Genomic DNA, 140499 nt, shown 5'->3' on the forward strand with positions numbered 1-140499 from the left:
TATTTCCAGGCGGATTAGAGTTTCAAGTTTCCCACTGAATCTCAGTTGACCGGAAGCCAAGAGGCTCATGTTTAGTGCAAGATAAAGGTGAAATTTCAGCTTCCATTAGACAGACTGACAATGCCCTGACTTGAGTGACAGAGATAGAAATCTATTCTCCACACTCAACCTTTGATGGCACCCAGGTGGATACTGCCACAGGCTTTGTTTTGTAGAGTTTGGCTGAAGCAAATCACTCAATGATGAAGCATTTGTCTTCTACCTTGGTTCTTCATTTGGCTATAGAAAGTATGCTTTTGTTGGGGCATTTTGATTTATACTCCTTGGTATTTCTGAACTGCCAGCTTTCTCAACCCCAGAATATATGAAACAAAAAGAAAATCTAAAGATTTTCCAGAACATATAAAACAAAAAAACTAAAGACTCACCACCATATTATTTCTTGGGCCCTAAGGTCTCTAATTGGTCTTCCTGTACTTTATATATCTGTACAGGGATTTTAGGTCTATTTCATTGTAAGAGAAATCAGGAGAGGAGCACCTATTTCTTTTAAGAAAAACATCTACCCAAAAGTGTCAGTCTTTTTTATCACTCCTTTTTTGAAGTATTTTAATTACTGTCTGTCAACTCCATATGTTTTATGCATGTATTTATGAAAAATTTCATGAGCAGCACCATGTAGTCATAGGGGTATATGACACAAGTATAGCTCTATATCCAAACTGCAAAGTTACCAACACTGAAAGCCAGAAATCCAAAACACAACAACAAAACTAAAAAATGTATCTGTCAAGGAGGCAGGCTTGAGGGATCAAAGAGGGTGGAGGGAACTTGGGGAGAGGGGAATAAGAAAGCTGGCATGGATGATGGGATTGTTGATGAAATATAGAATGTCTAAAGCTCAACTATGAATAACATTGGGAATCAGTGTCTTAAATAAAAATGTAATTCGAATAAATTTTAAAATAAAAAAATTGTAAAAAGAGATACAGATATAAACATTACAAAACTATATTCTGAGATGATCCCATGGACCCATTTCTAGAGTATAACACATCTGGTTCTGCCAACTTCCTTGCACCCTCTCAAATGCATAAACATATGGTGAAGTTAAACTACTATTTGGATTAAGACAATCACACAGAGCAGGAGAGAGAGCTCTGTTACCAAGCAAGGCTATGACTTAGAAGTGAACACATCTGTAGCTATTCTCCAGAATTCCAGAGAACAACTTCATTCCTCTAAATAAGGAAGCAGTGTTGGCCATTACCTTGAGTTCAGACTCTTCACTATCTCCATTTTCAGCCCATTTTTCACTTGATCCACTGGAAGCCCCCCACCTTACAAATTCATATATACCTCCCAGTCAAGAAGAAGAAGAAAGGGGCTAGAGCAATAGCACAGCAATAGGGCATTTGCCTTGTACGTGGCTGACCAGGATGGACCTGGGTTCAATCCCAAGTGCCCCATATGGTCCCCCAAACCAGGAGCGATTTTTAAGCACATAGTCAGGAGTAACACCTGAGCGTCACCCCGTGTGGCCCAAAAAAAAAAAAAAAAAAAAAAAAAAAAAGAAAAGAAAAGAAAAATGAAGAAGGTTTATCTCCCACCCACCCCCCATCTGCGGGTGTTAAGACAGAGGGTCAGACCAAAAACAGTACCTGAGAGAGACTGATACTCTAACAAAATATCCTTACAGTCCAATGTCTCCATGACTTTTTATCAGATTGTAAATTCCTCAATGGAAATACACTGTTGTATTTTTCTTTCTAGTCTCAGCATTTAACATAGCATGAAGCATATGGCCAGTCCCTCTCATTGTTAAGGGAACAAATGCTTACCCCATCCAGAATATATTAGAATGTACCAAGAGACTTAATGCCTGATTTTTTTATTTTTCACTAAAATAAGACTCACTCTAATTTAAATGCATGTTACTCATGCTTTGGGCTTTCTTTATTAATCGATCTTGGCTACTCATGCCAAGTTGAACAATAAAATGTATGCATGGTTTCTGTATTTCACAGGCCATCTGGCATGGATGTTATGCATCTGTTACTTCATAAATGTTTATGAATGACACAAAGTTTCCAGGTCCAATCATACTCCACCTCCTTCACTTCCTCACCCCTGCCCCAAGGTAAGCACATCCTGGAGCAACAAAGTAGAGAACATTGTCCTAGAAATAAGATCCATTCAGATAAGCCCTGGAAAGATCTGCCAATCTGCCAGATGGCAATGCCTTTCGTGAACCAGAGTCTAGAAATACGAAAAGATAATGATCTTGAATGCAGTCTCGTAAATCTTTAACTCACACAGCCTTTCTAGCAAACACTACTAGCAAATGACAACAAAGAATTTGCCCATTGCAGTGGTAACAAGCTACTCAACCAAGTCTAAGAAATGAAATGAACATTAACCAGGAGTGGAAAGGAAATGACTAAGAGTTGGGCAATGGTTCATAGCATCAGGAAGGACAGCTTCCAAAGAAGGATGACATTCCACGCCTCCTCTCTGGGCAGGATGCTGGGACAGCCCTATGAACTGTCAAGAAAGATAAACCCAGGTTTGTTCTTGGTAAGGCAATGACAAAAGGGGTTTGGCAGTGAATCTGACAGCTAATACCATGAGTGAGGCCACTGAGGACAATAATTAATGAATAACCTGCCTGGAATGCTCCATCAGTGGGGTAGGAACCATTGCGGAATTCATAGATTCTGGTCCCAGAGGAGCACATCTAGTCCAAGGAGAAAAGACAATGAAGAGAAAGGAAGCTTTTTTTTTTTAAGTAGGTACAAGAATTTCTAGGCTTAAAGAAGAAAAGAATTCATGATTTGAATTTATTAAACTAATTTAAACTGATTAAATATTTCTTACAAAAAGTAGATTTGGGGCCATTTAGAGTCAGTGGTTGAATATTTTGGGTATATCCCTTGCATATATGAAACTTGATTTCAATACCAGCATCAAAAAAGAAAAAAATAATTTGACCTATGAGTTAAGCACACTAAAATTATATGGACATTTATTTTGTAACTGACAAAGCTTTAAAACTGTCTGGTTATATAGATGTCAAATTAGCATTAAAAAGTTTTAAGTGCCAAGTTGCATACAATCATAAAAGTTGCCTACATTAGTCAAATTTTCAAATAAATTAATTTTGTTCCTAAAGGAAGACTAATTTCCTTTCTCACCCTCTGTTCTATTCTCTCCATCTCTGACTGTTTCTCCATTTCTCTGTATCTCTGTCTCTCTCTAAGTCTCTGTTAGCCTCTTTCTCTCTCTCCCTTCTTTACTCGCACCCACATCCCTCCCTTTCTCTTAGGTTTCTGAGGAAAAAAATCCATTGATGCTCAGGGGCTAGCTACTCCCAACTCTGATCAGAGGTTGCTCCTAATGCTGCTCAGAAGACCATGTAATACGAAGGATAGAATTTCTGCCTCCCACATGCAAAGCCTGCACTCCACTAAGCATTTTCTGCAGTCCTCACTCACACAGTCCTCACCAAGAATACTCAAGATGCTCAGGAAGTCCCTGCTACTCCTGCCGATGCAGGACTCAGGGATGATGCTATGTAAGAAATTGAACTCTTCATATGTGTGAGGCATGTACCTGACCACTTTAATTACCTCTCTAAAGAGTAGTTTCTCCAGAATTTTATCATTTCTGTAGTAATACTCATGTGGTATGACTGACTTCTGTCTTCTGTTACAAGAAACCTACTTCTACTACTAGTAAAGATTTCAACTTAGCTCTTGTGACAGCATTATTTCTGCACACAGAAATGAATATAATTCTTCAGAGAATTCTTTTATCTAGAACATAATCAAATATTAAAGTAAATAATTTTATATCCTAATTTTAAGTCTCATTAACTAAAATAATTGTCTTTATAAATTATAATTAAAATTGAAATCAAAGCTTAGTAGTTCTTAATTGTGCATATCCTACCACAATTTTCAGGATAAAATTGATTACTGAACCACTAATAACGTGAGAGAATTCCATGGTACCTAACAGGTTACATTTTGCACCTACCTTAAAACAAGAAGTGGTGTGTGAAACAGGACATCTCTTTAGAAAGATCAACTTTTACATCTTTCTTTTACAAGAGAAGATGAGCTAAAGAAACAAAACTATTATGTGTTAACTTTCTTTGGGGTAGAAAATAAAATATCAGACCTTCATCATTTATCTTTACACCAAATGCCACAAAATATTATCCCATATTTTATTTTCTAATTCACTGATTCATGGATTTAGGCCATACCTGGCTATTTGCTGGGCTTACCTCTCGCTCTGTACATGAAATCCACATGTGATGTCAGGGATTTAACCTAGGTTGATTGGCCACTTCTGTTCTATCTCTCCAGTTCTAGACTATATTTTAAAGATACAAACTGAGGCCCATGAGCTTACATGGCCTTTCAAAGTTTAAGGAAAATTAATGCCCAAGTGAAAAATAAAATACACTGTTACTGCCCTACTTTTTTCCTCATCTATTATAAAAAGTGATGTACAATTGTAGATTGTTTACAGATAATTTAGTATAAGAATAATACATTTCATTAAATTTACAATTGAGGAAACATTCAGAAATTGAATAAATGATTAGCATATAAAACATGTTTTATTGGAATAATTTCACACCTCTTCAAAATCATGTCCCAAATGACACCAGTCATCAATTTCAATATCCTTCCCCCACATCTTATTGCACCCTTTCCCCAATGTCAACCAATCTCCACCCCACCTTGGACAAACATCAGTTCTGAGGTCAGAGTCTAAGGATTTATTCTTATTGGACTTTGTTCTTTTATTCTGTTCCTTTATGTCCCATACATGAGTAAAAACTTCCTCCTTTTGGCTTACCTAGTATGATCTCCTCTAGTTCTATGCACATTATAATAAAAGGCAAGATTTCATCTTTTCTTGAGGTAGGGGTTCCCAAGGGATGCTCATAAGGTTTGAGTTTCTCACAGTGAATCAACAACCAACCAAGTCAGTGTTTCCATGTAAGGGTCCAAGAATGAGGTTTTGCTTGGTCCCTGCTAGCCTGAAAATAGCTGAACCACCATGGCAGTCCTCTAGGGCTGTACATGGTGATGTTTGGGGACCATGTAATACCAAAAATTAAACTCAGATCAGACATCTGCTGAGCATATTTCTGGCTCCAATTTCACCATTTCAGTATTCAATTTAGTATAGGTGCCATATTAAAAAGACCATGCAGGGCCAGAGAGATAGCACAGTGGTAATGCATTTGCCTTGCAAGCAGCCAACCCAGGTTCCATTTCTGGCATATCTCATATCGTCTCCGAGTCTGCCAGGAGCAACTTCTGAACGCAGAGCCAGGAGTAACCCCTGAGCATTGCCAGGTGTGACCCGAAAACCAAAAATAAATAAATAATAAAAATAAAAATACCATGTTAAAGAAAGACAGAGAAATATAATTTTCATCTATTTTTATTTAAGCACTTGAAAAGGCATGTGTGAGACTGTGTAGGTAAGTCATACTGAAAGGTAAAGACTCCGAAATGGTTGGTGATTGATGCAAGTTACTACAATAGAATCCTCTAGAAGAACCAAAGTTGTAAATACCACGTGGCAGTTTAACATACTGATAGAGTCGTGGACGCTATCTATTAAGTGAGACAACGTATAGCAAAACCAAATTTACAGGTAACAGATATAGCAGTACCCTAAATCTTTTCAGGGGGTCAGATTCACTATTACGCATATATAAAATTGTTCTGTGATTTCCCAGTTCTTATTTTACCTTGGATTCATTTCTTTATTTTTCAGCATGATCATCCTATTCAGAATCTCAGGTAGCAGAAAGCGCATCCAGGCTACTTGGAGTACACCAGGCTTGTCCATTACAAAGCACATCACATCTCTGTGATGTGAGAGGGAACTGGAAGATCCAGATAAAGCCCTCCTCTTCGGCCATGGGGAAAAGATACAAACACTGCACAGATAGTGGCCCTGACCAAGACTGATGCTTTGGCCTTGTCAGTGGAATAAGGAAATAACATCACAACAAAAGATGTGCGGGGAAGCTGCTTTAGTTTGGAGAAATAACCAAGGGGTCAGGCCCCTGTCCGAGGGGGCATCAATATTTGAGTGAAAGAGAAAGACAATGCAGTTAACAGAAATAATAGATTCACGTGAGAGCACAATTCTAGATGCTAGGGGAGAAGGAGCTTTGCAAAAAATAAGTTCAGGGTAAATTATTCAAAATACTAGAGAAATGTCAGATAAAGGTTAAAACTCTTATTTAAAGTTGAGGCTTCTAAAACATTTGGCTATAGCTTCCATATACAATTTTTTTAAATGAGTGGATTTTTTTAAAGTGGGAATTTTTTTAATATGGAAAATTTTTAACATAATTTTTATACAAGATAACTGAAATTAGAGTAGTAACAATAGGGGCAGAAATGTGAAAGAGATATGATCCGCATTTTGGAATGAATAAAGGCAAACATATACTATATTATATGTACACATATGTTAAAATTCTAGCCTTTGAAACATTTATTTGAGGAGAAACTAAATTTTCACACATTTAAAACATATGTAGAAAAGACAATCCAGCTAATTTACCTGCTAAGAGCAATTATTTGTTGTCCTAAATTATATGGGGGACGTATTGTTGAAGAAATATGGATATATTTTAAGATCCTTTTAATTTATCTGGAATCCAGGAAAATTTTTTAGAGTTAAGAGAATGTGTTTTCCTAAATTTATATAGTAAATAATATTGGGGGGGGGGTTCATAATTAAGTTGAGGTAAAATTTGTCATTTAAATAGGCTAGACTAGTTAACCTAGAAATGAAAACATTTTTCTTTCTAAACAGAAAAAAAATCATTTAAATAATTTTACAAAAGCAATTCTCTAAAAACCTGTGACTAAGATTCCAGTTGGCAATGACCATTGGCCTTCATGAAGCAGCATTTTTCCATACCCACCCCTGCACGTGCACGCTCCCGCAGGCACACACACACACACACACACACACACACACACACACACACACACAGAGTGCCAAAGACTCAAACTGCCTCTACCTTGCAGTTTCCTGAAAGCTTCCCTCATGATGCACTACAGTTCCTGTGTTCCAGCCATTCAGTCCCTATTTCAGGAGAACAAAAGAAGAAAAGGGAACACTCCTGGCATTCAAGGGCACTTCCTGGAAGTCTACGCCACCACCTCTTCAAGGGTTTCCAATTCAAAATCACAGGAGAGAAAGCTTCCAACCTGAAGCATGACACAGCCTGGGTACACGGTTACTCTAATGAACCACCAGTCTTTGCTGAAAGCCTGCCATATGCAACACAGATGAGCCTGGATTATTCTGAGCTAGCCAGTCACAGAGAGCATGTCATACATTTATCTGGTATATCTGAAACGGTCAATCATAGGAACAAATATGACTGTCAATAGCTGGGGAGAAGAAAATGGGCTTAAAGTTTCAGTCATGCAAGAAGAGACCTGCTATGCACCATGAACCTATGGTTAACAAACAGTACAGCTCTGTACACTCAAAAATGTGTTTCATGGGGATCACATTCACATGTTCTTACCACAATTTAAAGTAACTTTACTTCCCTTTATCACAGAATAGACCTTGCTTCTCCACCAAGCCCTCACCTCTAGCTTCACTTCTATCAAAATTCCACCGTGGGGATTGGTCTCAGCCAACACTTCATTGAGAAAGCACACCATGTAGGCACAAGACATGTCAAAATAAGAACTACAATTTCCACTTAGTAGATCATGACTGTAAAGTAAGAGAAGTTACTGTAGACTTGTTGCAGTTGATCTGTGCATGACTAGACCCCTAGGAATTGTTAAGAAAAGTTTTCATTCTTGGGCTAAAGAGTCCAAACACTGGATTCATGATGACATGGGCAGATATTCTTGCTCTAGGGGCTGAAGAGATAGCACAATGGTAGGTCATTTGCCTTGCATGGGACCGACCTAGAGGGACCTGTTTCAATTCCAAGCATCTCATATGGTCTTCCAGCCTGCCAGGGGTGATTTCTGAGTGTAGTGGCAGAAGTAACCCCTGAGCGCTGCTGAGTGTGGCCCCAAAACAAATCAATCAATTAATCAATAAATAAAATTAAAAAAAAAGAAATTATTGCTTTACACCTACCATTTCTATGACTTTGGACAAGCCTCCAACCTTTTTCATAATTGCCCTGTTTTCATATCTTTTACAACTACACTCAGTATTTCATGTGTTATAGGAAAGAATATTACCTCTTAAAATTATTTTCCTAATCTGACATCTCAGTAGCAAATTTTGTGTATGATAACACTCTTCATAAGAAGTTATTGTCTATGAGAGAAGTAGAAAGCCTACCTCAAATACAGTCAGGGAATGGGGAAGGAGAGAGATGGGATCTTTGGTGGTAGGAAAGTTGCACTGGTGAAGGGGGGTGTTCTTTTTATGACCGAAACCCAACTACAATTATGTATTAATCACAGTGCTTAAATAAAGAAAAAAAAGAAGTTATTGTCTGATTGTTGCTTCCAAATGTCACTTTGTGAGAAAGGACAGTAGTTGCTTCTTTATAAACTCATATGACGTGTCTGGAAAAAAAATACTTTGTTTTGATTTTGTTGGTTGTTTTGTTGTTGTTTTGGGGCCACAGCTGGTGATGCTTAAGGTTTACTCTTGGCTCTGCATTCAGGGATCACCCTGACAGTCTCAGGGGACCACATGAGATGCCAGGGAGAGAATTTTGTTTGGCTGTATCCATAGCAAATTCCCCACCCACTATTTTATAGCTCTGGGTCCCAGCAGGAATGTCTTAAACCTGCTCTTTTCACTAGTAATGCTAAAAGCATACCTTGTCAAATAATTCAGATTCCAGTAGAACAGGGAACTCATTCAACAAAAGAACAAGCAGTCTGTTCTAAACACATAGAATAACTTTTTTCCAAATTCACTCATCTGTTAAGGAAAGATATAGCACTTGACATTTACAATCATGCAACTTAGAAATCTAAAAATAACTTATCCATAAAATGTCAATCCAAATTATAAAAATGAGAAGTTGGTAAAAATATCATTTCAGGTTGTTTTATCCACAGATGATAGGCTTTAAGTCAATTCACTGGATTAGCAAGAGATATATAAAGATAGGTGTTTCTATTTGAAATATGCTCTGGTTCATTCAAATTAGAAAAAATACAAAGAAATATGAGAAGAAGAAAAAGAAGAGAAGAGAATTTTAACTTGTCTGATTTATAAGAAACTTGAAAGTTCCAGGAGCTCTAGCAGAGAAAGGAGAACCCAAGACCTAGGCTTGGTAACAGCACACACACTTCTCTCTGTGTCTCCTCAGTCATGTCTTGTGGCATAGAAAGACTAGTTTGCTCATAGAAATTTTGAGCATTTTCTAGTAAGAAACTTGCAGTTATCAAAAATGTTATCAAAAACTTGCAATTATCAAAAACCTTCCCCAAGATACATAGCATAGCTTTTTTAAAGACTACAAGTGAACAATTTGTAGATCAGATGGTCAGTTACTAGGAGTGAAATTTATCTGTGTTGTACCTTGCCAGGACATTTTCCAACACCAATTAAAGTCTTAACAATAGTGGGAGTGTTCACCTCCCCAAAAATAGCAGCCTAGAAGTGGCCATTTCTGAGGTTCCGCCAACTCGTGAGCACAATACTGTATTAGGATACCCCTGATCACAAAAGCACATCTCATTCTCTTGCTTCATCTCTAACATTCTGTTCCCTGTCTGTTACTGTAACCAGGCAAAATGGAGTCTCAATATTACCAAGAAACTTGAGAAATACTATCAGATCAGCATTTCACTAACAACAAGCTAGAATAGTCTGTGTTTATAAACCCAGAGTCTATACATTTGGAGATATTTTTTCATTCCCAAGATATTAGCAAGAAAAAAAAATTTTTTTTTTGATCACAGCCGGTGACACTCAGGGTTTACTTCCGGCCCCAAGAATTTTTTTTAAACCCAGAAAAATACATTGAATGTGCTCCTGTTAGTAATAGTATAGTTGTTTAGAAGTAGCATATCAAGGGCCAGAGTGGTAAGTGCAAGCAGTAAGACGTCTGCCTTGCCCACACTAGCCTAGGTTCAGTCCCCTAGCATCCCATATGGTCCCCCAAGCCAGGAGCGATTTCTGAGCGTATAGACAGGAGTAACCCCTGAGTGTCACTGGGTGTGCCCCCCCCAAAAAAAAGTAGTAGTATATCTGAATCAAACTGAAAATAAAAAGAAAAGAAAAGCATAATACACAGACTAACGTTGGCATCAGTCCTGATTAATCCAGAAGGTGCCCTGTTTCTCTGTGCTCTCTCTGCATGCCCACACTCAACTTTGTGTCAGCTTGCCCACTGTATGGCTTCCTTCCCAACAGAAAGCCACTTCACTCTTCAAATTATCCTAACACTTTGTCTAGGAGATGGAAGATCTATCTCTAATCATGCTTCAGATTAGAGTGTTGATCTTTTTCTTAGCACCTGTCCTTTAAGCATCTGCTCACTCCATCCACTAAAGTGGGTTCATTTAAGACCAGATAAAGAGGGTTGCTGACTGGCATTGACAACCTTTCACTAGATCAAAAGGTAGTCAATCCTACTCACTCAATCATCATCATGCTTTCAAATGTTAAAACTAAATTTGTCACAAAGAAATATATAAATCCTAGTGGAAAATGGGGAACAAATAGATAATGTTATAAAATAATTCTGAATATACAAACATATAATTGTCCACCATAATATCTGATATTTCTTTAAACTGCATAAAGCAAATTCTAACAGCACCTTAGTATAGTGATTTAAAAAAAAATCTCTTAATCTTAAGGACACAAATGTCTCCATATTTTTTGAAGTCTGGAACTACAAGTACAAAATAATTGAAATGTTACCTCCCTCATTTGCTTCCCCTCCATTGTATATGGTGTCTTCTCTCAGTGTGTGCTTTGTTCTTAAAGCCACCCAAGAGGTAAGATTTCCAAAGACTTCTAACTTAACATAATGTTCCTAGAGAATTAATTTCATATTCTTCTTCTCAATTCTAGGAAAGCGATTCTAATGGAGTTGGAATCAGGTAAAACCTCCCTGGTCATGAGAGACATTTAAATTTTGTGAACGAGGTCTATTTTTATGATTCTCTGAATAAAGATCCATGAGAAGGAGTGGCTGAGATGACCAGTCAGTGAATTTCTAGTATATGACCACAAAACTACATTTTACATGATATTGGACATATGAAATATACAGAGTATAAATTTTATTCTAAAGTGAAAAGATAATATAGAATGATCTCTCTCATAGGTGAGATATAACAAAATATAGTAAGGTAAAAAATTCCCAAAATCAACAGAAACAGAGCTAGTCTCTAGTAGGAAACTTACTGTGCACAGGCAATGGGGATATAAAGGACAAGACACTAAGACAATCCTGGAGGGAAGAGGACACTGGGAGAGAGTATTGGTGAAGAACCATTTTATGCATGAAACCTTACCATTATCAGTATTATAAAGCATGGTGTTTATAATAAAAATTAAAAATAACTACAACTAAAGAGTAGATAAAGAAGAATTATTGATCCTAGAGCTTCCACTTGGCTAAAACACTTCTGAGCATCTTATTTGCTACAGAAACACTTTGTACAATACCAAATTAGCACACCTGACTGTACTATCACAGTTAAGTCCTTGTGAGTTCCCTAAAAAAGACAGCATTATTTTAGACTTGGAGTTGTGTGTTTTCTTAATTCATAATGCCAAGCATGTAAAAACTCAGATTCAGTAAGCAGATTAATGGGTGAATAAATCTGATCTTATCTTTATATTCACTAACCACCTGACTAAATACTTTGTCTGAAAAACTACATGTAAAATTATCGAAAGTGTTACGAGCTTAAAATCCTATTTTCCCATAAAGATTTAAATGATAATACATTCAAAGAGTGTTGATTAAATATACAAATAACATATAGCGTCCACGTGTTAGGTGAGGCTGCCCGGGCACCGCGCCTATAGTCCCTTCTGCCGGACTGAAGAAGCAGGATAACGGCAGAGAAATAATTCACAAGCAGTCAAAGTTTCATCAGAGTCAGCTCACTTTGTTTCTCAGAGTTTTCTCTACCATATGCTCTTCTTCACATGTGTGCTTCTCTGCTAAGCTTTCTCCTCTCTCCTGTCTCTCTCCTGTCCCTCTCTCCTGTCTCTCCTGTCTCCTCTCTCTCCTGTCTCCTCTCTCTCCCCTATCTCCTCCCTCCCTCCCTCTCCCTCCCTCTGCCTCCTTCTCCCTCCCTCTGCCTCCTTCTCCCTCCCTCTCTCTCCCTCTCTCTCCCTCTCCCTCTCACCCTCTCTCTCTCTCTCTCTCTCTCTCTCTCTCTCTCTCTCTCTCTCTCTCTCTCTCTCTCTCTCTCTCTCTTTCAACTCCCCATCCCACATGTGGGTGAGTCTGATCATCCAGGTGGGATTAACATCTCCAAAGAAAGCACAGGTAAAAGTGCATTGGGGGCAGAGTTACAAAAGAGAACCTAAATTTTAAAAACAATATAAAACCTAGCACTTAATATTTTCTAATTTTCCTTCAAAGCATTTAATTGACTTGTTCATTTAAAATTTTCTTTAGTAGAAATCTATTTCAAAAGCAGCCCAATATTACGTATACAGAAGGACTTCACTGAACATTCATATTAGTACATCTACATGTATTTAAGCATGACATCCAAAAATGCTTCTCCACATTTTGCATATCATGGAATACCTCAAAAATTATTTTGTGAGGCCAATGTGCTGCTCCATGAGGTTTGAGAAATTTGAGATGATTAGCAATGTGTGTGTGATCATAACAGACAAAAGCCACAAGAATCAATAAGCAGGCTACACTTGAGATGACTATTCAGAGGAAGAATAAATGTTTTCTGGTCCAGTTATTTTTTCATCCCAGATGACTCAATTTCTCCTAGACTGAATGAGACGTGTAGGCGCTTTCTTTGTGAAAATCATCTTTTAGGTAATTCATTTTTAGCACTGCCACCTCCACTGGTATTTCTTTGCAAGAGAGATCGTGATTTCAAACAAAATTATGGGGAAAACTGATATGCAGTGATGCTGCCAAGTTACCTTAGCTTTCAGTTTATAAGATTTAGACTTCTAAGTCATGAAAGCATTTACGTTTTTCTCAACTCAATATCTTTCTCTATATTCAAGGTTAACTGGGCTGGAAAGTCTGGAAATGTTGAATTAGGTTTTATGTTCAGCAGAGAGAATATATAAAGTCAAGTAGTGACACTTTCAAAGTCTAAAAGACTTGAGTCCCAGAATAATTGCCAAACCCCAAATGCTCCCTGTTTCTTCCGCTGTTCTCCTCTTGTCCGTGACCCTTGTGGTTAATAGCACCACCACCTACAGTAACTCTTAGCAGAGTCTTGAAGTTCTCATACCTCTTTCCCTCCTACTCTCTCTATGTCCTTTAGAAATACAAAGACCTATTTTCCTTGGATCAAATCCAGTCCTTTGCATATGCAAGGCATGCACTCTAACAGTGAGTCACCTTCCCAGCCCTGCCACATTCATCTCCCTGGAATTCCTTTTAGATCTTGCACCTTTATTTATTAGCACCTCATTTAATTAAATCTTACCACTTCAGCTAAGTGGTCTTTTTAAATATAATAATACACTGAGAAAAGCTATTATCAAGAAGCTAAGGAACCACAAGAATTAAAAGATGTCTGTTTACTGTTGGTTAGAGTGCAAACCAGTGAGAAATTGTGGAAAACAATTTAGAAGCCTCTTAAAAATTAAAATACAAATTGCATATGATCAAATTGTCGCAATTCTGTTATCTTGAAGAATACAAAAACACCAATTTGAGAAGATATTGGTGTTCCTGTGCTCACCACTGCATTATTCATAGTAGGTAGGAGCTAGAAATTGCCTAAGTGTTCATGATTGATGCAAGTGCCTTACCCACTATCTCTCCAGTCCCCACAATGATTGTCTTTTCTTGAGTTTTTTGAGTATAGTATCTTTATGGATTTTCTCCAAGTCCCTCACCTTGCTAAGCAGGAATAGCAAATGTCCCATCAATTTCCCTTAGCTCTTGCAATGTGTTAGAAACATGTGGCAAGTGTCTGTATTTCTCTGAATCTTAATTGCCTTATAACAAGAACAATACTGATCTCTAGGAATAATTTAGCTGTAGAGACACATAAATTATTATATATTCTATGATGTAAAATAATTTAGTTTCAATGATAGAAGTAGATTAGGAAAGAAAAATAAATTATCTGAACATTAAGAGAAAAAAAAGTAATCATAGACACTATGAAGCAATTATATTAAATGACACAAAAGCATGTTCCAAAACTCCAAAGCCAAGAAATGTTAAAATACTTCTACATAAGGGACATATAGATGGGAAGATAAAAATGAGAAGTAGAAGTATTAGTGCTAATTCACAATAAGAAATATTTAAGACAGACTGACAATGCCTGGTCATTGCAGTGCATTACAGAAAGAACTAAGTTTTGATAAACAGGAATCTTCCTGACTTAAAGGATAACATAAGAACAAGAGAGATAGGACAGGGGTTAAGATGACTGCCTTGCACACAGTCAATCTCAGTTCGATCCCCGATGCCACCAAAAGTGATCCCTAAGCACAGAACCAAGTTTAAGCCCTGAACACTGACTGATGTGGCTTCAAATGACACCCCCACTAAATATAATATTACATAGTTTGGTCTAGTCATTCTAATTTAACTGAATTACTTCAAAATTAAGACAAACAAAATCCAATTTGAAATACTGTGATTACCTCCAAGCAAAAGGTGCCTGACTTCATGCTAAGCAAAGTTTCCACCTAAAATCCAGATTCAGATATAAAACAGAAGCAATTGAGGAGCATGTCTATTTATGCAGGAATTTTGTAGAAAAGGAGATTAGGAAAAGCAAAGACTTTTAACTATGAAGTGATGTTTGAATTTAACATTGAACTAGATGTAGGAGTTCTACTAATGAGATGAAAGGGGATAAGGAGAAAGGGAGAACAGGCAAAAAAAAATTCTGTTTTAGCAAAGTATTCAAGTATGCAGTTAAATAGGTATTTAAGGATTAGGAAAAAAAATTCACGTAGATAGTCAGGAAAGGAGTCAAATAGTAGAGAATGATAAAGGCCCAAGAACCTTGATGGAGGAAATGACTTAATTTTCCCCATTTTAAGAAAGATAAGTAAACTGAGTTACCAATCACCAAAATTCCAAGCCAACTATACATCATATCTAATGTCGAGTGGCTGACTCCTTTCTGCACTTCCAAGCCTCTTACAGGCCTTGGGGAGAAAGGCACAATAGTGTAATGCTAGGCTCTGAACATCTGCTGAAACTTTTTGTTTGATTTGTTTAGGGGAAGAAAGTCTAAATAAACAGAAAAAACATTTTGAACCTGGAAGAATGTTTGAGTCCATAAGGATGCACAGGGGAGATGAAATGCTGAAGTTAGATCTATAATACCAAGAAAAAAACAATCAGATGAACTGAAAACAAAATCAAAAAATGCTTTTAAGAATCAAGTATATGCTTCAAACATTCAGATTTTGTGAAGACTAATTTCATACATCTTGAGAAAGAAGTCTATGATGTTAAACACATGAATAAGGAAACTTGCTGTTAGGTAGCTGATGAAAACATATAACATTTTTGGTTGCATTACCACAAAATTTGTATTAAGATAAGAAATATAAATAGATGTATCATGTACATATTGCCCAAGCATTAAGCATTTAAAGGAATAATATATAGTACAGGCCATCACCCCTGAGACTACAGAGATTAAGGTACTTTCCTCGCATTCACCAATCTGATGCAAGTCCCTGGCACCACATATGGTCTTCGGGTATGACCCAGAAAATGAACTAACTCAATACATGAAAATATTATTGAGAAGCTAGAGCAAGCAAGACAAAGCAACTAGGATGGTAACAAATGAGAAGGGAAAAAATACAAGATTTGGGGTTTTTTTTTTGTTTGTTTGTTTGTTTGCTTGCTTTTAGAAATTCTCTCATTTAATAGGAGGGGGGAAAGTGGGGTAGGATATATATTTCATTTGCAGGCCACAGGGCAAAATGAGAACTAATTAGGTTACTATACACAGTTTGGCCAAATTGAAGACATTTTTCCTCCAAATTGAGTTAGCTATAAAATACTTAGCTTAATATGCCAAATACACAAGCACTAGTCAACTGACAATGTTAAGGATGTTGGAGCTAATTGATGTTGTGCAAAAAAAGTTTGCCTAGAATTTTAATGTCAATAGATTCATTTTGTGAGTTTAAATACATGTGACAAGTATTACAAGCTTTCAGTAAATTCTGAACAAAAGGAATACATAAACTAGGACACAAGAAAGAAAACTTTGTTATAGCTCATTCAATGCTGAAAGACCTCAAACTAGGGCATTTAAGGAAAGAAAACAATTTATCAATAGAAATACAGGTGACATTTCTATTCTACAAAGCATGACAAATGATGGTAGTGCATACTGAATAAAATGTATAACTTCACCTCTTCATTATTTGTAAATTAATAAAAGTAATTTGCACTAATAAGAATTACAGAAACTTCCCTCCCTTGTGGACCTTTTAAATAAAGCTATTACATTCTAAATAATTTAGTAGTGCCAAATTATTGGAAGTGGAATAATTCACTATCAAGCACTCATTATAGAAAGCTTCTTATTTCTCATAATATTAATGTGCTTTATAGAAAAAAACATGGAATTGAACTTTTCTGTATTAGGGCAATAAAATAGTTTTCCTCACCTCTGTGTAGAATTAAGTTGCTAAACATTTTAAAGGAAAAATTAGTATCAATCATTACATTTAATTTAAGTCATCTGTCTCTCAACTTAAAAGCTTATTAATTATTTTATAAATAAAATTCTTTATAATTTAATACTGATGTGATTTATTGTATCTTGAAGTTTAAAGAACTTGACTATAAACAAATACATATATTTAGTCATCAGTTTATAAGCATGATAAATTAAGCCTAATTTACTACATAGTTAATTAGAGCCTTTTGCTAGCTTGTATTTCTGCATTAGAAAATAGAATAATATCATATTAATACACATAGATTAGGCCCTTGGTATGCATTAAAGTTAATTCAAATTAGACAAAATATATTAATTATGTCCTTATTCTCTGTGAATTGATAATTGAAGTAGGATATAAATCATATTTTAATTTATCCACTTGACTAAAATAAAAAATATTACATGGGGGGGGCACACTCAGTGGTGCTCAGAGGTTATTCCTGGCTCTATGCTCAGAAATCACTCCTGGTAGGCTCAGCGAACCATATAGGATGTCTTGATTCGAACCACCGTCCTTCTGTATGTGAGGCAAATGCCTTGCCTCCACGTGATCTCTCTCCGGCCCCTACTTTTTATTAAGTACTATACATTATAAAATATACAAGAAAAGAAAGTGGCCTAAAAATGTTCAATGAGCTTATGAATGACTTGAGGAGATAGTTGAGAAGATATAGTGATCAATACTGGAATATATTTTACCATTATAGATAAACAATGACAATATAAAAATTATTTTAATATAATAATCTTTTTTAACATCTCTTTATATTACCAAGTCTTTTTCTTGATCAAATAAACTCAAGAAAATTACAATATTTTTATGGTAGATCTATCTGGTTGGCCAGTGAATACTGTTGCATCATTTGTAAAAAAGCACCTCTTGATTTATAGGTAAGCCCAGCTTCCCTATGATTTTATTTCTTTTACTTTAAAGACATTATACAAGACAGAACAAGTCTTGCTGAAACATGAAAAGAAACCCTTCAGCTGGCTTCAACAATTGTGGTCATCTGAGGTTTTTGTTTGTTTATTTTTTAATGGGCAGAGTCTGTTCTGGTTTTATTTCTACTTAGGGGACTTCCTTTTGTTACAGCCCCTCAGAGCTCTCAAAGATTAATTTTATTTGTTTTGTTTCACTTACCAGGGATGCATGTTTCAGAAGGTCAGGTTTTCAGGAGGGTCAGATTCTAAAACAGAGATGACTTCTTCTGTAACACAATGTTCAACTGAAACAAAACAATACGTCTACAAAAAATTCTGGCACCTAAAAGATTAAAAAAATTTTTTCTCCTAGTCAAAGTGCACCACAGGGATTTTTATTCATGTGAGAAACACTTTTGCAGGAGAAATGATAAGTTATCGAGTATCGATCAAACAATCAACATATATTAACACTGATAAATTGTTCTTCTCTCTCAACATCTCAGCTGTTTTTATTTACTGTTAGACTGTCTTTTCATAGGCTTTTGTTTGTTTTATTTGGTTTGGGGGTCACAACTGGCAGTGCTCAGGAGTTATTTCTGGCTCAGTGCTCAAGGGTTACTCCTGGCAGTGTGAGAGGCACCATGTGTATTGAACTCAGGGCCTTCTGCATGTCAAGCATGTTCCTCAGTCCAGTGATCTAACTCTCTAGCTCCAGGGTTGTTTATTAACTTTTCTTCTTAGCATTGCCCATTGTTAGTGATCTTTCTTTTTCCTTAAAAATATCACACTTCAACTCAAATGACCTTAGCAACACAAACCAAGTTCTTGGTTTGGTAAAAGCCCCAAGCTCTGTGCAATTTTTAGAAGAAGCCCTCTGCAGTCAACTTGATGTCAAGGATATACCAAAAATTAGCTAAGAATGACAAAGATTTTAAAAAAAAAACTACAACTGCAGAGTGCATTTGCTGTCTCCTAAAGTCAAATTCTAAAGAAATCCACTCTTCAATGTGACTAGAGTCAAACAAGGAACATGGCAAGTAATGGGTCCAGAATCATAGACACTGTCAACTATATCATAGTGCCTGATACTGGGACAGAGAAGTATGATGTGCAAGCCCAAAAGAACAAAAACAAGTGTTTTTAAAAGAACTGGAGTTCAAAACTCAATCTTGTCTAAATAGTCTAGAAAATGATCTTAGTCCGACCAGGAAAGGAGAATGCTTTAGAATTTCATAGCATGGTAAAATGGTCTTTTGGGGACCAAAGTCATAGTAGAGTGAGTCGTGTGTTTGTTTGCCTTGCACACTGCAAACCCAGGTTTGATCCCCAACATCCTACATGGTCCACTGAGTAGTACTAGGAGAAATACCTGAGTACAAAACCAAGAGAAATCCCTGAGGATTGATGGGTGTGGGCCCAAAACCAAAACCAAACAAACAAAATTAAATTTTCTTAAGTGGAAATATTTTATTTTTAATTTCTAAATAATTTATTTATTTAAGCACATTGGCCACAAACATGTTCATAATTGAATTTCAACCATAAAATGCACACACTCCTTCACCAATGAAACTTTCCCACAACCATTGTCCTTTCCATTTCCTACTCCCCCCCCCCCCGCCTGTTTTTAAAACAGGCATTGTATTTCTCTTTTTATCATTGTTATGGTAGCTGTTAGTGTAGTTATTTTTCTAACTGCATTTGCCACTCTTTATGATAAGTTTGCTATTATGGGCTGGTCCTTCCAGCCCTCATCTTTATTGTCTCTGGGTGTTATTGTTATACTGTGTGGCCACACCTACACCTGACCAGTGGGGTTCCCCATCCCACATCATCGTGGACTCCCATGGCTGTCTTGTGGATGGGCTGTCAGATGCCTCTTCAGCCTTCCAAGCCCCCAGACCCGGACCTGAGAAGCTTCGTTTCACTGTGGATGTGTTCTACTTTGCTAACGACTCCAGGAATACAGTGTATATCACCTGCCACCTGAAGGCCATCCCCGCTGACCGGGACCCTGATCCCCAGCACAAGGCCTGTTCCTTCAATAAAGCTTCTCGCAGCTGGTCCCCAGTAGAGGGCTTTGAGAATATCTGTGACTGTTGCACTGTGGGGGACTGCGGGGCCCCAGTGTTCCCTGAAAACATGACAGGACCAATGTGGCAGCAGGACCCGATTAGCCGCACTCGAAGACACGTGACTCAGGAGGCTGACGTCACCTTGGGCCCTCTCATCTTCTTGGGCAGGGCTGGGGACCACGGCGAGGACCCCTCTCTGCATGGCTCCCTGGCTCTGGCCCTTGGCCTGGCTGCCCTGGCCTCTGTCATTCTGGCTGCCCTTGTTCTGACCCTCAGCAGGGCACGACCCATGTCCCCTGCTGTGCCACATCCTGCCTCTGCTTCCTAATAAAAGAAGAAAGTGAAAAAAAAAATATTGTTATACTGTCTTTTATTTTTCATAAATATCACATACAAGTGAGACCACTCTGTGCTTATTTCTCTCCCTCTTACTTATTTCACTCAACATAATAGTCTCCAAATCCATCCATGTATAGCAAATTTTATAACTTCATTTCTTCTAACAGCTGCATAGTATTCCATTGTGTAGATGTACCACAGTTTCTTTAGCCACTCATCTGTTGTTAAGTGGAAATTTCAATGAAGAGATTATCCTGGGCAGAATTTGTTTTTTAGTACTTATATTTTATTAATGAACGTATAAATTTTTGTTCAGTACAAATCAATTAAGAGCTTCTGAGATTCAAAATCCAGACAAGAAGACAAGAAAGAAAGATTTAACAAGTTATTAGTTTTACCTTCACTAAAAGATAAGTCAAAAAGAGCAAGTCCAGGGGCCAGAGCAGTGGCACAGGCTGTAGGGCATTTGCCTTGCATGTGCTAACCTAGGACAGATGGAGATTTGATCCCCGGCATCCCAAATGGTCCCCCAAGCCAGAAGTGATTTCTGATCACATAGTCAGGAGTAACCCCTGAGTGTCACTGGGTATGTCCCAAAAACCAAATAAACAAACAAAAAGATCAAGTCCAAGTCCCTGACCTCCAGGAAGTCACATTTACTTAGAAAGGTAATATACATGATGATGGGCCAGAGCAATAGGGCAGGAGAGAAGACACTCGCCTGTATGTGGCTGTCGTGGCTCTGACCCTGATTCAAATCCCCAGAACCTCGCAGGGATCCCCCTCCCCAAAAGCACCACGAGGGATCATTCCTGAGCACATATCCAAGGCTAAGTTCTGAACTCTTCTGGGTATGGCCCAAAAGCAATTGCCTACCCCCCCCCAAAAAAAATACATGATTACCAAGCTGACTTAGAAAAGCACTGCATGTCATCAAAGAGTAGGGAGAGACCTATGAAGAGGAGACATAAAGGGAAACAGTAGAAAATAAAAGGAATAATTTGAATAGATCGTAAAGAAAAGGGCTGGATAAATGGGTCAGAAAAAATATTGACCTAGGTAAAAATTCATCAACACAAAGACTGCTTGGAGAAAGTAATATTTTGATTTAATTTAATTTAATTTCAATATTTTAGGCATCAGGAGAGAGTGTGTGAAAGAATCAATGCAGGAATAAGGTTAGAAAAGCCTGTTAAGTTGGACTAAGGTTTAAAAATCCATTCACTAGGGGCTGGGAGACAGTTCAGGAACCACCCTATATGTGCACACCTCACATATACAAGAACTGAGTTTGACCCAAATCATCTTGACCCCCTGAGCTTTCCCAGGTGTAGTCCTGAGGTCCCCCAGCAGAGCTGCACAGAGCATCTCTGTATTACCAGGCCCAAGCATTGAACCATCCCACTGGAATTCACCAGGAGCAACACCTAGGCTTCATGGACACTTAGGAAGATGTCTCTCACTCCTAATATTATAAACTATAATATTCCAAGCTTAGTTTCTATCCAATATTATAAGACTATTTGAGGACAACAACTATATCTTATTTATGTTAAACTAATTCATTGTCTCTTATAAAGGATTTACTATGTGTGTGAAATTTAATTCTATTAAAATATAAATCAATTAAAGGTCTTAATAGTAATAAGACATAAGAAAAAAACTTCTTTTTTTTAATTTTTTTATTTTGAATTATGAGAACAAAAGATGCAAAGAAAGAGGACAAGGTAAAGTTACAGTGGAAGGACAATCACCCATAACATAATTCTCAGAAGAAGTCCCCTTGCTGATATCTTAACTTTGAACTTTTGGCCAAAGAATGTTAAGATAAAATAAAACAGAATCATGTGCGATTATTTTGTCCCTCAAGTCCCCAGATTGTAGCACATTATAATATTTCTTAACAGCGCACAAGGCAATCTAAAGCCATCAAACTTATGTAACTCCTTTAACATTAGAGGTATAGTATTTTTTACATTTCCATGTACATGAATATTAGCTTAAGTTAACCTCAAATTTTAAGTGGGTGCGTTTTAAGTATTAGAGTCAAAGGAGCACAGTAAAAACGTTGTTAGAGTGGCAATTGTTGTTTGCATAGGCCCACCAAAATATGAGAGGCATGGAAAGGAATAACCTTGGCCTAAATACAAAGAGATCCTACCCCTGAAGTTTCCTGGCATAAGACCAGCTCTAGGCCTCAGGCAAGTTATCGTCCGATCAAAGACATTGTCCATAGTGCCAACACACTTTTCACACAGTCTCTGTTGTTGGTATCATGTTTCTGTATTAAAGATTCTGGAATCTGCATGTCCTCCATTGAAGTCATGATGTGGAGTGTCTTCTCGTTTCACCTCACCATGAAAGGGCAATGCAGGAAGCCCTTTCCTGTAAGCAGGTTGTTGTTGTTAAGTCTTCTCAGTGTTAAGGGAAGTCTCTTTTGAGCAGGACGATGTCTGAGCAATGGTGGGGTCTTCCATGGTAGAGGATTGCTTCCAGGTGATGTTATAGACAAACCTCACAATTAAGGGGCAATGCAGCAAGCCCTGTCCAGTAAGCAGGTCATTGTTCTTGTTGTCTTCTCAGTGTTAAGGGATGTTTCTTTTGAGTAGATAGATGTCAGAGCAGCTGTAGGGTCTTCCTGGTACAGGAATACCACCAGGTGATGTTATATACAACCTTGGATGTTTTGTAAATGTCTTCTGTAGATCAAGGGGTGAATGGAGAATGCCCATTCTTCTGAGGCCTGTGCCTGGTCTTTATGTCAATGTTCAGGGTGTAAGGTCTCATTGCACTACAAGATTTGTGTGTTCCCATCTCTATTAGATAAGAACCTATTGGTATGTATAGTGTTTTCTCATTTTAGTGTGCCTAAGCAAACAAGAAATAAAGCCACGTGGTGCTATCAGATATATGGGGGCATAAGAATATTTCCAACAAGACCCATGACTTGGTTCAAACATAAGTATTAAACTGAGGGATTCTTTCACACCAAATTCCATATTGAGCAGTTCACAAAGAAAAGATAAAAAACATGGGGGGGGGGGGAATCATCACTGTATAAGAAAATATTCAGCAAAAGTTTATAGACGTCAAAGAAAACACCCATAAAGTGTTGAAAACATATAAGTGTCTTTTTTATGCCTTTTAAAATAGTTGGGTGGGTGTTAACTCCAGGGCACCACTTTTGTCTGTGACTTAGGACTCTACAGTACTTAAGTTAGAAAGGGTAAATGAGGAGTAATAATGATAGGAATTAAAGAAGTTAAAGAGAAATATGAACTTATGAAGGGGTATACAAAAGGGCAGAGTACAAAATGGACATTCTGCATACATAAAAACATAATTCAATGATAGTGAGTACTTTTAATGTTTCTTGTGTGAGTACTATTAATGTTTCTTGTGCACGCGGGGACTATCGCCCTGAGCGATTCTGAAAATATAGACTGGACAGAGATTACCAGTGACTTCAAGAAGCTGGGAGGCCAGAAGTTCAGAGCCCCACCCAGACCCTCCCTAAGGAGCTGAATGGATAATGGGGGAAGGCCTAGGGTACCTTCAAGCTCCACCAAGGGACCCAACTCACCGGCTTGCCCAGGCAGGTGGCCTGGGAAAGCCCTGGAGATCTGGAGCAAGGCGGTAGAGGGGTGCTGGGGTTACCCAAGTCCCGCACCTCTACTAGGCCTGGTCAAGCAGGCCTCCAGCATGGCGGGGGCCTGCCAAACTTCCTCCTGCTAGACTCCCGGCTCCAAGAAAGGAGAGATCCTTCATGAAGCTGGGAGGCCAGAAGTTCAGGGCCCCACCCAGACCCTCCTAAGGAGCTGAATGGATAATGGGGGAAGGCCTAGGGTACCTTCAAGCTCCACCAAGGGACCCAACTCACCAACTTGCCCAGGCATGTGGCTCGGGAAAGCCCTGGAGATCTGGAGCAAGGCGGTAGAGGGGTGCTGGGGTTACCCAAGTCCCGCACCTCCACTAGGCCTGGTCAAGCAGGCCTCCGGCATGGCGGGGGCCTGCCAAACTTCCTCCTGCTAGACTCCCGGCTCCAAGAAAACAGAAAAAAACTTCTTAAGAATAGTCTAGTAGGGACCAAAGAAATAATATAGTAAATAGGTCAATTACTTTGCAGACTGCCAGTTCAGTCTCAATTCCTGGCATGTCATATGGTCCTCTAAACTGCCAGTAGTTATACCTGAGGGCAGAACCAGAAATAACCCCTGAACATTGCAGATGTGGCCCCAAAACCATAAAAAAAAATTTTTTTTAATAATTTTCTAAGCAAGCTAGATGTTCTTGAACGGTTGATGTGAAGAAGATCACTTATAAATTAGGAAACATAAATCTACTCACTTTTTTTTTTTGGTAGAAGCGAAGCATCTCTTATAAGTTTATTTTTAAAGACAAAATGGTAATTAAAGTTGAGACTCCCATAATAGTTAACCTACCACATGATGATGTGAACACAGTTGTATTAATGTAATTATGGTTTTTTAAAGTACTATCAGCAGATCTCTAAGTTGCTCCCAAACACGTCTATCAAATTTAGAAAGTGTTAGGACAAATATACTTGATCTCCATGATAATATTTTCCTTGAAGAAGAGAGTTAAAAAAAAATCCCCCAATTTTCCTGTGGAAGGTTAGTTTTAAAATTCATTCTCATCATAGTAAAATGCTGAGACTGTGTTTTAAATATTTGGTGGGCACTTAGTTTTAATCTAATATGAGAAGTCCAGGGAAAATTGAGGCACACATTGTGATTTAGTTGCAGAGTTCTGGTTCATGAAAAGAAAAAGTAGACAAGAAATTCTACGATGAAGGGATAAAGGAAAGATGTGGTTGAGTTTAGAATGGTTTTATGATTGACATTTTAATCACCAACCACGAAAAGTTTCTTATACAGGCTTATCTTTAGAGTGAAAGTGACAGAGGAGGTTTTCTATTTTATAGTTTCGTTCTGTTCCTAAGAAAGATACCGTGATCCTTCAAAAGATAAGCTAACCATGACAACCAGAGTACAACTGAACCTCAAATGGAAGCCAGATGGTGTTTGGTCACCAACCAGGGTGATTAAATAAGCTACATTGTACTTGGGAGGACAAGAAGCCAAGAGGTACATGTATCAGCACTGAATCACAGTGAGACTGGCCTTGAGACAAGACTCCTCCCTAGTCCCACTTGAAATTGTCTGCTAATAGGTGATTGGGAGGAGCTAAAGAAGGAGGGTCAGTGTGTTTCGAATCCTGGAATGAGTCATGACCTAATAATCTGTGCACTGGAATATGTAGAACTGAAATATATAGAATCGAAAGCCAAAGGAAGGGCTTTCAAAAATTAAGTTTAATTTGGGCATCATTTAGGACTATCTGTGTGCATAGGAAAAGGGAGTCATTTCTTACTAAATGAAATTGGAGTGTGGTCAAAATATTACACAGGCTTCCCTCTAAATTACCCTGTCAAATGAGTCTCTGTCATTTCACCAGGTTCTTATTACTAAGTAGTAGAAGAATCAAACATGAACATACAATTTGGGCTATGAACAAGAAAAAAGTTAGAGTTGCCAGACCCGAGAAGGGAAAATTGGGAAGCAGGGTACAGTGAGAGAGAGAAGTAGGAAGAGGGTGGAGCCAATAGTACTGTTTTGAACATGCTATGCTCAAGATGCTAATCAGACACTGAATAGAACATCAAGTAGTTAACAGCATGTATGAAGTTTCAGAGAGAGGTCAAATGTAGAAATTGGGGACCGGGGGCCGGAGAGATAGCATGAAGGTAAGGCGTTTGCCTTTCATGCAGAAGGTCATCGGTTCGAATCCCAGTGTCCCATATGGTCCCCTGTGCCTGCCAGGAGCTATTTCTGAGCAGACAGCCAGGAGTAACCCCTGAGCACTGCCAGGTGTGACCCAAAAACCAAAAAAAAAAAAAAAAAAGAAATTGGGGACCAGGGTAATAGTATAGTGGGGATGGTGCTTGCTTGGAGACATAAAATCCAGTTGACCTGGCACCCACAGTGTCCCCCAAGTACCCACCAGGTGTAAGTTCTGAGCTAATAGTAACTCCTAAGCAATGTCGGGTATTGCTAAAAAAAATCAATATATTTTTAGAAAGAACAAATGTAGTAACTGTAAATCTGAGAATCGTCACCTTTTATATAATATTTAAGACTATCGGGGCTGGAGAGATAGCATGGAGGTAAGGCGTTTGCCTTTCATGCAGGAGGTCATCAATTCGAATCCCGGTGTCCCATATGGTCCCCCGTGCCTACCAGGAGCAATTTCTGAGCCTGGAGCCAGGAATAACCCCTGAGCACTGCCGGGTGTGACCCAAAAACCACACACACAAAAAAAGACTATGGAGATAAAATAAGGGAATATGGGTGATGACTATAGAATAAGATGATAGATGATAGATAGATGATAGATAGATAGATAGATAGATAGATAGATAGATAGATAGATAGATAGATAGATAGATAGATGATAGATAGATAGATAGATAGATAGATAGATAGATAGATAGATAGATAGATAGATAGATAGATAGATAGATGATAGACAGACATATGATAGAAAATGATCTTTGAATATCTGAATAAAAAAATAAAGGATCAGGAAGAGGAAAGAACAATTGTAAAAGTCATGTTCTTTATTACATAGGAGGGGCAGCCAATAGACAAATAAAGGTAATGATTGCACTAGATAGATTCCTGGGCATAGGTATTAGCTGCTCAGGTCAGCAGGCTCTTGGAGTGTTGACGATAAAGTTTCAGAGTACTCACTCAATACAGCACGATTTTACTCATTTGGCACATGTTTCTTGTTCTCAAAACCCTATGAGTTAAACTTAGCTCCCATTTATTCATTTAATCATTATACAAATATATATTTATTACTGTTTCTACTGTTTACTACTGTTTCCCATGTCTAATCTCATATTGGTTGTAGAAAAAAATTGATGATCAAAAATATTCATGATACAGCCTACCTTTCATGTAGTCCTCACTCCAAGTTTAGGACATTGATATTATTGATAGACTAGAAAACTGAGATTGAAAGTAGGAGAACACATCAATGATTCAAACTCAAGTTATATTTTGGAGGTTCACAAATTAGTAATCATCATTGTGGGACCAGAGCAATAGACAGCAGGTAGGACATTTTTCTTGCATGCAGTCAACCTAGGGTTCAATCCCCAGAATTCCATATGGTCCGCTAAGCACCACCAAGAGTAATTCCTGAGAGCAGAGTAGGAGTCACCCCTGAGCACCACTGGGTGTGGCACAAAAACAAACTAGTAGTAGTAGTAGTAGTAGTAGTAGTAGTAGTAGTAGTAAATTAACTGTTCTCTATAATAAACAGGATCTCTGACAGACCCAGAGAAGAACCTTTTCCTAACATAAAACAAACCTCAAGATGCAGAAGAGATGATAAAAAGGTAGAACTCTTGCATTGAACAAACTGATCTTAGTTCAATCCCCAGTTGTGCCCCAGCCTCAACAGGAGTAAACCCTAAGCACAGAGACAAGAGTATAATCTGAGCATCACTGCATGTGTGCCCTTCTCCCCCACCCAAAGAAAAAAGCTGTAACTACCTCAGCCTGTACCACTTCTCATAGCATCACTTCTGAGACATTTCAAGAAAGAACAGAAAGAGGATAGTTTTTCTTATTCTAAAAAACAGGGCCAGAGGCAGATCCCTTACTGCCATAAATGGTGACCCCATCTGTGCCAGCTGGTCCTCCTTGATACCATTTTGTGGAATTAACTCAACTTCTAAATATTTGGGCTTCTGACTTCCTAGCGGCGGCTGTATTGGGAAACTCTTGCTGGGAACTGATTTCTAAAGCTCCAGTACACAACACCCCTTCCCTTCTGGTCCTGCTGTGTCTTACTTTTTTTTCCCATTGCTGAATCTTAGCCCTCACAAGTTTTACGAAGGCCAGAGAAAAGCTTATCTCACCCATTTGTTCTCCTTTCTTTATCACTCACATTTTCTTATCAAGAATTGATAATCTGGGTCTGGAGCAACAGCACAGTAATTAGGGCATTTGCTTTGCACGTGGCTGACCCGGATTTGATCCCCAGCATTTCATATGGTTCCCCCGAGCCTGCCAAGAGTAATTTCTGAGCACAGCAACAGGAGTAAGCCCTGAGCACTGGTAGGTGTGGCCAAAACACTAAAAAAGTATTGCTCTCTCTGGCAAAAGTGGTAGTGCGGGAACACTATAAAGTACAAAATCCTATTATTAAAGCCAATGTATATGATGGTGCTTCAAATAAAAAATAAAACATATATGTTCTTGGGGCAGGAATAGTGCAGCAGTTAGAGTGTAAGCTAGGAGCCTGAACCAGGTTCAATTCCTGGCACCACCTGGTTCATTAGCATCACTGGGTACAGTCCTGGGGTATCCTACAACTGCAGTTCCTGCCTAAGCATCATTAAGTTTTGGGGGCTCTACATGATATTTCCAGTCTCATTTGAGCAAAAGTCACAAATGGGGTCACAAAAGTCTCCTGAGCATTACTTGGGAGGCTACCTTCCAATAACAGATAACTTATAAAGATGTCTGCACCCCTAAGTTCATCGCAGTATTATTCACAATACTTACAATTCCATCACCATCATGGACTTCAAAAGCTGTGATCTATGTACTCAATGGAATATTATTACTCGATGAAAATAAAACCAAAATTGTGGGAGAGTGCAGTTAGGTCATAGAAGGGACCACTATGACAATGAGAGTTGGAAATGATCACTCTGGACAAGAACTGGGTGCTGAAAAGAGATAAAGTGATAGGCATGATACCCCTTAGTAACAGTATTGAAAATCAGTGTCTAAAATGGGGGAAAATAAGAAAGGGAGAGGAAGAGGGAGAGAGAAAGAAAAGAGAGAGAGAGAAAGAGAGAGAGAAGAAAGAGAGAGAGAAATGTCACCCAGAGGCAGTAAGGGGAGAGGACAAGAGTAAAACTGGAGACACTAGTAGTAGAAAGATAATGTGCACTAGTGAAGGGTGTTGTGCATTGTATAACTGAAACTCCATCATGAACAACCTTGTATTTGTGAAAAGAAAAACTATGAACAATCTTATAACTATGGTGTTTAATAAAGTAATTAAAAAATTTAAAATAAAACTAAAGTTGAAATTGGGCCTTGTAAGACACAAGTGATAGGACAGGAAGTGATCCTTCTAATTGAAATAAGCGATAAAGGGACATCAATGACCATACAGCACACTCACATGAGGAATAGGCTTCCTAGAGAAAGCCAACAGCACATCAAATTTGCTGACCTTGGTGGTCTTCTCAGAGGAAAGGAGAAAGATAGGAAGGAATGAACACAAGAATCATTTTGGTGATGGGAATGGTAAAAATTACATAGAAAAGCTAACCATTTGAAGTTCCACAATATTGTCAGTCAGTGGTGAGTTAATGAGAAAACAATTTACAGGAAGAAAAGTAGTGTTTGCGGCTGGGCATGTAGCTCAGTAGTAGAACACTTTTTCTGAATGTGTCGGGCCCTGAGTTGGATCCCAGCACTGTAAGTCAACACAAAGCAGAGACCTTCCCATCACACTTCTCAGGCTCAAGTCCTGTGTCCCACAAGATAGCATTTGCCGCCTGCCATATTCTGTTTTCCACAGTGGTTCCTTGTCATAACAGAAAAACCTTACATTTCAAATTTCCAACTGCTCCCCCTACTTATATCTGAAAATCCGCACAAATATGGTTTTGCCTCCCGCCAAGCAATTTCAGGCACAGCATCTTAGCTCTGCTAATTTATTTGGAGGTAATTTCACATCCCGCTCTCTCCTGCCCATTTATTATCTTCCGTCTCTCATTTTGCTCAGCAATTCCACCCACTCGCACATCATTCTCCTCTGTAATCCTGTCAAAAAATCAATTTGTTGCATTCTCCGCTATTGCACTGGCTTACCCAGCAATTCTTTCCTTTTATGGGAGAAAAGACAAGGGTGCCAATGACTTCTCCTGTGTCGCTCCTCTACACAGCTGCAGATACAAGGCTACTTAGATCCTGTAGTAGGACTACTGGGCTTACAGCAAGCCCATGAAAATGAAAAAGCTCCGTGTCATTCAAGAGCTTTTGCAGGTGGCACATTTGTTCACTGAGAGCATTTACTTTCAGGGTAACGTGTCTATTGTAGATGGGATTGAAGGAGAAGCCTTGCAAAGTCACAGAACAAAACCACAACCAAAAATAAAAGCATGGAAAAATGGTTTTTTTTCCCAATGTAAAAATTAAAAATTTTCAGAACTGGAAGAAACTAGAGGTCTGACTAACAGCAGCTGAGTTAGAACTAGGCCTGCCATGAATTAAGTCCACCTGGAAGAGGGGAGGCTAAAGATATACTTAATATTTGAAAGATATACCCCCAAACTTGAAATTAAGGATGACCCTCTCTGAAAAAAAAAACACTGTAAACTGAAGTGAACACTGGAGGTGCTTCCGAAAAGCAACACCCACACATACACCCACAAACAATAACTTCTAAGGAGGGAAGCTAAGAACTGTAGCAATGGTAGCTGTATTTATAGATCTAAAGGAGAGAACAAAAATCAGGGGAAGGTGGAGATGCCAAGTCTTTGTGTAGCTTGTCACAGAGGTGACAAAGGACATTTAAGAGTTCTGCTTCCAGCTGCAAACTTTGTATAGAACTTTGATTCTCGGTGGGGATTGTTTCTAAATTTACATCTTTGTCTAATCTCATACTGTCCATAAAGCTGGAAGAATAGTACAAAGATTTCCTGTATACTTTTCATCCAAATAATATGTTAATAGTTTATTTTTGCTTTATCCTCTCTTTCTCTCCCTGATTTTTTCTAAACTATTTGACTATATGTTGCAGACATAATTGGACATAATGCTCCTTCACCCTTAAATATTGAATTCACAGTGTGTGTCTTATGTAGCTCAGGTACAAAGATCAAACTCAGGGCATTATCAGTGGTTCATCACTGCCATATGTTTTCCATAGACCTTTCTGAATTCCAAACATTTATTATTCTAATAATGTCCTTGTAACAGGAAAAAAAGTTCCAGACTGAGCATTGATTCAGTTCTTTCAGCTCCTGTCCCATGGAACTTTCCCTCAATTTCTCATGTCACTAAATAAAATTATTTTCAAAAAGGATACTCCTTTGAGGATAGTCTGCTGCTTTTTATGGTTAAGTTAAATTCCCACATTTTTGGCAGGAACATCAGCACCATGTTCTTCTTAATGATCTTATCATGAGGATTGGTGCTAATTCACCCTATTGAGAATATTCACTTTAATTGCCATAAAGTTCTTCTTTCAGGGTTATTTTTTATTATAAAGGTATTATTTTTTTCTTCATATTTAAGTATTTAGTGGGGGACCTACTTTGGTTAGATACAAATGTCCTTTTGCTTACTTGAACTTTCACACACTGGTATTAGCATATAATTAGCATATTATATTAACATATAATCCTGCCTGAATTATTAACATAGTTGTCAAACAATAATTTTCATAAAGAAGAATTTATAATCATAAGTTTTTTTTATATTTCAATAATAAAATTCTCAATTGAAAATCAATCAAATTCTTCAGTAAAACAAAACCCAAGTATCAAAAAGGACATAGTAAATACAAAGAATTTTAGAGGCTGGAGTACAGTAGGGTGCTTGCCGTGGACACAATCCACCCAGATTAGATTTCCATTATCCCTATATCATCCCCAAGCCTGACAAGAGTGATCTCTGAGTTCAGAACCAGGGTTAAACCCTAGCACTGCTAGAGTGGCTCAAAAAGAAAGGAAAAATAAACCAAAATGAAAGAGATTTTCATGTTTAACTATCATTAATTTTATATCCAAAATAAAACATATTGGCCACAAAATGGCCTGCTTGTTTTTTTGTTTTGTTTTGGTTTGGTTTTTTAGATTTCTGACTTTTATTTAGCAATCAGATGTAAGTAGGGTCATAATTCTTTGGACCAGAGTAGCTGAATAAATTTGGGCAGCTCTATTTCCACATCTTCTCCTGCTTAATTTGACCCAGTTACACCACCTAACCTAAAATCTTTAAGCTTTCAAACACTTGGGGTTTTTTTTGTTTGTTTGTTTTTTAAGTTACATCTCACTAAACTTTTTAAAATTAATTTTGACTAACACTCAACAGTGCTCAGGGCTTAGTTATGGCTTTGTACTCAGAGAATCATTCCTGGCAGAGCTTGGGTACCATGTCAGACTCTGGGGACCCAAACCTGGTTGTATACAAGACAAAAACCCTCCCCATTATTCTTTTGCTCTGGACCTCACCAAACTTTTTAATATCAATTTCCCCCCTAAATTCTTCCATTTTCCTGGGATTTGAGAAGTGTCTCAGCAGCACAATATTTACCTTACCTTCTATGTAGTTCTGGGCTTGATCTCTGGCACACAAAAAATATAAATAAATAAATAAATAAAATAATAATAACAAACCAAAAACCTCAAAATTAGTGGTCTCTTCCCATTTTAAAAAAATGACAAACCATAAACAAAGAAAAATAAACCATTAGTTAATATTTTCTACACAGTAACATATATCTGAGTAGCTTGTCAATAGAGTAAACAAGTATACAATAATTAATTAATAACCTAAATGACCTTTAAACATTTATAAGGCACATAAAACATGTACAATATTGCCTTATAAACTGAGTGATGAAATAACCACGGTAACCATAGACATTGAACTATGTAACTTCAGATAAATCCCCTGGAGTCTATATTCAATATATTTTACTCCTCTAAACAAAATAATTTTGGACTCACTTATAGTACATACTTAATTCCTTTTTATTAATAAGCAAATGAATAAAATCAAAAAACATTTATAAAGTTTAGTTTTTAATTTTTTATTTTTGTTAATATTTGTTATAATATTTTATGGTGTTCATAAAATATTATAATAATTTGTTAAATATGCTTTTAGTGACTGATACCAAACAGATTACCCTAAAAATAATGGCCAGTTTACCTAGTTGAAGCACATAGAGATATGATTTTAATATAATTCAATTATTTCTTTAATTCTCTATCAATGACCAATTGCATAATTTCAATTTTATATTACTGTGTCCTTTAGCAGTTGAAAATGAAAATCTCTGGCATCCTAAGAGATTTTATGACAAAATGCTACACATCATTTGATTTATTATTGAGGTGGAAAAGCAGGAATAAGAAACTAATTATAAATAACCATCAGGCAAGTTAAATGTCTATAAACAAAGTAAACTGCTCACTGTACATAAGGAACTGACTGACATTGATTGTTCTAGACAGAGAGCAGAGGAAAGTTGTTTGTTTGGTTTGGTTTACTTTACTTTTATTTTTTTAATTTAGTTTTTTTATTAAAACACTGTGATTTACAGTTACTCACAGTTGGGTTTTAGACATACATATTTCCAGCACCAATCCAGCAACCAGAGTCAACTTTCCTCCATCAATGTTCCCAGGTTTCATTTCCTATGCTTTCTCTACCAGCCTGCCATCTTGATGGCTTCCTTTCATGTTTGGTTGTTAAAGTTTGGGTTTCATGGTTGTTAAAGTGTGGGTGTCTATGGTTTGGATATTTAGTTTTGTCCTTCCCTAACACCACCAATGTACTGAATCTCCTTGACCCCTGTTGCTTCTCATATATTTCTTCTCCAACATCTTCATTCAGTTTCTTTCTTTTCAGAGAGTTGCTTTTTTATACTAAAATGAAGTATTATGGATGAATTAGTTTTATAGAATTATAGAAGAAATTAAATAGATAATAGAAGACTTTAAGGATTATTTTAACTATTTAAAGATGTGCTAAGTAATATAAGCATATTGGGCAAGGTAGAAAAACAAAAAGATGAATTCTTTCAAAACTCTCAAGATGGTTCTGATTTGGATCCATCCATAATCACAAAAGGTTTTTTCTCCCTATATCCCAGCACATGCTTATACAGAATTTTTGATTTAGTGTGGAAACTATTGGTCCAAAGAAACCATACGCTAGTGAGATTAAAGTCCCCATCATAGATCTGATTCTGATATCTGAGTAATTTATTTAACTGAGTTTGTCTGCTAGTTGCAATGAATAGCATTTGTCTCTGCTTAACCATGCATTTTTGTGAGGAGTGAGACAAAAGAACAAGCATACCTGCCAAAGCACAAATGGAAACAAAGAGATTCAAATTATAATATTTTCTATAAGGGTATTATTACATAAAATAGGTCTGACAATCTTTGCTTTTCATGGAATTGCTTTGAGAATTTGAAATAATGGATGTAAAATCCTTACACCTGATTGACATGAAATAGGCCAATATATTATAGCTAGTTTTTGTCATTATTGCTACTGCAGGAATTTAAAAGTCATTTTTTGCCTCCAATAAAAGTAATATGACACAACAGCTGTGCAAACAGCATATGTGTTCCTTAAAATTAGTAGAAAAGCTTCACATATCAATTTTTTAGCAGTCACTGTGTTCTTGTTTGCCAAATTAGAACACTGTGTGCAATGGAAATGAATCAAACCCTCCTTACTTAGCCTGGTACAAAATTGGGCATAATATTAATTAGCAGCAATCATTGCTCTTTGAGAGTTACACCACTGAGTTCATTAGAATTGCCTTGAAAATTAAATAAGATATTTAATTTTTAGCACCACACCTTTAAAGTCATCAGGATCTGGAAGTCAGTGTGCCAAGAACTCCCAAAGCAAATAACTTGGTTATCTCCTTATAGGCTTATTACTTGGTCAATCTAATCATATTGGCATAAATCCAGATGATCTTTTGGAAGTAAATTAGCTTGTTATATTGTGAAGTATATTACACTTTTATAACATGTTCTCATCTTTATTATCTTGTTTGATCATCAGACTATCCCTTATGGGAGATTTAAGTAGCTATTAGGATTTCTATTCCTTGAGGAACTTAGATGCCATGAGGTAAGACAATTTATGCAGGGATCATAACTAAAACACAGTTAACTATACACCAAATTTCTAGGGTTAGTTACCGCTGCATTTTTCTGTTTTCACATATAATCATACTTTCAATATGCTAGTGCTTTGTTTTTAATAACCATAAATCATATATCTGGACTTAGGAACTGAACCAGTTTCTCAATAAGTAATACAAAAGATGACAACAACTTGACATCTCTGAAGAGATATTTCCATAATCACTAAGGATAAAAATAACGGGGCGAAGGGACATGGAATGATAGCATAGTGAATAGAGCCTTGCAGCAGCCAACCCAGGTTAGATCCCTGGTATCCCATATTGTCCCCTGAGCCTGCCAAAAGTGATTTCTGAGCACAGAGCCAAGAGTGACCCCTGAGCGCTGCTGGGTGTGACCCCCAAAAAGAGATAATCTGGGGTTTAAAATGCTTGTCTTGCATGATACTCCAGCACTCAAACAGGAGTATGTCCTAAGCTCTGCTGAATGCTATCCCCAAATAAACAAACAAACAAAACCAAGAAAAATAAACTCATAAACTGAAGTGTGAAAACAAGAACTTCATGTCAGAAGTCTGGGCTCCATGTGTGAAAACAGGAAGAACTTCAGGTCAGAAGTCTGGGCTCCATAGCTCTAATTGTCTATTTGACTTAGAATAAAATTCTTTATCTTTCTAAGGTTTCAGCTTTATCATCTAAAAAAATAAAATAAAGGGACTGGACTTGGGCTGGAATGGTGGCACAAGCGGTAGGGCATTAGCCTTGCACGCACTAAACTAGGAAAGACTGCAGTTTGATCCCCGGCATCCCATAAGGTCTCTTAAGCCAGGAGCGATTTCTGAACTCAAATAGCCAAGAGTTACCTCTGAGTGTCACCGGGTGTGGCCCAAAGACCAAAAAATAAAAGGGAACTAGACTCAAAACAAGTTGACAGAATGCTGAGTTATCATATCTACAAATCAGTAACTGTCTCAATGGAGATAACAACTCCTAGCTATGATTTACTAGCAGAGGCACTATCTGAAGGATTAGAAGGATTAGAAAACTAAAACCAAGTAAAGTTTACAGAAGTTTTCATCAATGAAATGCATTAGCTACCCTTGTGAACAAACTATTATAAAATACATGGTTGCACCAGCAAACAAGCATCTCAACTCCCATTAAAGCCAGAATGAAAGATGATGCCATATATTTATAAGACTAATGGAAACATTCTTGCAGTTCTGTAATTCTAGAAAAAATGGGATTTGGAGTGATAGTATAGCAGGTAGGGTGTTGGCCTTGTGTGCAGCCAACCCAAAGTACCACCAGGAACAAGCCCAGAGCACAGCTGGGTGTGGCCTAAAAACCAAAGCCAAACAAAACTAAACAATTAATTTTTCCCTCTTGAGTTCAGTCATCTATAGGATAGTCAGAAAAGCAACCTCATAGGAAAATCTCAAACCTTGCGAAAATCTGCTTGAATGGAGGGATCCCTGCCTTTCCTTTCTTCCTGCATATATTTTTCAAAGATACTTTTACTATCTCTTCTTAAACACTTTCCTGAAATCTACTTAAGCCTAGTTTTACCTGACCCGTGTCCCAGAGACAGTGTTTTCCTATTATAAATGCCACTTAATCAAAAATTCCTTAGGGGAAAAAAGTTCTACTTTTTGCCTCTTTAAAAAAAGAAAGCAAAACATATCTGCTTTTCTTGGATTTTGATGAATGTCCTTTTTAACTCTTTATTCATATGGAGAGAAAGAATTATTACACTTATCAACAGAGCCCTGAGAAAGGCCATCAGATGAATAACAATAGTTCCTTAATGCTGCCTAGAGAAACCCATTATCCTCTATAAATAATTCAAAATATTGTGGAAAGAGTACAGGATGAAAACCATTTGCCTTTCATGTAGCTAACTGGTTTGATCTGGCACCCATGTGATCCTCTAAGCTCTTCCAGGAGTGATCCCTGAACTCAGAACCATGAATAAAGTTTGAAAACAGCCAAGTATTGCCCCAAAACATAAACAAAACCCTCAATATTATTTTACTTAACTTCTCTGAACCATTTTGTATATAGCCTCAAATAGAACAAAACTAATTTTAAGAACTTTTTACCAATATTCAAAGAAAAGGTGTAGAGGCTATTTCTATACTATTCCAAGTACAAATGACTCCATAATTTAGTATGTACCTGACCTGACTAATTTAAAAGATTCTGTCCAACTCTATGAATATGTAAATGACTGCATGTCAGACCATGATATTTATGTAGTAGACATATATCCATTGACCCTGGAAAAATAGCTTTCTTAAGGAGTTTTACCTCCATATATAAAACAAAAGCATGCATAGCCTAATAATATGCTAACAATTCTTAAAGATACTTTCAACTTTCTTTTATTGGGGAAAGAATGTTCATTTAAAAAAATTTATTAAGGTGCCATGATTTCAAAGTCACTCATCATTGACTTTCAGGCATTCAATGTTCCAACATTAGTCCTACCACAGCATCCACTTCCCTTCACCAATGTTCCTAGGTTCCCTTCTGTTCTCAGACTGTCTTTCTGGAAAGCACATTGTTAACTTTAGTTGTTATCATTTGGGTCTCATACTAACAATATTGCTGGTTCTGTGCTCTAAATACATCCATATACCACACCTTCTTGGCATCATACATGTCCCAAAACCCATGGCTCCTGACCCTTTGACCTTTCATCCACCTCTTCTTAATCCCCCTTCTTATTTCTTTCCCTCCCTGTCCTCCTTTAACCTTCTTAAGAGTATGAAAATCAGAGTGAAGTGATAGTACAATGAGTAAGGCATTTGCCTTGCACATGGAGGATCCAGGTTGGATGCCCATATGGCCTCCTGAGCACTGTCAGAAGTAATTTCAGAATGCAGAACCAAGAGTAACCCATGAACATCACAAACAACAACAAAAAATAATATAAAAATCAAAAATGGCACTTTTAATTCAAGCATAGTTTCCCTCTTAAAGTTGGTTTGCTAGCCCCAAACAGCTCACATATGTATATTAGAGGCTTCATTTGCTCCTGGTTAAAGCTACTGTCCTAAGCAGATGAATCTATAATTCTGTTTGATGCTCTGAAACCCAGACATGAATTTCCTAAATTTGACATATCCAAATGACATTTCAAAATTATTAATTCCTTGACCCTCCCCTAATCAACCAAGATGGACACTTTAGAATCATTCCCTATATATGTAGATCTCAAAATTTGATGGTGTGATTTATTTATAAAGATGAGTTTTTTTTAAAGAATTCAAACTAAATTACTTAATTGAAATCATGATGTTGGCAACTGAAAGCTTTTCTGTATTAAAAAATCCCAGAAGGCAGGCAGGGAGGGTGGAGAGGTAGTCCGGGGGTTAAAGCATGAGACCAATTCCCAGCAGTGTCAGACACAATCCCCAAACACAGAGCCAGGAGTAGCTTCAAGCACTATCAAGTGGGCTCCCTCTCCCCCAAAAATTAAAAATAAATACAAAAATCAGAGAAACAAAAGAACAAGACCAGCTGGAGTGCATTCTTTGCAAGAGGAAGCCCTGGCTTAATTCCTTGCGCCACATGGTCCCCTGGACTCCACTGGGAAGTACCCAAAAAGAAAAAAAAAAAATTAAAGGCTTGATTTAATGATTTAATGGCATTGGTGTGACCTTAGTATAAAAATAAACATTATGGGGCTGGATAGTACAGCGTGTAAGGCTGTAAGTGATTCCTGAGCACAGAGCCAGGATTAATCCCTGAGCTCAGCCAGCTGTGACCCAACCCCTCCCAAAATAAAATCAAATAAAAAGAAATAGAACATTTAAGTTTGTGTGTGTGTGGGGGGGGGGTAGTTACTAGAAGAAAAAAAGAAAGGAGATAGGGGAATCAGGGTTAATTTTCAGGTAAACTTAATGTATATACTATAGTGTTATAAACCAATGCTTATTCAATAGCATTTTTCAAAAAATAGAGTTAGTAAAAACATAACCTTGGAGTAGAAGCAATAGTACAAAGGGGAGGACATTTGCCTTCACATGGCTGATGCAAGTTCAGTCCCTAGTACTTATAGTTCCCTGAGTACAATCAGGAGTGATCCCTGAGCAGAGAACTAGGAGAAAACTCTGAACACCGCTGGGTGTGTCCTCTCTCTAAAGAACAAAAAACAACAATAAAAGAGTTTTTGCCACTATATATAAAATAGTACTAACAGGAAAGAGACAAATGAGTCACATATATATATTTAATTCATATAATTTAAATTTTCTGCTTGTTATATTAAAAATTTAAATAAACATAAAATAAATTTGGTATATTATTTATTGTATGCTCAAAATATTATCATGTTTACATAATCAATAAAAATTATTAGTGATCTTGTTAACATTCCTTTCTTTAGCTAAATCTTCAGAATTCAATGACACATCTTAATTCAGAGTACTCATATTTTAAATGGCCAAAAGTCATGTGAGCTATTAGTGTCTTCAGAAATGAACTGTTTAGTACTACCTAAGATCAAATGCAGAAAATATAAATGATATAAAAGGTCAATCAGTCTATCCTGAGATTTCCACTCCCACCTCTAGCCAATCTATGCTCCACTTATCCCAGGTTTCCAGACCCCTGTGCTATTATATAAACCACATCCTTCCAACTCCAATAGACTAAACCCTATGCTCTTCTATTTCCAACTCACCTAGTACTAAAAATGTTCCTTCTACTCCTTTTCTTCATTGTACTTGATGTTTTTATGAGTGTTTGGACTACATAGATTTTGTAACAGGGCAACCTTCATACCCATAGCAGGTTGGGCAAAAAAAAAAAGTGGGACAATAAAATGAAGAAAGAGAGAGAGGGAAATAAAGATAAAAGGAGGGGAGGTAGCTCTTTGCAAAGCATGTAGCTGGGGCCAGAGTGATAGCACAATGGATACAGCACTTGCCTTGCAATGGACAAACCCATATGGTCCCTCAAGCCTGCCAGCAGTGATTTCTGAGCATAGAGCCAGGAGCACTGCCAGATGTGCCCCCCCCCAAAAAAAAAACATGTAGCTGGCTGACAAAGAGTTAAAGCATGTGTGCAAAGTAGGCAGGAAAAATCCCAGTGCATAGTCAGACATGGCCTAAAAACAAAACAAAGGAAACAACAAACAAATATTTGCAAGTAAATGTAATTACACCATGCACTATCCTTTCCACCCTTAAACTGAAGGTTTTTGTTTTTTTCGGCTCTTCATTGGTTCATTCCTATCTTACAGAACCATGGCACTAGAACACAAATGCTTTCATAATTAAAAACAACAAAATGACGGCATCAAATTTAAAGCACTGACTCCGGCAATGTTGATCACTAACTAATGCTGAAATGAGCATCAGAGCGTCCATGGAGAGTAGTTATGGTCCTTGGGGGAAAATGACCTTTGCCTTTTCATTTGGTTTGGCTTTTAGAACCAAAGAAAGACTAGCCTGCCAGAAAAGACAGATAGATGCCCAACAACCTCACTCATCAGTGGTATAGAAAGAAACAAAGCAAGGAAATGGCCAGTGTCCAATGAAAACACACAACACACTTTGACCGCAGACCCACGGAAGGGCAGTCAGTGGACTGACAGAGGCAAAGATACAGGCATTTACACTCTTGTTAACTGCTGTTACTTCAGTACTATAGATAGATAGATAGATAGATAGATAGATAGATAGATAGATAGATAGATAGATAGATAGATAGATAGATAGATAGATAGATCATTTAAAAATAAAATTAGCATTCTTGATTATTTTTACTAAAGCAATTTTTGCATAGATGTAAAACTAAGTGAAGTAGTTAGGACTTCATTAAAGTGTATATTGGTGATTATGCCTTATGGGTACGGAGAGGAAATACTGAGCCAAAATGGTGACACATTGGGAGTTAGAAGGGGGAAATGGACTTGAACTTGGCTGCAAAACCCTCTCACCTGAAAGAAAGCACTTGAAAATTTCAAAGTTCTATCATTCCCACAGCTCCTACACCCCACTCTAAATTTGTGGCTTAGATTTCTACCTCATGGAATCATAGAAAACTCCCACAGAACAAGCAGGACAGCAATAATCTCCAAGATGCAGAAAGTCAGGTGCAGGGTGTCTAAGACAAGATACAAAGCCTTGGTCTTTAGAAACAAGACATCTAGTGAATCAAGGTTTTTATTCTGAAAGCTAGACAATTAAACTAACTGCCAAGTAAACCTGTTCACTGGGTTTCTGTGGGGGAATGGTTTAAGCTTTTTGTTGTTTTCTGTTTTGAAAATGTTTTTCCAAATCAGTTGTTCATTTTACCAGCTCTGGTCAGGAAAGGTGAGAATTCAGATAAAGTCTTATTAACACTGGCATTACAGTTTTGCAACATGAAATTATCTGTTCTGATGATATAAGTTATCTGTATTTATATTAAACTGGTTTTAAAAGAAAAAGTCACTCTTATGGGGCTGGCGTGATAGCACAATGGGTATGGTGCTTGCCTCATACGTGGTTGTTTCAGGCATCTCATTTGGTCCCCCAAGCACCACCAAGAGTAATTCCTGAGTGTAGAATCAGGAGTAATCAATCTCTGAGCATCGCCAGATGTGGTCAAAAAGAAAAAGAAAAAAAGTCACTTTCAGGCCAGAGAGTTAGTTAGTCCATGTAGAGTGACCCCTATGCACAGCTCCAGGAGGACACAGTTTTTCGGGCTCAAAGCCAGAAGGATAAAGTCCCCAATCACTGCCAATTTTAGTTAAAAAAAAAAAAAGAAAGAAAAGAAAAAATGTTAAATCACTTTTTAAAAATATATTAAAGGTGATTAAAGGCCGTAGTAGTATATTGTTTATGTATAACTAGAAGTCCAAAAGCATAGGGAATTATTTCAGGAACATCAAAATAGGGAGGTTCCTGAAACTTATTCTAGATGTACCAAGTCAGAGTCCCTAGCCTGAGCCCGAGAACCCTGATAATCAGATGCCCCAAGTGATTCAAATGAGTCTAATGATTAACTAAAGATCTAAGCTTAAGCAGAGATCCCTACAGGTTTCTACAGTATGTGAAGAAAAGCTGAGAGAGAGAGAGAGAGAGAGAGAGATGTGAATAAGCTGAATACTCAATACTAACAAAATAATTCTTCACTGATCTTATATCATTCAAGTGCTCATGGCTGCCTTACCTAGGCCTTGCCACATCAGAGCCCTTCAGTTCATAACTATCACCAGTGAACAGAAAAAAAAACAAGAGATCTAGCAAGATGCCCACTACTCGATGAAATGGATCTGCATACCATGGTTTGTGTCTATCAGCTTTCTTTTTTTATCATCAGCAAATACTCTTTTTAGTGTTCTTAAACAGTCGTGATCACTACCATAAACTGTAGTTCAAATTATTTCATTAAATTGAATCCAATATTCCTGAGATTAAGAAGCATGCTGTAAGAGAAACACCTTTGTTCAATACAATTCTACCAGGAGACAAAAAATACCTGTATTCAACAATATAAATATATCCATGTATTGCTATAATTAATTAACAACAAATTCTAAAAAATAGATACGTAACTTTATAGCCTACTTGCAGGTAATCTGTGTATTAAAATATACATAATTATAAGAGATCCATAATAACACATAAGCACTAAAATAAGCACTAAAATAAGCATAAGCACTAAAATAAGCACTAAAAGTTCTGCAAATAGGGGACAGAAAATAAATTCCATAATGTATGGTACTTGCTTCCATGATCACTTGAGGTTCAACTCCTGAAAACAACATATGGTCCCCCTAAGCGTCAGAAGTGAGAACAGAACCCTGAGAACAGAACCCTGAGTAAGCCTTAAGAACAGCAGAGTGTAGCCCCAAACAAAACAAAGAAAAATATTTGGGTTTAGTACATGGGGTTAGTTACTTGCCTTGCATATAGCTGACCATGAGATTCCCAGTTCTGTATATGGTCCCCAATCACCACCAGAAGTGAACCCTAAACACAAAAGTAATCCCTGGGCACCACCAAATATGATTTCCCCTCCCCTCAAAAACTCTGGCTTTAATAGCAGGATGAGGAGATAATTGGTGAACTGAGACTAGATGTTCAGAGTCCTAATAAACTATGCCACAATGTGATAAAAATATAGAATATATTTTTAAGCATCACAGTAATACTTTGTACCTCCTGATTAAAATTGTAGAAAAAAAAAAGCAATGCTCATTAAGTTGTCCAGAGTTAGCCACGCTGAAGATGATAGCTATAGTACTCCAAAAATTACTTGTGAAATAATTGACAAATTTTACATTTTAGAATACCCTGCAGAACTAGGGAGCAAAAAAAAGAAAAAAGATCATGGGGGGGGGTGTTAAGGTGTATGCCTTGGGTATGTCCAATTCTGGCTCAATTCCCAACTAAAATGGTCCTATAAGCCATGGAGGCCCCAGAGAAGCATCAAGCCCTTGGGGCCTTTGTAAGCGCACGTGCGCGCGCGCGCACACACACACACACACACACACACACACACACACACACACACACACACACACACTATCTTGCAGAACCAAGGAAATGAAAAAAATAACATGTTCTCAAAAGTTATATTTTTATATGGAAAATAGAGAGGGTAATCTTTTAAAAACACTGACAGCTGAGTAAACAATTACTTTATGCTCATGAATAGAGAAACTAATAGAACTAGTTTGTAGATTCAGCCTTTAAGAATATTAGACAGTGTGAAATGAGGTAGATTGTGGAAGAGAAATACTAAATAATAATATAAATCTAAATTCTAAAAAAAAATAATTCAGCTCAAAGAAATAGATCCAAGTTGTTCTTTCTGGTGGTGAGGAAAGGGGAAAAGGGAAATATTTCACAGAGTACAGACCTGTAGCTATTAACGAGCACAGTAGGTGCTTGATGACGCAAATGATGATTAAAGCTAATGATACCATGTCATCTCCTTAAGTGTTGTTAAGAAAGATCTTATATATCTTCACCACAAAAAAAGAAATGATGGGGCCAGGGTGATAGATCAAAGAGCAGGAGCACATGCTTTGCATGTATAAGGCCTGGTCGAATTCCCAGCCTTGAATATCCCCCTGAACACTGCCAGGAGACACTTGTACACACATTTGGTGAGGTCACACCCCTCCCTGCAGATAAAGGAAAAAGTGGTGGGAGGAAGACAGCCCAGAGGATAGATAGGGCCATGCCTGAGAAGTGCCAGAACTTCAGTGTGGCTCTTTCAAGCAGTCATGTCCACTGTGGATAGTCCTGGAGTCTTCAAGCACTGTCATGGTTGGTCAAAGCGCTGTCAGCCTGAACAACACTGCGTCATCAACCCATCAGGCTCTGTTTAACCTAAAATCACTGGGAGTGGACTCAAATTCTCTGAGTACTGCTTGGGATACTTCTCCAAAAATAAAACAAAAATATGGCAACTATAGGATGGCATGGAAGAGATACCAAATACCATGATGAAATGACTTTTTCATTTACTTATGTAAGAAATCACATGTCTATTTACATCATTCTTTCACAATGTTAATGTCAATTATATCTCAGTTAAACCAGGGTAGAAAGACAGTGGATTCTGTAGGTATGGTTTCTATGTTTCAAGAAATAAAATTCTTGATTTCTTCTATACTTTGCTCATACTAGTTTTCATCACATTTAAATTTTTTAAGTTGTGCAATCAAATTCTTTATAAATAGCTGTTGAAGTTTTGTGGGGGGGGGGAAATGAGGGAGAATAGAATAGGGACAAAAATCCTATTTATAGATTGTTAATATTCTCAGAGATCAAAGAGAATTTATATCCAGAGACTCCAAACCAGGACAACATAGAAGAGGAAAGAAATGACTCATAAAAAAATAAGAGAGAAGGAGAAGAAAAAGCAGTCAATGGCTAAAACACAAACTCCACAACCACTACATCTCCAAAAGTACAATTATGAATCACATTTGCTACTCTGGGTTCCATGATGGCCCTCTAGTTTGGAAACACTCCAAATTCCAACTTTTCCTTACACTCATACACTATCACAACAATTATTTGCTTTGTGTTCCAGTCCTTGGAGAGGTGGCCACATAGTCATTAATTTTAATGAGTATGATAAGATCTTGAGAAAATGAAGGGCTACACCTTCCCAATAATAGGCCCATTTTGGTATCACTTTGCTCCATCATTATCCATCTTTATTATTGGACAGTGTCTTAATTTGGGTTCTCTTAGAAACTGACCCTGATGTAAGGGTTCAGGTTTTTGTGGAGGCCAAGTCAAGAAACAGCAGAGGAGCAAGAGAGCAGAGAAGTGGAAGTAAATTATGGTGATCACTGTGGGTAAGTAGTTCTGTCTCTCTGGGAACACTGAAAATCAACAGAATACACACATCAAAGCAGAGCAGAAGTGAGGATGTTCATGTCCCAATTGCTCAAGGGCAACTGCTTCCCAAGAAGCACTAGCTGACACTTTCAAAATGTCACAAATCTGACGTTTTAATTTAGGCAACCTATGAAATTAACTTTCCAACAAAGAATGCAGGACCAATTAATGAGAGCCTATGTTGAAGGACAACTACTGTATGGATGGTATTTTCTCAAGAGCATCGTAGCCAGAGCAGTGGCACTAGAGGTAGTAAGGCCAAGCGCTAACCTAGGATGGACTGTGGTTCGATCCCATGGCGTCTCATATGGTCCCCCCAGCCAGGAGCGATTTCTGAGCACAAAGCCAGGAGTAACTCCTGAGCATCAATGGGTGTGGCCCAGAAAAGCAAAAAACAAACAAAAAATAAAAAAAGTTTAAAAAAATTTTTTAAAAAGAGCATAATTTGAAGCTGCTTGAGAGAAATATACTTTATTCATTGATCATCTTCTAATGTTACTTAGAATTCTCTGCATGTAACTTTGCAATTATTTTTTAATAAAATTTTAGGCAAACCATGTATACTGTTTTATATTCTATGGGCTTCTATTTTTAATATATTTAAAATTGAATACTCTATTTTCATGTTTACCTTTTCAAATTTATCTCTTTAAAGATACTGTTCTAATACTATGTTCATTTCTTCTAAGACTTATTGAACACCCTCTAGCAGCCAACCAGGGAATATTAGAATAGTATGGAAATAAATTTGAGCATTTTGAAGAAGGAAACAGAAATGTGTAAAAAGCTCAACAAGAAATATACTTGATTGAAAGAGATCGTCAAGGAAAGGGTGTATAACTGAAACACATTAGAGAAGACTTCAAATTGGAGGTCATATAATTCAGATAGTAAAAGACAATTATATGGGTACAAAGCAAAGAAAGTTTGCTAAATATGAGAAAGACACTTTATATAGCACTGACGGATGAGGAGTCCCAATTATTAAAATCTGCACAAATGAAGACTGTAAACCATTCATGTTATAGTTCTCCTTCTACTAAATATTTTTATGATTTTTTCCTTTGTTATCACAAATGCTATTTACACAAATATCTCTAAGCTTCATGCATTTTATGTTTTAATTTTTTTCCCTTAAATGATTCATAGAGAGCACAGGCATGCCCCAAGCCACCATCATGTCAGTTTCTGGGCCAGCTACATAGACACATTTTATTCTCTAAATAGATGCAAGCCAAACTTAAAAAAAAAAAAAAAAACTCATGGGTAAAACTTTCTCTCAGCACAAAAAAAAAAAAAAAAAAAAAAAAACTTTCTCTCAGCCAAAAACTCCAAGGAACTCTCAAGAAGTGAGGCAGACCAAGTCTCTGCTCTGCTCTGCTCTGCTCTGCTGAAGCCTCAGCAGCTTCATCCACACCCCACAATCACCATCATGCCAAAGGCCCAATCCACCACTTTACCACTGTTCTCTGCAGAGACAACCAACAGACAAAATCTCCAGGTATCCCAGGATAGGGGCTGAGAACTCAGGTCTTTTCAGACTCAGGGTAGGCACCCACCTCTCTATACGTCCAGAAGCCCTGACAGACACATTGCACAGCAGTTGCCATGTCAGCTCATTAGCCCCATTCCACAAATCCTGGAATTCTAGAAGTGCACAGGTACTTCCAAATTTTTCAGGACAGAAACTTGAATCAGAATGCACCAAATTAGATGTCCAAGTAGCACAAGAGCTACCTAAGATCAATATACAAAACCAATAAAACAGAAGGCTCAACTAGCAACGAACAGCTTACTCAACCTCAGACAATGACTTAAAAACCTCATTGTGAGTAATAATTTTCACAAATTTACTTTTACTGAGGTTTTATTTTCAATAATGTCATTACTATTTGTAACCAGCAATATAAAGTAAATTATTTTGTGGCTTCCAAAGTAGCAGACTTGGGGAAAGGTGGGTAACTGGGGACACTGGTAGAAGAAATGTTACACTGGTGATAGCATTGGTCTAGAACATGGAATGTTAGAAATAGCAGTATTATGACCAAGTTTGTAAACCATGGTGATTAAATAAAGTAATAAAATGTTTAATAAAAATAGTTATTTATAAAATAACTAAAATATTGTCTTTAAGCAAAAAGAAAATATTATATTTAAAGTGTGAATATATTTAAAGTTGGGGAGATGGTGATGGGGGGGGGATATTGGTGGCTGGAAGTTTGCACTGGTGAAGGGGGGGTCCTTTTTATGACTAAAATCCAATTACAAACATGTTTGCAACCATGGTGCTTATAAAGATATTTTTTTGTTGTTGTTTTTTTTGGTTTGTTTTTGGTTTTTGGGTCACACCCGGCGGTGCTCAGGGGTTACTTCTGGCTGTCTGCTCAGAAATAGCTCCTGGCAGGCACAGGGGACCATATGGGACACCGGGATTCGAACCAACCACCTTTGGTCCTGGATCGGCTGCTTCCAAGGCAAACGCCGCTATGCTATCTCTCCGGGCCCGGTGCTTATAAAGATGTTATTTAAAAAATAAAATAAAGTGGGCCCGGAGAGATAGCACAGCGGCATTTGCCTTGCAAGCAGCCGATCCAGGACCAAAGGTGGTTGGTTCGAATCCCGGTGTCCCATATAGTCCCCTTGTGCCTGCCAGGAGCTATTTCTGAGCAGACAGCCAGGAGTAACCCTGAGCACCACCGGGTGTGGCCCAAAAACAAACAAACAAACAAAATAATAAAATAAAATAAAGTGTGAATTTCTGGAGCCACACCCACAAATGCAGTCGCTATGTTCAAAAGAGCCAGCTCCATATAGTCACATGTTTCTCAAAAGAGAGATAAACCAAGCCATGAAAAATCATGGCTACATTAACCACACAGCAGAAATCTGGCAGTCTAGGTAGAAGAAGTTGGGCCAAGTCCCATGCTGAAATCATGCCAACTGTATCATCACCCAGAATCACCATTTTGCCTATATTCATTCCCTTCCTCTACTATTCTCTTCAGGATGCCAATTCTCACCAAACTTTAAGTATTTGGGTTGATATCACCGGAGCTATTTTGGGGAGTGGGTATGGGCTTGCTGTCCCCACATTCTTCTTCCAGGAGATCTGGCAGCTTAAAATACACCCCTAAAAACCACAGTATCAGCAATAATGCTTTGAATTTCTGGACAATTTTCTTTGTTTGATGCTGTCATTCCTATATAAAAACACCAATTTAACAGAATGGATAGCTAACAAAAGTTTACTGAGCACAGAGGTTGGGCATTTGCCTTACACGTGGTCAATCTGGGATTGAGTCAGGTTTGATCCCTGGGATCCATATGGTCCCCAGAGCCTGCCAGGAATGATTTCTGTGCCCCCCCCCCCCCCGCAAAAAGAGCTTACTTTTGCCATTAATTTATGGCTTCATTCTAGATACAATAATTTTCACAAATATGCTTACTACTGTACTTGTTTTTTCTTTTATAAATTTTTCTTCTTTTTTTTTCTTTCACTTTTTAATGACTTTGCTCTCACTTATCTGGAAACATAAGTATTATGGTCAACTATGTGGTACACTTTCTTTAAATACAATATTTTAGAGAGTTAAAGGGTAAATTTTTGAAAGGGGTATTCCTGATCAAAGAAATAACTCTTTTATTCTGGAGCTGCTATCTAAACTATTCAAACACTCTTTTTTTCTTCCTTTCTTCCTACTTTCCTTCCCTTATCCTTCCTTTTCTCCTTCCCTCCTTTCCATCTCTCCTTTCTTTCCCTTCATTCCTCCCTCCTTCCATTCATTCCTTCCTTTCCCTTGCAGGCTCCACCATGAGCTTACTCAGTGCCCTAGGCTTGGTTCATTGTTTAGGCTGAAGGTGGTAAACAAAGCAGAACATCAAACTTAAGCCTCTAAATTATCTTGTATAATAACAGGATTTTGTTTTAAAGTGTTTCTTTTCCAGGGAAGGAAAAATCCTATTTTAACTTCATTTTAACCTCATTGAGATAATAACTAGAAAATAACTTCCTGCCTTTAACACAAAAAACCTTAAATAACTTTCAAGATTATTGCAATTTTTATTTTCTCTATTTCTCAAATCTCTTAAACCAATGTCTATAAAAGAGTAACATGATTTGCTTTCGATTCATCATATCTTTATAATTAAAGGTCAAGACCACAGAAAGAAAAAGTAAAAGCTACAATTATTTTCAAGTTAACACAAGCAATTAATTTGAATAAAAATGCATTTTTTATTTTATGTGTCAGACACAAAGATTTTTTGTCAGTATATACAGAGAAATAAGAATTTGAAGTCAGGCTGAGCAATGGTACAATGAAGAGGGCCTTTGCCTTGAACACTATTGACTTAGGTTTTATCTCCCAGCATCCTATATGGGTCCCTGAGCCAGGAGTAACCCCTGAGCACTGCTCCATGTGGTCCTCCGCACCACCCCCTCAAAATAGAACTTGAAGTAATGATGATCACTAAAGCAGAAGTTTAAATAAAAAAACAAACTCTCCATCTATGTTAATACAGATACTCACTACTCTTCAAAATTCAACATTTAATTTAGTTTATAGGTCATATTGTGGGCATAAAGAAATAAAATTAAATAACCTTGATTCAAGCAATTCTTGCCTTTCATATTTATTGTATTGTTCATTTTCCTGTTTTTCACTCTTGTTGATTAGTTGCATGCTTGAACTCTTCATTGCTTCAAACAAAATTGCTTCAGAACCATTTCCAAAATTAAATTATACAATGTCTCTTCTTTGATTAAAAGAAATCATTATTTTCTTTCAAAGTGGAGTAAGGTGTTTTTACTTTAGAAAAAATGTAGCAAAAAATCATAACAAAATCTTTCCACTTCCATTTTCTTTGTCCAGTATCTCTCTAGGGATAAAACTCAAATAATCTGTGGTGCAGCAGTAGGGTGTTTGCCTTGTATGCAGCTGACCTAGGACGGACCTCAGTTTGATCCCCCGGCGTCCCATATGGTCCCCCAAGCCAGGAGCGATTTCTGAGCTCACAGCGAGGAGTAACCCCTAAGAATCACAGGGTGTGACCCAAAAAAAAACAAGCAAACAAAAAACCTCAAATAATTTTGCATTGCACAGATAGGACCAGAGTTAAAGCACATGGGTTAGGACCTATGTCTTACCCCGGATATTGTCCTGGCACCACATGGTCCCCTGTGTACCACGAGGTACAGTCTTGGAGGTCCTGTTGCCCAGAGAGGGTGGGCACAGCAGTCTCTGAACAGCATCACTTTACCAGACCTAACATGAAACCACTAACCTTGTTAGCCAAGAAACTCTGGGAGGTCCCTTCACTCCCCACATCCAAGAAGTAATATTTAGGCTGTCTATTTCCTCATTTAAGAAAAATGTTGTTCTGTTTTGGGGCTCCACCCAACAGTATTCAAGAGATACTCTAGGCACAGTGCTGGATAACCAGGTACTGCCAGAGATCAAATACAAGCTGCCAGCATGCCTTTGCATTATCTTCCAAACCCTAAGAAAAAAAATATTTAAGAGAATATATATATATATTTTTTTTGGTTTTTGGGTCACACCCGGCAGTGCTCAGGGGTAATCTGGCCCTATGCTCAGAAATTGCTCCTGGCAGACTTGGGGGACCATATGCCAGAATTCAAACCACTGACCTTCTGCATGCCTTACCTCCATGCTATCTTTCCAGCCCCAAGAATAATTTTTTAATTTATTTTAAAATAAAATTATTTTTATTATTTTTGAGCATTTGCAATCAGAAGATATTCTCATAATCTTACACTGTCTTATGGATTCACTTTTTACAAAGTTGTTTATAATTTTTAATTTAAACGGTTTATATTTTTACTTAGTTAATGAAACATTATTTACAAAGTTAGTTATAGTTGAGTTTTAGGCATATATTTCAACACCACCAGTTATAACATCAGTGTCAAATCTCTTCACCTGTAATCCCTGTAACCTGTAACTTTGACAAGCACATTACCAAGTTTAACGCTTACAGCTTAGATCTCATGTTTTTAGTGATGCTGAATCCATGGCTTGGATTTATAGCTACATTGCTCTCCCACATTCCCAAGATAACCGAAGCCCCAACCCCTGTTCCCACAATTTCTTCCCTTTCTCATCTTCCTTTCTGTCTTGATTTCTTTCCTTCTCTCTCATTCTCCTCCCTAAGCTCTGGGATCAAGGGTGATCTAGACAAACCCTCTTTTCTACATTACATTTTCTCGGGCTGGATTCACATTTAACTGTGGTTTCCTAGGTTTTTCAACATCTATTTTGTACCACTCTTCTGGGAACTGGCTGTATGAAGATATTGAAATAAGATGTGGCTAAGGCCCTCAAATAATTTATCAAAAGAGGATAGAACATAAAAGCTTATAAATATATTAGTTCAATACAGTAGAACATGTAGAGATACATCTGGCAATGGAGTGCTTATTGTTTCTGAGGATTATTTCTTTTGTCCAAAAATGTTAAGCTTTGGTAAACACCACTCAGAGAAACACCAACCCAATGCAACTGGCAGTAGTCTTTTTCACTTTTTCTCCTTAAACCTTTTTAGATGAAATATTTAGAAAAGAAAGTATATCCTTCACATTTTGCAGCTGATTTAAGATTTACAAGCCTGTTATTAATGAAGTCACTGAGGTATTGCATACATGTCGAAAGTAAGTAGAAGAAACTATCTCATCTAACTGTGAAAACAAATAGGATAACATCTAGTCCCTCACTTATTTACAGGTGAGGAAGTGGAGGAGGAAAAGGTCAAATGGTTAGTCCAAGGTTATAGAGCTAGTGAGCATCTGAAAATATTCAATGCCAGATCTCTCACCTTTTATTCAGTCTCTTATTTGTTCCTCTGATGAACTCTTACTGAGTCCTTATGCAAGTAAATAGGACAATGCCCTACAAGGAATTACAGCAGACACAGATAACTCTTGACTTCTCCTTTAGTAAAATCTTTGCTTTTTGTCTAAGATAGAGGTGGGTGTTTACCTAAAGAGATAGAAAAAAAATCAGTCCAATTAATATGAAGTTTATTTGCTGATATGAGTCCCTGAGTAATAAAATTAATGCATCATTATATATTGGTATATTCACACTAATAAGGAGAGTAGCTCAGTTGAAGGAAAGTTGCTAACCTGAATCTTTCCTCTGATTTTAATTTAGGAAACAAAAAAGAAAGTAAAGCCACAGCAAGGGAATCTCTTTCAAATAAAAGATTCCAGAAAAGGCTAAAATAGAAAAAGTTGCTGCTATATATACTCTGGCAAAAATAGAGAGAGAAGTATGGTCTTGTGTACAAACCTTCTATTCCCAGTATGACTCTACAGAACCTAAAATTGGAACTATATTAGAACTCTATTTGGGGGGGAGAGGGGTTTGGGTCACACCCTGCTGCGCTCAGGGGTTATTCCTGGCTGCAGAGATCACGCCTGGCAGAACAGAGAATTATTTGGGAAGGCCTGGGTTCGAACCACCTTCTGTCCTGGATCTGCTGCATGCAGCAGGTGTGCAAGGCATGCAAGGCCCTACAGCTGTACTATCTCTCTGGCCCCCTAGAACTCTTTTTTTTTTTTTTTTTTTTTTTTGCTTTTTATGGGGGCCACACTCGGTGATGCTCAGGGGTTACTCCTGGCTATGCGCTCAGAAATCTCTCCTGGCTTGAAGGACCTTATGAGAAATCGGAGAATCAAACCGCAGTTCATCCTAGATAGAACTCAAATTTTTAAAAAAAGATATTAAGGAAAACCTCTGGACTCTTTGTATTTATTCAAAATGTTTATTGAACAATTTTTTGATGTGATTTGGTATCACTGTCTGACAGAGCTGATAATAACTATTTCTTTTTCAATTTAAAGAAACTAGAGACTGAACTGCAAGATGTGTTTGTTGTTCCTTGTGCTTTTGGCAATTAGAATCCCTATCAGAAATTCCCTCTGATTTTTGACTTTTTCTGATAGAGTCTCAAACATACCACACTGCCTGGCATGCCATTGTTTTCTACAGATCCCAAATGCTATAAATCTGAGAGTTTCCACTTCTCTTCTGTCTTCCTAACTCTTCTCTGGAAACTTACAGTGGAAACTACAATGCCACTGCTGCACATTGCCTAATTGCACTGTGATTAAGTGAAGAGCAAAACATTTTTGGCAAACTCCAATTGTTGTAAAAGGCCCCCTAAAATACAGAGAAAACTAATATATACTATAGATCATAAGTGACATGAGAAAATAACCTAATAAAAAATGTTAGGGGCACAAATGTGTCTTTTCTTATACAAATTCCTACTTTAATGGAATATTAATGTCCTATCTTGTAATGGAAGAAGAGAAATAAGCATGATTTGTCTTCATAGAAGTATTCAAAGTTAATTCTTCCATAATGCAAATGGAAAAAATGTGACAATATAATCCTGTTTTTTAAATGCCCTCTGGTTAATGCCTTCATTTTCCAAAGCACCACAACTGGGAAAGTGGGCTTGCTATAAGCCTCTTTGAAGAGGAAACAGACAATGCCTGCCATAAAGCAAGCCAGACTCCCAAGCTCCAACCTCATCCACAGATGTAGGCATCCTCTTAAGAAGTTCATGGGGAAATAAACCTTTTAGAAAAGGCTGCAGAGTAACAGTGCAGCCAAAAATGTTCTCACAGTTGGTCTTGTCATAATCAGTGGGTTTAAAAGTCCTGTGATTTCAAACAGGAAGTGGCAACATTTCCATTTTATTTTTACCCAAATATTCAATGAAAATAAAAATTGGTCAATGTGCAACATTCTTTGTTTGCTGGAAGAATAATTGCATGGAGGATTTATCATCTAAATTTTTGGTTAGAACTAGTGCTTTGGGAACTTTGGATGTGTTTAAGCTAAACCAAGCTGCATTAAGCCCTCTTTCCTAATATGTTTAAATTGCAGAGTAGATGCTTTCTGCACAATTCAAAATGGTGAGAAAGATGTCTGGTGGTTGACCACCAGACAGATGGGAAAAGTTTGCGTAATTCAAGCTTTTGAGATAGTCTTCAGAAGGGCCAGTCTCACTGCTTGATAGCAAGAATTGAGTAAAGAATGAAAACTACTGTGGGAAGAATCAAGAAAAGCTCATTGTTGCCTTTACAATTCTAATGCATGCATAATGTTGGTTTGCTGGTTTCCACAGTAACTAGTCCACCACAAGAACTTGCTCTGCACAACAGGCTGGGGCACTGGTTTGTGAAAGGTTATCTGTGAAATCCTCAGGTGAATGTTATCTTTTGAAAAATCAGCTCCAGGGGCTGGAGCGATGGCACAGCGTAGGGCGTTTGTCTTGCACGCGTTGAACACAGGACAGACCCCTGTTCAAATCCAAACATCTCATATGATCCCCCAAGCCTGCCAGGATCGACTTCTGAGCTCAGAGTCAAGCATAACCCCTGAGCGTGGCCAGGCGTGACCCGAAAACAAAACAAGAAACAAACAAAAAAGCAAGTAAGAAAAATCTTACTAGTAGTATACTAATATACTATATACTACACTATATATACTAGCATACTATATATACTAGTGTACTATATATGCTAGTAAGCTCCAATATACTAGTAGACAAATCTCTGTTAAGACTTCATGTAAACCAAATACTCTGAGGTCTGTTGATCTTAACACCTCAGCCCCCCATACACACTAGTAACTCCCTGTGACACTGTCCCTTTTTGCATAGGCACATCAAAATGGGAAAAGTTACCAGTTGCAAACAAGTTCTTATCTTTTTTTTTTTGGTTTTTTGGGCCACACCCGGTGACGCTCAGGGGTTACTCCTGGCTATGCGCTCAGAAGTCGCTCCTGGCTTGGGGGACCATATGGGACGCCGGGGGATCGAACCGCGGTCCGTCTCCTAGGCTAGCGCAGGTAAGGCAGGCACCTTACCTCGAGCGCCACCGCCCGGCCCCAAGTTCTTATCTAATAGAGATGGAACACAAAAATTTTTATACTGCAGTGAGACCTTACACCTTAGACACTTGGCATAATGACTTGGCTTAGACTCCAGTTGATTCAACATTGACTATTCACCCCTGAACCGAGAATACCACTTATGGAAACAAACATGGTTTCCCACACCAACACCAGGAACATAAATTCTACCAAGGAAGGCCCTACTACCCCCATGACACTGACTTATTTCAAAAACAGTTCTTATATCACCCTGACAACCAGGCAACAGCAATAGTCTGCTTTTAGGGCAGGATTCTCTGCAATGTTAACTGATGAAGAGATGGAACCAGAAGACACAACACACCACCCAGTCTTCAACACAGGACCTGTACAGAAACCAGGATCTATAACTACAGAAACCTGACAGCAATAACTGTAAGACTGGAGAGCTGACCACCAAAAATGACTAGGAGTTTGGGACAACTGAACATGCCTGGAGGCTTGAGTTAGTCTTATGCCAAAGTGTTTCAGGGGTAAGATCTCCCTGTTTTTTAGGCCAAAGGTGTTTATTTCCAATTTCTTCCATAATTTGCTGTGCCTACAAAAAAGGACAATTGTCACACACATACACACACATCTTTTTCTTTTTTTTTTTTTTAGTGTATTTCCCATCTCTGGAGAAAAAAAAATGGAAGCATACTAAACCTTTGGCTATTGCATTAATGACTTTATAGGTGATGCAATGATCTTCACAATTATAACTGTTAATGAACTCTCTTCTTCTTCAACTTTTTTTAATTCTGATATTCTCTTTCTATTTCTTAATAACTTTGCTTTCTATCATCCTGAAACAAATGTATTATGATCAGTTATGTCAACAATGTAATACATTTTATTTAAATAAATAATTTAAAAATAAATAAATTTTAAAAAGAAAAGACAGCTTCAAAAGAGAATAGTAAATTAATATCAAATCTCAAAATACATTTGATAGTACAAAAATTTAATAAGTTTACTATTTTAAAGCAGTTAGGTACACTGATTGATTATTAAAGCAAGTAGAGAACATTAACTTTAAGGCCCAAGGTTTATTGTTGTTTATTTAAATAATTTTAAGGTCCAAGGTTTTAACACATTCCTGAGGTTACTGATACTGCCAAAATTATCCTCCAAATTAATTTAGGTGAGTAAAAAAGATCCATATAAATGCACACATATTGATATAAAATGTATAGAGACAGCCATTTCTATTGGCTTAATGGTGGTTTATAACATGTTATAGGTTTCAAATGTGTAGCATAATTTGTCATTCATCCAGACACATTATGATCCCCACCAGAAATCTAGATTTCATCCTTGACCATAAATTAAACCTAATTAAACCCATTTTACTTTTTTAGCTTAATTTACCCACATATCTTTCTCCTTCCATTCTGGTATTTCCCTGTTTGTTTTTACAATATAAAAGATTGTTCTTGTTTTGAATTGTTTATCTGTCTTATTTATCTTCCACATATGAGTAAAGTCACACAGTATTTGTCTTACTCCATCTGTATTATTTGGCTTAGCATAATACCTCAAAGTCCCTGCATGTTCTCAAAACTATTAATATTTTGTCATTTTTAATACTTGAATAGTTCAACTGTCACATCTTCTTTAACCATTTACCATAGATGGATATTTAAATTGTTTCCAAACATTTTTGAAAATAATAATGCAAAAGCAGTATTTTCTATTTATTGCTACCATATACATTGGCTAAATATATAGCCATGGAATAGTTGTATTATATGGTATTTCTATGCTTAATTTTTATTTGTCTGTATTTTTTTTATTTTTCCAGTGCTAAGGCCTGAAGCCAGTGAAGGAAAATGCCCTATTGCTGAGCTACACACCACCCATTCCATTCTTATTTATTTTAGAAATTTCCATATTGTCATCATGTATAAATGCCAATTTATATTCCTGGCAATATTACTAAAAGGTTTCTTCCTATCTACATTCTTGCCAACACTTGCTGTATTTTGTTTAAGATAATAACCATTCTCAAAGGTATAGGTGATAACTCTTTGTGAATTTACATGTTCCAAATAATAAGTGAAAATAAAAATCTGTTTTATGTGCCTCTTGGCCATCTATCTTTTTTCTTTAAAAAAGTAACTTAAGTTTTTTTTAGTTCAACTTGGAATGTGGAAGTAATAAAACACAATAAAATTGGATAGAATAAATTCACATTCGGACTTCAACTCCTTTCTCTCTAGCTGGTGACTTTCAATAAGATAGTGAAACTCTGTATTCAATATCCCATTGAATCACTGATTCAATACACCACTAAAGTATGTTTTAGTATGTAGTATATAAGACACAGGATGCAAATGTAAGTCTTAGAAATACCACAACTCTTTGGAAAGGACTAGGATACTCATATTGCTAAACTGTCTCAAGGGCCAGTCAGAGAGGACTGTGTGGCATTTGTCCAGTCCTCGGAGAGACCTGTTGTTCTCCAGCTGCAGATGTCCCTGAGCAGCTCAGAGAACTAAACCAAACAATCCAGAGGGAACTGTGCCAGGAGCTCTTGCCAAGTTATTTAAAAAAAAAAAAAAACCTCAGCATCAGATTTCTCCTCAACAAGCCATTTCTCTTTGAGTAGAGAAGAAACTGGCAAGACAGGGTATATATATAGAATAATTTTTCCCTTTGGGGTACTGAGGATGGAAGCAAGGCAAATCCTCCCAGATTGAAAAAAAAAGAAGGGGGAAACTTAGGGTACTGTAGTCGCAGGCTTGGGATCTGGAATGTTCACTGCCACTGTTCTCCTGTGTAATCATCAGTCTTACCATTTTTCCACAAGAGATTATTGCTCATCATGTTAGGTATGTTACAAGAACTTTAACATACCCCCAATTCATGCCACCAGCCAGTTTTTGTCAGTGTCCAGCAATTAAGGATTTTGACACAATTTTCCAAAATGAAATACTCAGTATTTAGGAGCACTTTAATGGTAAACTCTTCACTGATTCTTCCAGAAAAAGGCAAAGGCTTTTATGCTCTGTAACAAGAAACTCCGGAGTGCTTTTTCGCTATGTCTCCTTTAGAATAACTCTTTATCACCAGCAGCTCTCAGTATGGAGCCTCCTTAGCTCTGGAAAAAGGGCCTGAGGACTTGGAGCAGGGGATGGGACATGCGTGTGGCTTTAGTGACTTAGTTTATTAACACTTAACATGCACTAATTGAGGACTCTACTGCTTGAAAGAGTAAATGTGTAAAATTCAACCATCCATGCAGACAATATAGATTTATATTCAACAATGATAACTAGGATTCTGATTCTCTGTTGTTCTGTGTTAAATTTGTTAAAGTCAGATTCTATCTTGTGTCTACATGCCACGTGGAGAACTCCAGGAAATTTGCCAAGACAGCAACCAGCAACCAACGCAACAAGTGACTATCTGCTGACCGTCACAACATATGCCACGGTCCAGCTTTCTGTCTGAAGCAACTACACAGAGACAAACAAACCTAAAACCAAACCTAAAGAGTTTCCATAATGGCCTAAGCTCAGACCACTTCCTTACTTTGATCCCAAGAAGTTCTTTCTGCTCTGGTCCCTCAGTAAAGCCCTGTTTGTGACTCAAATCATGTTCTCTCTTCTAGAATAAACACTTTCTTATCTTATTATTATTCACAAAACATTATACAAATTGTTATCATTGCTTCTCAGGTCAAAACCAGCATGGGTGCACTAGTGCAGGGCAAGGGTTGAAGGGGATGTTGTTCCACACACACATGAGGCAGTCCAATGACAGAGCACATATTCATCAGTGACTCTCAGAGACCAAAGGGAAGATAAAAGCTAAAATCCAGCTAGTTCCCTAAATTCAAATTCTAATCTCTTTCTCCTGGCCTCACAGGATCACTGGAGGTCAACCATCCTAGACTATAGAGTTCAGTATAGCAATGTGGTTGTCATTGCTGTTTTCTTTCCTGTAGCATGCTAGGATTGTGATAACCTTCTCACCTCTTCCCAACAAAACAGAAGATAAAAACTTGTGACTTGGTTTAGTAAACAAACAAAACAAAACAAAAAGTCTCAGCAAAAGCATTACAAGTCACCTCTGAACCACCTATGTGTCTACAAACAAACCTGAGAGACTTGCCATTCTCTTGCTCTCTTCCTGGAGATCATCGAAGTTTCAGACAGTAACTGCAGTTTGGGCCCCTCAGCCCACAGTTACCCAGAGATGATCCTGGAGCAAAGAATTGTGTTGTGTTTGGCCACAAACATTTGGAGATAATTGCAATAGCAACATAATCTAATAGCTGCACTCTTAACAGGAAAACAAAAAGACAAAACTTGCTTCATGGGTTCTGAAAAACATGTAATGAGTGATCGAAGCCCATTCCCCAAAGCATATAAACAAATGTATGGGATGATTTTGGCCTGAAAATGTCAGGGCAGGGAGAGGATTTGTAAGGACTCAGTCCTCTGAAGGATGCAATAAAGAAAATGAGATGGGCTGAACACTTTTCATAGTGATTTGGGTTAGGCTTCAGAAGATTGGATATTGGCCATTCACCCCTGAACCTTGGGTCCCATCTATGGAACTAACATGGTTTTCTACATCAGCACTGGAAATCAGATTTCTACCAGGGAAGGCCCTAATGCTGCCCTGGCATCAACTCTCCAGAGTTGATTCATATGACAACTTGGTAACAGCAACAGCCTGCTTTCAGGACAGGATTCTCTTCATTGCCAGCTAAAGGTGAGATAAAACCAGAAGACACTCCATGTCACTCTGACTTGGACATAGGATCTGTACAAAAATCCGGATCTCTAACTACAGAAACCTGACTGTAACAACTGTAATTATGAAGAATTTTTATTAGAACCACAGAGAAAGACTTTGGGGTTAGACAACTTATTAAGCCTGAAGCCTATAGTTGTTCTTATGCCAGGATGCTTCATGGGTAAGGTAACCCCATTTTTAGGCCAAATTTCTATTTCCCCATATTGTGCTACACATACTTATACATTTTTATTGTATTCTTTTATCTCTTATCTTTTAAATTGGGGTTCCCACCTTTTTAGAACACAGATTACTTCATTTTACCACATATTCCTGCATTTCTCTATAAAAATAAAAAGAAAAGAATAAAGAAATGTTGGGGGCCGGGGACCAAGTGGTCTTGGTTGTTTCCCCGTTGGCAGAGAAAGAAGTAAGAGAGAACTAAATATCCAAGCCAAATTCAATGATAATTAAATCAAGGGACCTAAACTTTAACAATCTAAACTTAAAGGGGCCTGCTATACTGGCAGGCCAGGGAGCAAAAGGTGGAGGTATAGGATGCACTGTGGCTCCATTGGTGGAGAGTGGCTGACACTGGTGGTGGGAAGGGCCCAGATTCATTGTATATCTTAAATTCAACTATCAAGGATTCTATAAATTACAATTATTTCAATAAAATAAAATTTAAAAATAAATAATAAATAAACAAAATAGGGGCAGGGTTGGAAAATTACTGCTGGCCAAAGGATAGTACAGGATGTAAACTGCTTCACTTGCATGCCAGTGACCCTGGCTCTATTTCTTGCACTACATATGGTCCCCCAAGTACAGTCAGGTCTCACTGTGGTGCTCTCTCCAAACACTGCTAGGTAAAACCTAACCCTCCCCCAACCCAAACACTAAGAAGCACCGAAGCCTATTGTAACTGTTAGACCTGGATAAAATATCAGCAGAAAGTTGGCTATTTATTCTTGTCTAAAAAGGATTTAGAAATAATTACTCTATTTTTTAAATGCCATATTATATGTATTTCTCCTGCTACCTTTCTCTATGGCTCCATTAAAGCTCCACATTCTTTCTACTCTGTGAGTTACTGAATCCCTCTGTATGAAGATAGCACTAGCATGTGGCAGGTGTCTTTAAATAGTGCTAGGTAAATGAATGGTAGAGGTAGATATGAGTACAGTCCTCAAAGTATCCCAGTCTAACTAGGAATCTGTCCCATGAGGAAGTCAATAGAGCAGACTACAGCAAGGGTGCTTGGGAGAAGAAGGTCATCCAGATCTGGGGCAGCTATGTTTCCCAAGAGGAAATAGTATACAAAATGTGACCTCCCAAAAGGGAAAATCAGACAAACTGAAACCATAAACAAAGGGTGAAGTAGAACAAATTCAAGGAGAAAGAGAAAAGGACTTATTTCAAGCCCCAGGGGTACTATAAAAACTAGGGCTGGCAGCTGAGAAGACAGATTTCATCAATAAAGATGTTTAATTTAGTCTCACATATATCATGTTTGAAACTCAACAGTCACATGAAAAACTTGCTTTCCTTTGACACTTTGAAAGAAACCCCACTAAAGGTTTATGGGTAAAAGAGCTTAGGGAATGTCTAAGGATTTCCCAGTGGGCTCTGACTAAAACAGCAAGTGTAAGTCAAAGAGTGAAGCTGTAATGATGCTCACATCTAGGTCTTTGAATATCATCCTAAGGAATTTTCAACTTGATCCTGAGCACCAAAGTCTCTAAAGTTCTTAAAGCAAGTACATGATGTGCTTTTGTTTTTTTTTAAGAAATATCACACAGGATAAACAAGAAAATCAAGTTAGCCAAGACCAGAGGTTAAAGAACCAATGATTTATAAAGCAAACACAGCCAACCAGATATAGGATCTTGACCAAGATGTCTAAGGTGTGTATTGGGAATAGAAAATTCTAGAGGTATCTCCCCAGCATTCATGTTGGATGGCATGCCCTGTAAGAGGCCTCCCAGATTCCTTCTTCTCCCTGTCAACTGACTAAAATAGATGGACCCTTCCTAATTGGTTTCTTGTACTGTGTGTGTGCTATGTAAGAAAAATAAACCCATTTCTTTTCTTTTGGTGTTTTTAGTTTTACTGCCATACCCAGCAGTGCTCAGAGCTACTCCACGTCCATGGTCTGCTCCAGGCAGACTTACAAACACAGCATGTGCTCAGTCTATTGAGCTCTCTTCTTCCTTCATGTGCATGCCTAGAGATGCAGGAGGCAGAATTTAGTAGACACAAGATGGATTCTTGATTTGGAGAATTGTACAATTCCATTACTCAGAGTCACAACTAGCATCGAAAATAGGGACTGACAATAAGTAACAATTCCCTTCTCTCTCCAGTCCCTGAATAATTCAAGTATTCTTAAATAAAACTAAATACCATCTTTCTTACATGTATACTGAATAACTAACTTGTTAAAGGCATCTTAGATGTTATGTACAGCAAATGCTTGAAAGTTACTTATGGTTGATCCTCTAACAAATTTTATCAATGAACAAACATTATTTATCTATAGGAAAAATAATATTTGCAGCCAATGTTTTTCACACGCACAAATTCACAATTTTAAATGCATTATTTTGATTTATGTAGCTGTAATGGCATGCATTACTTTTATAATTGGGAAAGAAATAGATTAGAAAATATATTTGTATTCCTCTGACTTGACAAATGGTCTTTCTCATGGCAAGTCTTTAGAGAACCTGCTGTCAGTCCCCTCTGTGGGATGAAAGGGAAAAAATAGGAAGTACAGTTGGGTAACAAGGGCAGAGGAACAAGAATTGAACCACAGACAGAAAACTGGACAAAATAAACCTGGTGGCGGGAAAGTTACACTGGTGAAGTGATGTGTATATTCAATGACTGAAACCCAACATTTTTGTAATAGTGGTACTTAAAGAAAATTTAAAAAAGTATTACCTAAAAAATAAACAAACATGGAAAATGTTATTGACAAATCAGTAAATAATGCATTTGCAAACTTAGAAAATTGTATCCTAGGTAAATTCACTACACACAATAAACAATTCATGAACAAATGTGGCAAGCAGGGCCTGTGTTTTATTCTGCTACACTAACTGCCACACATTAAACTGATCTTTGGTAGCTGGATAAATTCACTCAACTAAAATATAGGGTACTATACTAAAATTCACTCACCTCGATTCCATTCAATGAAAATTTGGCCCTTTGATATTAACTGATGAAAGTTAGCTGAGAAAACATGGTAGCTGAATAAAGAAATCCACCTCTAAAAAGGAATGTGATATCCTAAACATATTTCACTCATGTATTATTTTCTCCTTGGGCACAAACACTTGACAATACAATATTTCTAAAGAATAAAAGTATTCCTCCAGGGAGAAAAAAATTAAATAAATATTAACTGATGAACAAAATATTAGATTAAGGAAAAGCACTAAGTAAATTTTTGTTCCTTGGGTAATAGAAAACAAATAAAAGAACGAACATTGAGTTAAGAACCCTTAGGGTTAGTAGTTGGGTTCATCTGACCTATCTGAAAAGCATGATTTTGGTCTCTTTCAAATCTAAACAGAAAAGAAACAAACATCAAATAAGTGTAATGAACTAAACATGTATATTGTTACAAACATGCGCTAGTTTATGTCCTTCCAATATTGAAGAGAAACATCTAAGAATGGCAATATGTGGAGTTATAAAAGCAAGTTGAATGTAAAAGGGGGTGAGCAAGGAGAGGAGAATCAAAAAGGAGATGTGGAGCCAGTTAGCGCAGCAGTAGGGCGCTTGCCTTGCACGCAGCTGACTCAGGACAGTCCTTTGTTCAATCCCCGGCATCCCATATGATCCTCCAAGCCATGAGCAATTTCTGAGCTCAGAGCCAGGAGTAACCCCTGAACATCACGGGATGTGGCCCAAAAACCAAAAGAAAAAAAAAAAAAAGGAGATATACAGTATTGATGTATTGATGTGTCAGTAGACCATTGCATGCCAACAAACTTTACCACAGGAGATGTTATTTTAAAGGCCACTTGGAATGACAAATGACAAATGTCTATGAACACAGAGAAATTGAGAGTAGAGAAGTTAGAAGAAGTTAGAAGTCCTCATGTGAATATCTGGTTGGTTCCCACATGTGCTTTGCTTGAAGAGGAAGGAGTATGTAATCATGTGGTCAATAAATAATGGAAATCTTTCTTCTAACCTAGGTTTGTTTTCCCCATCCTCAACAATATTATCAGTTTTTGCGTTTTTTTAACTTTAAATAATTTTTATTACACAAAGGTTGTCACATAATTAGATATTTTTCTACTTTATACACAATTATTCTTATTCTCCACAGAAAGGCTGCTTAATTTCACATCTGGTGATGGCAAGCACTAAAATCCTAAGTTTCACAGAATAATAGTAAAAATGCCTCATGATTTAAGTTGAAAGCAGTACATTGGTACATAGCTATTGCACTCAGTCATCAAGAATGTACATATGTCTTTTTTTTTTCAAAAGTACAAAATAAAATATCTGTAGGCGTGGGCAATGACAGCAGTAAACCTTTATGTGTTGTCAACTGAAACCAGTAACTGATGATTATACTGATTTTCTTAAGCATTGGCCAGCCTTTTCTTGAGCTTTTTTCCCTCATCTGACATCTCTGAAGTTATGGGGAGGAACGCTTACCTTGAGCTTCTTCTCACAGTTCATTAATAATAGAAAGCAGTATTCTAAGAATTAGAACATGTCATCTCCCATATCTCCTTCCATCCCACCCATTCCAGCCACCCCTGGTCCTTTTCTTATTTAGGAATTTTAGTGACTACAACTTCTGTAGTTAACAGAGAAGCGACTCCAGCAGCATTCGGCAATGCAATTCTTAGATCCTTTGCTGGAGCAATAATCCCTTTTTTTTTTTTTACCATATTCACAAAGTCTCCAACCATAGCATCATAGCCAACATCTGAGGAACTGTGCAAAATTTTCTTAACAATTAATGATCCTTCAACATCAGCATTCTTAGAAATAGTCATTAAGGAATTTTGAGTGTTTTTTTTTAATGAAGTCTAATCAATTTTTTTTTATCTTCATTGGCAGGCATGAGTTAGTCCAATGCCATAATGCACCAAATCAGAGTGCACCCCACTCCCAGAACTATCCCTTCGTCCACAGCATCTCTTGTAGCATTTGTCACACGTCTTTCTTCTCATTCACTTCAACGTTACTTGTCCCACCAACCATACCACAGTCATACCATCTGAGAGTTTTGCCAGACATTCACTCAGTTTTTCCTTTTCACACCATTAGTTGTATTATCTAACTGCTCAATGATTTCTTGAATGTGTTTTATAATTTGAGCCTTGTCTTCTTTTCCTTTCAAGAGCATAGTGTCATCTTTGTTTACAATGACCTCCTCAACTTTACTCAGACCTTTGCCATCAACATCTTCAGCAATTATGACCAAGGGCTTCTGGTGAGCTTTGCCAATGTCAGGAGCAGGTACAATGGACTGAACACTAGAGATTTTTAGCTCAACAAAACATAGGCATCTGGGAACTCGCATTTCTGACCTTTTTGAAGTATTAATGAAGTATGGAGAAATATAACCTCTATCAAACTTCATTCTTTCAATAATTTCTAATTCATCATTCAGTGTTCTTTTTCATCCTTGACCATGATGACACCTTTCCTTCTAACATTCATCATCACATCCGAAAATGATGGTATTCATCTCCTTGTCTCTGTTAGCAGAAATCATAGCAATCTGAGCAATTTCTTCAGGGGCTGTCACTGGTTTAGACTGCTTTTTAAGTTCAGCAATTACGGCATCAACAGTGAGCATCACACCTCTTCTAATTTCCAAGGGATTGGCACGCTTACTAATCTTTTGGAGCTCTCCTTGGCAATAGATGATGCCAGTACAGTAGCATTAATGGTACTATCCCCAGCCCCTTCAATTGTGTTATTGGCAACATCATGGACAAGTTTAGACACACCATCTTTAATTACTTTGGGACGTCCCCAATTCTGTTCAATAATTAGTGTTCTTCCCTTTGGCCCTATAGTAATAGCTACTACATTGGCTAAAAGGTAGACACCTTGAAGCATTAAGTAAGGCCCAGGCATCAGCACCGAATGTGACATCTTTGACATAAGTCCAGGTGAAAATATATGCCAGTGCCCTAGACACTGGTCAGATCTGCCTTAGGATTGCAGGTATTTGAAACCTTTCCAGCTGCAGGACATGAGGATGGAGAGGGGGCCAACAGCGACAAGTGAGGGCAGGTCCATTTCTTATATGTAAAAGATAGTTACAACAAAATCAAACCAGCTATTAATTTGAAAAGAAGAAAAGTGATTTCTGAATTTTAAGGATTAAGCAATATAAGTATCAATATCACATTTGAACCACTGGCTAGGGTGGCTGAGAATCTTCAAGAAGGGGTCCTCAGGACCATTGGGAGCCTCCACCCCAGAAATAGAGATACAAAAAAGTGTTTTGTTTTGTTTGTTTGTTTGGTTGGTTGGTTTTGGTTTTGGTGTCACACCCGGCAGTGCTCAGGGGTTACTCCTGGCTCTACACTCAGAAATCGCTCCGGCAGGCTCAGGGAACCATATGGGATGCCGGGATTTGAACCACCGACCTTCTGCAAACGCCTTACCTCCATGCTATCTCTCTGCCCTCCCTTTTTTTATATACTGTAAGGAGCAGTAAATATTGGGGAAATTAGAAAGGACATTCCCTTGGCTTAAGAGATACAGAGGGTCTCTACCCTTGGAGCATACTGTCATGAGACTGACTACAGGCTCCGGACATGTTCATTGTCAAACCCCAGGGTGTCTTTATGGTGCCAGGAAACATTCTGCTCATTCACAGTTGTCCAAATCAGTCCTCTATAATTAGAGCAGCTCAGGAGGCTAAGGGTAGAGGTATGGATGCACACTGGAACTATGGTGGAGGGAGGTCAACATTGGTGATGGGAATGGCCTTAATTAACTGTCACTATGTACCTTAAATATAACTGTGAAAGACTTGTAATTCACAATGGTTTCAATAAAAAAATTTTTTAAAGTGTTGAAGTAGGGGCCGGAAAGATAGCACAGCGGTAGGGCATTTGCCTTACGTACAGCCGATCCAGGACAAACACTGGTTCAAACTTCAGCATCTCGTATCATCCCCCGTGCCTGCTAGGAGCAATTTCCGAGTGCAAAGCCAGGAGTAACCCTGAGAGCAGCCAGGTGTGACTCAAAAACAAAAAATAGTGTTGAAAGTGTTGTGTATGTAAACAATTTTATGGGATTATTATGTTACTGACCCTGCCCATTGATCCCACCATTGGGTGGTACCTGATTCTGGGGGATAAAAACAAGGGTCTGTGGAAGGCAAGGGTCTTTTTGGCTGGAACTGATGCTGAGGCTTTGGACTACAGTCTTGTCCACTGAATAAAGCTAATATTTCCACAAGCCTGACTGTCTGCGAGCTGTTTACCCTCCGCTTCACCTCAGAACTGCCGGCTGGAGCTGGAGGGGAAAGACCTCATCCTCCATCCCTCCATCAATCAACCTCTTCAGGGGCTGACTTGCAACTTTGAAGTATAAGCTTTTAATGGGAGAAATCATGGGGCTGGCTAGAAAGAGGTACTGATTCAAAAAGATCTTTAAAAAATGTGGAAAACTTCAGTACAAGATGGAAAAATAAGAGTTTTCTTCATTTTGTGAAGAAACTCAAAAACTCAGAAACTGTATAAACCCATAGGATCACAACAGAAAACTCAGAGATGATGGGAAGGTAACTGAGGGTTGAGTGAAAGTCACCTGTGAGGTGTTTGACTGTTATTGCTAAGCAATGGGGAGGCATTTTTGAAGGATGCTTCACTTTACAGCAAATTCTTTTTCTATAAACCTCTGGGAGCATATATATATGAAAATTAAACTCATTAGGATATTTTTATAAAAAGTTTTGACAATAAGTTACAGGGAACCATGGCACCTAACAGTATAGGAATTCTGGTATTATTTTTTCAAAGAATCAACAGACTTAAGTAATAATAAGGCAAAAACATAACCATGAAGATAATTTTGAAATATATGTAACCTGTCTAATGGGAATGAATATAGTGTCACTAAAAGGAGTGAGTATTTAGTTTTAATGAATTTGGTCTTATAAATATGCTCTGGTTTATTCTTATTTAATAAGAAGTAAGTCATTTATATAGCGAATACTCTATTTCCCTATTTCTAGAGTCTGAGAAGTTCAAGATTAAGGTGTCAACTGATTTGATTTCTATAAAGTTGTCTTTATGACTTGTAAAAATTATCTATCCTTTTCCTGTGCTTTCAGATGGTGAGAAAAACAGGAAGTAATCTCTCTGCTTCAGTAATAAATGTATTTTTAACACATAGCAATCACCATGTCATGTATCCCTACCTAACTCTAATTTCTGTCTTTTCTTCATTCCCACTACATTTTATTCATGTACTAATTCATAAATGTCACTCAAAAATACTGAGAACCATATAACAATGGATATGTCACACTATTTTAAGGGTCCTTATTCACATTTATGTGAATTTCCCATCTGAAGCATACATTTCCTCCTTAATCCCTCTTATTGGAGGGTGCTCAGACAAGGCCTAAATCTTAATCCTGGGTCTATCTCTCTAATTTTTATTCCCTTAACACTACTCATCACCTTCTAAATTTTTTATTTTTATTTTTTATTTTATTTTATTTATTTTATTTATTTTTTATTAATGTTTTATAAAGGCACTGCAATTTACAAAGTTATTCATAGTTGAAATTAAGGCATACAGGATTCCAATATCAATCCCACTATCAATCAACTTAACTCCACCAATATCCCCAGATCCCTTCCCACCAATCAGCCTACCTCCATGGCAGGCACATTGTTAAATTTGGTTCTCCTACTTTCAGAACTGTTGACTCTGTTGTTGAGCTATACATCTATACCACATCTCTAAAATACCAATGTGCCATGGCTTCTGCCCATTATCCCTCCCTTTCACTCCCTTCCTAGCTTTCCCCAATTTCATTCCATTCTATCATTCTCATTTCTATAATCTATGGTCAAGGGTAATCTAGGTATCCATCTAGGCTACTTTAAATTCCCTTGTTTATTTATCCTATATACCACAGATAAGTGAGATTACCCATGTCTGCTCTTTCAATTTATTTTACTTAACATGATATTCTGCAGTTCCATTTGAGTGATAGTGAATTGCATTATTTCATCACTCCTTGCAACCACATGATAGTAGTCCAGTGTGTGTTCATACCACAAATTCCCTATCCACTCATCTTTTAGTGGATACCTAGGATGATACCATATCTTAGCTATTAGACTTAGTGCTGCAATAAATAATAGTGTCTATGTCTTTTTTTGTAACCTGAGGGTAAATATCAAGAAGTAAAATTGCTGGGTCATGTGGCAACTATTTTTTGATAAATTTCCATACTGTTTTCCATGTGGGTTGAACAAGGCAACATTTCCACCAACCACGGGTGAAAGTTCCTTTTCAACCATATCCCTACCAATGGATTGTTTCCAGTTTTGTTTTGTAATCTGTGCCATTCCCTGGTGGAAATGATACCTCAATGTTGTCTTGACTTGACTTCTCCTACATATAAGTGATGATTAATTATTTTTTCATGTGCCCATTGGCCATCTGTCTTGAACAGAGAAGTGTTTGTTCATGTCCCCTTTCTCTTTATTGAAGTGGTTTTTGGATTTGTTGTTGTTGATCTCTTTAGTACCTTATATATCTTGGATACTAACCAATGTGTTGAGTGCAGATACTTACTCTCTTTCAGTTAAATATCTTTTGTCTGTTGTTTACCCAGGAAAAAAGAAAATGTTTTTCTTTAGTCTCATTGGATTGTTTTATTTTGAATTAACTTTTGTGAAAGGTTTGGGAGATGGATTCTTAATACTACTCATATTTAAATATTCCATTCAAAGATCAACTTTACAAAATTTTGTTGGTACTCATCTCATAGATCAAGCTGTGGTGCCCTCATAGAATCTTCTTTTTTTTTTTTTTTTTTTTTTTTTTTTTTTGGTTTTTGGGCCACACCCGGTAACGCTCAGGGGTTACTCCTGGCTATGTGCTCAGAAGTTGCTCCTCGCTTGGGGGACCATATGGGACACCGGGGGATCGAACCGCGGTCCGTCCAAGGTTAGCGCAGGCAAGGCAGGCACCTTACCTTTAGCGCCACCGCCCGGCCCCCTCATAGAATCTTCTAAGCCATCATATGTCTGCCCTTTCCATTTGGCTGTAAATTCTTGAAAGCAAGGATTCTGTTTCATCCTGCTGTTACTTCCAACACCATATGTTATCTGAATGAAGATTTTTTTTAAAAATTTTGTCTAGTCATTTAATTATCTGACTTCTTAGTAGTAAAATAAAAATTCCTGGGCTATCAATGTATAAATAACACCATCAAATGTTCTGTTCCTCTTTTACTTATAGTACACTTTTTATTTAAAGGTCTTTTTCCAGGGCCAAGTCTAGATTAGCCAACAAAGACAAGGACAACTAACACTATATTTTCTTTCAATAAACATGCTCTATTCTTAAAATCACCCTATAAATCTTTCCTAGGAGACTATGGTAGAGTGGAGCATTCTCTCATAAATCATCTCACCTCACAAATAGGTGATCTCAAAAGAGCATCAAAGAAAATGTCTTTGATCTGAAAACTGGAGAAGGAGAAAGAATAATTTTATAGATGAGATAAACAAACCAAGAGGCTGAGTGCTAACAATGATTATTTGAGTTTAGTACTAGAACCTGAACAGACCAAGTTCCTGGGAGAGTGATCAAAAATGTGATCAAAGGGAAAAAGCATTTGGACTGAACATGTAAAATATTACTTGAGAAATTTTATTTCTTGAGACTCTACAGTCATATTATTTGAGAATGCAAGTTCCTTAACCATGACTGGTTGAGTCGAACACCCACAGAGATAGAGACTCGGTTCATCTGTGTCTAACAAAAAACCGATGCAAATCTCCCAGCCAGCATTGCCAAGGGGTCACTGCACCAAAAATTAACCAAGTTTTCCTTTCACTCTCTTCTCCAGGGCATTAAAGGTTGCTGGTATTTTATCCACTATACATCTGCTAAATCAGAAGAATTCATAATCAAACATAAAACATGCCAAACCCCAAACTATCTGGCCACTTATTTCCTGAAGCATTTTCAAACATATCCGGTTTAAAAATAGTTCTTCAAAACAAATCACTTTACCTTTTAAATGAACCAAAGTTAATTATTCTATAATCCTGAAAATGAATAAGGGGATATTAATTATGCAAACTGTAGCTTGGCAAAATTCATGGCAACATCCTGAAAACAAAATATACTCAGTACTCCTAATAACAGTAGGATGAATACCAATTTAGCAAAATGGAGAGATTACAATAAGAACTTGCTAAACCTTCTGCAATTGTATTAATAATTATGTTAATGTATTAATGTATTAATAATTTTGTATTAATGATTCAGTCGAGATAAAATAATTTTTACAAATATGCTTACTGCTGCACTTTTTCTTTTTTCTTTCTTTTTTAACTTTCTTCTCTTCCTTTTATTTTTTTCTTTCTATTTTTTTCAATAACTGCTTTCGCTTATCTGGAAACAAATATATCATGATCAAATACGTCAACTATGAGATGTATTTTTTAACATAATTTTTTTTTGGTTTTTGGGCCACACCGGCGGTGCTCAGGGGTTACTCCTGGCTATCTGCTCAGAAATAGCTCCTGGCAGGCACGGGGGACCATATGGGACACCGAGATTCGAACCAACCACCTTAGGTCCTGGATTAGCTGCTTGCAAGGCAAACGTTGCTGTGCTATCTCTCCGGGCCCTTTACATAAATTTTTAAAAAACAATCACATATAAAGAACACCACCCATCACCAGTATGTAATCAAGGTGTTTAAATAAAAAAATAAAATAAAATAATAAAAAATTTAATTAAAAAAAGAAAAAAAAGCAATCACATAAAATTCAGTCGGGTGAATAGTTTCAAAAAAGATAAAATGCTAACAAGCACATACAAACCTATATGTGAAAGATTTGTGGGGACTAGCAAGAAATACTTCTAATTTAAATATTCAGTATAAAAATGATAGAATGGTTATAATTTATGATTTGATTGTTTCTAACAAGTAAAAATGATTGGATGCATTCTATTATTGTGAACATTATCTTCCATTGAAAACCTAAGGTATTCTGAACACATACTATAATCTTAGAATTTGAGGAGCTAAAACAAACTATCTATTATCAAAGTATTCACTTTAAAGTAGATATTGCATGGAACTCAACACAAAACTTAAGGTCTGCTTGCAAACTCTACTGATAAAGATGCTAAAGAAACTGTGGTACATATACACAATGGAATATTATGCAGCTGTCAGAAGAGATGAAGTCATGAAATTTTCCTATACATGGATGTACATGGAATCTATTATGCTGAGTGAAATAAGTCAGAGAGAGAGAAAAAAAGCAGAATGGTCTCACTCATCTATGGGTTTTAAGAAAAATGAAAGACATTCTTGCAATAATAATTTTCAGACACAAAAGAGAAAAGAGCTGAAAGTTACAGCTCATCTCATAAAGCTCACCACAAACAGGGATGAATTTAGTTAGAGAAATAACTACGTTTTGAACTATCCTAATAATGAGAATGTACGAGGAAAATAGAAAGCCTGTCTCGAGTACAGGCGGGGGTTGGGTGGGGAGGAGGGAGATTTGGGGCATTGGTGATGGGAATGTTGCACTGGTGATGGGTGGTGTTCTTTACATGACTGAAACCCAAACACAATCATGTATGTAATCAAGGTGTTTAAATAAAATATAAAAAAAAGAATGTAATCAGAAAAAAAAAAGATGAATATCATGGTTTGGTGCTCTAGAGGAGCTGACAAGCAACTTCAAGTAAAAAGGAGGGGATGGGTTTTCCTGAACATAGCAACAAGTGAGTGCTTTGTCTCACAAAGTAAACTTTATAAATTTACTGAGGACAGGCACTATATTTTACTTATTTGGGGACTTGGGGAGATGTCCACACCTGACAGTACTCCAGACTTACTTCAGGCTATGGTTCTAGGGGACACTCTTGGCAGTGCTCAGTGGAGTATGTATGATAATCTTACTCCAAAATGTTTCAGCAGGGGCCAGAGTGATTGCACAGTGGGTAGAGCATTTGCCTTGCATGCTGCCAAACCAGATTCGATCCCAGGTATCCCATCTGACCCTTTGAACCTGACAGGAGTAATTTCTGAGCACATAGCCAAGAGTAACTACTGATGCTGCTGGATGTGCCCCCCACAAAAAATAAAGAGTTTCAGCCATCAGAGAGCTTTTAACATACTGTTCAGTGCCTGAGAAATTCAAGAGTCATTCATAAGAGCATTTAAGCAATTTTCCTGTTCCTGCATTGCATTTTCCAGTAGTATCCTTCCAAAGATTTCATTACCTAAAAACAAGCCAGGAATTGATGCTTCTGTACTCCCCCATCAGCACCATCCTCCTTAATCTACCCACCAATACAGTGAGAAATGAATAGACTTCATGGCCTGGTAGCAATTACCTTGGAACTTCTTTGTGCTCCAAGGAACCACAAGAGCAGGTGGGGTTTGACCAAATTGGTTTATTGGTTTCAACCATTGCTCCATCTTTTTTTTTTTTGATCCATCTTTCTTAATAGCTTTGTTTGAATTCAAACAAGGTGACATTCAGTTTTAGGATCCATATTATTATAAAATTATAGAATTGATTGATTTCAAATGTCAGTGGCACTTTCACACAAAGCAAGCGGCAAATACATTTTTGGCTGATATCATAGACCCTGGAGAGATCTTAGTGATTATTCTAGCAAACGCTTTTATACTGTCCAACATGTTTTGATACTCAATCCCCATTCACAAGAATATATCATCTTGAGAATTCCTTTAGTGATTAAATTTCTCAGTTTTTATATGATGTATGATAAAGGGATTTCTTTTTTCAAAGGGTCACTCTTAAAACATTTCTTGGGATGCAACTAAATGTGTGCCTTCTGTTAGATTCCAGAAGGTAGATATGAGCAAGATACATATCATCAGTCTAACAGTGGAGCTAGACAATTTAACAAAATATAATTATTGGGGCCAGAGCGGTGGCACAAGTGGTAGAGTGTTTGCCTTGCCAGCGCTAGCCTAGGGCAGACCACGGTTCGATCCCCCCAGTGTCCCATGTAGTACCCCACGCCAGAATTTCTGAGCACATAACCAGGAGTAACCCCTGAGCATCACCGGGTGTGCCCCACAAAAAAAAAACACAAAAAATCATTATTAATAAATTAAAGAAACAATACTCAGATAAGACTGCTTGCAATTTCTCTGATTTGGGTCTTTTTGCTCAGAGTGAAACATTTGTGTTTGGGGGAACAGAGAGAGCACATGCTTTTCATATTAGATCCACAGCATATTAGGTTCTCAGCACCATACAGACCCCAAGCATGGCCAGGTCTGGTCCTCTAATCAAGCCAAACCAAAACAGAACTTGGATGTGACATAGTCAACTTACATTCAACATCTTAAAAATGAAGTTTGTCTTTTTCTTCCCCAATCCTGCCTTGCCCCCACTTTCCCTTTGTTTACCAGCATTCCATGCACCTGGTCCTGTCCAGGGAAAACATAAGTCTCCTTTTTTTTTTCTGATCTCTTAGTCCCTACCCTCACCTGTCCCCAAAATCTCACTTAGAACATTTGCTCTATATCTTCGCTTCAACTAGGTGCTGTTGTATTTTTATTTTGATTTTTGTTTTGGGTATGTGTTGGGTTACTGATCCTACCCTAATCAGTAATTGTGCCTTGCCCTACCCTACGGTATGACCTGGTAATAGAATATTGGATTATTCCTTACTTGGTATTCTGCTCCCACCACAGGGTAGTACCTGATTATTGTGTATAAAAGCAATGGTCTGAGGAAGGGGGGTGGGGGGTTCTGGGACAGATTCTTCAGCCTTATCAGCTGAATAAAGCTGATGTCTCCTGAAGCCTAACTGGCAGTGAGTTTTCTACCCACTGCTATCTTGAACCCTCAGATCTGCTGGCTGAACGAGTGTTCCTAGCTGGAGAAGAAAGACCTCATCCTCCATCTCATCACTTTCCAGCCCCATCAAAAGCTGTTTTGCAACAGGTATGCATAGGGGTACTCAGGTTCTGCACTCTGGAATCATTCCTGAGGTTCTGGGACCTATGGGATGGTTGGAATAGAACCTGGATGCTATGTGCAAGGCAAGCACCTTACCTGCTATACTATCACTCTGTCCTTTTTTCTAAAGTTTTTTGTTTGTTTTTTTTTTTGTTTTGTTTTTGTTTATTTTAGAGCCACACCCAGCAGCGCTCAGGGGTTACTCCTGGCTCTGTGTTCCAGGCTCAGGGAATCATATGGGATGCCAGGAATTGAACCAGGGTCCGTCTAGACTAGAGTCTGCCGCATACAAGGCAAATGCCCTACCACTGTGCTATCTCTCTGGTCCTTTGTAAAGTATTTTTAAGAAACAAATCTTTCACGCCCGGAGAGATAGCACAGTGGCATTTGCCCTGCAAGCAGCTGATCCAGGACCAAAGGTGGTTGGTTCAAATCCCAGTGTCCCATATGGTCCCCCGTGGTGCCAGGTGCTATTTCTGAGCAGACAGCCAGGAGTAACCCCTGAGCAACACTGGGTATGGCCCAAAAACCAAAAACCAAAAACCAAAAAAAAAAAAAAAAAAAGAAAAGAAAAGAAAAGAAAAGAAACAAATCTTTCAGCTGTTCAGGGGTTGATCAATTATTTCATATTTTTAACATTGTGAATAAAATAGACTGTGTGACTAGAATTCATGTCTTTCTGACTATTAAGTGTAAATAACTAGTCAATAACTTCCTGTTATTTAAGTTTTCAGTGGACGGTGTTGTTTTTATTTTAAATATCTTAGTCCAATAATTATGTTTGAGTGTTTTTCTTGTTTATTTACTGGTATAATTAGTATCTTTCTCCTTTGCTATGAAATGTTATACAAACACACTGTGGTTCATTTCTTTCCATTTATAGCTTCTTGGTTTATTATAGCTAAGGAAATAAGGAAGTTATTATAACTGGCTTAATACAGCAATGACATCTTTATATCTCATTCTAGAAATAAAATATTTGTCATAAAATGATCAATTCAATGACAAATTTTCAACTAATGCTGAATTCTTCACTGAGTCTCTTGATTAAAGTCCCAAATTAAAGAAGCAAATTGTGCAAAAACTTAATTCCCTGGACTGTCTTTTCAAGTCTCTTTTAAATGTTCTAGCAATTCTCCAAAAGGAAATTCCAGAATTCTGGTACTTCTTTTCTTCATCTGGCATTCAACTTCTTTTATTTGGCACCCATCTTCTCATAACTAAAGTGATTTGTGGAAATTACAGCTGCACTACTAATTCTGAGACCACATCACACTGATCTGACACACATGTCAAGTTCAAATACAGACACAAAGGAATGCTCTGTTGCTGGTGTGAAGTAGGATTCCAGACAGTTCTGATGTACTGGCAACCATGAACCAAGTTTTTTTTTTCAGTGACTTCTATGTTTATATCACCAAAGAAAACTCACAAGGATGGGGACGGAGCGGTGGCTCGGAGTGGTAAGACGTCTGCCTTGCCAGTGCTAGCCTAGGATGGACCACAGTTCAACCCTCCCCCGCCCCGTGACCCATATGATACCCCAAGCCAGGAGCGATTTCTGAGCGCCTAGTCAGGAGTAACCCCTGAGCGTCGGGGGACTCACAAGGATCAATCTCTTAAACCATCACTTCTTGTTTTATTATAATGCAAAGTATAGAAATTTCTCTGCCTAACAAATGAATCATACACAATTGCAGTGGATTCTTTGTCCCTACTAGTATTAGAATATCAGATAGATTATTTCAATCCAAATCCATATAATTTAAATGTGACTTTTCAACCAATATTCTTTTTTTTTTTGGTGTTTTGGGCCACACCTGTTTGATGCTCAGGGGTTACTCCTGGCTAAGCAGCGCTCAGAAATTGCCCCTCCCTTGGGGGGACCATATGGGTCGACGGGGGATTGAACCGAGGTCCTTCCTTGGCTAGAGCTTGCAAGACAGACACCTTACCTCTAGCGCCACCTCGTCCGCCCCCAACCTATATTCTTCATTCTTAGTCTTGTTTTGGCTCATCAGAAAATAGTTCTTGGGCCTGGAGAGAGCACAGCGGCGTTTGCCTTGCAAGCAGCCGATCCAGGACCAAAGGTGGTTGGTTCGAATCCCAGTGTCCCATATGGTCCCTCGTGCCTGCCAGGAGCCATTTCTGAGCAGACAGCCAGGAGTAACACTTGAGCACTGCCGGGTGTGGCCCAAAAACTAAAAAAAAAAAAAAAAAAAAAAAAATGTTCTTTCATTTATTTGCCAAACTTTCGTAGAATAGCTCCATTTTCTTTAGTGTAGTTGCTACTCACAAAATCTGCCCTTCCCAGATTGCTTGGAGAAATGAAAATAAAATGTAAAAATGCTTGTCTACTTAAATTGTTAGCATATTTGTTATTAGTCAAGGAACCATTTGCAATGCTGGGGGTGGAACCAGGGTCAGCCTACGTTCCTTCCCTCATCCTATATTAACTCTCCAACCCTTCACATTGTTAAATATGATCTTAACTTGTAAACAGAAAGCCCATCACAGTTCAACAAACCGAGATATGCAGTTCAGGCCCTAAGGAATCTTGAAATCTTTCACTATCTTGAAAATTGTTGTGAAAACAGCTCCTTTGAGTTCTATTAATAATATATTCATCATTTTTCATCTCAAAAATAAAATTTGAAGAACAGCAAAATTGAAGAACAGCAAAATATGAACCGTGAATCTGTGGTATTTCTTTTTTTTTTTTTTTTTTTTTTTTTGGTTTTTGGGTCACACCGGGCAGTGCTCAAGGGTTACTTCTGGCTCTACACTCAGAAGTCGCTCCCGGCAGGCAGCAGGCTCAGAGGACCATATGAGATGCTGGGGTTCAAACCACCATCCTTCCACATGCAAGGCAAACACCCTACCTCCATGCTATCTCTCCAGCCCCCGAATCTGTGGTATTTCTACAGTTTAAAATAAAGCTTTCTTCATTAGTAACCTAGAATCAGCAACTATAAGATGAAAATAAAAATTCAAGATACATAATAGTAAACATGGGGCCAAAGAGAAAACATGGAAGTAAGGTGTTTGCCTTGCATGCAGAAGGATGGTGGTTCAAATCCCAGCATCCCATATGGTCCCCTGAGCCTGCCAGGAGCAATTTATCAGTGTAGAACCTGGAGTAACCCCTGAGCGCTGCCGGGTGTGACCCAAAAACAAAAAAATTAGTAAACATACCTTTGTTACCCAAAAAGTGAGAAAATATTTGTCTGAAATTTTTAAGTAGAAGAATGAAACATTCCTATTTTTAGTTTTTTAGTCTCTATTTTAAAAAATATGCAGTAAGTTTGCATTATTTTACCAATTTAAAAAATAACTATCTTAGGCTTCTTGATATTTTTATAAATGTTCATATATAAAATGCTCACCTGTGAGTATTAATCCTAAAAGGACAAATGAAATTGCACCACATTAAACTAGTAGTTTGCCCAACATCTGAATACTCTTTATTTAATACATTTGCCAACTTTTCAATGAATCTTCCTGTCAGCCCCACAAGGACATGTCAAAAAAGTGGAGTTAAAAAAATAGTTGAAGGAAAAAGATGATTTGAGAAATGCTGTGTTTTATTCTTGATCTTAACAAATAGTATCTGTGTTGGTGACTAGTTGCCATCAGCTCCATGAGGCAGGAGCTGTCCCAGAAATCAGAAGGTCTAATAGTATCACTGTGGTCAGAGGACTCCAGTGATTTGCTCAAGTGTTAAAGGAAACCAAAAGGCACGTACGTCACTGGCTACTGGATCACCAACACCAGTCTATAATGATTCATTATTCTGGCAAATATATCTGAGCCAGAAATGTTTTATTTAGAAGTTCAATACAGTTTAACAATTTGCAGAAGTCATGTTTCACAAAACTTCAGAGGTACATTCCATCAGTCTTGCAAATGTTCCCAAATCAGAAACGAACAGTTCTCTTTATGGAAGAAATAGAGAGGAAAAAAATCAGCCAGTTCCTTATTTGGGGTTGTTGTATTTAGTCTAGGTGTAATTGCTGAGAAAATATAAACTTCAACATGTTTATGAAACTGAGTCCATTATTTATGTTATATTCCACTAATGTAGGACATTTCTAAATCTAAAAGCCAATTCTTAAAGGGAATTATGAAACTCTTCCCCTGCCCCTTTCCTTCCCTTCGTTGCCGCTCTTGTTGCAATGCCCAGGGATTGCACACATTACCTTGAGGGGCTTATCAAGAAGTCTCACGTTGGTGCTCAAACATTCTCACAAAGTCCCGCCAGGTATTGCTCTCCTGGAGATGTGGGACTCGCACACATCTTACTGAGCATCAGAGGCTGTACACTGTTGTAGACAGCCGTGCTGAAGAGACCCAACTTAGCCAGCTGGGTGGCAACAGGAATAGCACTCAAAGTCTCATGTATGCAACCCAGCCACATAGTGTCAACAAACCAGCCCCTGGAACAATTAGGAAACTCTTTACGGTTAGACTTCACATGAATCAGGAAAAAATATCTGGAAGTAACTACTAGCTTTGAGAAAGAAGAATTTTTGTTTACTTTTTCATTCTTCTTTGTCCCTGACCAAAAAAAAAAAAAAAAAAAAAAAAACTCTACTAAAAGAACATACATACTGATCACCATGAATTTAGTAAACAAAAAGTTAACAGGGGTTTTATTTGTATGTTTTGGAGTCACCCAGAATTCACAATGTCTGGCATTAAGGAATTACATTTGGGAGTGCTCAGGGCATCATATGGGATCCTGGAGATCGAACCCAGGTCTTCCATATGCAGGCAAGTGCTCTATTCGATGTGCTATCACTCTGATTCCAAGTTAACATTTTTAATTAGAAGTTTCCTATATCAAATTTTTTTCATTGCTTAATTTTTATTTGAATCATAGTGGGTTACATATCGTTCACAGTAATATTTTAGGTACATATTAACATTGAATCAGGGGAATTCCCATCACCGAATTGTCCTCCCTCCACCTCCGTTCCCGTCTTGACTTCCATATACTCCACCCTCACCCCTGGGGCTGCTAGAATGAGTGGTCCCCTCTGTGCCTAGCTTACTACTTAGTGATCTTACAACTGTTTGATCATGGTACCTTCATTATATCCCCCTCTAACTGGGAGGCGGGACTAGCTAGTTCAAGTTATGTGGTTTTGTTTGAAGAAGAGAAAAGTAATAAAATGGGATAAAAATCAAATACACTAAAAATGGGCAGAGCCAAATCTAGAGGCTCTCATCTCGGTTTGAGAGACAAGGGGAAAAAGAAGGTGAAACACCACAACAGTATAAAAAGAAGTATCAAATAAAATATACAGTGAGCACTACACCAATCAAGATAGGCACCACATAATAGCCATGTTCTTGAAATAAAAAACATGACAGAGCACAAAATGGAAGAAGAGAAGAAAGAAAATCAATAAATAAATAAAAATGGGGAAAACAAGTTCAATATCCACAACAAGTCAAAGAAATAGACAAAAACTAGGTAGATAAAAAAAGATTATTTTGTGCTTATTGTCATTTTTTTCCCTCCTGCATAGGCACAGTAAGCATTGGGGTCTTTCGAACAGAAATTCCCTTGGCCTAAGAGATAAAGGGTACCTATATCAAATTTTTATAAAAGTGTCTGTGTGAGCATTTTAAAGACATGTTGGACACAATATGTATTGGACACCTTTCTCCTGAAGAAAATATTAAGAAACCTTTCAAGATTTTGAGATAAAACTGCTTATTTCAGATAAAAATAGACAATATTTCAAATTTCCTTACTTTCAGAATTAAATTTCCTTTTATTCAGAATCAAGTCATTGTAAACTGCAGACATTTATCATGTGATATTAATTCAAAGTGCCTGACTGCACTTCAAGACTATGTCATTAATTAATGACACTGTTTTTTCTTATTTTCAAAATAATCCATGTTTATGAAAATTCAAATGAAGAATAACAAAGTAAAAATTTAAAGTTTAACCCTGTCATTTACACTTGCAATTGGCTGTTTTATGCTCCATTTATTTGTAAAAAAAAATAATAATAATAAGCTATAGTATAGGTAACATAGTTGCAAAATGTTTTAACATATATAACTTTGACATATGCATAAAACTTTTACTCTCTTATACATCAAAGAGCCATGGACACTAGAGGTGAACAGATGATGAGGGAAAGGTCTAAGGATGCCATCCACTATAATGTTCCTTAATGAGGACAATGAAGGGATAGAATCAGTAACATTACATATGGGGAAAAAGGGAGTCCTGGACATTGGGGTGGAACCTGAACCCACCTACTGAACTGTAAGATAAACTTTTTTTTGTTTGTTTTTTAGTTCACACCTGGCCACACTCAGGGGTTACTCCTGGCTCTGAGCTCAATAATCGCTCCTGGCAGGCACGGGAGACCATATGGGATGCTGGTATTTGAACCACCATCCACGCTGGATTGGCTGCTTGTAAGACAAACATCCTACTGCTATGCTATCCCTCCGGCCCTGTAATATAAACTTTAACTCTTCAACTTTTGAGTTTAATGTAAAAATATTTTAAATTGTTGCAAGTCAGCCCTGATGAGGTTGACTGATGGAGGGATGAAGGATGAGGCCTTTCTCCTCCAGCTCGGACCACGAGTCTGTTACCCTGTTCAGCCAGCGGTTCTGAGGTGAATGCGCGGGAAGAAAGCTGGGATCAGGTACCACCCAATGGTGGGAACAGAATCAGGTACCACCCTAGGGTGGGAGCAGAATGCCAGGTCACACCCTAGGGGTAGGGCACAATCACCATCAGGGTAGTGTCAGTAATATAATAATCCCATTAAAATGTTTACATACACAACATAAACAATTCTCAAGTACCCATAAGCACAGTAAAATCCATGTTGTCAGTAACACCACAACCAGAACTGTGAGATCTCAAGCAGTCTTTATCAAGTGTGTGTATCTGATCCTATTTGACCACACACCCCCATGACCACGCACCATAACTAGTGTGTAAGCAATGAAAATACATGTTGGGCCCTGGTTGAGGCAATAATGACAGTATTAGGGAAGGGAAATGAAAAGGAAATAAAATTGAAATTCTCAGGCCTAAAATCAGAGAGAGAGCCCAAAGGGCTGAGCAGTGAATGCTCTGCAACCAGAAAGACTGATTTAATCCCTGGCACTACATGGTTCTTCAAGCACCTCCAAAGTAAACCCAACTTTGGAGCTGGAAGTAGCACCAGAGTGTGTGACTTAAATAACCAAAATTATTAATGATTGAATTAATGTGACTCAAGGTTAAATACTGGACCCTCAGGTAAAGAGCATCTTTACCATCAGAGCAATTTCTGTGTTTTTTTGTTTGTTTGTTTGGTTGGTTGGTTGGTTGGTTGGTTTTTGTGTCACACCCAGCAGTGCTCAGGGGCTACTTCTGACTCTGTGCTCAGAAATTGCTCCTGGCAGACTTGGGGAACTACATGGGATGCTGGGAATCGAACCTCTGTTCGTCTTGCCTTGGCCAAGTGTAAGTCAAATGCTCTACCACTGTGCTATTGCTCCGCCCATCAGCAGAGCAATTTGTACCATATATCACTGGTCTACAGAGAGAACCACAGAGCACAAGATGTTTGCATTCAGACAGGCCACTTACCTAGTTAAAAGAAGTAATAAAAGGAATCAGGGAAATAGTGAGGCGGGTAGAGGGCATTTGCCTTGCACACAGATGACCCAGGTTCAATCCCTGGCATCACATATGGTCACCCAAAGGAGTGATTTCTGAGCTCAGAGACAGGAGAAACCCCTGATTGTTGTCAGGTGTTTCCCCAAAACAAAACACACAACAAAAAAAGAAAAGTAAAAAGAAAACAGATTGTAAGGACTAACAGTGATTTAAATTCTTGACTGTTGAAGAAAATAAAAAGGGATGCTAAACAGGAAACTGAGTCACTACTCAATGGGATCAAATGGGTATCAAGATAAAACTAATTTACATTCACAGAGTATCTTTAGTCATCTCATTGATCACAGCCTACCAGAGTTAAAACTGGGTGAAATCAGAAATATGAAAGTGAAATCAAAAACACTTCAACCTCTAAAAATCCCACAGACTTTATAAAGCAGATGAAGGAACGAGACTGACTGTAGAAAGATATGACCCCACAGACTGACTCTAAATCAGGAGAGGAAACTCCCATGAGCAATGGTTAGAAACAGATGAGAGGGACTTAAATAATTCTAGCGATTCTCCAATGACACAGAGACCAATGTTCTTGCTACCAGGAAGTGGTGAGAATGAATAGATTACGTTTAGTAAGTTGCATCTGTAAGTGGTGATTTGCTGTGCCTGCTACATTACAAATACTATAAATATTAAAATTATTACAAATATTACCTTGCAAAGGAAATTGGAGAGTATCATAATTGTCTGATTTATTTCTTGCACAATTACTATTAAAAAAAATAGCCACGACCAAGAAGCTTAAACTCTAGGAAAAGATACGTAACCTACAGGGCTCCCTTATTCTGCACCTCTTCTATCTTGTCTGAAGTGCTCATCACACCGCAGGTGTCTCCCTCACCCTCAACTGGCTCAGAAACTGTTTGACTCACAAGGGCATTATGTTCCCAGAGGCAGTTCAATGCCTTGATGCCAAAGCCCAGCACGGCTCTCTTCCCACCATCACTGATGCTTAGCGGTGCACTTCATCTTTTATTACCTAGTTTTATGATCTTTCTAAGTGCTCATAAATCAAACCGAATTTCAGCAAGAAGACTGAGTGGAACGAGGTTCATTGTACCTGTGAAAGGTTCTAAGTGGAAAGTGTAAAGAAAGGATCCTCTCATTAACTTACTTCTCCAAAGAGAAAACTAAGGCACAGTGGTTCAGTTACCCAAAGCCAGGATATAAGCAAGTGGCAAGGCCGGAGGAAACCCTGAATTTATGTAACTACAAACCCTGATCCTAGTTTATGGCATGTTCCAGGCAGATTCTTTTTTTTTTTTTTTTTTTTTTTTGGTGGGAGGGAACAGGGTGAGTGTTAGGTTACATCTGCAAGTGCTCATGAGTTGCTACTGGCTGTGTTCAGAAACAGAAGTCACTCCTGGCTCTGTTCAGTAGACCAGCGGGTGTCTGGTTTTGAAGCTGCTGCATGTAAGGCAAGGGCATTAAGCCCATTACAAACTCTCCAACTCCTAGGTAGTCTCTTAACCATCCAGACTAATGGAAAGCTGAAGAGTTTGAGCATCAGCTTTAAGCTCCTCCCACCCCTACGGAGGTTCCCTGTCCCCTCCAGTCCCCAAAGCTAGAACACAGAGTGTTAGTGGTTTCTCTGGAAAGTGACGGTAAGCTCCCCCCGGGGCTGGAGGGAAGTGAGAGTGACTGGGAAGGAAGCCCACACTAGCACGTCAAGGAGAAGATTAACACTGCGTAGGTGGGAAGATATTCCGCTGGGAGCTTATGGGAACTGGTAGGGCTGTTCACCAAAAAAAGATATTTATTCTCCACAATCACTCCTTACTTGGAGTAAGGAATATTTAATTCCTTACTGCCTCCACCATTAATGCCACAATGCCTCTGAACTCCTCCAAGCTGTGATGGGTAATATGGACTGAATGTTTCCCCACTAAATGTGTTTGTTGAAGGTCAGAGGTTCAGAGCAGTGATGTACCTTCCTTTAGAGGAAGGAAGACATTCAAGCTAAATTTAGGTCACAGGTCATAGGGCCAGAGCACTGATTCAATCGGCTGAATGTTCTAGTAAGAGGAAATGAAGAAATGGAGAAGGAAGCAGGAGTTGAAGAGGAAAAGCATCAGAGTGTTTGTTACCCTCCAAGAGGGCAGAGACCTCAGGACATCTGCAAGCCAGGAGGGGAACTTACCACAAATAGATTAGCCATCTTTTTCATTTTAGCCTTTCTTCTCAGCCTATAGAAAACAAGAATTGGGCCTGGAGAGATAGCACAGCAACGTTTGCCTTGCAAGCAGCCGATCCAGGACCAAAGGTGGTTGGTTCGAATCCCGGTGTCCCATATGATCCCCCGTGCCTGCCAGGAGCTATTTCTGAGCAGACAGCCAGGAGTAACCCCTGAGCACCGCCGGGAGTGGCCCAAAAACCAAAAACCAAAAAAAAAAAAAAAGAAAACAAGAATTTCTCTTTAAGCCATCCCATCTGAGGGACTTTATTAGAGCGACAAGTTAGTACAACACTAACAACTATCATGACAATGGTAGTCAGTGAGATAAATAGAATGTCTGTCTTGAATTCAGTCAGGGGAAGAGAGAAGGAGGAAAATGGGAGGCATTGGTGGTGGGAATGTTGCACTGGTAAAATGGGGTGTTCTTTTTTATGACTAAAACCCAACTAACTACAAACATGTTTGTAATCATGGTAGCTTAAATAAAGATACTATTATTTAAAAATAAAAAAGTTCAGAGACCAGAGCGGTGGCTCAGCAGTAGGGCTTTTGCTTTGCTTGTGCCTGACCTAGGACAGACGGTGGTTAGATCCCCCAGCATCCCATATGGTTCCCCAAGTCAGGAGCGATTTCTGAGCTCAGAGCCAGAAATAACTCCTGAGCATCACTGGGTGTGGCCAAAAAAAAAAAAAAACCCAAACAGGGCCCGGAGAGATAGCACAGCGGCGTTTGCCTTGCAAGCAGCCAATCCAGGACCAAAGGTGGTTGGTTTGAATCCCGGTGTCCCATATGGTCCCCCATGCCTGCCAGGAGCTATTTCTGAGCACAGCCAGGAGTAACCCCTGAGCACCGCCGGGTGTGGCCCAAAAACCAAAAAAACAAACAAACAAACAAACAAACAAACAAAAAAGAGCAAACAGTGGGACTTTCCCCAAGACCATTACTCTAGGGGTCCTTGTCAGAACTCACTGGCTGTCTCCACTGCAGACCCACTTGGTTAACATGATTCTTCTTCCTTTTCTACACACACTGCTGCAAGCAGTCCCTCTCTCAAGTCTTCCTTTATTCTGCTGTTATTAAGCAACCATCTCTTTCTGCTCCCGAGTCTGGACTGAAGTTGGAATCCCAGACGTGATGCCAAAGAGAAAATGGGGCCAGGTGCAAGAATGGTTGGGGCCTTTTCTCCTTCGAGCAGTTGGAAGTGAGCACCTGGAAATGGACTTACATCATTCTATAGGAGAAAAGAAAAGAGACTGAGTCCCTACCCCCAAAGAGTTTATATTCTAGTGCCGGAGATAAATACAGCAAGAAAACAAGCAAAACTTGTGACAGACGGTTAGCTGAAGTGTAAGGAAAGAGCCAAGTACAGAAAGACCAAATGGAAGGAGTCTGTTTATGCTTGGCTTGTTTATATACCACTAAGGCAGTAACAGAAGGCATGGAGGGCCAGGGATGTGACTTATTGGTCAAGCACGTGCTTTGTGTGAGACCCAGGGTTTGAGTCCCAAAACCACAGTGTCCTCTGGCCACAGCCGAGGATTTCTTAAAGAAAATACATTGAGAATGTAGATGCCATCAAATGGATTCAGGATTAAATGGGGACAATACGGGAGAAACAGGAACAAAGAGAAACCCCAAGTTTCTCTTTGCTGAGCTCAGAACAGATGGAACACTACAAAGAGATGGCAGGTCTGAAAGAGGTTCATGTTCTCTATATGGCAAACTTAACAATCCTAATTTTTGGAAACTGGACCTGAACCTGAAGCACAGCCACTTGTCATCTTACTGTTTCTGGTGGCTTTCCGCTGAAAACATATCCTTGCTGCTTCTAACTGAAACCCAAGTTCCTGCTTTGAGGGTTGCTACCTCAGCTTCAAGCTCTATAGGGAATTAAAGCAGACGTTGCCTCCAGGAATTTTCTGAACACACCTGGATGGCCTACTAAAAGGCTTCTCCACAGCTGAGAAATGTCACTTTTAAGCTTAATCAGAACAGAGAAAATTCTACTTTTTCACCCCTTCAACTTGCCCAGGAACTCGGTGACAAATACCCCAGCTAGTCATGAAGAAAAAGGCAGAAATCTCCACCCTGCTGGCCTTGAGCAGAACTCCCAGTGCATTTCTGTATGACCAAGCAACTTCCCAGCTCGCTGCCTATTTCTCCCTTCCCCACCTTGACTTTCTACATTGTGCTGTTAATTCTAACTGCTAACAACACCTAACCCACCCAACAGCATCCACATTGGAGAACATGACCGGGATCAGAGAGGCCCTCCCACCTCCTATCCTGCAGCCTCTGAAGATGGCTCCAACCACAGCCTGCAAGTTCCAACAAGCTACAAGTCCACAAGTTCCAGACAAGAAGCAAATATGCTCCTAACAGCTGCTTGCAGTTGTGGGCCAATCTGTATTTGTGCTGTGTCATCGAGACCATAACTAGCTGTAGAGCTGAATTAACACTGAGCCCAAAGGCCAGCTGATGTTTGAAATAACATACATTTTATTTCAAAAGCAGACTGTGTCCACAAGATTATTCCTGTCCCTATTTTAAGATCTGAATCTCATAACCAGCACGGACTGCACCACCATTATTTGCTGACCTGCTGCATTAGCGTTTGTTTGTGTCTATTTTCCTGTGTTACTATTTTGGGCCCAGCTCTAGGCCACAGGATTGAGTCTGAAGAGCAGGCAGATAAGAACTCAAGAAAGACAGACCATGGTTTACATTAACTCCTCCCGGATGAACACCCAAACAATTTAACGCCTGTTCAAAATGCACACGCAGCTGGTTAGTTAATTACCCATTTTGAAAAGCCTAAAAAAATAGGAGAGATTTATGGGCTTCTAATTTTAATGTCCATTGTTAATGTAAATGCTCATTTGGATGATTGTAAATCCACAAATGTCACAGTGGAATTGCTGTAGCTGCACAGAACACTAGGTTTGGGTGCTAGATGATCTGGTTACCTACTTGAGCTGAGGGTTCCACCTTGCTGTTCCCTATGGGACAAGTTGCTTTAAACCACACTTCTGATTTGAAAAATGAAGAAATTAGACTGAGTCCATATAGTTTCCAGTACTAAAAGTCTCCATCTGTTCTATTTTAACACCTTTAGAAATGCAGATTGACATGGAAAAAGAACTCCTTTAGACAGCCTACTTAGAGATGTTGTTGAGTTTGGAATCTAAGTCTTGCTCTAATTTAAAAAATTCTCTATCCTGGGCCTAACTCCATACAAATTTCTAGCATGTTTTTGTTGTCAGAAATTCTGTTCTTAGTGCAAAGAAGACCATAGAGATTTGCCATTAGTGGTTCCCTAATTAATTTATAGTCTGAATTTAGAAAATTTCCCAAGAACTGGGGTCACTGCTGAAGCCTAGAACATCTGAGGGACTGAACAATGCTGGTTTGTACTGATGTTTAGACCAAATGGAATTTCTCAAATTCTCTTCATTATGAATTAATGCTCCCCCCCCCCCAAAAAAAAAAAACCACCAGTGATTAAATGTCATTTGTTAGATTTTCTGTAATTAAAAATCATGTCCTAGGAGTTACAGGCAACTTAGTATAATGACTTTATTGTGGCATTATTTTAATTTTACTGTGGAAATAAGGATTATACCAATTTCCTTTACCTCAGAAGTTTTAGAATGGAAAATTCTGCTGCTGGAAGTTCAGATTTGTTGGATAATTTAAAAATAAAATTGGACTTTTAAATAGCACTAGTTTCTTTCACGTGAGGTCTTACATCAAGAACTTGACCACTGAGTAAATTGTTGTTCTGAAATACAAATGTGCTTTCCCAAATTTCACTCAATGACAAAGGAAATCCTGTAACCAAACACTGCTTACTTATTCATGATACTCTGTCTGGCACAGTGCATAATTAAAATGTCATTGACCAGGAAATAAATTGAAATCTCAATAGATAATTAAGCAAAACCTGGCATATTCATAAAAGGAAACACTAACAATGCAACTGTGTTATAGAAAAAAGTTACATAAATAAAATAATTATTAATCTATAAAATACAGGTCAGAAATTCTATGTACAATTAGGGGCAGGAGCGGTGACGCAAGCGATAGGGCATTTGCCTTGCACGCACTAACCTAGGACTGACCACGGTTGGATCCCCAGGCATCCCATATGGTACCCCAAGCCAGGAGTAACTCCTGAGCATCACCAGGTGTGCCCCCCCCCAAAAAAAAGTAATTGGATCTCATTTTTGGTAAGTATATGGGCATAAAATTCTACAAATAGTTAACACCAGAAATTTCAAGTCATTTTTGAGCAGTGCTTTGTTCACAAATTGTTTTAATTGGATATTTTTAATCTGAAAATCTTCTGTCCTCTCATTCTTCCCCCATTTTACTTGCACCCACTCTACAAAAATCACCCAATGTTTTCTTTGTCCTTATCAGATTAGTATAAATTTAAAATGGAAGGAAGGAAGGAAGGAAGGAAGGAAGGAAGGAAGGAAGGAAGGAAGGAAGGAAGGAAGGAAGGAAGGAAGGAAGGAAGGAAGGAAGGAAGGAAGGAAGGAAGGAAGGAATCCAACCCACAATGTTTTGCGTCAATGGTGTAAACATCAAGGCTCAGTTTACAGTAAGAAAATCCAAGTCTAAAATAGATTCCTCTGTTTTTCTACTTAATGAGGAAGTGTGCTCTTTTGATACTATTAAAATGTTTCAATTTGAATCAATTTTCAAAAGCCCGTAAATCACAGATATTGCACTTCAAAGCCCAAATTCCTCACCAGAGTAACTGGAAGAGAGGAAGCCAGCACATAGGCCCCAAGTCTTGCCCTCAGGCTGTTTGTCCTAAAGGACCTTAATTGCCTTGCTTGGGAGTGGGGAGGAAGGGAGGAGTCTAGATTCCCTGGTCTGTGACAGAATCCATCCCTGGCCTCTATTGAAGAAAGGACAGAGCTTCATCCTTTCTTTGTGGACCCCACTACCGTCACAGGTGAGGGCAGGTGCCGGGGTTCCCAAGTCCACCTTCCATCCTTCCTTCTTGCACTCCTTGAAGTGCCTCAGTCTTGATACCACCCAAGACCCTGCCTCGCTGTCTCCAGTGTCTAATTAGACTCCTGGACATGTCGACAGCAAGGCAGCACCTATTGAAAGAATACAATTTTCTTCAAGGAAAAGGCAAAGATTCTGTACTGGGTCAGGAGTGTGGCTCAGGTGGGACACTTGCCCTGCATGTGTGAGGTACTTGCACTGACATTGAACTTAAAAGGGGGGGGAATGTTTTTATATATTGTGGGATTTCTGAACCCCACTTTCCCTCTCTCTGATAAGTCACTTCCCATTCAAAGCTTCTCTAAATTCAGCCTTCAAGATCTGTGTCCTTTAGGTTTTCCTAGCTCTGTGTCACTCCTGAGCATAGAAATCTCCCCTCATTCTCACTTGACATAGCCTGTGCATTCCAGACCTCAGTAACACCTGCCTGGTTTTTGGTCCCTTCTGCCACCTTCAAGAACAGGTTGAGGACTGATCTGAAATGGCCCTGCCATGTTACACTAGTTTCAGGGAGCTGATAAATATTTATTAATGATGTTGACATGTATACTCAGTGCTGGTGGAGCTTAGATAATGATAGGTTTGTATGTGGCTCCCAGGAACTAGGGAGGTTTGCTAATTAAGATCTTTTCCTGCCAGAGGAGCTTATCAAATGATTGCAGGGATTAAAGAGGAGTTAGTGTTTTGTTAAAAGCAGAAATAATAAAGTTCAAAGAGGGCTCAGTTCTTGCGGGAAGCCCTCTACTCTGGGCTTTTTGCCCAAGGGGCAAAAGAGGAAGGTCTGGTTTGACGGCCTTTCCCCACAGGAGATGTTAAGGGGAACAATGTGCCCTAAAAGGCAAGTCTTTGCTGGGAGAAAGAAGAGACAGGGGTTTGAGCAGAGTCCATCCTGCTTTTGGTACTTTGTTCTGACTCAAAGAACTGGGATCTAAATTTTAGAGAAGAGGGTTCAGATAATGCAAGGCTTACAGTACTTGCCTTGAGGCTGCCAACCCATGTTGATCCCCGGCGTTGTCTAAAATCCCCTGAGAATTGCCAACAGTCACTCCTATCCACAGGACCAGGTATAATCCCTGAATACTAGTGTGTGATCCAAAAATAAAGAAATAAAATACACTTTCAAGAGAAAATACTTGCTTTGAGAGTTAGGGGGTAACTGAGAACAGTGATAGTGATTCTCCTTTGGTCCTGAGCTGAGCATATTCTGAGCAGCCAGAATGGCCCATCTGTACAGGAATGTTAGTTTAGAAAGGGGCAAGGTACTCCCAGAGGTAGAAAAGATGAAATTTCTGGCCCCAAGGCAGCCTGGAGATGCTCATTACAGAGGGTCAGATGAGTAAATCCTCCTAGTCAAGGTTGAAGAGATGTGGCATTGCACCATTTGATTGGCAGGACCACCACATATGGTCCCCTAAGTCCCGCCCGGAGGGATACCTGAGCATAGAACCAGGAGTTAGTCCTGAAAGTGGCCCAAAAAGACAAATAACAGGTTTAAAATAATTTTTTTTGGCTTTTGGGTCACACCCGGCAGCACTCAGGGGTTACTCCTGGTCTATGCTCAGAAATCGCTCCTGGCAGGCTTGGGGGACCATATGGGATGCCGGGATTCGAACCAATGACCTTTGCATGAAAGGCAAATGCTGTACCTCCATGCTATCTCTCCGGCCCCCAGGTTTAAAAGATTTAAACAAATTTATAAAAGCCCTACAAATCAGAACTTACTGCATGATTTCCAATGATTCATGCAAAGGACAAGTGTGAGTTACTTGATAAAAAAAAAAAAAAAAACACCTTCTTGAAACAAACGGATCAAGCTTTTGTCTCTCACCTTGGGTTTCTCAACTGCTTGGCAAGGTTTCTCTTTCTAGAGAACATCGTGCTCGGCCCAGAAATTTATCACAGGCCAAGTGCTGATAGAGAAGCTTCCAAGGCCTAACCCTGCAATTTGGGTGCATGTTGTGCTTGGGCCTGAGAGCTCCCCAAATTTCTCCTGCCAAGAGCCGCTAAACCCTGGGAAGGAAGCACATGAGAGCCTAAGAGCCACGGGGTGGCTAAAAGAGAGGCTCCATTCTCCCAGGATGGGACAGTGGCAGCCAGGCCAGGCAGAGACCAAGGGCCGTTTCTCACCCGGCTGGGTCCAGAGAATAGGTGTCACCCAGACAGGCTGGTCTGGGGACTCTTTCTGGTGCAGATATTTTTACTATAATGCATGGGCTTGAATAGCCCAGGCAAAAGGGGCCTCAGGCAGAGCTAGAAGCATTTTTAACCTTCCTAATGCCCAGCATCAGAGCAGGATTTCACCCCTCCAGCTGAGCCCAGCCAGGAAGGGAACAGGCATTGCACTGTGTACAGTGCCCCCTTCAGACTTTACTCACAAAGCCCACCCTACCAAGTGACGTTATTATAAGAAGGTCAAGATGGCAGCTGTGGAATAGCAAATACCTAGTGCAGGGTCTCCAAAAAGTGGGGCTCTGACTGGACATCAGGGTCCGAGAAAGCTGCCCAAAAAGCTGGAGTAGGGCTATTTTGGGAGGCAGCTGAAAAATGTCACTGAACAGCCTGAGATGCTGAAGGAGCTTGCATTACCAGGAAACCTGGTTTTCCAAGGATATTGTCACTGTAGCTTGGGAAAGAAAAGACACAAAATTTTCTATTTATCCCTCAAGACTCCTGGGTCAAATCAGCCAACTTTACATTCCCCTCAGCACACTGGATGTGCAAGAATTGATTCTTCACAATCAATCTTCACAATTAATTTTTTACAATCTATTTAAGCGATAGCACAGTGGGTAGGTGCTTGCCTTGCACGAAGCCAACTCAAGTTCAATCCCTAGCATCCCATGTGGTTCCCTGAGACTGCCAGGAGTAATTTCTGAGTAGAGCCAGGAGTAGTCCCTGAGTTCTACCAAGTAAAGCCCCCTCAAAAAGTAGAATTGATTTTTTTCTTCCTTCATTTCCTTTTCCATTCTGTACCAAGCGCAAAAATATGTGTGGATTGCTCTGTATATATGCACATAACTGGGTACATGTGTGCTGTGTAGATATATGTGCATTTATGCAAGTAGTCTGTGTAGCTCTGACTCCCTTCCAACCTGACCACCAACTTATTGCACCAGGCCAGACAAGACTATTTTTGGAAACCAGCCCTTTGCCCCAGACACTTGAGTCCCCCTCAACGGTCCCCCAACTAGTCTACACCCCCACTGCCCTGTTAATCTGTGCTCTTCCCTGGCTCAGACCTCCACCCTGTTTCTGATCCCCAACTTCAGGCAGTTCCTTAAATCCTCCCATATTGTATTATTAATCATATAAATCAGTTCAAGAATTAAATCAGATAATATTTGTAAACTGAACTTTGTCCTCCTCATAAATCCAGGCGGACATGATGCTACTGTCAAGATATAAGAATGGGGTTATAAATATTTATTATATTGTACTTTAGTATAATTTAGTGCTTTTCTTTAAAAACAAGTGCTCATTGCTCAGGCCCAGTGGACAGTCTCCCAGCAGCACTGCCTGCACAAGTCCACCCCCTTCACCCAGGATTATAATGTTTACCCATCAAAGAGACTTTGGGCTGGGGCCCAGAAAGGCTGTAACTGGCCAAAGGAGGACCTTAAAAGGGCAAGAATGAAGAAGCCTAGGAGATAGATAAAATCAGAAATGTAACTAATGAAACACTTTAATAATGTCCAGGGGCATGCAAGGCCAGGAACTATTATTTTGCAAATATAGGTAGCATGCAGTTTAGAATATTAAAAAACATAAAAGTCAAAGCAGGGAAGATTTGTTCTTTGAAGACCAAGTGAAAGCTTTTCTCTTTTATGCTTTATAGAGTATTTAACTGAAAATTGCATTTTAAAAGCATCATTAATAAGGCTGGAGTGGTAGCACAGAGGTAGGGCATTTATCTTGCATGTGGCTGACCCAGGAGGAACCCAGGTTTAATCTCCGGCATCTCATATGGTCTTCCGAGCCAGGCGTGATTTCTGAGCACAGCCAGGTATGGCCAAAAAAAGGGGGGAGGGGGGCAATTAATATAGTCAGGTGCTAACACCATAGAAAATAGATAAATGTTGGTGCTAAACCAAATATAGAACATTTTAACACATAAGCTTAGAAGTCACAAACGGTTATAAATGAAGAAGCCAAAGCCAGTAAGCCCATGCTTTGTACAAGTGTGAAGGAAACTTGTAAAATAGTGTAAGCCTGATACTCTATGGATGTGGCTGTTTGGAGTTAGTGACAATAAGAAACTTGTTCAAACTTGGTAAAAATAAGAGTCATTGTAAATGTGTCCGTTTCCTCTGTAGCAATAACTGTTCATGATACCCAATGAGCTGCAGGTATTGATAATTGTTAATACAGACAATTATCTGACACCTATAACCATTGAAAAGACACAAAAATTGTATCTATTCTTTCTTACAGTTGGTAGATGTTTAATAATTTTGTATATACTTCTATTATATATAGTATAATGATATACTACCATTGGCTTTTCTAATGATTTTTTATCCTATATATCAACTGCAAAAAAATTTAAAATACAAGGGCACAGAAGCCATCTTGGGCCATCGTGTTTCCAGCCACCTGTGACTGGATTTCATCAGCATTCCTGCCAGCAATCCTGCCTACAACAGAGAGTTCTTGGCTGCTTTGCCCTCCTGCTGTGACTTGGATGATCCTGAAGACTTGAAGGGAACTCTTTGCTTTGCTTGTCTGTCTTCCCTGAATACTTGAAGCTCTCCTCAGAGGCCTAAGAAGAGCACCCCCCAAAAAAACTGTCATCTAGAGGCTGCAGAAGAGCGAGGCCGCTCTGCTTCACGGCCACACACTCTTTCTAACCAATGAACACCACCACAACACGCAGAAAAAAAATCACACTACAAGTGTGACAATGGGGAAACCTCACCAGCAAACACCAATCACAGAGAATGATTGCTCGAATGACGATAGCTCGAATGACCTAAAAAATCCCAACCATCTGATAAACCTCTCGGATAAGGAACTTAAAATAGAAATATGGAAGATGTTTGTAGAACTCAGATAAAGCATAGATCGATCTGAACACAACACAAAGACAGAAATTAGAAAATTCCAAACTGAAATAACAGATCTGAAAAACACGGTAGCTCAACTGAAAATCTCAATGGATGGCCTTGCCAGCAGGGTAATAGCGGCTGAGGAGAGAATTGGAGTACTGGAAGATGAGATGCAGAAAAACCAAACACAACAGAAGAAATTGGAAAAGAACCTTAAGACAAACGATCAGGTAATGGAAAAAGTACTCAAGGAATGTGAACAGATGAAAATAGAAATCTTTGATAAATTCAACAGAAACAACATAAAAATCATTGGAGGTCCAGAGGCCTAGATAGGAGATCCCCAGGAAGCATCAACTGTCAAAGACTTCATCAAAGAAATACTCCCAGAGTTAAAGATTACATGCAATCAAATCCTGCATGCCCGAAGAGTACCAGCTAAAAGAGACCCGAAGGAAAACACCCCAAGAAACATCCTCTTTACAATGACAAATCCCACAGATAGAGATAGAATACTGAAAGCAGCAAGATCAAAAAGGGAAATTACATTGAAAGGAGCATCCCTAAGACTTACAGCAGACATGTCACAAGAAACTCTCAAGGCCAGAAGATAGTGGTGGGATATTGTGACAAGACTGAATGAAATGGGTGCCTCACCGAGAATACTGCACCCAGCTCGACTCACGTTCAGGTTTGAAGGAAGGATACATAGCTTCATGGATAAACAACAGCTCAGAAACTTCACAGATGAAAAACCAGCCTTGAAGGAAAAACTAACAGGTCTACTTTAAGACAAGAGAGACCAACAAACACAGCAAACTTATCTACAAAGATGACATTAAATCCTATGACAATCATCTCCCTCAATGTCAATGGACTAAATTCACCAATTAAAAGACACAGAGTGGCAAAATGGGTCAAAAAGATGAATCCAACCTCTGCTGCCTACAAGAAACACACCTGAATAATTAGAACAAACATAGACTCAAAATCAAAGGCTGGAGGAAAATCATCCAACCAAACAGCATCCTTAAAAAGCTGAGGTGACCATATTAATATCTGATGACACCAACTTTATACTCAGAAAAGTGGTAAGGGACAAAGATGGACACTTTGTACTGATCAAGGGTTATTTGCAACAGGAAGAAATCAGACTTTTAGGGGCCAGACGATGGCGCTAGAGGTAAGGTTCCTGCTTTGCCTGTGCTAGCCTTGGACGGACTACAATTCGATCCCCCGGCATTCCATATGGTCCCCCAAGCCAGGAGCAACTTCTGAGTGCATAGCCAGGAGTAACCCCTGAGCATCACCGGGTGTGGCCCAAAAACCAAAAAAAAAAAAAAATCAGACTTTTAAACATATTTGCACCCAATGAGAGACCAGCAAATTATCTAATACAATTATGACAAATCTCAAAGAAGACATCAATAATAACACAATAATTGTGGGAGACCTCAACACGGCCCTGTCAACACTTGATAGGTCAACCAGACTGACACCCAATAAAAACATACTAGCCCTAAAAAGAGAAATGGAAGAAAAAGGACTAGTAGACATATATAGGACATTCCACCCCAAAAAAAAAACCTGGATACACAGTCTTCTTCGATGTACATGGGTCTTTCTCCAGGATAGACCACATGCTGACACATAAAACATACCTTCATAAAATCAAGAGGATAGAAATCTTGCAGGCTACCAATCCTGACCACAAGGCTCTGAAATTAGATGTGAACTACAAAGGCATACAGAAGAAAAACTTCAACAATTGGAAATTAAACACCCTGCTACTGAACAACCAGTGGGTCCGGGATGAAATCAAAAAGGAAATCAAAACTTTCCTGGAAACAAATGATAATGAAGACACAAACTGCCAGAATCTATGGGACACAGCAAAAGCTGTCCTGAGAGGAAAACTTATAGCTTTGCAAGTACGCATCAGGAAGGAAGACAGGGCATACTTGAATAACTTAATGATGCAGCTCTCAAAATTAGAAAATGACCAACAAAAGAAACCAAAAATAGGGAGACAGAAAAAAATAACAAAACTGAAAGCAGAAATCAATAAAGTGGAAACCAAAAAAACAATCTGAAAGATAAACGAAAGCAGATGTTGGCTCTTTGAAAAAATAAACAAGATTGATAGACCATTGGCAAAATTCACAAAGAAAGAGAGAGAGAGAGAGAAACCTGATAACCTGTATTAGAAATGAAAAGCGGGAGATCACGACAGATATTTCAGAGATCCAAAGGGTAATCAGAGACTACTTTGAGAAACTTTATGCTACTAAACATGATAACCTAGAAAAAATGGATAAATTCCTGGATACTTATAACCTTCCACAGTTAAGTAAGGAGGATGTAGCATATCTAAACACCCCCATCACTATGGAGGAAATTGAAACTGTAATCAAACATCTGCCTAAAAAGAAAAGTCCAGGCCCAGATGGATTTACTAATGAATTCTTTCAAGAGGATTTACTACCAATCCTAGCCAGGCTCTTCCATGAAATTGAAAAAAACAGAACACTTCCAAACAGCTTTTATGAAGCTAGATACCAAAACCAGACAGAGATGCTGCCAAAAAAAGAAAATTACAGACCAATATTCCTGATGAATGCAGATGCAAAGATCTTCAACAAAATCCTGGAAAATAGGATCCAAGAGTGGTGAGTGCAGTTATAGAAATAACTACACTGAGAACTACCATAACCATGTGAATGAATGAGGGAACTGGAAAGCCTGTCTAGAGTACAGGTGGGGGTGGGGTGGGATGGAGGAAGATTTGGGACATTGGTGGTGGGAATGTTGCACTGGTGAAGGGGGGTGTTCTTTACATGACTGAAACTAATCACAATCATATTTGTAACCAAGATATTTAAAGATATTATTAAAAAAAAGAAATTTAAAATAGCTACCTCTATATTGTCAGTGTATACTTCTATATAATAGAAGTAAATCTGTTCCTAGAGTCCATATGAATTAATTTACTTTTGTGTTTTCTGGAGTTCTCAAAAGAGCATCTTTCATATTATCAATCTAAACTTGATAAACTTAAGAAAGTTGTAAATTAAAATTAACCTGTCACTGTTTCAGAAAATAACCCAGAGAAGTAGCAGAAAGCACTCCTAACTTATATAGGCATCAACCAGTTCTAGGTGCTATGATAAATCATGGAAATTCTGGAGACCCTGCATTGCCCAGTCATCATTTGACCACAGCAGTGGTGGTACTGGGTGGGTGAGAAGGCTGGGTGTGCCCTGGGTGTATCTCATCAATACATAAGAAGACCATCACCTCATTTTCAATTTAATAACACTTATAGAAATTTAATGGCGGGGCCGGGAAGGTGGCGCTGGAGATAAGGTGTCTGCCTTGTAAGCGCTACCAAGGAACGGACCGCGGTTCGATCCCCCGGCGTCCCATATGGTCCCCCCAAGCCAGGGGCGATTTCTGAGCACATAGCCAGGAGTAACCCCTGAGCGTCAAACGGGTGTGGCCCAAAAACCAAAAAAAAAAAAAAAAAAAGAAATGTAATGGCACTGTGACCTCTACTTTGTCAATGAGGAAACTGAGGTATGGTGCAGGGAGTTCTCTAAACTCACACATCATAACCAAGAATGAAACTATTTATGACTCTCCATCAAAAACCCTCTCCCTCTCACTTTCATCTAGATGCAACCAACCTAGTTTACAAAGCTCTATTTGACCATTGTAAAATGAGGTGATGATAAATACTGTCCCTGCCACACTTTTCTCTTTAGAACTAAAACTAGGATGGAGATGGGAAGACAAAGTAATACATTAGAAACTAATTTTCCAGTAGTACTTAAATGCAGCTAGATTTAGAAGTATAATTTCAAATTCTTTCCAAATTAATATTTAATTTTTAATTAATATTTAAAATTTGCTTTTATTTATAACCTGCTTGTTATAAAACCCATTAAAAATTTATCCCAAAGAACTAGGGTACTGTGTTTTGATAAATTGGGAGAAGGGTATGGCTTCTTGAAACACAACACAGAATCTCTAGCTGTTTTGGACTTGAGCAAAAGTAGAATTGAGGCTACCTAGCAGGAGGGGCTGACCTATGAGTGGATAGTGGTGGGAAATATTGATATTTTTGTGGTAGGTGAAGTATGACAACATATCATTAGGAAAGGTGTAAATTTCTACACCTAAAGCATATACACTTGTAAAGAAATGTTGTTTTAATATATATACATTTTTAAATAATTCTTAATTTTTGAAAGCTAAAATAGCAAAGCTACTAATGATTCAATTACTTTGCAAGCTAGAAATAAGTTATAAACCAGAAATAAATGTAAAGGTCATTCTAAATTTGATCTTTGGGAACATGGGGCTTCTTCCCTGGAGCTATATTCCCTTTTATCTATTTTTATATCAACTATGGGAGGAAATGGAATCATATGTGCATTTGTTTCTCAGGGCAGAGGCGATAGCTTTTATTAGATTCTCAAAAGGATTTCAGACTTAGAAAAGGTCAATAGCCACTCTCTTAGATTATAAATAGAAATGGAAGTGATAGGAAATGTCATTTTCTAATGTTCCACCTGAAAGTCAAAATTGCTGGATAACCCTCAAAAATGGTGAGTGTCCTGAACTCTTCTCTAAGAAAAGTAATGGATGTTCAATGGGCACAAGTAAAATTGCTCATCATCACATACTATTAGGTAAATCCAAATCAGTATGACAATAAGATATCTATCATCTTACATCAGTGAGATTGGCACATATCAAAAATACCAGGAACAATCTATGTTGATGAGATGTGATGAAAAAGGAACTCTCATCCACTGCTGCTGGGAATACTGTTCCATCCAACCCTTATGGAAAATAATATGAAAGGTTCTCAATAACTCAGATTAATCTAGCAATTCTACTTTTGTTATCTATTCCCAGGACAGAAAATCATTCATCAAAAGGATGTCTGCACATCATTATTCATCACAACACTCCATAATAACTAAGATAAGGAATCTATCTTATGTCCAACAATAGAAGAGTAGAACATAAAGATGTGGTACATATACATAATGAAATACTACACTTCTATAAGGAAAGATAAAACCATGCAATTCACAGCAACATGGATGAAACTGAAATGTAAGATGTTAAATAAAGTAAGCTAGAAGAAGACAGATAAAGACATGATGACATCACTTATATATGGTATTTAGAATAACTGAATAAGGGCCCGGAGAGATAGCACAGCGGCGTTTGCCTTGCAAGCAGCCGATCCAGGACCAAAGGTGGTTGGTTCAAATCCCGGTGTCCCATATGGTCCCCCGTGCCTGCCAGGAGCTATTTCTGAGCAGACAGCCAGGAGTAACCCCTGAGCACTGCCGAGTGTGGCCCAAAAACCAAAAAAAAAAAAAAAAAAAAAAAAAAGAATAACTGAATAAGGAAATACAACAGTTTAAAGGGGGAGATGACTAGATTACCCTTGGCCTAAAGTATAGGGAAGAGAATGAAAAAAAGAGAGAAGATAAAGATTAGAAGGAATGGGGGTAGGGGAAAAGGTCAAGGTCAAGGTGATTCAGGTACATCAGTAATATTAAGGAATGATAGAGCTAAATATCAAAAACATGAAGTTAGCAACACTGAAATCATGAGACCCAAACTTTCACAATCAAACGTAAAAAGGTTCCTGTCAAGATGGCAGGCTGGGAGGGACCTGGGAACATTGGTGGAGGCAGGTTGACACTGAATTAGTGTTGGAATATTGTATGTCTGAAACTCAAACTTTGAGTGTCAAAGTTTAAAAGTTTGAAAATTACTTTGCTTCAATAAAAAATTAATAAAATAAAAATAAACATATTATACATTGAGATTAAGATATCAAAAAAGAAAAAAGAAGAGAAAGAAGGAAAGAAAGAAAGAAAGAAAGAAAGAAAGAAAGAAAGAAAGAAAGAAAGAAAGAAAGAAAGAAAGAAAGAAAGAAAGAAAGAAAGAAAGAAAGAAAGAAAGAAAGAAAGAAAGAAAGAAAGAAAGAAAGAAAGAAAGAAAGAAAGAAAGAAAGAAAGTGAGAGAGGAAGGAAGGGAGGAAGGAGGGAAGGAGGAAGGGAAGGAAGGAAGGAGGGAAGGAAGGAAAGAAGGAGGGAAGGAAAGAAGGAAGGAGGGAGGGAAGGAAGGAGGGAAGGAAAGAAGGAAGGAGGGAGGGAAGGAAGGAGGGAAGGAAAGAAGGAAGGAGGGAGGGAAGCAGAGGAGGGAAGGAAGGAAGGAAGGAAGGAAGGAAGGAAGGAAGGAAGGAAGGAAGGAAGGAAGGAAGGAAGGAAGGAAGGAAGGAAGGAAGGAAGGAAGAGAAGTTAGTTTTATCTCCCTAAAGTCTCCAATTCTATCTTTGGATTCAGACATTTGGAACAGAATTTCAAGAAATGTCATATAAACCTAGGTCTGAATTCCTATACTTTTCTAGAATACCTGGTCCAAATGTCACAATTCATGCTTACCATAAACTAAATTCTTGGCTTTCTTCTCATCCTTAAACAATCTGAAGGCAGGTACCATTGTTTCCTCTCTCCCTGCTCTTTCTAACTTTCTCAGAAGACCCCCTGAGAGAACAATCCACACCACTTACCAAATATGCAGGGCACAGCCTGCTCCTTACTGGCCCTGCACAGAGATTAATTTGTATGCCCTAAAAATGTCATGTTCTTTAACAGCTCTGTGGATATAAACCTGCCATTTTACCAGTCTTGGTATTAAAATAAACTTTTTCTTTTTTTCAAACTCCATGGCTAATCAGTAAGCAAACTATCTACTTAAAAAATGAATGTCCAAATAAATATAAATAAAAAGAGCTGGAGGATTTAAGATATGTAAAGAGAGTTCTACATAAATAAGGAAATAAAGATACTCACAAAGACACTCAGGGGCTATTCCCTGCTTCATGTTTGGGTAGGTGGGTGCTCTCAAAAGTGTGGGGAGGAAGTACCAGGAATTGAACCTGGGCCTCCCACATGCAAAGCAAGTGTTGCAGCTCTGTTCTTCTTTCCAGTAAGTGACTATTTTATTCTCTCATTCTTCCAGACAAAAATAAATGGGGAAATTAGAGATATAAAAGGTTCATTTATGGGCTGCTCTGATTTAAATTAGAAAAGAAAAGAATATTCTCATATGATCAAACAGTAAAAAGCTCTACATGATTATTTAAGAAGGTTTCTTTTTTAAAAATCCAAGGCCAGAAAGATCCAGGTAAGGCACTTGTTTTGCATGCAACTGACCCCAGTTCAATTTCTGTCAGCATATATGGTCCCCTTGAGCATTGCCAGGGGTCATTTCTCAACACAGAACGAGTATTCCTAAACACCACAGGTGTGACCCTAATACTCACCCCAAAATAACTTACATCCTACACACACATACACACACAATTATCTTAATACCACCAACATAATTTCCATAACTTAACACTACACTGAATAACGAAAATGCATTCTCTTTTATGAGCTGTCAGTTTATATATAACAATGCTGTGACTTTACAAAACTTGAAGATAATAAACTCTGAGCAGAACATTTCTGCCTCCTAGGAAAAAGGGTATTCAGTTAAAAATGAATATATTCCCGTAGATACTTTCAATTTGCACTCCCTGCCATTCTTTTTTGTCAGGTCGTGAATATATAACTTTGTGTTTACAAAATTGGCACAATTATGAATTCAACTGTCAGCACATGCTCGCTTCACATAACAAGAGCTACTCGAATACTACAAGACTGAATAATACCCTCTTCAGCGGCAGCTCTGACGCAAATATTGCTTCAGTAAAATTTTGTTAAAACTAAAACAGGTTTATGGTCATTCAAGTTCAAGCAAAGAGATCTTAATCTTTTGAAGCCTCTTTATGTGTGCAATGTGATTCACGCTGTAATCCTAAACTATTTGTATAAAATCGCAAAGGCAAATGTAAAAGAAACCCATATAACAGCACCCATATACAAGTATTTATTTTTGTCCACTTGGATGAATGTAAGGCATAAAAAGCACCAACACTAGTGCCGGAGCGATAGCACAGCAGTAGGATGTTTGCCTTGCACAAGGCTGACCCAGGACGAATCTCAGTTTGATCCCTGGCATCCCATATGGTCCCCCAAGCTAGGAGAAATTTCTGAGCACATAGCCAGGAGTAACTCCTGAAAGTCATCGGTGTGGCCCAAAAACCGGAAAAGAAAAAAAGAAAGGAAAAATAAAAAACACTAACACTGTCAAACTTACTTGTTGCTTGTTGAAGTCAGGCCTACACTAGGAGTTCAGAAATACATGCAGTTATTTTCAAGCAAACTGATTTCGCTCTGGCATGATCCCTGGCTCAGAAAAGTGATTCAAGTATCTTCCCTGGCATGCAGCATTCTTCACAAAGCAGTTGCTGTCAGGAGCCTTCATGAATGAAAAGAAATAAGAACAGAGAAATGACATGTTGGGAAGAAATAGCAGGAATTAGGAGCATCCTCAGCTCTGTGTGTGTGTGTTCATTGGGGAGGAGGAAGGAGAGTTGTGGGTAGTGAGGGACTGAGAGAGTGGCCAGTGACCACAAGCCACCTGTCTCTTTCCAGGGTGAAGGAAGTTGCTCCTTCTTTATTCTGGTTTTCTCCTGGACGCTGCAATGCTCAGAATGCAAACACCTTGGCCCTTGCTGCCAAGGTTCCCAAAAATTGATCTCAGCTTCTAGACTTTGGTCTCAGAGAAAAGCCTCCTCACTATTCCCTTAGCCTCCATGCCTTCACTGGCTTTTAGCTCTTTCTCCTGCTCTTCTGCCTGCTTCTCTTCCTGCTTCCCAAAGTTCCATTGACATGCTGCTCTGGCTGAGAGAATTCTCCAGGCTTCTCCAGCAGATAAGCTTCTCCAGTAAACTGCCTCTCTGGCACTGCTGAACTGTCTTTCCTCCTCCTGTTCTTCTTGATGAATTATCTGGTTATTCTTCCCTGGTATTATAACACTTGGAGAAACAAATTAAGTTCCTGACCCCTCGTTGCTGCATGTGGTTCTGTCTTTTTGTGCCCCTCACCCCCACACTACCCTAGGCATAAAGAGCTCCAGGAAAGTTTTTCCTTTTTTACATGGTTTTAACCTGTAAATTAAATGGTTTCACTGGAAAAACTTGAGTTCCAGCCCAGAAATCTCAGTGCCACTATTGAGGAGCCAGAGCACTAAGATGACAAGGTGGTGGGGCCGGGCGGTGGCGCTAGAGGTAAGTTGCCTGCCTTGCCTGCGCTAGCCTTGGACAGACCGCGGTTCGATCCCCCGGTGTCCCATATGGTCCTCCAAGCCAGGAGCAACTTCTGAGCGCATAGCCAGGAGTAACCCCTGAGCGTTACCGGGTGTGGCCCAAAAACCAAAAAAAAACAAAACAAAACAAAAAAAAAAGATGACAAGGTGGCTTTGTAGGGGTTAAAAAAAAATTCTTGTTTGTTTTTGGTCCACACCCAGTGGTGTTCAGGGCTTATTTCTGACCGTGTACTCAATATCACACCTGGTATCTCTGTACCATACCAAGCCCCCCCCCAATTCCTATTTTCATGTCTTTATTTTCCATCCCTCAGACCCCCAACCCCTTCTCTCTGTGGCTTTTGGTGTCCATGACAGGTTTCCCCCTGTGCGGGGCTGCAGGACTCATGTCTGTGCTCATGAAAGGATGGGGGGGTGGTTGCATATAGTCTCAGAGTCTGTGTGTATGGCCAAGGCTCACTAGGGTTTACACTCCCTTCAGCTGCATATGTGCAGGGAGCCCCACTTTTTTTTATATATAATTTTTGTTTTGTTTTGGGGCCACACCCAGTGATGCTCAAGGGTTACTCCTGGCTCTGCACTCAGAAATAGCTCCTGGCTGGGAGACCATATGGGTCACTAGGAATCAAACCGAGGTCCATCCTGGGTCAGCTACATGCAAGGCAAACATCCTACTGCTACGCCATCCCTCCGGCCCCAGGGAGTCCTATTTTTAATGGAGCTGCACAAATTAGGAGCCCTACTTGCAGAATGAGATACATTTTCTCTGCCACGGTGGTCACTGGTGCTCACTCTTCTTAGTGTGTTACCAATAAACACTAGGATGCAGCGAGCCAGAACACTCTGAGGACACAGGTATTCACAGTTTCGGACCTGGCACAGGGGTGAGATCACAGCCATGTGTGTGCCCTGGTGTGCCCGGCCTCTATGAGAAAGCTCTACAGCTTGGACATCAGAGTGATTCCAGCCCAGAGGAAGGGCCGCAGCAACATTGCCCGTCTAGCTCCACCGGGGCCAGAACTGCTCTGCACACTGATGGGAGCACACGCTTCCGCATTACTGGAGACATCTACTTATACTAAAACAGCCAAAACATTCAAAAGACATAAAAGGATATAAATCTTGCCTCAAACCCCCCAGATTCCACGCAAGAAGTATCCAATGCTCTTCTTCTCAGACAGGTTTTATGCATATACACCCATAGTGCATATTTTCACACTAAGGTCAGCATCAGCACCAGATATGGGGCATCTTGAGGGTGCTTCTAACTCTGCCTTTCACACTATATCAGGGTCTGGGAAAGGCGGTGGGGAACAGAGTGGAATATGTGCAGCTGGTGGACAGATTCCTTAAGAAGAAAACTGGGAACTGACCACTGGTTCTGCCAAAGAGGAAGCCTGCCTTCTGTTTTGTTTTGGGGCTACACCCTGAGTGCTCAGGCTATACTGGCTCTGTGCTCAGGAAACCAAGTTGCTCTAGGGATGAACCAGCAAATCTCCTGCCTACAAAGCATGTGTTAAACCTATTCAGCTGTTTTTCTGGCCATAAAGTGAAACCTCTGAAGACATCAGAATCCTAGGAAGGAGGTGAGACCTGGCTGAAGTTGACTGAGGATAGGATGAAAGAAAGAGTTTAGGGTCTAAGGGACATTCCTATAAAAAGAGAATAAAAGCAAATTTTTAATTCTTAAATGCTCACTTTATTGAGAATAAATAATGGAGGAAGGGCGTCACTCAAAGTAAACATCTGCCTGGTGGTGCTTGGAAGGTCCCAGGGCCACCCCATAATGCTCAGATGGGTACCATAGTGCCATGTGGTGGTAGAAATGGAATCCAGAGCTAGGTATATGCTCTATCATTTGAGCTATATACCTGGCATGGTCTTACATTCTTACTTTAAAAAGTGGGATTCTCTGAGCACCACCAGGTGTGGTGCACCCCCAAACATGAAAAAAGAGTGAGCAAGGAGGTGGAGAAGAGTATCAGAGGGAAGAGGAGGAAAAGACAGCAGGTATCCAGAACAGTGGGAACCAGAAAGAGGTGGTGATGAAGAGGCAACAATGAGCTGAGTTGGTAGGTTTGTGTGTGTGTGTGTGTGTGTGTGTGTGTGTGTGTGTGTGTGTGTGTGTGTGTGTGTGTGTGTTTGGTTTTTGGGTCACACCCGGTGGTGCTCAGGGGTTACTCCTGGCTGTCTGCTCAGAAATAGCTCCTGGCAGGCACGGGATACCATATGGGACACCGGGATTCGAACCAACCACCTTTGGTCCTGGATCGGCTGCTTGCAAGGCAAATGCCGCTGTGCTATCTCTCTGGGCCCATGTGTATTTTCAATCAAATCATGTGCACAGTGATCTATTTCAATGAAATATTCAATATAACTGACAGTATGTAATAATATCCAGAGACAATAGAAATGAGGGCCATGAAGATCCATGATATGAAGCTTGACCCAAGGAACTGTGAGTGCAGTTAAAACACTAACTGTACTGAAAATGATATGAGAGAGAGAAGCAGAATGCCTGTCCCAGATACAGGGTTAGGGGGGAAGGAAATGAGGGACATTGGTGGTGGGAAAGCTGCACTGATGAAGGGCAGTATACATTCTATGTCTGAAACCCAACTATGAACATTTCTGTAACCAATGATACTTAAATTAAAGGAATTATTTTTAAAGGAATTTCTTTATAATATTTTAATATATTATATGCCTTATCAGCAGGAGGTGCCATGGCAATAAGTGGTCTCCTGTTTAGTGATAGAAGAAGAACCAGCTAAACACAGAATTACAGCAACTTGAACTGGCATGAAAATTGGGCTCCTGGGAAAGACACAGTACTCCCCTGTGTGGTTTGCAGTTATATAAAAAACTAATTTCTCCAGAAATGCTGGCCCCATGCCTTGGCACTGACAGCATGTTAACAGACTTTTCTGATCAAGGTCATTGTATTCAGGCGGTCACAGAGAAGCACCATTCTTTGGCCTGGCCTCCACTAAGGACCAGTTTGAGGAGCACAAGCAGAAGGCGCTTTCCTTGCAAAATGACTATTGCAAAGGGCAGGAAATTTGAGGCTTAAAAAAAAAAAGTAAAAATGTTCTGTATTATTAAAAAAAATGATGCCTAAATTAAAAGACACCTTACTGAATCAGAGAAAATATTTGTGCACCATACATGTGACAAAGGCTTGCTAATCTGTATAAAGCACTCATGAAACCCAGCAACAACAATAGACACCTCTCAAGAAAACATACAGATGGCCATATAGAAAAATGTTTGTCATTACTGTCTGTCAAAGAAATGCTAATCAAAGAATTAATCAACTAGCCCTTCACATCTGTGAGAATACCTACATCAAAAAGACTAGAAACCATCAGAGCAGGCAGGGACCTGAAGAGAAGGACCCTCATTCCCTGTGTGTGACTGTTTTCTGCTTTATCTCTTACCAAAAAATGTACAGATACTTCTCAAAAAAAATGTTCAATTGCCAATCATATGTTGCAGGTATTTTATTTTTGGGCTTCTATCCAAGAGCACAAACATTAATACAAAGAGATTAATGCACACCTGTCTTGATGCAGCGCTATTTATGACATCCATGATCCAGAGAGAAGACAAGTGCCCATTGACAGGTAAGGAGATCAAGAAATTGTGGTCTATACACACAGTGAAATACCACTCAGCGGTCAAGAAAGCCTTTGCCACCACTTGGAAGAAACTAAAGAGGGTCCTGTTAAGCAAATAAGTCAGAGGGAGAAGAAAATACTGAATGATTTCACTCACTCATAAAGAAAAAAGGAAATGAACAATGTCCAGTGAAAATAAGCCACTGGGCTCTGACTGCAGAACAAAGGTTCCTGAGTAGGGCTGATATGAGGACAGAGAGAGAGGAAGTGGATTAAAGAGGGACTCATAACAACTGTGAAGAGTTCGGGGTGAAATCACATATAAAGCAAAAGCATAGATGGTAACACTATGGCAAACCACATTCTCTCATGGGATGAACAAAATAAGTAGGAAATAAACTAAAGATTTTCAAGGCCACTTTTAGATGTTGAGGTAAAATAAATAAATAAATAAACAAACAAACAAATAAATAAATAAATAAATAAATAAATAAAAACCCCTGCAGAGCTATAGCGACTCAGGTAGAGTTGGCAAGAGTCATCCTCTGCATGTGGAGAGACTCCACTCACAACAGCTGAAGCAGATAGGCATCATATTGTGAAAAACCTGTCATTAAGGGCTGAGGCTTCAAAGTCCTTGACATAACAGCAAATCCTAATCAGGACTTCCAAGGTGTACTGAACTACTAACTTCATTGTGCACTTGTTTTTCCTTTCAGTTCAGCCAGTCCCATGTGCAGTTCTGTTCTCACTACAATCTTTTTTAAGAGGCACTTGAATTTTCAAAACAAAATTACACTGAATTTACAGAGTAAAACTAACCCACTGCTGCCAGGCAACGCTTACTGGAGTCCTGAGAGATTCTTGCTTCTATACAAAGCCAGCTGTGTGTGCCACGGTAGTCTGTAAACTTCGTCGATGTTCTCTCAGCAGCAAGTGCTTCCACACAAGTAAAGAAAAGGGTTCACAGGGTGCTTGTTCTCTGCTTTCTATAGAAGCCACAGGAAACCACCAGAAAGGAAGAAAAAACTGGAAAGAATGTCATAGAACACAAAAGATGTGAGTGGTTGAGTGCAAAATGGGTCTGCTCCGAGGCATTGCCCTGTGCCACTAAGTGTGCACTGATAAATTTGTCAATAGCATTAAGAAAACTACATTTTCCCAAAAACCAAAAAAAAAAAAAAAATAATATAAATTTGGGTCCAGAGAGATAGCATGGAGGTTAGGCATTTGCCTTGCATGCAGAAGGTCGGTGGTTTGAATCCGGCATCCCATATGGTCCCCTGAGCCTGCCAGGAGCGATTTCTGAGCATAGAGCCAGGAGTAACCCCTGAGCGCTGCTGGGTGTGACCCAAAAACAAAACAAAACAAGTAAACAAACAAAAAAATACATTTCAGGGTGTTTTCCATGAATTTTAATTTGTTTCTGGATATAATCTTCAACACTGAAATAAAACAGGAAATTTTAGACAAAGGTGATCCCAGTTTCATTTTAAAAAATTTTTGTTAGTTTTTAGGCCACACCCAGAAGCTCAAGTCTTACCCCTGGCTTTGCACTTTGGAAGCACTCCTGGTGGCCTCAAGGGACCAGAAGGATGCCAGAGATTGAATCTGGGTTTGCTGCGTGCAAGGCAAGTGCCTTCTCCGCTGTTCTCTCATTTGGGCCCCCATTATTCTTCCTATTCTATTGAAAGTACATTAGTTATTACCACGTGGGATTCTCACCTGCAGTGTTTTTAGCCAACATCTCTGCAGACTTATATTATGATTCTCATCAAAAAGGTAGTTTCCAATAGCGGCAGAAAAAAATGTGTGCTATGAAGGGTGGTGTATATTCTATGACAGAAACTCAACCATAAACTATTTTGTAACCATGGTTCTTAAATAAATAGCTGTATATATATGTATATATACATTATATATATATATATAAGTATGATGGAGGATGAAAACTAGCCATATATATCCTCCATCATACCATTGATCGATCACCTTTGGTCCCATTTATTTTTTTTCCTTACCTCTTCCTTTCTGATAAGCAGCCATTTGGTTTGTCTAAACCAGTGGTTTTCAACTACCAGTCTATGGACAGTGCCAATTTTCAGGTGTTAAAAAGGCTAAAGACCACTAGACTTAGTTTTCTTGATTGATTGCTTTATCTTCTCATGGTAGAAAAACCCTTGTTGCAAATCTGTTTATCTCCCTACAGAACTTCATATGCAAAATGCAGTGAGTTCTGTCCTCTTTTCAGTCCCACCAATCCAAAAATCCATAATATTTTCAATTTATAAACAACTGATTTAAAGCACTGAAGTATGAAATTAAATTATGCCTCTGCTCATAACTTTCAAATTCCATTGCTTCTAGAATAAAATCTAAATTTCTCCAGTGCCGTTAATGCATTCGGATGTTCTCTCAAACCACTGGCTTCCTGGATTCCTCCATTTGTCCTGGCCTCCCAGGGCAATTTCTGCTCTGACTGATGAAAACCCCACAGAAACATCCTGTAGACCTTAATTAGCATGCTCCTTAAATATCACTTTTTCAGAGTTTTTGAACTTCCCATCAGAATAGATCCTTCCATTTTGTCCAGTTCCACTCTGTTACCAGTTGTTTTATTTCTTCACAGAACTTTGTTACCTTGGGAGGAAATAAAACGATTTTAATTTTAATCACCATATTTTCCAACATTGTCAATGATAGCATTTCTTGCCGAGAGCATTCCAATACCACACCTCCACCAGTGTTTTTTTTCCCTCCATCACTATCTCAGGGTTCCCCCACGCTGACTCAAATTTTCTCCCTCTCACCCCCATCTCCCTACCATGGTAAGCTCAGTTCTGTAGTCCATTTCATATATTCTGTTGCTTTAGTCATCACTCATCGCACAAAGGGTTAACATCTAAGATATATTAAGCTCTTGTAAAAAAGAAAATTCACAAGAAAAAGACTGTCAAATCCATCCAAAAGTCGAGAGAAGCGATGATCATAAACATCTTCCTCCAAATGTACAGATGACCCGTAGGTACATGAGGAAAAAATGCTCTGAAGCACTGACCATGAGGGAAATGTAACTAAAATCCACAATGAGCTATTCCCACATACCAACGGTGGCATGGCTTAAAGAGCAAAGCATCCAGTGCTGGTATGAATGTGGGATTAAAGAAAAAGCTTCTTACTTGTTAACTTAAATTCCTTTATAACTTAAACTCTCTGATGGCAAGGGCATTGCATTATTCAGGGCTATGTTTTACAGGCCTAAAATTGTATTTGACATAAGAAATATTTGTTTTCTGACATTATCATTTTAACCTGAGAGGTTTATGGAGTTTCTGCTACTGCTGCAACATTAGCAGGAACTTTGTATCTTCAGTGTTGGATATGTTTCTTCTAGAGGAAAATTTTAAGGGAGGAGTCATTATCAATTGTTCTGCACCTTCAATTTCTAGAACTGTCTGTTTTTCTGGGCTTCCTTCACCTTTAAAGCTCACCATTCCAATGTCTGGCTCCATTCTTCCAGTTCTCTATTCTGACTAACTGCTCTTTGTTTTCCTCTTAGAAGAAACCTTGTGATAATATTAGGCACACAAGGGCAACCCAGAATATTCTCTTTCATTTGAAGGTATTTTTTCTGCAAAATACCTTTTTGTAGAAGGTAATAATTTACATTTCCAGAAACTATTACCTGTACTTCATGCCCTAAAGAATGGGATGAAAGGACATTGATCTATGAATGATTAATGAAATTTCTAAACATTTGTTAGACCATGTGTGGCAAGGACAGGTTTAAACATGATCTCTTTCTACTCTGCAGTTAACAAAAAATTATATTCCTTAAACCAAGATACCTACTAGCCAACAAGTCCAAGCAAAGTCATGTAGGAGAGTCTAAAATTGTGGTTATGTCAACACTCCAAGGAAGAAGTTCAATATTATGGCAATTAGTGATGACAGCAATGCTGGTGCGCTCTTACAGTCTTGTCTCCAGGAAGCCGGAGTTTTACCAAGTGACACAAGTGATCCTGATCACTCCAAAAGATTGAATGGAAAGATTCTTCTCCAAATGTACTAATGTTACACTCTGACAAAGAAGTCACAAGATTTACTTAATGGATACATCTAATGTAATTCTAGTAAGATTCCAAAAAATAGATATTACATTTTTTGTTAATAAAGAAATTGATGTCACCATACATCAGTAAATGAAGAGAAGGAATTCAAAAATGGAACTGTCTCCAAAGCACATACTCTCCTATGAACCCAAATACCTTCTAATGCAAAAAAAAGGGATATTTCCTGTTGAATTATTCATTCCCTACGTCACAGCAGAGGGGGAAATGCCAAGTTGAAGAACACTTGTGAACTGCTTTCTAGAATTTTTTCTTGGGAACTTGGAAAGCAAGACAGTGTGTCATGCAGATTTTACCAATTACGCAATCCTTTATCCCTTATGTTAGTTAGCCTAGTGCACAGAACATAATAAATACCCAGTAACCATTTGTGAAGCTTATGGATAAGTTTGGAAACAAATTTACAATCTTTTCAGAGAAAAGCAGTCACATGGAATTTAACTAGGGGAGGAGAAAATCGTATTGTTTCTAAGTCCTCACATTGCTACTAAGTGGGACTTAGGGGAGAGAAGCTAGTCCCAGGAAAGAGTAGGGAAGAGAAGGGATGTTAGTCATCACAGTGTTCATGCTCCAGTGGGAATATTGGTTTAGGTTTGTTTTGGGGCCCCCACCAGGCATCGCTCAGGGCTTATTTCTGGCTTTGCACTCAAAGATCATTCTTGGTGGTGCTTGGGGGTATATCTGGAGTACTTTGGCCAACCTGGGTTGGCCATGTGCCAAACAAGCACCCTACCTGCTATATTATGTCTCTGGCCTGGGAATGATGTTTTTAAGGCAGTAATTACAGGTGATACAACTACACATGGATATTAAGTAAAGTTCTGAAATTCTTACACCTTGACCAGCAAATTCTCTGAGTACTGCCCTCCACACTTCATTTATTTTCTAGATGTGAAATTTATAAAATGCAATGACTCTGTACTGAATTTTAGGGATACAAGGATGAGGAGAAATCAGTAGTTGTCAGGAAAGCACAAAAAAGTATCAGGAAAAAAGATTTAAAAATTCATGCTGTAAAGTATTTGCCATGTGTATTAGGAAGTTCAAAAATAGTATGATAAATTCTAACTAGCAAGAGGGAGAAGTAAGCTCCAGAGATACCTCAGAAAGACACCTTTTAAGGACTGCATAGAAACACTCAATCTTTGAGAAAGGTTAAGATATGAGTAGGGAGGGAGAGAGGGATTTGTCTTTACAAGCACAGAGCTACTGAGTCGCTTTTTAGAAAAGTGTTCTAATATCTCTTCTAAAAGTCACTGTCTTACAAAAACCAGATTTGTTTCCTGGTCACTTTTTATTGTGAATAAGGGATGATGAATAAAATAAGAAAGCAAATCAGTTTAATTGAGTTGTCTTCTATTTTGTAGGCTGTATTTGTTTAGCTTTAAATGGAGGTCAGTTGCCAAATGCCCCAGCTCTGCAGGTGCTAGTCTAGCACACACAGGATTTCTGCTTCCACAGCATCCATAGGACTGTATGGCATCCATGCAGCATCCAGACAAACTGTAGTCCCTGCTTTCTGTGCTGAGACAAGGAATAAATTCAACTTTCTGGCTCATGTATTCCCCCTCCAAAGCAGATTCTGTGTCTTCCTCTCCTGTCTCTGCCACACCATCTCCTTTTTCCCTTTCATGAAACCTTCCAAGTAGCTAACTTGAACCTTTCTGTCATTTCTCACATCAGCCAAAATAATTCATTGATTTTGGGTGGAAAAACAAACCAAGATTTGAACCTTCTTTTTTTTTTTTTTTTTTTGGTTTTTTGGGCCACACCCGTTTGACGCTCAGGGGTTACTCCTGGCTATGCGCTCAGAAATTGCCCCTGGCTTGGGATGACCATATGGGACGCCGGGGGATCGAACTGCGGTCCGTCCTATGCTAGCGCTTGCAAGGCAGACACCTTACCACTAGTGCCACCTTCCCGGCCCCCAAACTAATTTTTTGTTCTTTTTTTTTGGGCCACATCCATTTGATGCTCAGGGGTTACTCCTGGCTAAGCGCTCAGAAGTTGCCCCTGGCTTGGGGAGACCATATGGGACGCTGGGGATCGAACCGGGGTCCTTCCTGGCTAGCGCTTGCAAGGCAGACACCTTACCTCTAGCGCCACCTCGCCGGCCCCGATTTGAACCTTCTTAAAACAAATGAAAACACTGAGAATCAGATAAAGGAATTTGTGTGTATATGTGTGTGTGATATTTTTCATGACTCTTGGATATGTGGACGTGAACTAGGTAAATATAAGGTTGAGTCCCTGACCATGCCTATTTCACCCCTAACTTGTGTTTATTTTTTACGAGTAACTTAATCTATACCAAAATGTCTAAATAGGGAAACCTTAAATAAAAAATGATGTAAGCAGATGATTACATTTTTTTTTACTTAATATACTTTTACATCAGCACTGCAAATTTACCCAGGAACAGATATCGTGGAAAAGCAGGATTTCCAAGTCTAAATGTCAGAGAAAGTTTAAAAATAACCTCCTGAAGTGTTTCCCTCAAGCAAAGCAAATCTCCCTCCAAGTCTAACATGCCAGGGCTGTGCAAAGCTTACAGCAAGAACAGAGCAAGGCCTCCAAATATTGGCAGAGCTATACAAGATAAATGATTGACTACATATGATGAGATTCTATTTTTAGCACATTCTTCCCAAACATCTAGGACAGTCACCAAAAAATAAAAATATCGTGAGTCAAAATATCCAAAAATAGAAGTATAATCTTAAAAATATTTATCTAAAAATAAAAAGTCCAAGATAGCTGCCTTTCACTGACATCTACACTTTCAGTTTTGCTTTTCAGCACCCAAACTTCTATCTCTAATAACCATAGTTTCACTTCTCTATAGACATCAGCACTATTGTTTAGAGACTACAAGGAGCTGTTAAACAGCTAATGCTCCTGCTCTTCCATTTTCTCCATGACCCAATTTATCAGGCCGGAAAATTATGGAGCAACTGTACCATATACCAAGAGACCAGGTACCAAGGCTAAAAAAGAAATACTAATATGAAAATGTACAATTCCCTGACTTCCTTAACAAAAATTATTTCATTTCTGCCTTAGTATTTTTTATGAAAAGCAGATTGCAACTCCTTATTTAAATGTATCTGGAGTCTTAAAAGCTTGACTCCCTGATGTGCTTCTACAAATAGGCCTTGGAAACTTGCTTAGAAGGTCTATCAGGAAATCACAGCTCCCTGTAGATGTTGGATTAAAAAGAGTCTTGTCCCCAGGAAGATCGTTCTTGAGGACATACTACACAGCTTCAGGAGGATGCATGTATGTAGGGCTGTGGGAAGAAAAGGGAGACCCACCCAGGCAGCTACATCATCTGAGCCAACTCAGATGACAGCTTGTGCAGTGAGATCACCCTCATAGCAGACAAATTCAGTTTTATTTTAGAAGACTGATTACTTAAATTGTAGACTCTAAAAAAGGATAAAAGCCGAAGAATTCAACCCAAGTGTAATATATGTGCTGGAGGAATTTTGACTTGGTGGAATAGTGGAAGATATTAAGTTTTAGACTGGAGTTGAAGAATGAATATATTTTTCTCCAGATATGTGTGCAATAAGGTTTTGTTCTTTATATGAAATGGTGTTGTTCACAGTGACATTTACAAATAAATAAATCATAAATAGGAGCCGAAGCAATAGCACAGTGGTCGGGCACTGGCTTTGCATGCAGACGACTCAGGACAGACCCAGGTTCAATCCGTGGCATTCCATATGATCCCCCCAGCCTACCAGGAGCAATTTGTGAGTGCAGAGTCGGGAGTACCTCCTGAGCATCACTGGGTGTGGCCCCAAAACCAAATAAATAAATAAGTCAATCAGGAGACGACAATCTTAAATAAGAGCATGATAAAATAGAGCACAGTAAACATGTACAGGGATCCCCATCTGCCCACCCCAAAGTCACATAATCCTTTAGGGTCTGTGGAGCACTCTCAAGGATCAACCATAACATCTTTAGAAACAAAAGGATTGCCAATGAAGTCAACAAGATTAAAATTAAAACCATTGTCTTCTTAGATCACAATAAATCAACAATAAAATGAACACTAAGAAAACTCAATGAACTGAAAACTTAATAAAATGCCACTGCGTCGATAAAGAAATCAAAGATAAAATTGTAAGATTCTTGTAAATAATAGTAAAGATTAAAGACTATCAGAACATACTGAGCACAAAAAAAAAAGTACATACTGGCATGCCAAAGAGACTGGCACACATCACAAAAAATAAAACAATCAGTGTTGGTGGGAATGTGGGGCAAAAGGAACTCTCATTCACTGCTTTTAGGAGTAACGTCTAGTCCAGTCCTTATGTAAAAAAAAATATGGAGATTCCTCAAAAAACTGGAAATTGAAGTCCCATATAATCCAACTATTCCACTCCTAGGGATATACCCTAGAAACACAAAAACGCAATACAAAAATCCCTTCCTCACATCTATATTCAATTTACAATAGCCAGACCCTGGAAACAGCCAAGATGCCTTCAACAAATGAATAGCTAAAGAAATTGTGGTCTATACACAATGGAATACTATGCAGCCATCAGAAGAAATGAAGTCATAAAATTTCCTTATGCATGAATGTACATGGAATCTATTATGCTGAACAAGAACTGAGTGTTTAAAGGAGGTAAAATGATATGCATGATACCCTTTTAATAACAGTATTGCCAACTATAGTATTTAAAAAGGGGAAAAAGTGTCTTCAATAAAGGCAGGCTGTAGGGCAGGGGTCTCAAACTCAATTTACCTGGGGGCCGCAGGAGGCAAAGTCGGGGTGAGACAGGGCCGCATAAGGGATTTCGCTTACCGAATATTCGCAATAAAAAATCGCATTAGTAAGAAAAAAAATCGCATTAAAATTTGCATACCCAAACGGAACTGCTCGGGGTATGCGAATGTTTAATGCGATTTTTTTCTTACTAATGCGATTTTTTTTTTTAGGTTTTTGGGTCACATCCGGCAGTGCTCAGGGGTTATTCCTGGCTGTCTGCTCAGAAATAGCTCCTGGCAGGCACGGGGGACCATATGGGACACTGGGATTCGAACCAACCACCTTTGGTCCCGGATCGGCTGCTTGCAAGGCAAACACCGCTGTGCTATCTCTCCAGGCCCCACTAATGCGATTTTTATTGCGATTATTCGGTAAGCGAATAATCGCGAATACTGCGATATTTGAAGGCCGGTCGCGGGCCACAAAATGTACTGAGGGCCGCGAGTTTGAGACCCCTGCTGTAGGGAGAGGGAAACTGAGGATATTGGTGGAGGGATGTCGGCACTGGTAAAACGAAGGGAGCTCAAACATTTACTACTGAAACATGATAATGAACAACTTTGTCACTATGTATCTCATGGAGATTCAATTTAAAAAAATTGGAGAGGGCCACACCTAGTGGCACTCTGGGATTACTCCTGCCTCTGCGTTTAGAAATCACTCCTGGCAGGCTCGGGCGACCATATGGGACGCAGGGTATCAAACTGGGGTTTGTCCTGGATTGGCCAAGTGCAAAGCAAAGGCCCTACCACTGTGCTATTGCTCCGGCCCCCAAAAAATATTCATGTCACTAAGTGGCCTTTGTAGTCTGAAACATCTCTTCAGGTACTACAACATCTAATATTAGAGAGCCTGTCTCTTCTCATTTTCTTTTTTCTTTTTTTTCGCGGTGGGGGGGGCACACCCAGCAGCACTCAGAAGTTACTCCTGGCTCTGTGCTCAGAAATCGCTCCTGGTAGGCACGGTGAACCCTATGGAATACTAGGATTCGAACCACCATTGGTCCTGGATCAGCCGCTTGCAAGACAAATGACCTACCGCTATGCTATCTCTCCAGCCCTTCTCCTGTTTCCTTTTAAATGGTGAGGCAAACCTTCAAAGGTTTAAAAAAGTATGTATACTCAGAGTAAACCAATTTGACAAGGGACTAGGATTACCAGAAATTACCAGGATTTTATCCCTGAGTTACAGGGCAAGAAGTCAACATTCCATCAAAGTCAAGGCTTTGCTAGCAAGAAATAATAGAGACTGGCTTTTGAGCAGGTAACTCACACTATTTTATGGCTATGATTGCTCCCCCAGCTTGGTTCTGAGAAATGATAAAGATTGTTTCACTGTGTTCAGAACAGTGGCACAGCCGCAAAATCTAGAGAAATAAAAAGGGGAGTACCTCTATGTACCAGTAGAACTAGTTTCATAGGCAATAGTTTGGGGCTCAGGGTGTGATCCCTTTAACATCTCATTCAAACCACTAGGCAGGTGGAAGAAGAGCTGGTGGAAGAAGTAGTCTGAAGTGCCTAGGTTAAACATCTTTTAATTTGCTTTTTTTTTTTTTTTTTTTTTTTGGTCATGCTCAGTGGTGTTCAGGACTTACTCCTTCCTCTGCACTCAGGGATCACTGCTCACAGGATCCTACCGACCATCTGGGATATGAAAGATCAAACATGGGTCTACTACAAGCAAGGCCAATGCCCTACCTCTATTGTCCTTAGGTACTACCGCGCAGGACCTTCCCAATTGCAGGACTCTAACCAGTCTTGTAATGCTTACCACATACATTTAAAGAAAGTCTCAAATCAATGTATTATTTTTCTCAGCGCCTTTTAGTCCGCCCTAGGGCCAGGGGGGGGCCCCGGACCTGGGTCACCCGACCCCCCTCTCCCCCATTCCTCCGGATCTCCAGGTGGGTTTCTGGGAGGAGCTGATGGGGCACCCTGGGTTTTGCCCCACTCCCAGGCCGGGCCGGGACCCTGGCCTAGGGAGGGGCACCAGTCCCTGAGCTTCGGGCTTGGGAGGGTCTCTCTCCCTTCCCGGAGCAGGATTCTTTGCCGGCGCGGACAGGCAGCTGGCGGGCCCCCCATGGGCCAGCGCCTTTTAGTCCGCCCTAGGGCCAGGGGGGGTCACCCGACCCCCCTCTCCCCCATTCCTGGGTTTTGCCCCACTCCCAGGCCGGGCCGGGACCCTGGCCTAGGGAGGGGCACCAGTCCCTGAGCTTCGGGCTTGGGAGGGTCTCTCTCCCTTCCCGGAGCAGGATTCTTTGCCGGCGCGGACAGGCAGCTGGCGGGCCCCCCATGGGCCAGCGCCTTTTAGTCCGCCCTAGGGCCAGGGGGGGGCCCCGGACCTGGGTCACCCGACCCCCCTCTCCCCCATTCCTCCGGATCTCCAGGTGGGTTTCTGGGAGGAGCCGATGGGGCACCCTGGGTTTTGCCCCACTCCCAGGCCGGGCCGGGACCCTGGCCTAGGGAGGGGCACCAGTCCCTGAGCTTCGGGCTTGGGAGGGTCTCTCTCCCTTCCCGGAGCAGGATTCTTTGCCGGCGCGGACAGGCAGCTGGCGGGCCCCCCATGGGCCAGCGCCTTTTAGTCCGCCCTAGGGCCAGGGGGGGGGCCCCGGACCTGGGTCACCCGACCCCCCTCTCCCCCATTCCTCCGGATCTCCAGGTGGGTTTCTGGGAGGAGCCGATGGGGCACCCTGGGTTTTGCCCCACTCCCAGGCCGGGCCGGGACCCTGGCCTAGGGAGGGGCACCAGTCCCTGAGCTTCGGGCTTGGGAGGGTCTCTCTCCCTTCCCGGAGCAGGATTCTTTGCCGGCGCGGACAGGCAGCTGGCGGGCCCCCCATGGGCCAGCGCCTTTTAGTCCGCCCTAGGGCCAGGGGGGGGCCCCGGACCTGGGTCACCCGACCCCCCTCTCCCCCATTCCTCCGGATCTCCAGGTGGGTTTCTGGGAGGAGCCGATGGGGCACCCTGGGTTTTGCCCCACTCCCAGGCCGGGCCGGGACCCTGGCCTAGGGAGGGGCACCAGTCCCTGAGCTTCGGGCTTGGGAGGGTCTCTCTCCCTTCCCGGAGCAGGATTCTTTGCCGGCGCGGACAGGCAGCTGGCGGGCCCCCCATGGGCCAGCGCCTTTTAGTCCGCCCTAGGGCCAGGGGGGGGCCCCGGACCTGGGTCACCCGACCCCCCTCTCCCCCATTCCTCCGGATCTCCAGGTGGGTTTCTGGGAGGAGCCGATGGGGCACCCTGGGTTTTGCCCCACTCCCAGGCCGGGCCGGGACCCTGGCCTAGGGAGGGGCACCAGTCCCTGAGCTTCGGGCTTGGGAGGGTCTCTCTCCCTTCCCGGAGCAGGATTCTTTGCCGGCGCGGACAGGCAGCTGGCGGGCCCCCCATGGGCCAGCGCCTTTTAGTCCGCCCTAGGGCCAGGGGGGGGGCCCCGGACCTGGGTCACCCGACCCCCCTCTCCCCCATTCCTCCGGATCTCCAGGTGGGTTTCTGGGAGGAGCCGATGGGGCACCCTGGGTTTTGCCCCACTCCCAGGCCGGGCCGGGACCCTGGCCTAGGGAGGGGCACCAGTCCCTGAGCTTCGGGCTTGGGAGGGTCTCTCTCCCTTCCCGGAGCAGGATTCTTTGCCGGCGCGGACCGGCAGCTGGCGGGCCCCCCATGGGCCAGCGCCTTTTAGTCCGCCCTAGGGCCAGGGGGGGGCCCCGGACCTGGGTCACCCGACCCCCCTCTCCCCCATTCCTCCGGATCTCCAGGTGGGTTTCTGGGAGGAGCTGATGGGGCACCCTGGGTTTTGCCCCACTCCCAGGCCGGGCCGGGACCCTGGCCTAGGGAGGGGCACCAGTCCCTGAGCTTCGGGCTTGGGAGGGTCTCTCTCCCTTCCCGGAGCAGGATTCTTTGCCGGCGCGGACAGGCAGCTGGCGGGCCCCCCATGGGCCAGCGCCTTTTAGTCCGCCCTAGGGCCAGGGGGGGGCCCCGGACCTGGGTCACCCGACCCCCCTCTCCCCCATTCCTCCGGATCTCCAGGTGGGTTTCTGGGAGGAGCCGATGGGGCACCCTGGGTTTTGCCCCACTCCCAGGCCGGGCCGGGACCCTGGCCTAGGGAGGGGCACCAGTCCCTGAGCTTCGGGCTTGGGAGGGTCTCTCTCCCTTCCCGGAGCAGGATTCTTTGCCGGCGCGGACAGGCAGCTGGCGGGCCCCCCATGGGCCAGCGCCTTTTAGTCCGCCCTAGGGCCAGGGGGGGGCCCCGGACCTGGGTCACCCGACCCCCCTCTCCCCCATTCCTCCGGATCTCCAGGTGGGTTTCTGGGAGGAGCCGATGGGGCACCCTGGGTTTTGCCCCACTCCCAGGCCGGGCCGGGACCCTGGCCTAGGGAGGGGCACCAGGCCCTGAGCTTCGGGCTTGGGAGGGTCTCTCTCCCTTCCCGGAGCAGGATTCTTTGCCGGCGCGGACAGGCAGCTGGCGGGCCCCCCATGGGCCAGCGCCTTTTAGTCCGCCCTAGGGCCAGGGGGGGGCCCCGGACCTGGGTCACCCGACCCCCCTCTCCCCCATTCCTCCGGATCTCCAGGTGGGTTTCTGGGAGGAGCCGATGGGGCACCCTGGGTTTTGCCCCACTCCCAGGCCGGGCCGGGACCCTGGCCTAGGGAGGGGCACCAGTCCCTGAGCTTCGGGCTTGGGAGGGTCTCTCTCCCTTCCCGGAGCAGGATTCTTTGCCGGCGCGGACAGGCAGCTGGCGGGCCCCCCATGGGCCAGCGCCTTTTAGTCCGCCCTAGGGCCAGGGGGGGGCCCCGGACCTGGGTCACCCGACCCCCCTCTCCCCCATTCCTCCGGATCTCCAGGTGGGTTTCTGGGAGGAGCCGATGGGGCACCCTGGGTTTTGCCCCACTCCCAGGCCGGGCCGGGACCCTGGCCTAGGGAGGGGCACCAGTCCCTGAGCTTCGGGCTTGGGAGGGTCTCTCTCCCTTCCCGGAGCAGGATTCTTTGCCGGCGCGGACAGGCAGCTGGCGGGCCCCCCATGGGCCAGCGCCTTTTAGTCCGCCCTAGGGCCAGGGGGGGGCCCCGGACCTGGGTCACCCGACCCCCCTCTCCCCCATTCCTCCGGATCTCCAGGTGGGTTTCTGGGAGGAGCCGATGGGGCACCCTGGGTTTTGCCCCACTCCCAGGCCGGGCCGGGACCCTGGCCTAGGGAGGGGCACCAGTCCCTGAGCTTCGGGCTTGGGAGGGTCTCTCTCCCTTCCCGGAGCAGGATTCTTTGCCGGCGCGGACAGGCAGCTGGCGGGCCCCCCATGGGCCAGCGCCTTTTAGTCCGCCCTAGGGCCAGGGGGGGGGCCCGGACCTGGGTCACCCGACCCCCCTCTCCCCCATTCCTCCGGATCTCCAGGTGGGTTTCTGGGAGGAGCCGATGGGGCACCCTGGGTTTTGCCCCACTCCCAGGCCGGGCCGGGACCCTGGCCTAGGGAGGGGCACCAGTCCCTGAGCTTCGGGCTTGGGAGGGTCTCTCTCCCTTCCCGGAGCAGGATTCTTTGCCGGCGCGGACAGGCAGCTGGCGGGCCCCCCATGGGCCAGCGCCTTTTAGTCCGCCCTAGGGCCAGGGGGGGGCCCCGGACCTGGGTCACCCGACCCCCCTCTCCCCCATTCCTCCGGATCTCCAGGTGGGTTTCTGGGAGGAGCTGATGGGGCACCCTGGGTTTTGCCCCACTCCCAGGCCGGGCCGGGACCCTGGCCTAGGGAGGGGCACCAGTCCCTGAGCTTCGGGCTTGGGAGGGTCTCTCTCCCTTCCCGGAGCAGGATTCTTTGCCGGCGCGGACAGGCAGCTGGCGGGCCCCCCATGGGCCAGCGCCTTTTAGTCCGCCCTAGGGCCAGGGGGGGGCCCCGGACCTGGGTCACCCGACCCCCCTCTCCCCCATTCCTCCGGATCTCCAGGTGGGTTTCTGGGAGGAGCCGATGGGGCACCCTGGGTTTTGCCCCACTCCCAGGCCGGGCCGGGACCCTGGCCTAGGGAGGGGCACCAGTCCCTGAGCTTCGGGCTTGGGAGGGTCTCTCTCCCTTCCCGGAGCAGGATTCTTTGCCGGCGCGGACAGGCAGCTGGCGGGCCCCCCATGGGCCAGCGCCTTTTAGTCCGCCCTAGGGCCAGGGGGGGGCCCCGGACCTGGGTCACCCGACCCCCCTCTCCCCCATTCCTCCGGATCTCCAGGTGGGTTTCTGGGAGGAGCCGATGGGGCACCCTGGGTTTTGCCCCACTCCCAGGCCGGGCCGGGACCCTGGCCTAGGGAGGGGCACCAGTCCCTGAGCTTCGGGCTTGGGAGGGTCTCTCTCCCTTCCCGGAGCAGGATTCTTTGCCGGCGCGGACAGGCAGCTGGCGGGCCCCCCATGGGCCAGCGCCTTTTAGTCCGCCCTAGGGCCAGGGGGGGGCCCCGGACCTGGGTCACCCGACCCCCCTCTCCCCCATTCCTCCGGATCTCCAGGTGGGTTTCTGGGAGGAGCCGATGGGGCACCCTGGGTTTTGCCCCACTCCCAGGCCGGGCCGGGACCCTGGCCTAGGGAGGGGCACCAGTCCCTGAGCTTCGGGCTTGGGAGGGTCTCTCTCCCTTCCCGGAGCAGGATTCTTTGCCGGCGCGGACAGGCAGCTGGCGGGCCCCCCATGGGCCAGCGCCTTTTAGTCCGCCCTAGGGCCAGGGGGGGGCCCCGGACCTGGGTCACCCGACCCCCCTCTCCCCCATTCCTCCGGATCTCCAGGTGGGTTTCTGGGAGGAGCAGATGGGGCACCCTGGGTTTTGCCCCACTCCCAGGCCGGGCCGGGACCCTGGCCTAGGGAGGGGCACCAGTCCCTGAGCTTCGGGCTTGGGAGGGTCTCTCTCCCTTCCCGGAGCAGGATTCTTTGCCGGCGCGGACAGGCAGCTGGCGGGCCCCCCATGGGCCAGCGCCTTTTAGTCCGCCCTAGGGCCAGGGGGGGGCCCCGGACCTGGGTCACCCGACCCCCCTCTCCCCCATTCCTCCGGATCTCCAGGTGGGTTTCTGGGAGGAGCCGATGGGGCACCCTGGGTTTTGCCCCACTCCCAGGCCGGGCCGGGACCCTGGCCTAGGGAGGGGCACCAGTCCCTGAGCTTCGGGCTTGGGAGGGTCTCTCTCCCTTCCCGGAGCAGGATTCTTTGCCGGCGCGGACAGGCAGCTGGCGGGCCCCCCATGGGCCAGCGCCTTTTAGTCCGCCCTAGGGCCAGGGGGGGGCCCCGGACCTGGGTCACCCGACCCCCCTCTCCCCCATTCCTCCGGATCTCCAGGTGGGTTTCTGGGAGGAGCCGATGGGGCACCCTGGGTTTTGCCCCACTCCCAGGCCGGGCCGGGACCCTGGCCTAGGGAGGGGCACCAGTCCCTGAGCTTCGGGCTTGGGAGGGTCTCTCTCCCTTCCCGGAGCAGGATTCTTTGCCGGCGCGGACAGGCAGCTGGCGGGCCCCCCATGGGCCAGCGCCTTTTAGTCCGCCCTAGGGCCAGGGGGGGGCCCCGGACCTGGGTCACCCGACCCCCCTCTCCCCCATTCCTCCGGATCTCCAGGTGGGTTTCTGGGAGGAGCCGATGGGGCACCCTGGGTTTTGCCCCACTCCCAGGCCGGGCCGGGACCCTGGCCTAGGGAGGGGCACCAGTCCCTGAGCTTCGGGCTTGGGAGGGTCTCTCTCCCTTCCCGGAGCAGGATTCTTTGCCGGCGCGGACAGGCAGCTGGCGGGCCCCCCATGGGCCAGCGCCTTTTAGTCCGCCCTAGGGCCAGGGGGGGGCCCCGGACCTGGGTCACCCGACCCCCCTCTCCCCCATTCCTCCGGATCTCCAGGTGGGTTTCTGGGAGGAGCCGATGGGGCACCCTGGGTTTTGCCCCACTCCCAGGCCGGGCCGGGACCCTGGCCTAGGGAGGGGCACCAGTCCCTGAGCTTCGGGCTTGGGAGGGTCTCTCTCCCTTCCCGGAGCAGGATTCTTTGCCGGCGCGGACAGGCAGCTGGCGGGCCCCCCATGGGCCAGCGCCTTTTAGTCCGCCCTAGGGCCAGGGGGGGGCCCCGGACCTGGGTCACCCGACCCCCCTCTCCCCCATTCCTCCGGATCTCCAGGTGGGTTTCTGGGAGGAGCCGATGGGGCACCCTGGGTTTTGCCCCACTCCCAGGCCGGGCCGGGACCCTGGCCTAGGGAGGGGCACCAGTCCCTGAGCTTCGGGCTTGGGAGGGTCTCTCTCCCTTCCCGGAGCAGGATTCTTTGCCGGCGCGGACAGGCAGCTGGCGGGCCCCCCATGGGCCAGCGCCTTTTAGTCCGCCCTAGGGCCAGGGGGGGGCCCCGGACCTGGGTCACCCGACCCCCCTCTCCCCCATTCCTCCGGATCTCCAGGTGGGTTTCTGGGAGGAGCCGATGGGGCACCCTGGGTTTTGCCCCACTCCCAGGCCGGGCCGGGACCCTGGCCTAGGGAGGGGCACCAGTCCCTGAGCTTCGGGCTTGGGAGGGTCTCTCTCCCTTCCCGGAGCAGGATTCTTTGCCGGCGCGGACAGGCAGCTGGCGGGCCCCCCATGGGCCAGCGCCTTTTAGTCCGCCCTAGGGCCAGGGGGGGGGGCCCCGGACCTGGGTCACCCGACCCCCCTCTCCCCCATTCCTCCGGATCTCCAGGTGGGTTTCTGGGAGGAGCCGATGGGGCACCCTGGGTTTTGCCCCACTCCCAGGCCGGGCCGGGACCCTGGCCTAGGGAGGGGCACCAGTCCCTGAGCTTCGGGCTTGGGAGGGTCTCTCTCCCTTCCCGGAGCAGGATTCTTTGCCGGCGCGGACAGGCAGCTGGCGGGCCCCCCATGGGCCAGCGCCTTTTAGTCCGCCCTAGGGCCAGGGGGGGGCCCCGGACCTGGGTCACCCGACCCCCCTCTCCCCCATTCCTCCGGATCTCCAGGTGGGTTTCTGGGAGGAGCCGATGGGGCACCCTGGGTTTTGCCCCACTCCCAGGCCGGGCCGGGACCCTGGCCTAGGGAGGGGCACCAGTCCCTGAGCTTCGGGCTTGGGAGGGTCTCTCTCCCTTCCCGGAGCAGGATTCTTTGCCGGCGCGGACAGGCAGCTGGCGGGCCCCCCATGGGCCAGCGCCTTTTAGTCCGCCCTAGGGCCAGGGGGGGGCCCCGGACCTGGGTCACCCGACCCCCCTCTCCCCCATTCCTCCGGATCTCCAGGTGGGTTTCTGGGAGGAGCCGATGGGGCACCCTGGGTTTTGCCCCACTCCCAGGCCGGGCCGGGACCCTGGCCTAGGGAGGGGCACCAGTCCCTGAGCTTCGGGCTTGGGAGGGTCTCTCTCCCTTCCCGGAGCAGGAATCTTTGCCGGCGCGGACAGGCAGCTGGCGGGCCCCCCATGGGCCAGCGCCTTTTAGTCCGCCCTAGGGCCAGGGGGGGGCCCCGGACCTGGGTCACCCGACCCCCCTCTCCCCCATTCCTCCGGATCTCCAGGTGGGTTTCTGGGAGGAGCCGATGGGGCACCCTGGGTTTTGCCCCACTCCCAGGCCGGGCCGGGACCCTGGCCTAGGGAGGGGCACCAGTCCCTGAGCTTCGGGCTTGGGAGGGTCTCTCTCCCTTCCCGGAGCAGGATTCTTTGCCGGCGCGGACAGGCAGCTGGCGGGCCCCCCATGGGCCAGCGCCTTTTAGTCCGCCCTAGGGCCAGGGGGGGGCCCCGGACCTGGGTCACCCGACCCCCCTCTCCCCCATTCCTCCGGATCTCCAGGTGGGTTTCTGGGAGGAGCCGATGGGGCACCCTGGGTTTTGCCCCACTCCCAGGCCGGGCCGGGACCCTGGCCTAGGGAGGGGCACCAGTCCCTGAGCTTCGGGCTTGGGAGGGTCTCTCTCCCTTCCCGGAGCAGGATTCTTTGCCGGCGCGGACAGGCAGCTGGCGGGCCCCCCATGGGCCAGCGCCTTTTAGTCCGCCCTAGGGCCAGGGGGGGGCCCCGGACCTGGGTCACCCGACCCCCCTCTCCCCCATTCCTCCGGATCTCCAGGTGGGTTTCTGGGAGGAGCCGATGGGGCACCCTGGGTTTTGCCCCACTCCCAGGCCGGGCCGGGACCCTGGCCTAGGGAGGGGCACCAGTCCCTGAGCTTCGGGCTTGGGAGGGTCTCTCTCCCTTCCCGGAGCAGGATTCTTTGCCGGCGCGGACAGGCAGCTGGCGGGCCCCCCATGGGCCAGCGCCTTTTAGTCCGCCCTAGGGCCAGGGGGGGGCCCCGGACCTGGGTCACCCGACCCCCCTCTCCCCCATTCCTCCGGATCTCCAGGTGGGTTTCTGGGAGGAGCCGATGGGGCACCCTGGGTTTTGCCCCACTCCCAGGCCGGGCCGGGACCCTGGCCTAGGGAGGGGCACCAGTCCCTGAGCTTCGGGCTTGGGAGGGTCTCTCTCCCTTCCCGGAGCAGGATTCTTTGCCGCGCGGACAGGCAGCTGGCGGGCCCCCCATGGGCCAGCGCCTTTTAGTCCGCCCTAGGGCCAGGGGGGGGCCCCGGACCTGGGTCACCCGACCCCCCTCTCCCCCATTCCTCCGGATCTCCAGGTGGGTTTCTGGGAGGAGCCGATGGGGCACCCTGGGTTTTGCCCCACTCCCAGGCCGGGCCGGGACCCTGGCCTAGGGAGGGGCACCAGTCCCTGAGCTTCGGGCTTGGGAGGGTCTCTCTCCCTTCCCGGAGCAGGATTCTTTGCCGGCGCGCGGACAGGCAGCTGGCGGGCCCCCCATGGGCCAGCGCCTTTTAGTCCGCCCTAGGGCCAGGGGGGGGCCCCGGACCTGGGTCACCCGACCCCCCTCTCCCCCATTCCTCCGGATCTCCAGGTGGGTTTCTGGGAGGAGCCGATGGGGCACCCTGGGTTTTGCCCCACTCCCAGGCCGGGCCGGGACCCTGGCCTAGGGAGGGGCACCAGTCCCTGAGCTTCGGGCTTGGGAGGGTCTCTCTCCCTTCCCGGAGCAGGATTCTTTGCCGGCGCGGACAGGCAGCTGGCGGGCCCCCCATGGGCCAGCGCCTTTTAGTCCGCCCTAGGGCCAGGGGGGGGCCCCGGACCTGGGTCACCCGACCCCCCACTCCCCCATTCCTCCGGATCTCCAGGTGGGTTTCTGGGAGGAGCCGATGGGGCACCCTGGGTTTTGCCCCACTCCCAGGCCGGGCCGGGACCCTGGCCTAGGGAGGGGCACCAGTCCCTGAGCTTCGGGCTTGGGAGGGTCTCTCTCCCTTCCCGGAGCAGGATTCTTTGCCGGCGCGGACAGGCAGCTGGCGGGCCCCCCATGGGCCAGCGCCTTTTAGTCCGCCCTAGGGCCAGGGGGGGGCCCCGGACCTGGGTCACCCGACCCCCCTCTCCCCCATTCCTCCGGATCTCCAGGTGGGTTTCTGGGAGGAGCCGATGGGGCACCCTGGGTTTTGCCCCACTCCCAGGCCGGGCCGGGACCCTGGCCTAGGGAGGGGCACCAGTCCCTGAGCTTCGGGCTTGGGAGGGTCTCTCTCCCTTCCCGGAGCAGGATTCTTTGCCGGCGCGGACAGGCAGCTGGCGGGCCCCCCATGGGCCAGCGCCTTTTAGTCCGCCCTAGGGCCAGGGGGGGGCCCCGGACCTGGGTCACCCGACCCCCCTCTCCCCCATTCCTCCGGATCTCCAGGTGGGTTTCTGGGAGGAGCCGATGGGGCACCCTGGGTTTTGCCCCACTCCCAGGCCGGGCCGGGACCCTGGCCTAGGGAGGGGCACCAGTCCCTGAGCTTCGGGCTTGGGAGGGTCTCTCTCCCTTCCCGGAGCAGGATTCTTTGCCGGCGCGGACAGGCAGCTGGCGGGCCCCCCATGGGCCAGCGCCTTTTAGTCCGCCCTAGGGCCAGGGGGGGGCCCCGGACCTGGGTCACCCGACCCCCCTCTCCCCCATTCCTCCGGATCTCCAGGTGGGTTTCTGGGAGGAGCCGATGGGGCACCCTGGGTTTTGCCCCACTCCCAGGCCGGGCCGGGACCCTGGCCTAGGGAGGGGCACCAGTCCCTGAGCTTCGGGCTTGGGAGGGTCTCTCTCCCTTCCCGGAGCAGGATTCTTTGCCGGCGCGGACAGGCAGCTGGCGGGCCCCCCATGGGCCAGCGCCTTTTAGTCCGCCCTAGGGCCAGGGGGGGGCCCCGGACCTGGGTCACCCGACCCCCCTCTCCCCCATTCCTCCGGATCTCCAGGTGGGTTTCTGGGAGGAGCCGATGGGGCACCCTGGGTTTTGCCCCACTCCCAGGCCGGGCCGGGACCCTGGCCTAGGGAGGGGCACCAGTCCCTGAGCTTCGGGCTTGGGAGGGTCTCTCTCCCTTCCCGGAGCAGGATTCTTTGCCGGCGCGGACAGGCAGCTGGCGGGCCCCCCATGGGCCAGCGCCTTTTAGTCCGCCCTAGGGCCAGGGGGGGGCCCCGGACCTGGGTCACCCGACCCCCCTCTCCCCCATTCCTCCGGATCTCCAGGTGGGTTTCTGGGAGGAGCCGATGGGGCACCCTGGGTTTTGCCCCACTCCCAGGCCGGGCCGGGACCCTGGCCTAGGGAGGGGCACCAGTCCCTGAGCTTCGGGCTTGGGAGGGTCTCTCTCCCTTCCCGGAGCAGGATTCTTTGCCGGCGCGGACAGGCAGCTGGCGGGCCCCCCATGGGCCAGCGCCTTTTAGTCCGCCCTAGGGCCAGGGGGGGGCCCCGGACCTGGGTCACCCGACCCCCCTCTCCCCCATTCCTCCGGATCTCCAGGTGGGTTTCTGGGAGGAGCCGATGGGGCACCCTGGGTTTTGCCCCACTCCCAGGCCGGGCCGGGACCCTGGCCTAGGGAGGGGCACCAGTCCCTGAGCTTCGGGCTTGGGAGGGTCTCTCTCCCTTCCCGGAGCAGGATTCTTTGCCGGCGCGGACAGGCAGCTGGCGGGCCCCCCATGGGCCAGCGCCTTTTAGTCCGCCCTAGGGCCAGGGGGGGGCCCCGGACCTGGGTCACCCGACCCCCCTCTCCCCCATTCCTCCGGATCTCCAGGTGGGTTTCTGGGAGGAGCCGATGGGGCACCCTGGGTTTTGCCCCACTCCCAGGCCGGGCCGGGACCCTGGCCTAGGGAGGGGCACCAGTCCCTGAGCTTCGGGCTTGGGAGGGTCTCTCTCCCTTCCCGGAGCAGGATTCTTTGCCGGCGCGGACAGGCAGCTGGCGGGCCCCCCATGGGCCAGCGCCTTTTAGTCCGCCCTAGGGCCAGGGGGGGGCCCCGGACCTGGGTCACCCGACCCCCCTCTCCCCCATTCCTCCGGATCTCCAGGTGGGTTTCTGGGAGGAGCCGATGGGGCACCCTGGGTTTTGCCCCACTCCCAGGCCGGGCCGGGACCCTGGCCTAGGGAGGGGCACCAGTCCCTGAGCTTCGGGCTTGGGAGGGTCTCTCTCCCTTCCCGGAGCAGGATTCTTTGCCGCGCGGACAGGCAGCTGGCGGGCCCCCCATGGGCCAGCGCCTTTTAGTCCGCCCTAGGGCCAGGGGGGGGCCCCGGACCTGGGTCACCCGACCCCCCTCTCCCCCATTCCTCCGGATCTCCAGGTGGGTTTCTGGGAGGAGCCGATGGGGCACCCTGGGTTTTGCCCCACTCCCAGGCCGGGCCGGGACCCTGGCCTTGGGAGGGGCCCCAGTCCCTGAGCTTCGGGCTTGGGAGGGTCTCTCTCCCTTCCCGGAGCAGGATTCTTTGCCGGCGCGGACAGGCAGCTGGCGGGCCCCCCATGGGCCAGCGCCTTTTAGTCCGCCCTAGGGCCAGGGGGGGGCCCCGGACCTGGGTCACCCGACCCCCCTCTCCCCCATTCCTCCGGATCTCCAGGTGGGTTTCTGGGAGGAGCCGATGGGGCACCCTGGGTTTTGCCCCACTCCCAGGCCGGGCCGGGACCCTGGCCTAGGGAGGGGCACCAGTCCCTGAGCTTCGGGCTTGGGAGGGTCTCTCTCCCTTACCGGAGCAGGATTCTTTGCCGGCGCGGACAGGCAGCTGGCGGGCCCCCCATGGGCCAGCGCCTTTTAGTCCGCCCTAGGGCCAGGGGGGGGCCCCGGACCTGGGTCACCCGACCCCCCTCTCCCCCATTCCTCCGGATCTCCAGGTGGGTTTCTGGGAGGAGCCGATGGGGCACCCTGGGTTTTGCCCCACTCCCAGGCCGGGCCGGGACCCTGGCCTAGGGAGGGGCACCAGTCCCTGAGCTTCGGGCTTGGGAGGGTCTCTCTCCCTTCCCGGAGCAGGATTCTTTGCCGGCGCGGACAGGCAGCTGGCGGGCCCCCCATGGGCCAGCGCCTTTTAGTCCGCCCTAGGGCCAGGGGGGGGCCCCGGACCTGGGTCACCCGACCCCCCTCTCCCCCATTCCTCCGGATCTCCAGGTGGGTTTCTGGGAGGAGCCGATGGGGCACCCTGGGTTTTGCCCCACTCCCAGGCCGGGCCGGGACCCTGGCCTAGGGAGGGGCACCAGTCCCTGAGCTTCGGGCTTGGGAGGGTCTCTCTCCCTTCCCGGAGCAGGATTCTTTGCCGGCGCGGACAGGCAGCTGGCGGGCCCCCCATGGGCCAGCGCCTTTTAGTCCGCCCTAGGGCCAGGGGGGGGCCCCGGACCTGGGTCACCCGACCCCCCTCTCCCCCATTCCTCCGGATCTCCAGGTGGGTTTCTGGGAGGAGCCGATGGGGCACCCTGGGTTTTGCCCCACTCCCAGGCCGGGCCGGGACCCTGGCCTAGGGAGGGGCACCAGTCCCTGAGCTTCGGGCTTGGGAGGGTCTCTCTCCCTTCCCGGAGCAGGATTCTTTGCCGGCGCGGACAGGCAGCTGGCGGGCCCCCCATGGGCCAGCGCCTTTTAGTCCGCCCTAGGGCCAGGGGGGGGCCCCGGACCTGGGTCACCCGACCCCCCTCTCCCCCATTCCTCCGGATCTCCAGGTGGGTTTCTGGGAGGAGCCGATGGGGCACCCTGGGTTTTGCCCCACTCCCAGGCCGGGCCGGGACCCTGGCCTAGGGAGGGGCACCAGTCCCTGAGCTTCGGGCTTGGGAGGGTCTCTCTCCCTTCCCGGAGCAGGATTCTTTGCCGGCGCGGACAGGCAGCTGGCGGGCCCCCCATGGGCCAGCGCCTTTTAGTCCGCCCTAGGGCCAGGGGGGGGCCCCGGACCTGGGTCACCCGACCCCCCTCTCCCCCATTCCTCCGGATCTCCAGGTGGGTTTCTGGGAGGAGCCGATGGGGCACCCTGGGTTTTGCCCCACTCCCAGGCCGGGCCGGGACCCTGGCCTAGGGAGGGGCACCAGTCCCTGAGCTTCGGGCTTGGGAGGGTCTCTCTCCCTTCCCGGAGCAGGATTCTTTGCCGGCGCGGACAGGCAGCTGGCGGGCCCCCCATGGGCCAGCGCCTTTTAGTCCGCCCTAGGGCCAGGGGGGGGCCCCGGACCTGGGTCACCCGACCCCCCTCTCCCCCATTCCTCCGGATCTCCAGGTGGGTTTCTGGGAGGAGCCGATGGGGCACCCTGGGTTTTGCCCCACTCCCAGGCCGGGCCGGGACCCTGGCCTAGGGAGGGGCACCAGTCCCTGAGCTTCGGGCTTGGGAGGGTCTCTCTCCCTTCCCGGAGCAGGATTCTTTGCCGGCGCGGACAGGCAGCTGGCGGGCCCCCCATGGGCCAGCGCCTTTTAGTCCGCCCTAGGGCCAGGGGGGGGCCCCGGACCTGGGTCACCCGACCCCCCTCTCCCCCATTCCTCCGGATCTCCAGGTGGGTTTCTGGGAGGAGCCGATGGGGCACCCTGGGTTTTGCCCCACTCCCAGGCCGGGCCGGGACCCTGGCCTAGGGAGGGGCACCAGTCCCTGAGCTTCGGGCTTGGGAGGGTCTCTCTCCCTTCCCGGAGCAGGATTCTTTGCCGGCGCGGACAGGCAGCTGGCGGGCCCCCCATGGGCCAGCGCCTTTTAGTCCGCCCTAGGGCCAGGGGGGGGCCCCGGACCTGGGTCACCCGACCCCCCTCTCCCCCATTCCTCCGGATCTCCAGGTGGGTTTCTGGGAGGAGCTGATGGGGCACCCTGGGTTTTGCCCCACTCCCAGGCCGGGCCGGGACCCTGGCCTAGGGAGGGGCACCAGTCCCTGAGCTTCGGGCTTGGGAGGGTCTCTCTCCCTTCCCGGAGCAGGATTCTTTGCCGGCGCGGACAGGCAGCTGGCGGGCCCCCCATGGGCCAGCGCCTTTTAGTCCGCCCTAGGGCCAGGGGGGGGCCCCGGACCTGGGTCACCCGACCCCCCTCTCCCCCATTCCTCCGGATCTCCAGGTGGGTTTCTGGGAGGAGCCGATGGGGCACCCTGGGTTTTGCCCCACTCCCAGGCCGGGCCGGGACCCTGGCCTAGGGAGGGGCACCAGTCCCTGAGCTTCGGGCTTGGGAGGGTCTCTCTCCCTTCCCGGAGCAGGATTCTTTGCCGGCGCGGACAGGCAGCTGGCGGGCCCCCCATGGGCCAGCGCCTTTTAGTCCGCCCTAGGGCCAGGGGGGGGCCCCGGACCTGGGTCACCCGACCCCCCTCTCCCCCATTCCTCCGGATCTCCAGGTGGGTTTCTGGGAGGAGCCGATGGGGCACCCTGGGTTTTGCCCCACTCCCAGGCCGGGCCGGGACCCTGGCCTAGGGAGGGGCACCAGTCCCTGAGCTTCGGGCTTGGGAGGGTCTCTCTCCCTTCCCGGAGCAGGATTCTTTGCCGGCGCGGACAGGCAGCTGGCGGGCCCCCCATGGGCCAGCGCCTTTTAGTCCGCCCTAGGGCCAGGGGGGGGCCCCGGACCTGGGTCACCCGACCCCCCTCTCCCCCATTCCTCCGGATCTCCAGGTGGGTTTCTGGGAGGAGCCGATGGGGCACCCTGGGTTTTGCCCCACTCCCAGGCCGGGCCGGGACCCTGGCCTAGGGAGGGGCACCAGTCCCTGAGCTTCGGGCTTGGGAGGGTCTCTCTCCCTTCCCGGAGCAGGATTCTTTGCCGGCGCGGACAGGCAGCTGGCGGGCCCCCCATGGGCCAGCGCCTTTTAGTCCGCCCTAGGGCCAGGGGGGGGCCCCGGACCTGGGTCACCCGACCCCCCTCTCCCCCATTCCTCCGGATCTCCAGGTGGGTTTCTGGGAGGAGCCGATGGGGGCACCCTGGGTTTTGCCCCACTCCCAGGCCGGGCCGGGACCCTGGCCTAGGGAGGGGCACCAGTCCCTGAGCTTCGGGCTTGGGAGGGTCTCTCTCCCTTCCCGGAGCAGGATTCTTTGCCGGCGCGGACAGGCAGCTGGCGGGCCCCCCATGGGCCAGCGCCTTTTAGTCCGCCCTAGGGCCAGGGGGGGGCCCCGGACCTGGGTCACCCGACCCCCCTCTCCCCCATTCCTCCGGATCTCCAGGTGGGTTTCTGGGAGGAGCTGATGGGGCACCCTGGGTTTTGCCCCACTCCCAGGCCGGGCCGGGACCCTGGCCTAGGGAGGGGCACCAGTCCCTGAGCTTCGGGCTTGGGAGGGTCTCTCTCCCTTCCCGGAGCAGGATTCTTTGCCGGCGCGGACAGGCAGCTGGCGGGCCCCCCATGGGCCAGCGCCTTTTAGTCCGCCCTAGGGCCAGGGGGGGGCCCCGGACCTGGGTCACCCGACCCCCCTCTCCCCCATTCCTCCGGATCTCCAGGTGGGTTTCTGGGAGGAGCCGATGGGGCACCCTGGGTTTTGCCCCACTCCCAGGCCGGGCCGGGACCCTGGCCTAGGGAGGGGCACCAGTCCCTGAGCTTCGGGCTTGGGAGGGTCTCTCTCCCTTCCCGGAGCAGGATTCTTTGCCGGCGCGGACAGGCAGCTGGCGGGCCCCCCATGGGCCAGCGCCTTTTAGTCCGCCCTAGGGCCAGGGGGGGGCCCCGGACCTGGGTCACCCGACCCCCCTCTCCCCCATTCCTCCGGATCTCCAGGTGGGTTTCTGGGAGGAGCCGATGGGGCACCCTGGGTTTTGCCCCACTCCCAGGCCGGGCCGGGACCCTGGCCTAGGGAGGGGCACCAGTCCCTGAGCTTCGGGCTTGGGAGGGTCTCTCTCCCTTCCCGGAGCAGGATTCTTTGCCGGCGCGGACAGGCAGCTGGCGGGCCCCCCATGGGCCAGCGCCTTTTAGTCCGCCCTAGGGCCAGGGGGGGGCCCCGGACCTGGGTCACCCGACCCCCCTCTCCCCCATTCCTCCGGATCTCCAGGTGGGTTTCTGGGAGGAGCCGATGGGGCACCCTGGGTTTTGCCCCACTCCCAGGCCGGGCCGGGACCCTGGCCTAGGGAGGGGCACCAGTCCCTGAGCTTCGGGCTTGGGAGGGTCTCTCTCCCTTCCCGGAGCAGGATTCTTTGCCGGCGCGGACAGGCAGCTGGCGGGCCCCCCATGGGCCAGCGCCTTTTAGTCCGCCCTAGGGCCAGGGGGGGGCCCCGGACCTGGGTCACCCGACCCCCCTCTCCCCCATTCCTCCGGATCTCCAGGTGGGTTTCTGGGAGGAGCCGATGGGGCACCCTGGGTTTTGCCCCACTCCCAGGCCGGGCCGGGACCCTGGCCTAGGGAGGGGCACCAGTCCCTGAGCTTCGGGCTTGGGAGGGTCTCTCTCCCTTCCCGGAGCAGGATTCTTTGCCGGCGCGGACAGGCAGCTGGCGGGCCCCCCATGGGCCAGCGCCTTTTAGTCCGCCCTAGGGCCAGGGGGGGGCCCCGGACCTGGGTCACCCGACCCCCCTCTCCCCCATTCCTCCGGATCTCTCCAGGTGGGTTTCTGGGAGGAGCCGATGGGGCACCCTGGGTTTTGCCCCACTCCCAGGCCGGGCCGGGACCCTGGCCTAGGGAGGGGCACCAGTCCCTGAGCTTCGGGCTTGGGAGGGTCTCTCTCCCTTCCCGGAGCAGGATTCTTTGCCGGCGCGGACAGGCAGCTGGCGGGCCCCCCATGGGCCAGCGCCTTTTAGTCCGCCCTAGGGCCAGGGGGGGGCCCCGGACCTGGGTCACCCGACCCCCCTCTCCCCCATTCCTCCGGATCTCCAGGTGGGTTTCTGGGAGGAGCCGATGGGGCACCCTGGGTTTTGCCCCACTCCCAGGCCGGGCCGGGACCCTGGCCTAGGGAGGGGCACCAGTCCCTGAGCTTCGGGCTTGGGAGGGTCTCTCTCCCTTCCCGGAGCAGGATTCTTTGCCGGCGCGGACCGGCAGCTGGCGGGCCCCCCATGGGCCAGCGCCTTTTAGTCCGCCCTAGGGCCAGGGGGGGGCCCCGGACCTGGGTCACCCGACCCCCCTCTCCCCCATTCCTCCGGATCTCCAGGTGGGTTTCTGGGAGGAGCCGATGGGGCACCCTGGGTTTTGCCCCACTCCCAGGCCGGGCCGGGACCCTGGCCTAGGGAGGGGCACCAGTCCCTGAGCTTCGGGCTTGGGAGGGTCTCTCTCCCTTCCCGGAGCAGGATTCTTTGCCGGCGCGGACAGGCAGCTGGCGGGCCCCCCATGGGCCAGCGCCTTTTAGTCCGCCCTAGGGCCAGGGGGGGGCCCCGGACCTGGGTCACCCGACCCCCCTCTCCCCCATTCCTCCGGATCTCCAGGTGGGTTTCTGGGAGGAGCCGATGGGGCACCCTGGGTTTTGCCCCACTCCCAGGCCGGGCCGGGACCCTGGCCTAGGGAGGGGCACCAGTCCCTGAGCTTCGGGCTTGGGAGGGTCTCTCTCCCTTCCCGGAGCAGGATTCTTTGCCGGCGCGGACAGGCAGCTGGCGGGCCCCCCATGGGCCAGCGCCTTTTAGTCCGCCCTAGGGCCAGGGGGGGGCCCCGGACCTGGGTCACCCGACCCCCCTCTCCCCCATTCCTCCGGATCTCCAGGTGGGTTTCTGGGAGGAGCCGATGGGGCACCCTGGGTTTTGCCCCACTCCCAGGCCGGGCCGGGACCCTGGCCTAGGGAGGGGCACCAGTCCCTGAGCTTCGGGCTTGGGAGGGTCTCTCTCCCTTCCCGGAGCAGGATTCTTTGCCGGCGCGGACAGGCAGCTGGCGGGCCCCCCATGGGCCAGCGCCTTTTAGTCCGCCCTAGGGCCAGGGGGGGGCCCCGGACCTGGGTCACCCGACCCCCCCTCTCCCCCATTCCTCCGGATCTCCAGGTGGGTTTCTGGGAGGAGCCGATGGGGCACCCTGGGTTTTGCCCCACTCCCAGGCCGGGCCGGGACCCTGGCCTAGGGAGGGGCACCAGTCCCTGAGCTTCGGGCTTGGGAGGGTCTCTCTCCCTTCCCGGAGCAGGATTCTTTGCCGGCGCGGACAGGCAGCTGGCGGGCCCCCCATGGGCCAGCGCCTTTTAGTCCGCCCTAGGGCCAGGGGGGGGCCCCGGACCTGGGTCACCCGACCCCCCTCTCCCCCATTCCTCCGGATCTCCAGGTGGGTTTCTGGGAGGAGCTGATGGGGCACCCTGGGTTTTGCCCCACTCCCAGGCCGGGCCGGGACCCTGGCCTAGGGAGGGGCACCAGTCCCTGAGCTTCGGGCTTGGGAGGGTCTCTCTCCCTTCCCGGAGCAGGATTCTTTGCCGGCGCGGACAGGCAGCTGGCGGGCCCCCCATGGGCCAGCGCCTTTTAGTCCGCCCTAGGGCCAGGGGGGGGCCCCGGACCTGGGTCACCCGACCCCCCTCTCCCCCATTCCTCCGGATCTCCAGGTGGGTTTCTGGGAGGAGCCGATGGGGCACCCTGGGTTTTGCCCCACTCCCAGGCCGGGCCGGGACCCTGGCCTAGGGAGGGGCACCAGTCCCTGAGCTTCGGGCTTGGGAGGGTCTCTCTCCCTTCCCGGAGCAGGATTCTTTGCCGGCGCGGACAGGCAGCTGGCGGGCCCCCCATGGGCCAGCGCCTTTTAGTCCGCCCTAGGGCCAGGGGGGGGCCCCGGACCTGGGTCACCCGACCCCCCTCTCCCCCATTCCTCCGGATCTCCAGGTGGGTTTCTGGGAGGAGCAGATGGGGCACCCTGGGTTTTGCCCCACTCCCAGGCCGGGCCGGGACCCTGGCCTAGGGAGGGGCACCAGTCCCTGAGCTTCGGGCTTGGGAGGGTCTCTCTCCCTTCCCGGAGCAGGATTCTTTGCCGGCGCGGACAGGCAGCTGGCGGGCCCCCCATGGGCCAGCGCCTTTTAGTCCGCCCTAGGGCCAGGGGGGGGCCCCGGACCTGGGTCACCCGACCCCCCTCTCCCCCATTCCTCCGGATCTCCAGGTGGGTTTCTGGGAGGAGCCGATGGGGCACCCTGGGTTTTGCCCCACTCCCAGGCCGGGCCGGGACCCTGGCCTAGGGAGGGGCACCAGTCCCTGAGCTTCGGGCTTGGGAGGGTCTCTCTCCCTTCCCGGAGCAGGATTCTTTGCCGGCGCGGACAGGCAGCTGGCGGGCCCCCCATGGGCCAGCGCCTTTTAGTCCGCCCTAGGGCCAGGGGGGGGCCCCGGACCTGGGTCACCCGACCCCCCTCTCCCCCATTCCTCCGGATCTCCAGGTGGGTTTCTGGGAGGAGCCGATGGGGCACCCTGGGTTTTGCCCCACTCCCAGGCCGGGCCGGGACCCTGGCCTAGGGAGGGGCACCAGTCCCTGAGCTTCGGGCTTGGGAGGGTCTCTCTCCCTTCCCGGAGCAGGATTCTTTGCCGGCGCGGACAGGCAGCTGGCGGGCCCCCCATGGGCCAGCGCCTTTTAGTCCGCCCTAGGGCCAGGGGGGGGCCCCGGACCTGGGTCACCCGACCCCCCTCTCCCCCATTCCTCCGGATCTCCAGGTGGGTTTCTGGGAGGAGCCGATGGGGCACCCTGGGTTTTGCCCCACTCCCAGGCCGGGCCGGGACCCTGGCCTAGGGAGGGGCACCAGTCCCTGAGCTTCGGGCTTGGGAGGGTCTCTCTCCCTTCCCGGAGCAGGATTCTTTGCCGGCGCGGACAGGCAGCTGGCGGGCCCCCCATGGGCCAGCGCCTTTTAGTCCGCCCTAGGGCCAGGGGGGGGCCCCGGACCTGGGTCACCCGACCCCCCTCTCCCCCATTCCTCCGGATCTCCAGGTGGGTTTCTGGGAGGAGCCGATGGGGCACCCTGGGTTTTGCCCCACTCCCAGGCCGGGCCGGGACCCTGGCCTAGGGAGGGGCACCAGTCCCTGAGCTTCGGGCTTGGGAGGGTCTCTCTCCCTTCCCGGAGCAGGATTCTTTGCCGGCGCGGACAGGCAGCTGGCGGGCCCCCCATGGGCCAGCGCCTTTTAGTCCGCCCTAGGGCCAGGGGGGGGCCCCGGACCTGGGTCACCCGACCCCCCTCCCCCCCATTCCTCCGGATCTCCAGGTGGGTTTCTGGGAGGAGCCGATGGGGCACCCTGGGTTTTGCCCCACTCCCAGGCCGGGCCGGGACCCTGGCCTAGGGAGGGGCACCAGTCCCTGAGCTTCGGGCTTGGGAGGGTCTCTCTCCCTTCCCGGAGCAGGATTCTTTGCCGGCGCGGACAGGCAGCTGGCGGGCCCCCCATGGGCCAGCGCCTTTTAGTCCGCCCTAGGGCCAGGGGGGGGCCCCGGACCTGGGTCACCCGACCCCCCTCTCCCCCATTCCTCCGGATCTCCAGGTGGGTTTCTGGGAGGAGCCGATGGGGCACCCTGGGTTTTGCCCCACTCCCAGGCCGGGCCGGGACCCTGGCCTAGGGAGGGGCACCAGTCCCTGAGCTTCGGGCTTGGGAGGGTCTCTCTCCCTTCCCGGAGCAGGATTCTTTGCCGGCGCGGACAGGCAGCTGGCGGGCCCCCCATGGGCCAGCGCCTTTTAGTCCGCCCTAGGGCCAGGGGGGGGCCCCGGACCTGGGTCACCCGACCCCCCTCTCCCCCATTTCCTCCGGATCTCCAGGTGGGTTTCTGGGAGGAGCCGATGGGGCACCCTGGGTTTTGCCCCACTCCCAGGCCGGGCCGGGACCCTGGCCTAGGGAGGGGCACCAGTCCCTGAGCTTCGGGCTTGGGAGGGTCTCTCTCCCTTCCCGGAGCAGGATTCTTTGCCGGCGCGGACGGACAGGCAGCTGGCGGGCCCCCCATGGGCCAGCGCCTTTTAGTCCGCCCTAGGGCCAGGGGGGGGCCCCGGACCTGGGTCACCCGACCCCCCCCTCTCCCCCATTCCTCCGGATCTCCAGGTGGGTTTCTGGGAGGAGCCGATGGGGCACCCTGGGTTTTGCCCCACTCCCAGGCCGGGCCGGGACCCTGGCCTAGGGAGGGGCACCAGTCCCTGAGCTTCGGGCTTGGGAGGGTCTCTCTCCCTTCCCGGAGCAGGATTCTTTGCCGGCGCGGACAGGCAGCTGGCGGGCCCCCCATGGGCCAGCGCCTTTTAGTCCGCCCTAGGGCCAGGGGGGGGCCCAGGACCTGGGTCACCCGACCCCCCTCTCCCCCATTCCTCCGGATCTCCAGGTGGGTTTCTGGAGGAGCCG

At 43.7% G+C, this 140499-nt stretch overlaps 1 protein-coding gene and 1 pseudogene across 1 annotated transcript; one reads left to right on the forward strand and one right to left on the reverse strand.

The window, feature by feature from the left end:
• Positions 1 to 19601: 19601 nt before the first annotated feature.
• Positions 19602 to 20216, forward strand: LOC126004321 (zona pellucida sperm-binding protein 3-like; the record flags this gene model as incomplete). Its single annotated transcript, XM_049770774.1, has 1 exon — positions 19602 to 20216. A coding segment is annotated over one exon (615 nt), but the record flags the coding sequence as incomplete, so codon positions are not given.
• Positions 20217 to 64976: 44760 nt separating this feature from the next.
• Positions 64977 to 105726, reverse strand: LOC126004323 (60 kDa heat shock protein, mitochondrial-like; annotated as a pseudogene).
• Positions 105727 to 140499: the final 34773 nt, after the last annotated feature.

This window comes from Suncus etruscus, chromosome 3, assembly GCF_024139225.1.
Source record: "Suncus etruscus isolate mSunEtr1 chromosome 3, mSunEtr1.pri.cur, whole genome shotgun sequence".
NCBI lineage: Eukaryota > Metazoa > Chordata > Mammalia > Eulipotyphla > Soricidae > Suncus > Suncus etruscus.